The following is a 126,938-nucleotide window of genomic DNA, read 5'->3' as shown; positions in this document are numbered from 1 at the left end:
TTCTAGTGGTTTCATACGGTCGATTTCATGATTATCTATGAGGAGAATATTATCTTAGCTTCATCGATATTCGATTTGTCTATTTTAATAAGTTTAACCCGTAGTAATCAATTGAACCATGCCGCGATGGAATGAGTGAATAACTTTGATGTCACAAATGAGGAAGGAAATGGGCTTTAAATTGGTAGCCCATTATTATAAATGCCTTAGAATGTTGGCCTTGTGACGGCCCGTATTAAGAAAACAATGTGAAATTTAGGACGGGTTTCACCAGTTGGGCCATTTGATGCCTGCCACTTGGGACTAATTACAAATTTGTTCTGTGGGTCCCATCTAAATCTTGCAATCGGCAGCCGTTGATTTCTTTTGTGTTTCGCGGCGTCCGAGGAGAGCACGAGCGCGAGGGAGATCTCGTGATCTCCGCCCGGCCTCACTCCGCTCATCGCTCACCGTCTTCCACCGCCCCGTCTTTCCAATAAGTGGCGGCGCCGGCGCGCGCGAAGGGTGCCGACATCGTACTGGCCACTCGCTCCGCGGAGCCGATGCAGGCGCTCGTCATCGCTGGATTGAACTTAGCCGCGGCGATCTACCTGAGCCGCGACACTACTGACCGGAACCGACAGGTCAATTCTCCGTCTGCGCCGGATCAATCAAGAGAAGGGGGTCGCGGGGGCTTTGGTGATGGACACTGAGAACAGTGATACACATGGGGCACCTGGCCCCTCCACCCAGGCACATTTCCCCATTTCTCAGGTAAGATTCTAAGTCTTGTTTCTTTCTTTCGTTGGAGATTATCTTCTTCCAGTATGTAAAGTGCATAGACTGCGAATTTGTTTGGTGGGCGATGATGGCTCTGTTGTGTCTGACAGATTTCAAATCGACTTTGCAAGTAGGTTGGAACTTGTCCTCTGGATTACTTTAGATGGTGTCATGCTGTCTTATTCCATTTACAAGAGACTTTAATTGATATTCAATTATTTTATAAAGTTTGGCGACACGGCTGGGTATGTAAACATGCTTGGTCAAGCTGAGCCGAGCTCAACTATGTTAAGCTTGTTTTAGAAATATAAACGAATTCGAACCAAGGTCACTATGATTCAGCTAGAACTAGATCCAAGAAATATGACATGTTATTTATTATTTTTCTGACATATTACAGATAATTAGGAACTTTAGAATTTTAGAACAACGAGAATAATATAGAATTTGGGCGCTCGATATAAATTAATGTATTCTTTATATTATATTCTTTACATATTTGAATAACCAAGCTGCACCAACCTGACCAACTGTTATTCCAACCTGACTTTGGTCTATTTAGGTGCTTTGTGACCTGATATGTTAGTCTGCCAAGTGGCAACAACCGTGGTGTTTTACTGACATAACCTGACCTTAATTATATACGTCAACTGGTATGTACCAAATTGATATTTAAGTGATCTAATATATATGTATGTTAAATTCCTTGCTCTATAAAAGAGAGTAACGATTCATGATGTGGTATCTTGATTTACATTGTTTCATGAAGATACAATTCATCTGTCTCCTATGGCATATCCAATCTTCCATCGTTTGGAGGGGCAAACTGATAAATATGTGATGTTATAAAAGTTTAGAGAGGACAAGTGCAATTGATAGGAGTGGCAAGCATGCAAGAATGCCGTCTTTATTGATGACTCTTAACTGATAAATATGAGTTTATTGTCTCACAAATAAGTATGATGTGTCTGATTCTTTTAAAAGGTGGAAGAGTATGCTTGAGAATGAATTTGATGTTAAGATTAAATACTTAATGTTGAACAGTGGTAGTTAGTATGAAAGTTTTGAGATTGAAGAATTTGTTGCTACAATTGGAAGTTGAATGAAGATAATTCCAAGGATGCTATAGTAGAATGATGTTAACGTATGCATGTATAGAACTTGCGAAGGAACTTAGACATGAAAATTCATGTTGTATTATCGAAGATTTTTCAATTTTCTAGCAAAATGCAATAAGTACGAAGGTGACTTAATCATTTGGAGAACCTCTTCTCCTTTGATTTATGAGTTGCCTGATGTGACTGGTAAATGCTTTAAAATTTAACATTTTAAAGGGTTCATAGCCTCTATGTGAGTTACCCCAAGTCGAAGAAAATAAATTAATTACAAGAAGAATGTGATTGAAAAGATCTAACCACACCTAAAAGAATTTGTTGGAAAAACAAGTTTTTGTCCCTTCTTCAAAGATCTGTTTGAACTTTGCTTCAAATCATCAACCTAAATCTTTGTAAATTAAAGACTGCATTTGGAAATACTTTGTGGTCTGCAGCGACCACCTTTATGGCGCCTAACCAATCATATGAGCGCCCAAGAGTTGTTCATCCTATTTTTATTAGCAAATATTACTTGAACTGTGTTCAGTGGATTTTTTTTTTTGTTTTGACTTTTGGAACTCAAGTTTAGATTTGGTAGGAATTTTTGAATTTCGTATCTGATTATATTAAATTTTTGGTGTTGAACATTTATTCATGGTCCTGCAGCTTTCCACTGCTTACTTTTATTGACCTGTTTAATTGTAATTTGCAGCTAATAACTTGAGAGTGGATGCAGTCTTTGTTTACAAGGACTGGTTATATGGCCTCTTACTACTGCAATGCTGGATTGGTTGTCTAATCTTTGCATTTATATCATGTGAAAAGTCGATAGAATCTTAAGTGGGGTCTAATATCATTAATTTTTCTCCATGTCATGGAGCGCGATCTCAACTGCAATGTTGCTTAGCTGAGGACCAGAAGAATGATCCATGCACCATGTGGCAACTTATTGATTGGTTTGATGGATCAGTTACAATCCATTAAGGCGATGAATGGCCTCTAGGTGGAAGTTTATCTTTTTCTTATTCTGTGTCCAATTTATGAGAATTTCCCAAGCTTATGGCAAGTTTGGTGTCTTTCTGTACCCTTACAAATATGAATTTGTTTTGATTTGTATATCTGCTGAATCACACATCAATTTTCTTGATCTAATGATGAATATTATTGGGCTTCATCCTGGTTTGCATTCTTGCTGTTCTTGTGTATGCTGAACTGACTGCTAATTCTCTTCTTAAATTGTTCATCTGTTAACACTTCTTTTCATAAAGATTGTTTGTTTTTATATTGTCTTGGAATAATTATCATATTTTCATAGTTTTTATACAAGTATAATTTGTTCCTAAGTGTAAATTCAATTATATTTCATGAATCTTAACCTCATGTATAATTGCTGCTTTACAGGTGTTAAAGCCCATTGGTTGGGTTTCAGCACCTTTGGGTCTCAGTCTATATTTAAAAAAAAAGTTATTAGTACCTATTATATAACCGATAGTCATTTTGATTAGTTTTCTTTCTATTTTCATGTTGCTTTATTCAACCACAAAAAGTTTTAGTATGTTAGCCTTTTGTTCTCATCACTCAATTAACACTAGAATTTCCTTTTGAATATTTCTTTGTACTCTCACTGTAAACTTTGAGTGAGGTAGAGTAGCATTTTGACAATCAGAAAGACCAAACTTTACATCCTTCTAGTCCAGATTCAGGCTCAAAATCCTCAGCCTTATGCATCACTATTGCCAAACATGGTGATTTTTGTACTATTGTGACTTTTGCAATGCTGTACATAATCAAAAGGTAGTTTCATCTAAGAAAAACAAAATATGTCAGTAGAGTCTTCTTTTGCATCATTACTCCAGCTTTGAACTTTTGTGGTCACTTCATCGCATGATCTTTATCATATATGAACTCTGTGCTCTCTTGCAACAGTGGGAAATTACCTAGACACTGGAATATTACCCTTGTCATCAAATATTCACATTCAATCTTCTTTTTTACATTAAATGCCATTCCTTATCTCACTTTCTGCAAGAGATCAGTTAAAAGCTTCCATTTATATATATATATATATATATCCTAATGTTGAATAGTCTTCACACTCACAATTCCAGTAACCTTTGTTTTTATTGGCAAACCTTTAGAGATATATATCTTTGTAAATGTTACATTTCTCCTCTCTTTCAAAATGTCATTTCTTGTAAACTGGTCTCATGAAGCTGAACTGAACCAAGTGTACTCCGAAACCTTCATTGTTGCAAGTTGCCACAGCGTTATGATGGCATGATCCACTGCAGTAGGCTGTGGTTTTGGGTTAAATTGATCATGCAAACTTTCTAACATAAGTCACCAGATACTGAATCTTTTACTTAACAATCAGCATTAATCTTTCACTAGTACATGTTTTGGCATATTGCCTTTCTTTTCTGCATCAAAATCATTTGATTTGGTCGCTGTCAGTTCTTAATTAGGCTAGCTTCACTCAGAAATTCTATCATTTTTGGTCATCTTCACTGCATATTTGTTGGTTCTGTTCTATTTGCTCAACTCCATTAGATCCCAATACAGCCCATTTCTGCTCATGGTCTCCATGTAAACAAATGTTCCCTTTTCTTTTCCAATTTGGAGCTAGTGTGCTATTATGCTTTTATTTTTTGGAAGAAAGCCGTACAAACCAGGCAACTTATTAATCCTTCATGTCATTTTCTTGCTATGAAGGGCTTCCACTCTGAACGTACTACAGCATGGACTCCATTAAGGAAAAATATTATGGCAGCAGGTAAGTCTCTCTCCTACGATGTGGTGTGGTCCTAGGTGGTTGTTTACAAGTTAAGATTCTCAATTAATTTAATCTCTTTTTTCAGTGGTTATTGCCTCCTTGACTTTGCCAAATGTAGATGTCAAGCTGCTTCTAATTTAATGATCCTACTGTCATTAGACCAGGTTTATAGCTTATCTGTTTGTAGACTTTAATACATTTTATCCAACTTGCTGATGTACCATCTTATGAATTCTATAAACGTAAACTGTGTTTTATATGTTTTCCTTCTTTGATTCTCCAATCAGGATTGAGTGTAGACTGTTCTTTAAGGATCATATGCGGAACATGTCTTTGTCTCCACATGCTGGTCATGGGATTCCTACACAGTCCTTTGAGGAAAATCAAAGGGGCAGAAATTGTAGTGTCGATGAAATTTAGACTCAATTGGAAATGGGATTTGAGAAACTGCAGTAGAAGTCAGATTCCTAAAACTCATTATATTATGTGAAACATGCTTCACATAAGGATGTGTCTCAGTTTCAGAGATATCCCTGATTGGTATGGCAATCTTAAAATTAAGGATCTTTTTTTCCCCTCTAACATTAAATTTTTTGCTTTTTTCGGAATTAGGATTTAACGTAATCAAAATACTCCTTTGACTAATTGCTTTTACTCTTCCAGTTTGCTCATCAGGATTCAAACTTCTCGACGACCTGGAAGAAGGTAATAGTAGATTTCTGACTTTAACCTCCTTCCATATTCTTTGCAAGTGAAAGATGCAAAGCTATTATAGGTTGGTGTCACTTTCTTTTCTCAAAAGCAAAATTATCTTTAACTATTCCTTCGATTTTAATCTGCCCTGTGATTTCTAATGTCTCTTTCAGTACTGCCCCACCACCATCCTTAGATTCCAAAAGAGAAAAAGGCAACATCTTGAAAACAATGGCATAAAACCTGGTGCCTTCAATCTCTATATAGTTTAGTAAACTGATGTTAACATTATGTGAAAGAAAGCTGAGCACCAACTAAAGCAGTAAGAATAAAATTATGTGCTGGATCCTCTATCATCTGCCCACTGTCTTAACTTGGACTAAATTTTCTCCATCTTTTGAAACTGATCAATGATCATTACCTACAAAATAAGTGGTGACAAGAAGTTTTAAATCACTCCTTATCCCATCATGCATGTCTATGTTCTTTTCCATGCTTACTTCAATGGATGCAGTCTCTACTTTGTTTCCATTGATGCCTACAAAAGCAACAAGCTTTCCTGCAAAGAAATAAAGGCTGTAAACTAAGTTTGTGGTGGGTTTATCATGTTGTCATACTCCTCTAAGCATAGTTGAAACAATGCAGTTATTAAACACAAAATGGGCTTGTGGGACACCCACATCATTTGATTAAACATAAAGTTGCATGCTCTAATCTTTTGTTTGATTTGTCCTTGAATTTTTTTTTAATGTCATGATGGCATCATCTTAGCTTTATGATAATTTCTTTACATGTATGTATGTTATCTTTTTAGAATCTACTTGATTCAGCAAGTATAAACTACGATTCTTTACCCATAGCAAGAGTTTGATGGAATTCTAATTACCTTGTGCTGGTAAAAACTATCTGTTGATGTCCCAAACTTTGAAGGGTCTTTTCACGAAGGACAGTTAAATGTCCCTATTAAGCCTTAAAGTGATAGCTAGTGGTAGGGTCCACTGGTCTATCCAGTTCATTAGTATATTTTGTGACCCAATCTTGAGAGTTTTAATTTGAACAGTCTAGTCATGTTAATGTTTGATGGGGCACACTGTATATATATTATTTATTTATTTATTTATTGTAATCAGATGCTGTAGGAGTCTAGTTCTCCACAAGCTTTAGGGTACATTTAAGATGATTAAAAGGTAGTTTGGTGTACTAAATTTTTATCCCTGTATGATTTTAGAGAAGAATCAGATTGTTCCCGAGGCATAGTTGAGTTGGTTATGACGGAGCAGATTTGTAGAAGAGAATAAGAGTTTGAATTTTGACGAAGCCGAGCAATATCCTCTTCCGTCGTGACCAACTGCAATTTCTCGATTTACCTCCTTATAGATGGTCGTGAGACCGTTGGGTAGGCAATGATGTAGCGACAAAGTGTTTGGTGGATTACTCAAACATCTATGTTGAATTTCAGTTACAGTGCACAGTAAGATATTGTCCTTTAAAAAATGAATTTTGGCTGTTGGACGAGGAGTCGTGCGTGTTTTTGGATTTATTTGGTGGACGATCTGTGGGATTGGACCGTCCATTTTTAGGATTAATCGGATTGTAAGAGTTGGATATTTATATTATAAAAAAAGAATGAATTTTGGAAATCCTTGGTGTGGTTTTTAGTCCTAACCACCTCAATCATTTCCATCAACCAATTGCTTTGTTTAGGTCCTGAATAATTGATTGAAAAAAAAAACCTAACTAATACCACTTGGTACAGTTACTGCAGGACCACAATTTGACCATAATTAACAATTCCCAATCGATCTTGTCTCACAAAGCTTAGATATAATTTCGACCTAATCCAATAAACTACAAAGCTTTATCTCCCTATGATTTGTTTCTTAACCGCCCATCAGACTACCCTTTATTCATCATTAGCATGGAATGCATTTAAAATCTTTATGTATTTATCTAGGGGTGTAAATTGATCAAGCCGTTTGTGAGCTATTTGGTCTCAATTCGAAAAAAATTTTATTCGAGTTCCTTAAATTAAGTTATCGAGTCGAGCTCGAGTTTGATTTCGAATTTAAAAATATTATCGAATTAAGTTTGAGTTTAACAGTATTTAATTTGTGAACACATAAATATATTTATTAAAAGATTTATTTATCATATTATATTTATATATTATATGAATTATAAATATTATATATTAATAAATCGAATTTGAATTGAATTCATTTAACTTTTAAATGAATTATTTTTTAATCGAGTTTGAATTAAGTTCGTTTAACGCTTAAATAAGTCATTTTTAATCGAATTTGAGTAGCTCGTGAACTATTTAATTTTATTATAAATCGAGTTCAAGTTTAAGAATTAAAGTTTGAATTGAATTTGAGTTGAGCTGGAATTTAGAAAAATAATAAATCGAGCTTGAGCATTTGGATTTGGTTCGATTATACTGTTATTTTATCTCGTCTTTTATTGAAATTTCACTATTCTATTTATTTAATCATCTCCTTAGTAATTGGCATGTTGAGATTTTATTATTTGAAATGATAAAGAAATACTACTTACTTCACATCATGGCAAAAGATGCTGACATTATTATCACTTAATCCAATTGCAATTATGACTTGTAATTTACTCTACTTTGCCTAATGCATCATCGGTGGAACCCACCCACCAAACCAACCAGGTCAATCATGTAGCTTACCACACTCTCCAACTTATCATTTGGGACAAATTCCAATTATTTTTTTAATTAAAAAAACAATTTAATACATTAATTAAAAATATAAATATTAATAACCATTCTTTTCTTTGATCCAGTCTTTCTTGCTCACTGTGAATCCTGCAGGTCACGGAAGGAATAGATTCGCCTCTCGATCGGACGGCTGGAAGCCGACAGAGGAAAGCATCGGACGGTCCCCTCCCCTCGCGCGGCACGACCGCACACTCTTCCATTCGGCATTAAGGCCCCTCTCTTTAGCATCAATTACAAGGTTGCCACCGCGATCGGCACGTGCCGGATGGCACTGCCATGTGCATTGTGGCATCGGCGTAAATAGTGCCGGAATGGAGGGCGTTTTAGTCATTGGGTTCGAAGTCGGGGAAGCGGTAGGCTATCCAAAAGAAGCAAGGGCGTTTGAGTCATTTGGGGGGGGGGGAGAAAACCGACAAAGGAGGGAGCCACGCGTCGCGATCGAGGACGGGACTTGAAACGGCTCCTTGAACCACGCCGTGCACCCGGTCTGACAGTGGGCCCGACGAGGCTTCCTCTGCTCCGATTTATCCTCACTACGGAAGCACATCGCAGTGGGCCCCGCAGGTGATGAATTTTACGACGATTAGAAGTGCGGGTATGCGTCCGGGTAAACTGCAGTCGAATCATTGCTTCCGGTGGGGTCCGTATCGGGCCCCTCCTCTTTCCCTTCGCCCCTGCCTCTGTTTTAAACACAGGACCTTGTTCTACTTCTCAGGCTCGGGACGTGTGACCTTCTCCGCCTCGTGGCGAAAGCACAAAATTCGATCTCCGCCGAAGAAATCCATGGACGAGATCGCTTTCGAGCGACGGCAATGGAGGTGATCCTGACGGGAGTGCGCTTGTATTCGCCCCGAGCTCGAGCACGAACTCTTGATTTGATCGGTTCGAATTAGGAATCGGGAGGTTGGTCGCTCTATCATAGCGCCGACGATTGCTTTGACGGTGGCACACTGTTTGATGACCTGCTGATTTTGATCGGCGATTGCTGATCTGTGTTCATTTTGGGAAATTTAGGGGTTTTGTGGAATTTCAGAGTTGCAGAGAGATGGAGCTGTAGTGGGCGGTTGTTTGAGGTGAGGTGAGGGGAGGGGAGGGAGGAGACAATTTCGATTTTGTGGTTTTGCTTTTTGGAGCGATGCCGTTCCAGATGAAAGTTCTGCCGGTGGACGCGAGAGGAGCGGCCGGGATGGATCAGTCGAAGCCCGTCGCGAAGTCCCGGCTGAAACGTCTCTTCGAGCGGCAGTTGCTGCGGATCTCCGCGCCGGAGAAGCCCGGCGATGGGAGGGAGAGGGAGCGGGCGGACGACGGAGGCGAGGTCGATCCGAGCTCCGTGGGCTTGGACAAGATGGTGCTCAGCTTCATGGAAGAAGGAGTTGGCGAGCGGCCGCCTCGCGGCCGGTGTAACTGCTTCAACAGCATCTACGATGACAGTTCCGATGATGATTTCAGTGGCGGAGACCATCCGCCACCGACCGACGCCGCTGAGTTTATCAAGGTTGGGTTCTTGTTCTTTTTTTCTTGACAAATACGACAAATCTCGATCGAATATCTCTTTCTTCTCCGTGTTTCCAATTTTGATTCTTCGACTAAAATCTGGACGTTTCCCCAGGGTTTGATCCTTTGCGCGAGCAACGCCGAGAGGAATCTCTTGGCCGACTCGTCGAAGATCATGGAGAAAGCGAAGAATTCGAAGGGCAAGGGCGAGTGCCGGAGGATCGTCGTCGAAGGACTGCAATCGATCGGCTACGACGCTGCCATTTGCAAATCCAAGTGGGAAAAAACTTCCTACTACCCTGCCGGTACGATCTACAACAAGCATTACTTCAATTTTTTCTCTCGAGCATGGCCGCAGCTCACGAGTCGATTGACGGCAGGCGAGTACGATTACATCGACGTGGTGGTCGACGGCGGCGAGCGCCTTCTGGTCGACGTCGACTTCCGGTCGGAGTTCGAGATCGCCCGGTCCACCAAGTCGTACCGCGCGGTGCTCCAGCACCTGCCGCCGCTCTTCGTGGGCCGGCCGGACCGACTCCTGCCGATCGTGGCAGTCGTCTCGGAGGCGGCGCGGCAGAGCCTGAAGAAGAAGGGCCTCCACGTGCCTCCCTGGCGGAAGCCCGACTACATGCGGGCCAAGTGGCTCTCCCCCTACACTCGCGCTGCCGCCGTGGGCGGCGGCGCAGGGGAGGACATTACCATCCTCACCACCTCGCCCAAGGCGGCCGGCGACGCCTCGGAACCGATGGCGGAGCCCTGGCAACCGCCGCCTGCGAGGCCGAGAGCGGGAGTTAAGGTCATCGCCGGCTTAACAGCGGTCCTTTGAGAAGCCTTTAATTATTATTTTTTAAAAAATATTTCTTTCTTTTTTAATCCCTTTTTTTTTATCGCGAGTGATATATGACCTCTTATTAAGAGTCTAAATCATCGCTAGCCTTCGTATATATATATGTCTCTACTTTTCCCTTTTTCTAAGGTCATTAAAAAGGGTATTTTATTTTATAAAAATAGTGTCTTATTTTATTTTAATTTATTATAATAGCTATCATCATGATTGTTATAAGCTAAAATGGATAACAAGTAACTTTGGTTACTTTATTTTAAGATGTAGTAGTTATAGGTAAAGATGCTATAGACTATAGTTATATATTGGGTAAATTTAAATCCTAAGATATTAATTGTTAAAAAATATTAAAGTGATTTTAATTATGTTAGAATAATTTTAATTAAATTGATAAATAATATTTTAATATGATAGTATTTTATTTATAATAATATTTCTTTATTTCTTTTGTATATATAGTTTTTTAATGAGATACCCTCAACTTGATGATGATAGAAATAAGAGGCATTGTTTTTAAAAAAATATATCTTCCTTTAGATCTCATTAACTTTTCCTTAATAATTTCGCTACTATAAGAATATTCTCCAAATATTTTGCTATTATTCTAATAAGTGTCCTATTAATTTGATGCATGCTTGGCTCGTGTGGATCATTAATTATATATATCTATAATTAATGAAAAGCGGGTCCCAAAGCATTGACCGTTTGGATGATTTTTTTAATTTACTTTGATGATTGATAGTAAATTTTTGTGAGATTGAATCAGTCGGTTCTAAGAATTAGATATTTAATATTAAAAATAAATCAAGAAAGAAATCTAATTAGGTTTTAATCAACTGATTTTGGCTCATCTATGGGGTTATGAAATCTTAGCTTGGGGATGGATGGATCTAGGGTTGATTATAGTTTTTGACGGGCGATGCTCATCGATGTTGTTTCAAAACTCTAACTTGGCTACTAAATCTAATTCGACTTGAGTTTTCTAAAAGATCCTAGCTCAAGTAGTTAATCGAATCATATGGTTTAAGTTGTGTTTTTTCTCAAGCAATGCTCACCGTTGTCTTTTAAAAATCGAACTAAGGGGAGTAGGGGGAGTAGGTTCGGTGCGACTTAAGTTTCTTAAAACCCCAACCCAAAGCAAGAATGGGATTAGATGGCTTAGTGTAGGTTTAGCCGCTATTATAATGGACATCGAAATGGTGGAACATATGGACACTACTCAAAACGAACAAGCATTATATGATATATTTATTTAAGTTCTAAATTTTTAATAATTTTTAATTTTAAAGTTTAAGGATATTTCTATCTTTTGCAAATTAAAGTTTTAATTGATTTAATTGTTTGAGACATTATCTTTTATTATTGAATCAAATTCTTTTTCAATAAAATCTAGACACAATGGTTTCTCTTCATTTGTCAATTTTTCATATTTTATTTTCTCTACAATTCCTTTCTAAATTTCTACTTATATCATATAGTCGTTACTTGTGCCCCCACAATCTATTGCACAATGTGACATGAGAAAACAGCTCGATTAAAATTAAATTGACTGAAGCCTGAGAGAAAATGATTGTAAATTAAACTAGATAAAAACAATATTTATTTATTTTATCTCAAGCATATAAAAGGAACTCTGTGTTTGATGATCAATGTGTTCACATCAGTTTACAACATAAACAACAACACTACACGATTCTCAGGTGATTAGAGGAATGGAAGCCCATACAACAATCAAAAGGCTTCAAAGTGACTTTTGTTTCAGGTGAAATTATTCAACATGCTGCAGGAATAATTAATTATACAGGAGGCCAAGAAGCATCTATGAACTATGAACAACATGTATGAGACTTTGAGGATTTAAATTAATTTGAATGGCATGATTGGATGAGTCAGTAATGATGGACAGTAGGGTGTGATTTCTTCTGCAAGGAAAGGCAGATATAGAATGAAAAAGGAGACCTGAAGAAGTTTGAGAAACAAATGTAGGACTTAAAAAGTTAGGGACTATACTTGATGAGCCGGAATGGAATGCCCGAACCCGTTTGGTTCCGTCCGCTAATCGCTTGCATGGTAAAAGGGTTTTGAGGGCAGCAAACTCATTTGATACCTGCAAGTTTTGCCATGGTTAAGAAAAAAAGAGAGGAATCTTTCATAGCCTTAAACAAGCCGAGTTTTATGGTCTGTAAGTTTCAAGCTTGTTTTATTTAAAAACTATCGAGTGTATGTGTGTCTGTATATATATGCATGTACCTGATTGCGAATTGCTCCGATCAGCATATCTTGACACCCAGAAGCATGTACATCTTTTAAATTAGGGCAATGGAGAAGCAACTTCTCTGGCAAAGTTGCAGAATGTGTTAGCAATCAAGATGCTATTTCACTACCCGAAAGCTGAATGACAGTAGAATACCTGGATGCAAATTAGTGCACAAGTTCAGATTCAAATCATTGAGCTCTGGACAATTCAAGTACAGGGCCTGAAATAACAAGTTCAAACGGGTATATAACAAGCAAAAAACCAGACTAGTTTTTGCTGGAGTTGATTCTGAAAGATGTCTGAGATTAACTTACATCTACACCGGAGCAGCCCCATAAACTTAGCTTCTTTAGAGTATCATGTTGTATAATAAGTTTTTGGTAGTTCTTCTGTGACTTGGTGGTGGATAGTTCTAGGGGTCTAATCTTGTGGTGGCCATTGCCATCGACAGGGAAGCGCATCGTTTCTCCAGAATTTGGGTACTGGCAACTTGTATCTTCACGTATGCTCATCCCACAGTCGATTAGTTGAAGCAGAGGTAATTGAGTTACCGCAAACTGAAGCCCACCTACAAGGTACTCATACAAAAATTACATATACAGTCAGTATCCAACTAGAATCGACTTGAGATGCTCGTCACAAGGAAGAAAAACAGCAAAGATGATGTGGAAACAGAGGGGAACAAATGCTTACTGCAGGTAATATTAGGGCAGAGAGAAAGTAGGAGTCTAGAGAGAGTCTTAGGGAGCACATTGCATATCATTCGAAGTCCATTGTCAGAGATGCTCGACCTGATAACAAAGACGGGAATAGTAGCAGATGAGCAATTCATGGTATAAAAACCAGTGCAGGAATATATGGAGCTTTAAGGCCTTTCGAATTCGAGTACTTGACTACTGAAGTTGATCCATCTTGAAAAAACTCCTGTTCTTTCTAACTCATCTTAAGCAGATAGGACTTTGGGCTTGGTTCAGTTAACATGAATAAAGAAAAAGTATAATTGGAAGAGTAGAAGCTCAGCTTGTGTACTTCGGTTGGGTTACCTCTTGGGGAAGATCTGGTCGAGGGCATCCCCAATAGGCTCGACCGTTAGGGAGAGGGGAAGTAAACCAATTCCTATAAGTCTTGATAGGGACTTAATACTGATAGTTGCTGGTACCCAATTACTATAAGTATACTCTACTGGGACAGGAAATATAAACGCACAGAGAATAACGTACCCACTTAAATCAAGCAACTCAAGATTTGTGTAACGGGAAGCTATAGAGGTCACAGCATCATCTGTTATTCTTGAACCAAGAACCAAAGATAACATTCGTAGAGACCTGAAAAAACAGAGTTTATGGTGAAGCTACTGGATTTGGGAATCAAGGATATGCAAGGAAAAATACAAACCGTAGTAATGCATATCATCTGATCTATTTATATGAATGTGGTGTTACTCTACATAATGCATGCTATTTTGGAATTAGTAATCTAATCTTATATAATCACATAACCTACCTTAGGTTAGCATTGGTTAGAGCGAGTGCAGATTTATCGCAAAGCCGAATTGATGAGGTATGAACATTTCTTAGAAGAGGACAAGTGCACCCCAGACCTTCCATCATGGTAACAAGATCAGTTGTGTCATTTTCTTGTCGACAAAAATCAAGAGAAAGCTCGGTCAAATTAGGACATTTAAGTGCCTGCCAAGAATCAAAAGAAATGAATCTATGTACAGAAAAGGTGTATAACTACAGCATAAAAAGGGAACTTAAATGCATACCACTTTTGAAATACAATAGAGATCTGACAGCCAAAGTGTTGTCAGGCTTGATGAAGTAATATTCAGAGATCCAACGTTAGTACATCCTTCAATTTTAAGGCTTGAAAGAACCCCTTTCTTAGCAACAAAACGACATAATTCATCCCTGCATTCAAACAAATGTTTATTAAAATTTAGAGAATGGACTGCACCATTCATGTATATTACAAATAGCTAGAACTCCACGAAATTAAATCCACGGAAAAGGTCCACGAGATTAAACAAACTTGAGTATTGCCAGAAATTTATGGAAAAGGTCATTACGCATATGTTTTGCAAGATAATGGAATCAAACAATGAAGACAAGCAAGTGCATAAATTGATTTGTGTATGCATTGTATGAAATGATGAACATATTGAAACTCTGTTTCATGTACTTGGTAATTACAAAGAAGAGTAAAGCCAGATGAAAATGAGTGGTACATCAGTCAGGAATTCTCATCATATTAGTTTGACTATAAGCTAAGTCGAACAGTATCACACTGAGACCTATTATGCAGAAAGAAAAAACGATGTATCAAGAGGAAGTGACAAATAGCTGCAAAATTGAGCAAGTAGTTTGAAATAGAAGTATGGTTGGCAAAAGGAATCAAAATCTTTGCATATCTAGCTGGAATAATTAAATTAGAGACTTTCTCAGTAGTCAGGAGATACCCAGATATCCTGTTCATTGCATTTTCAGCCATGTTCATCTCGAAGGCTTCCAAGTTAGGCAGTGAGTATGCAACACAAGCTAACATTGTTGCATCAACATCACTGCAAAAGAGAAAATGATAATTCCATCAGACAATAATGGAAAGAAGCAAACTGAATTAAGATAAAACTGCTTTTCAACATGACTTTTTTTTGTAGCCAATTGTCCACACTTGCATTTCAAATGGAAAATTAATCCACAAAGAAAAGCACACAGAAAGCCCAAACTACCAAGCTGAAGAATGGTATGTCAACAACTTTAACCAACTATACAACCAAGTAAATAGACCAAGAAAAGAGACACTATTGTCTAATTCAGGTGCCAATGCATACTACCGACTCCTCTAAGTTTTATCATTTGTTTTAGCTTGGAGTATGATGCCCCATTCAGACTGATGGCTTTGGTTCTTCGATAGATCAGATCCTGAAATGAGAGAGACTAACAGGTCGTGTTTCAATTCTAATTTTAAGTAATCATTCTACCTAGAGCTCGGTGATGTAACACTTGTGGAAATCCCAGTTTAAGTGCAATCACTCGTTTACGCTTTCCTAAAAGGACAAAGAACCCTAACCTTTCCATTCGCAGCGTAAGCCTAGACAAGCCGGCGCACTTGTGGAGCAGCGACCCAACAAACCCCATCTGCGATCGAGTCAAAACCCTAAGCCTCAGCTCCTCCGCGGAGCGCCAGACCCTCCGCACGCAACCTCTCCACCGCCGGCACACCGCCGCCGCCCTCATCAGCTCCTTGGGCGGCAATCTCCTCAAGACCTCCACCATGCACGAAACGGGCAAGACCGTTGCCCCTTCCGCCGCCTTCTCGACCATCTCCCCGGAGACGGGATCCTCGTCGAAGGATAGGGCACGGCGGTGGCGGCTACGGATGAGCGGGGCGGAAACCGGGCCGCCGCCATCGGGGCAGGTGTGGCCCTTCTTGGGGAGGCCGCATCGCCCGCAGCTGTAGCTGCCCCGGCGCCGGATCGCCGGGGCGGCGGCGGGATGCAGGAGCACGTCGATCGAAGCGGAAGTGGAGGTGGGATCTGGAGGAGGAGAGTTTAGGGATCTCGAACAAGGAGCGGGAGATTGGCGATCGCACGGCGCCATTTTCGAATCCGTTCGAAGAAAGCGAGGACAGTGTAAACAGTCAGGCCGGCAGGGACTTGTTTATTCCAGCAGCGTGCATCCCCCCTGACACGATCCACCGCACGAATCTTAAAGTTCGATCCGATATGTTTATTCTGATATCAACAGAGAAATGAACGGTCGAGATGAGTTTAAAAGGCCGCGAGTTGGATTTGGAACGTCGGATTAGTAGATTGACTTAGCGCAAATGCTATATAATCTTTTAAAAACTTATAAAAATAATAGTTTTAACATTTTCGCCCATCAACCGATTTTGTCCATATTTTCAAACACTACGCGCGTATAAAAGACCACTAAATATCTTACCGTTACACCTTAATGAAAGAGCTAATTTTAAAGAGCAATTAAGATTGAAGAAACAATCATATTGAAGTAAAAAAGATTATCAATGTTCACCCCGAACGTTCTTCATTGTCAATCCTAAGTGAGATGAGGAAAGTAAACCATAGTATCAAGTGGTTTCTTAGGTCGGATTTAATACAATCATAGTATTTTTATTGTCTGTCATAAGAAGTGCAATGTAGTGCTGATTCAAAATAAGGGATGCGTTGGATTTGGGAGATCACGTAGGTGGAGGTGAGCAAAAATTCAGTTAAACTGAATAAATCGATCAAACCGAACCGAATTAAAAAATTCGGTTCGGTTATTTCGGAAGTTCAATTATTTTTTTTAAAAAAAATCGGTTAATTCAGTTAATTCGATTCGATTTCGATTTTAAATTTTCTTATTCGGTTAAATCGAATTAACCGAATTAATTAAATTTAAAAAATAATTTATAAATTTTAAGTAAATAAATATATAAATCTATAATATATTAGTAAAATTTTTATAATATTTAAAAAAATTCGGTAACCGAATTAACCGATAAAATATCGGTTCGATTTATTCGATTTTTATTGAGAAATTTGATCGGTTCGATTGGTTCGAAAAAAATTAATTTATTCGATTTTTGATTTATTCGATTTGATTTTAATGAATACTCACCCCACATGTAGGTCTTCATGATTCGGTTCTGTAGTTTGGTAGAATTGAATTGTTTATTCTTCCGAACCGAATGTGCTCATGTTAATCTTCCTTTAAACTACTATTATATCCGGTAAAGTTCAATTTTAGTTACATGCTCCCCCTGCCCCCTTCCGCCGCTCCCCCCCTCCCCGCTCCCGCTCAGCAGGGCCCCCCCTGCAGCTGGGGAACCAGTCGCGCCAGAGATTAGCAAGTGTAAGCTTCTGACTTTTGTGGACGTACCTCAGTAGAAACAATCTCTCCGGCGACGTTCCGGCGGAGATAGCGGCGATGCGGATCCTGAACTACCTCAACCTGTCGAGGAACCATCTCGAGGGCCAAATCCCGGTGGCCATCTCCACGATGCAGAGCCTGACGGCGGTGGGCTTCTCCTACAACAACCTCTCCGACGTCGTCCCGAGCACCGGCCAGTTCAGCTACTTCAATGCCACTTCCTACGTCGGCAATCCTGACCTCTGCGGTCCTTACCTCGACCCTGCAAGCCAGAGGCCTCATTATCCTCTGCACGCGCAAAGGGCTCTCTTTCAGCCTTCTTCAAGCTTTTGCTCGTCATCGGCCTTCTCCTCTGTTCCATCGCCTTCGCCATTGCGGCGACGACGTACTCAACAGGGCCCCCTGCCGCCGCCCCCCCCCCCCTCTCCCCCGGGCGCCGCCCCCTCCCGCTCAACAGGGCCCCCCCTGCCGCCGCCCCCTCCCGCTCAACAGGACCCCCCTCCCCCCCCCCCCCCCCCCCCCCCCCCCCCCCCCCCCCCCCCCCCCCCCCCCCCCCCCCCCCCCCCCCCTGTGTCTGTTTTGAGATTGCTATTCTATCCGTTTCAAATATATATTTTTTTGTTATTTGGATGCGTTGCCGCCGCGCCCCCCTCCCCCCTCCCACACAAATAGGAGCAGCCCCCCGGGCGCCGCCGCCGCCGCCGCCGATCTCTGCTCCGGCAGCAAGCTCGAAACTCTAATCGTCCGATTCCAAACTCGCTCGGCCTCTGCGAATCCTTGAGGCGAATCCGAATGGGAGAGAACTACTTCAACGGGACCCTTGTCAATCCTACAGTGAAACTGGTTCATATTGAAGTAAAAAAGATTATAATGTTCACCCGAACGTTCTTCATTGTTAATCCTACAGTGAGATGAGGAAAGTAAACTACAGTATCAAGTGGTCTCTTAGGTCGGATTTAATACAATCTTACTCATATCCAATCCAAATACCTGATTAATATATATATAAACTCACTAATATTTTTTATTTCATTTCACCGATGTAAGATCTTCGATTGTTATATGTTAATTATAAAAATAATAATACATACATGTATAATAAATATTTATTTATATTTTCAATTGGAATGAGCTATTTTAATTTTTTGAACTTGAGTTCAATATATTAACTTAAAAATTATCGGTTTACAGTAGACGGGAGTCCAGTGCAACCCAGCTTTAGCTACACATGACCAATTAAATAAAAAATAAAAAATAAATTTGATCTTTTCCTTCTATTTCTTATCTTTTAATCCTAATATATGACTAAATTAATTAAGAATAACTTACAAATGTTTAATCTATTTTTGTTGATATGATGTTAATTATAATATATTTTCATTAAATGATAAGATGAATATCTGATCTTCTAATGAGTATGAGGATGAAAGTTAAACACTCATAGAGATAAGGATGAAAATAAAGATAAATATAATAAATAAAGATGGGACGAACGATATGAAATTCGATTCAAACTCAACTCATTATCATATCCATACTCAAAGAGATCTTGATCTCTTTCGATTATCAAATATCCAAAAGATATATATATATTATATATATATATATATAATAAAAAACTACTTTAATAATGATAAATTACTTTTAAAAAAGACAATTAATCGCTATGGAAGGATATTGCCTCAACTTTGTTTTGAAGCATGAAAATCATTGGTTACTATCGGACAAATTTGCTAAAGTGGACAATTATGGTAAAACACATTATAATGAACTTGAGACCCAAATTAAACACATACATATATAGCTAATCTGTCCATTAAATTTTCAAAGTGAATTAACACGTGGCATGATTCGTTAGGCCATCGCCGAGAGAGTTACGTTTAGAGCGAGAGCGCAGAGTCGTCGTCCTCATCGAGCGTAGAGGTGTAGGTGAAATACAGAGCCCAAATGAGGCCGAACACTCCCAGCAAGATCCACGCCAGCAAGTTGTTGCTGATCCCCAGGCTCAACCCTGTTCCTTCGGTGCTCAGTCGCTCGTCCACCAGCGCCAGCGCCGGGCCCGTCGTCGCCGTCGACGCTACTGCCATCGCCAGCGCAGACGCCACCGCCCCGGCGACCCGCGGCGAAGGCTTCGCCTGCGTCGAGCACCGCACTACTGTTCCGCCCTTGCAGTTGCAGGCCAGTCGGGGCAAACCTGCACGGTTCAAATTTCGTGGAGCAGTACAGTACGTACCGAGCACCGACGGAGAGACGATGACAGCCGGCCGCCCAGGGAGGGTGGCGCCGGCGAAGGTTGAGGCGGCGCTGACGGTGGCCATGGGCGGAGGTTGCAACAGCAGTGAGGATGTGGAAGGTTGTTGTGGTGCGTTAATGAGGGTTTGAGGAGATGAAGCATCTGCCCTTGCACCACTCAAAATTATTGAAGGATATTTACAAGATAATCTTATCATAAAATAGCCAATCAGAGCATGCCAAGTGGACACCTCGCTAGCTCTCTCCCTAGATTTTTTTTCCTGCCTGAAAACCAAAAAACAAATTAATTAATATATTTTTAATTGGATATATAATATTTTTTAAATTTTAAATTTTAATGTTTAAACCAATTAATCATATATATATCTTCTGCAAAAGGTGGAATTTGTCACCTTATCGGCCTCACATGATCGGCTCCATGACCATTTGTAAGGAGGTAAATCGGGAAACTACAGTTGATCACGACGCAGGAGCGTATTGCCTGACTTCACCAGAATTCGAACCCTTGCCCTCTTCTACAACTCTGCTGCATCGTAACCAACTCAGCTATCTATATCGATCCTACACAAATTACTCATTAGTCATGAGATAAATTCGAGAAGTGTACATGTTGAGGCCATGAAGAGCCAATCTTTATGATGGATCCATCACTATAGCATCATGCTTTATTAGAATATTAGCCACCGCTCCACTAGGCAACAATGTCCACTAGGCAACGATGTAGCCATTATCCCAAGCAGCGATGCGACTGTTGCCCTATCGATTACGATTATCAAAGAAAGTATTTTTGTCATGATAATTATGAAAGACAAGTTGCACAATTGAATGAGTAAGGATTGAATGAATAATAATTTTATTATATACATAAAAAAAGATATATTTTTAACCATTAATAATAAAGTTATTATACAAAGATTTTAAAAAATGAACACTCGAAAAGAATAATTATAAAATAATTATTTTATAATATTTTATTATTATAAAATATTATTATTATTAATTATATTATATTATTATCTATATTGAATCAAGATCCTAACTCCCTCCTTGAATAAACTCTTACCCTATTGAATACAAAATTTACTCACGAACATTTAGTTCACTTACAACCTTGTATTTAAACAATTTTAAGATTAAAGATGGATGAAACTTCTTTCATCAAGCTTAAGCAACTTCGAAGAGACAATTTTATTAACCTACTTTACAAACATACATATGAACACATTTACCTTCACAGATTAGCACAAATGATTTCTACATGCGGTGTTGCTACAATAAGTCAAGAGGTCAATCCTCAATATATGAAAATGCTTCGGCCTACAGTTTCTCGATCCTCATGATTTATCTTCCTTTCAGATCACATGAGGCCGTTCTAAACGGACCCATCTTTACTCTCATTGTAGCTCTTTCCTAGTCAGACCTCACTCATTAATCCAAAATACCTACTACCAAACATACAGCACTATCCAATTTGCTCAGATGCCTCATGAAGTGTGTTGCCCACTCTATTTCATCGCCTTTTAATTACTTTTATTTCTTTTTAATCTCATTTTTAATGTAAAATTATTATCATAATCATACAAACTAATTAAACTCAGATCTCGATCTAAATCTAATTTGCTTATCGCTAAACTAAATAATTATCGACATTATATATATGCTTCGTGGCTAATGAGCATTTAATTTTATGCCTTTCTATCGGGAACTTGTCTTTACTCATGGCACATGTTCATTATTCTTTTAGCATCTCCATTATCAACAGCACAAGCAACTCGCGAATAAAAACTTCATGCACAAATCGCAAAAAGTCATATCTTATAAAAGGTTTGATTTGATTTGGGAATTATAGAGGACCCCATGAATATGAAGTTAAGTTCATTCAGGTACACAAGTGTTAGAGGTATTGAAAGATCAACTCTAAATCATCATCTTTTGAAATCGATTCTTTATTACACCAGTAATACTATACGCCCATCGTTTGTACTACGTCCTGAGATATAAAGTCATATCTTATAAATACAATATGGTTTGGTTTGGAAATTAAGTAAGAATAATTGGATTAATAAATTGTGATTAACTTGTAATCAATAATTTTATTTATATATATATATATCACTTAATTATCTAGATTGAAGATGTGGTCAATGGATGGATTGGTTAATTTTTTTTTCGAAGTAAATAATTAATGATTATTTTATTTTTTTAATTTTATGAAAATGTCCTTTGAATTTAATTATTTAATAAAAGAAATAATTGCAAGTACAGGGTCAATATCGTCCAATAAAAAAAACCACCGCAGAAAGGGGACAAATTTTGTTTATATTAGAACCTTTTCTCAATTCCCTCTTCGTCCTCTTCGCTGCCGCAACCGCCGCCGCCGCCGTCGTCCGCCGCCTGTCGAAGCATGACCAGCTCCTCCGCCGCATCGCGCAAGGTACGTCCTTTTTTCCGTCTCCCTCCTCCGTTTGTCCATCGGTCGTTAGATTCCTTTTTCGATGTTCGATTTCTCGTGACGGGCGTCGGTCGATCTCAGGCCCTGGGCAAGATCGCCTGCAACAGGCTCCAGAAAGAGCTGGTGGAGTGGCAAGTCAGCCCCCCGGCGGGCTTCAAACACAAGGTCTCCGATAACCTCCAAAGGTTGCCTGCCGCTTGATCTCCGCGTCGCTTTCGCTTCTGTTTATGGTAGTTGACTTGATGTCTGCCTTCTTTTTTCTCCCCCAAAGGTGGGTGGTCGAGGTGATCGGAGCGCCCGGGACGCTGTACACAAACGAGAAGTACCAGCTGCAGGTTGATTTCCCGGAGCATTATCCCATGGAATCACCGCAAGTAAGCCGAATTTGGGGGAAAACTTCTTTCTGAGATTGGTTCATTAGGGTTTTGATCGATTAGGGTTTAATTTCAGGTCATATTTTTGCACCCTGCGCCTCTTCATCCACACATCTACAGCAACGGCCATATTTGTTTAGGTAAGTGTCATTGCTTGAATCAAAACAACAGTGATCTTAATTCTGAACTCATACAACAACAACTCAGCTATATGAATCCTCTTACGCCGTACGACTTTGTTCCCTACTATATCATTATTTATATTTAAATAAATTTTATCATGTTTCATCATTACTAATCAAGTCTTCTTTGATTATGTATTTGTTATAGTTTCACATCGCTTATTCATACCATCTTATGATTTACATATTCATAAAGATTACCCGATACAAGATTGGATCATATTTATTTTATTCCGTTGCAAATTGCAAGACTAGTGTTTTGCCTTTAAAATTGTGTGATAGATATTAGGTTCTCTCTAGGCTACCTTTTCGATACTTCTTCAGAGTTATTTTATTTCTGGTTCTTGTTATGATAACGTTCTATATGACCATCAACTGAATTCATGTTGTCCTTTAATCAGTATCCTTTTTCTCGCTTGAATTCTATGTCGCAAAACTGGCTCCTTAATTTGATCTTCTACCCTGTTCAATGTTTCCTTTCTCATAGTCCTGACTGCTATTTGGATTAGAATACTATATAGTGACATCAGCCGAAAACAATATCATGAACATCATCAAGTTGTGTTTACTCCAATTATTCGGAGTCTGCTACAAGATTCTTGTGCTTTCATTGAACTCTATCCGATACTATATTGGTTACAAAAACTACACAAATTTATACAACTAACTAAAAATCACTTGATGTCCAATCCAATCTGCTATTTTGCGTATCATCTTCATCTTCTTTATTGTTGATGTTAACACATGTGGGTTCTAGTTCATATGGTTGTTTTCAGTAAAGAAAACCTGCGTGCCGATAAATAATCTTAATATATAACAAGTGATGGTATGAGTGATCTTAGTTTAACTTACGAAACAGAATAAGAACTACAAGAATGTGTATGCCCGTAGAGATCAGCTTGTTGATCTACAAGACGAGTATAATGAAAATACATGGTTCCTTCACTCTACAGATGTATATTGCGTTACTAAAATGAATTATCTGCATAGTATCTAAACTTACGAGAAATCTAAAAATCTCAGTTCTTTTTCTTATCAAACCAAATCGAATTCCTTGGAGTAACAATACCTGTAAGTAGTCAAATGCAGATGGAATTGTTTCACTGTATGTTTTTTTTTTCATACATAAGTCCTTGGGGTTATATCATTTGTTCTCATTTGCGAATGGGAGAAGAGCATCATGAGATAGTTTCGGAAAGATTTATGGTGTTAACATCTCATTTGGTGCCTTCAACAGATATCTTGTATGACTCCTGGTCTCCGGCTATGACTGTAAGCTCGGTGTGCATCAGCATTTTGTCCATGTTATCCAGTTCAACAGTGAAGGTCTCTACACACACTCTTGCACGTTAACTTACTAAGCATTCACATGTTTCATGATATCGATACTGAAATCTGTCTTGTGGCTGCAGCAACGTCCGCCTGATAATGATCGGTATGTGAAGAACTGTCGGAATGGCCGATCTCCCAAGGAGACCAGGTGGTGGTTCCATGACGACAAAGTGTGATGCTTACCGAAAATGTCATCTATTGTTCTCCTTCTATCTGTGATTGGGGAGGATGATTTGCTTTGAAATGTTTTTAATCTTAATCATACTTTTTTTCTTAATGTAATTATAAAGGAATGACTTTAGCTTGGCTTGAATGGGTATATTATGATGGCATTGTGGACTTGTAATTACTCACAGTTTCGGTGTTCATGAGTTTTCCGCACACCAGCGGCACCGACATCACCGCACGCCGATGGATATCCATTCTCAGATGGTATGAATATGAGAATGGATATCCATCTGAATCAGATGGATATGAGAATGAAAATTAAATACCTGATGGAGATGAATATAATAAATGGAGATAGAGATGAAGGATATATTCCGACTCATATCTGATCCATTGTCATTCCATACAAGTAAGCAACTGCAGACAATCTGAAAGAACAAGCTAGTTGGATATTGAACTCATACTAACATTTCCATTCTCATGATTTGTGAATACCAATCAAGAGTTTGAGGTGAATGCATTGTCACGGTTATTGAAGAAAAAAAAATGATTTGCATTTACATTTAATAAGAAGACAAAAGGGAAAAATGAAGAGTATTTTATGGAACTGAGTTGACATTGGAGAGCATGTAAACCTGAAACTGAACTCCACCTTAAGCCAAGCTTGATTTGAGTCCCATAGAAGCAGCAACTTCTTTGGCAGCATCTCTGTCTGCTTGTTCCTATACCATCAGAGAGGAATTTAGAAGTTTCTTTGAAAAGGCGGCTATGCCGATATGCTATCCTTAACACAACACATCAAGAAGAGATTGTCGAGGGAAAAAGAATGACTATGGAGTGGGTGGGTTTCAAACCTGAAGGTGATGCAACAAGTACATCAAGAAGAGATGCACAAATACCTGCAAAAATTCCAATGTGCCAAATGCATCAGATGCTTTTGAGTTGTGCACAACTAAATTTCATTTAGAAAGGCGTATATGACAGTCCTAACCAGATAGCATAGCAGGATGACTCGAGCAGTTGGATACCGCCACAAAAATCTTGTGGCACGCACAGCGCCTGAATCTAAAATTTTTGCAGCCCTTTGCAACTGAGAGCATATTTGCACATAAGGAAAAGGTATGTAGCGGGGAAAGGAGAAGAGGAAATGATATGAAATAGGAGATTCACCTGTTTGTGTGCTCCAATCATGTGTCGATGGTACAAGGGAAGAGGCCTGCAAAACACTGATTAGTTGCAACAGTTTGGTGGAGCTTCAACTATTACGAACAATGAAGGAAAATGGAACATGTTGAAGGACCTTTACAGAAATAGCAATAGCAATAGCAATTTCCTTGGTTAAGGCAAACCTTAAATTTTCTAGGGGTACCATTCTTCCTGATAAGTCAGGTAGATAACATAAAATTGTCACAACTATTCTAGCAAATGCGTCATGATGCAGAATTTATTGTCAATTACAGACATCAAGATTACCGATTGGTTTATTAGGAAAAGAAAAGGATCATAAAAAGAAGTTATCTTACTCCAGAGCTTTTATGTCAGTATCTTCTTCCCAAGATGTCGAAGCTCTGCTGGCAACCCGACTCCTTTCTGCTTCTATCTATCCAATAGAGATCATTATTAAATGTGAGATGATAATGAACTTTCTAAGGCAAGGAGACTATAGTTTTTAACAGAAAGATGTCAGGATGTGAATTATTACCTGTAATTCTTGAAGACGTTTTTGCTCCTTTATTAATTGGAACTCCAAAGCCGCTTTTTCACTCGTCATGGTTTCTAATTGTGTTTGCTTATGATACTGCAGAAACATTCATGAGATGCAAATACCCACAAGCAAAGAATTAATGCAACCTGTATCCTAAATAGTATGAAACGAGTAACTTACCAGCAAATCAGTCAATTCACGATATCGTTTCTCAAGTTCCATATGTTCCTGCAAAATATATGCCAGAACAATTTTAGAAGTGATCAGCAGGAGCACCAAATTTGTTAACTAAAGTAAAGAAAGATATTTTGCAAGGAGAGAATGTCATGTCATGTATCTAAGACCAGTGTAGTTTATTTGTTCTTCGTAATCCAAGTGCCACACAACAAAATGAAGATGAATTTTTTCTTCAAAAGAAATTAAGGTGATAAACCTGGTGGCAATCACAAATGAGGAATCTTGGTTATAATCCGTAAGTTACCAGTATGAGGATTAAATGGCTTGGCCGAGACTAACCATCCACATATGAGTGATTGGAAAAGGAAATGATCAAAGATATGAAGCGAGAAAATCAGAATCTACGAACCTGTCTTGAATAGTGCTCTGAGTCCCTTTTTATCCCAGCCATTTCTACTCTCATCTTCTGTAACTCAGCCTGTCAAACCATAATTACCATGATAATGTTGCATTGGAAACTCAGGTGATAGACAAGAATAGAGTTCCACTCATATAAGCCTTAACATCTTGGAGTTGTAAAGTATGGCGTTGTGTCTGGAGTAGTAGCAATGAAGTAAAGAATCAGGAAAGCACCTCTAGGTAGTTAATCTTGTTCTCTGCTTCTCTTTGTCCTCGACGTGCACGGTCCAGTTCTTCCTGCCATGCCTGCATCTAAGTTTGAAAAACACCAGACACAAGATTATTCGGCCTTCACCAGTAGCTTTGCTGCTTCTGTAGTAACCTCAATGCTAAACTTGTACTGCTATTACTATAACTAAAAGAAAGTGAAAATAAAAAAAATCTTTTAATATTGAATTTGTTGATTAAAGGAGTAAATAATATCGTCAACAGCTCATTTTTACAAGAAACTTGATAGTTTTGCACAATGAAGACTTTAGAATCCTGAAAACAAGCCATGAATTCCAACTATTTGAGATCCAGCTACGAGGATCTTATCCTGCTAAATAAACTGAAGAATCTTGAATGCCGCCTATAAAGGATCCTACATAAATTTAACCATGGAGAAGAATAGAGACTATGGATGGACGAGACTGCATGAAGGTATTGACCTCTTCTGAGGCTCATGGTTAGTGCTTAAAATGTGGTCAATGAGCAAAGAGCAAGTCATCTGACAAGTCTTCAAAACCTTATGTAGGAAATCTTGAGAATTAAAAATTGTGACCTACGAAAACTGTGTATGCTCCCTGTGCAATCAACATCGCCAAAGGCCAAAAAGTATATGTGGTCTTCAATCAAACCTATTCCTTATGTAGTACATGCACATTGATGAATACATGGAAAATGGATGAAACAATCTCAGGCATTGTTTATAATCAATCTTTTCTAGTTTCTACTGATTCATCAACTGTATTTAGTTTTATGCATGAAGCCAACTGATTGAAAAGAAACATATATATTACTTGAAGGATTTGATTAGCTTCTTCAGAAGACTTCTTTTGCTCGCGTCGGTTACGAGCTTCAAGATCTTGTAGCTCTTGGTTCAGAGAAGAATTTTCTACCTGTTAAAAGAGTATTATATATATTATTTGAGTTTTTTTCCAAGCCAAAACCATTTAAATTGAGCAAGGGTCTATCTCACCTCAAGCAAAGCTAATTTATGCTCCAGCTCTGCCGCTCTTGATGTACTTTCCTCAGCAGCTCTCTAAATATTAACAAACAAAATAAGATTAAACTATGAGAAAACATCAGATTTCTAATACATTGAAATAAGAAGACTTTGGTTAATCAACAGAATGTTTATGCTGAAGCTTGAATAACTTTTTTGTATATGTTCAATCAACTGAGATTTTCTTCAGAGACATGCATCATTTAGGAGTAAAAAAGTGATATTTGCTTTCACTGACTCAACTATGAGATCCAAAATGTGTTAGATTGTGAGGGCAATTGGCAAGGGTGGAACATTACTCTTGAGTAAAACCATATATTTTAGAAAATAAATTTAGAGCTCACATGTTGAATTCTAGAATCTGAAAAAGATAAATACTCCATGTCATTTTAAGAAATATGATGCCAATACTTTGTTAATTCTCCATTCTGACAGGTGGCACAGTAAGGAACAATGTCATTCATGAATTATAGTAGAACGAGGAACAAGAAAGATACTAAGGTGTAGATAATTGGATAAACAGATGTATAGCACATAAAATTACCTGGATTCTTGCTAGAGCATTAGATGACTCAACAGCTCGATGCTCTAGTTCTACTTCTCTTTCTACCGCTGCCTGTTCATTTTGACAACAATCAGAAGCAAGATAAAAAGGACCTCTAAAAGATACCTCCAGGTTGTATTACTCTACCATTTTAGTAGCATTGTGTGCAGCACGCTCTTCTTCAGCTCGACGTTCAGCAGAAGTAATCTCTTCACGCAGAGCCTATCAAACAAAAGTTTTCACAACTGAGTTTGAGAGTGTAATAATCTAAAATTATGCGACAGCAATGCCATTTCATAGAGGAACAATGCCATTCAGTATCCAATATTACCTGGATGACGCGAGTCTCAGTTAATTCACGGCCCCTTCTAATAGTATCCATGTCATTCTGGTACAAATAAAAAAGGACATGTAATTTCTTGCAAACAAACTTATGCCTTGAGCAATAACAAAACCAATACGAATTCAATTGTGTATGTCAATTCCTAGGTTAAGAAGTAGAAATACATTTGGTCCTACAGTAAGGAAAACATCTAATAAATTTCTAGGAACTAAAATTGAGATGGTTGTGCAGGATACCGGAGAGATAAAACAAGAAAATTATCATTATATATGAGGAACTAAATGTAATTCCAATAGATGAATAAAAATAATCAAATTTCAAAGTTATATAAGTTGAATAAACTGAAGTTACAGGTATGAAGAACAAAAGGAAGACCAAACAACATAACTAAAAGAATATTAAATGATGAAGGTATTAGAAATATAAGACATTATAGTGTTGGATGGCGGATAAAACCTACAAGGAAAATTAAATAAACTCTACACCAAACATATGATCTGGGTATTAGAAATGAGAGGACTACACAAAAATGGCAGGTAGATGTGATCACATAACAATTGAAGTTTCAAAGTTGATATCTTCAGTAACTTTCTTTAAAGTCAGTGATGCACTCATGGTCCATGCACCTCTCGCAGGATACAATTGTCATATAGACAAGTCAGATTCGTAACTTTGCATTAAGAAATGGATAGTGTGATTTTATTTTTTACCTGCAAGGATGCCAGTGTTCCTTCGGAAGCAGCAGCTTCTTTCTTTAGAGCATCCAGTGAATTCACAAGAGTCTCAATTTCAGAATTTTTTGCAGCTAGAGCATCTGACATATTTGCTTCAACTCTTGCCGCTTCCATTTTTGATAATGATAAATCTTGCTGCAGTTGCTTTATGTGAGCTTCATAAGAACTATTTAATTCCCTCTGATCAATATATAAAATTGTGGTTAAAAGTGAGAAATGCCAGATAACTGATAGAACAAAAGGCTTGATTACTACGGCTGTATAATATATAATAAATAAGGGACATAAAAAAAGCAGCTTACCTCAGCAACAAGAAGTTCTTCCAGCTGCTTATTCTCAGCCTTGTACTCTTGAAGACGGGTTGAAAGACCAGCACAAACCTGTAATCAAGTAAAATGGTCAATCAACCAGAAGACATAAAATCTAGCTAGCTTAAGAAGAAATAAGCAAAGTCAGGATGATGCATCATATTATTTTTATCGAAGATGTCACTTGAAGTATTATGGCCTACTCCAGATATGAAAAGTTCCCACGCTCAATCCAAACACCAATTTGCCATAATCATATTGCCTAATCTTCTGTAGGAAAAGGGCCTAATTTCAACTTTGGACATTATTTTTTAACCAGAACCCTTAGCTTATTTACCAGTTCAGCTGTTCCAATTAAAAACATTGTCTTCTCACTTGGCAGTTGATTTTGCATTAAAATTATCTTGTCTTAGAAGTATTCTGGCAGGAAAGGTGAGTATTACCAAGAACATATATATACATCTAAGCTCATGTCATGCAGAGTCTTATAAGCATTGTAGCTTATTCATATAGATGATGAGAAGTTATAGTCACTGCCAGTAGCAAGCTCATTCTCAACGGTGGGGTTCTGTTAAAAGGGAAAATAGTTAAGCTTATAAGAATAAGCATATTTATACTCTGCTTACAAAACTTGTAGATATTCATGTGGAACCTCCTGTTTCTCAAGTAAAAACACAACTGACATGATTAATTACAAGCACTGAGTCATTGACATATACAGAGACAATTATGTAAAGCAACTAAAACTATCAGGTACCAAAATAATGTACTAAACTAGTTTTCCTTGATGCCTGTGGTTTTATAATGCATTCAAATAAGCTCTGCACTTTCTGTAATATTTTACATAGTGTTCCTTTTTTAACAAATTAATAATGATAAGCTAGTCAAAATCATTCTTACCCTAGCTAATCGAGCCTCTTTCGATTGACCAGTTTTAACTGCACTTTTGAGCAGTCCTTGAGCCTGTTAACAAACCAAGAAGGAAATGAAATGAAAAGTCTAAAGAGGAGTAAACAGGAAACGAAGCGTAGGGAACCAGTCAGGAAAGCATACATATGATTTGTCAGTGTCAAATATGTACCTCATCTAGCTGGTCTTGAACCTTTACATGAGAGTCACTTAGATTCTCCTGTTGCTTGCTCATGCTTGGAGTAGACTTTGAAATTTCTCTCTCGTTTTCTGCAGCATTAACAGCATTTTCTCTTTCAAGTTTTTCAGATCCTGATCTCTCTTTTTCAGGAGTCAAAGATGTCTCCTCATTTACCATGTTGTTGACATTTGAATTAGCATCTAAAGCATGACCATTGCTGATAGATTCAATCTCCTTGTCTTCTAACAAAGGAGAGGAAGACAATTCAATGCTATTTTTCATAATTGGAGTGGCAACATCTTCATTCACAATGGAAGCTGAAGATTCCACATCATCTTCATTGGGTTGAACTTCCACCATATTATCATTCTGTCCCTCCTGACCAGTTTTTATCTCCAAAACAAGAGGATCCTTACTGGTCTCTGAAAGAGTTTCTTTGCTTGATTCAGCCTCATCATTAACTCCAACATCTATAGGATGCTCAGATTGATGGTTTGTTGGTTCATCAGACTCTGCATATGGTGCTGGTTTATTGTTACTTTCCTGTTGATTATCAACCCTAGCACTTGTAGGATTTTCAATGATGGATGGTTTTGCCTGGCCCTGCATAGAACATAGTGACCTTGTCTGATACACAAATTACAATTAGAATAAGTAAAAAGTAAAGGGCTGCACGCCAACCTTATCTTTTGATTTTCTCCGCTTCGAATAAACACCTTCAGCATTTAACGCTTTCTGCTCACGTGGCACTCCTAAAAATGAAAAATAAAAGAAGTGCATCAACCTCAGTTAAAAAGATTGCAAGAAACAAGAAAAGAAAAAATGAAAAATAAAAGAAACAAGTATGAGCACAAAACATATTGCTCCAGAGGTTAAGGATAAAAGAGTTCCTGCCTGAACCTTGCGAGCTAGATTGTTCATCGGCCAACTCACTAACAACAAGTTTTGCTCTTCTATCCACAACTTCAAACAAATCTGTTTAAATGTGTTAGCACACTTCAAATTAGGATGGAACAATATGACTTGCAAAGTGGATTTTAATAAGAAAAATGACAAAGAACAAATTGTATAGTCTACGAAACAGAAGAGTTGGCTAGACAGTGATTGATTTGGAAGAATAAGTAATAATTTGCTTATGTAATCCTTCAAGCTTAAATCATCTAATATTACTTAGTTTTCTTTTCTAAATTTAGTATCACAATAGCAAAAATTTTCTTTCAGTAGTAACAATTTCCCATGTATCAAAAATTGCAATATGTTAGGTGATATTTTTGTCACTACATTCATTTGCCGACTCAAATTTCAGCTCTACTAATAGTTGGCTTTTGAATTTTCCAGCATTCTTATGTTACTAATGATACATGATAGCAAATTGGTAACTTTATACAAGTTAGACTTAACTTCCTAACTGTTAGAGTTTATGACCCGAATTTTGTTGTGTTGGGCGCAAAAAACTCGCGATGCCATGTGAGAGTTTATAACCCAAAATCTATTGTTCCTGCCTCGAAAAACTCGTGATGTGATATATGTGGTACAACTTTAAATTATGAGAATCTTTGAGGGAATTGTGGTGGCAACGGAGGAATTGGGTCATTAGGCCTAATCCCAGAGCCCACCATTGATCCCAAGTCACTTTTATTATTTTTTTCACACACCTATTTATATGCAAATAATTAAAATTTCATGGCTATAAAATGCAAATCACAATTCTCCTCTTGTACTAATTTCGATATAGTGAATTCAACTGCTCTACCCTGTGTTTTTTACCCGTCAAAGGTTTGTCCATGAATCTATGTATTTCTTGCTTTGTGGCGGTTGCCTATTTTCGTTATTTTTTGCTACTCTAATTATGCAAGTTCAAAGTGGCAGTAGAAAATGCCAGATACAAGTATACAATCTCTCTCCTGCGCAGACAAATAACTCATCAACTTTGTATCAGACCACTGTCTCAGTACTAAGGTATTCTCATAACAATAAAACCAAATAAACGAAAATACAATTCAAATCAATCCTTTGAATCGCAATAAAAATTAAATTTCATTTATGCTGTAAAAAAAAAAATCCAACTTCGGATCACTGGTCTCACATTTCTGGATGGAAGAAGGATTTTCAGCGCCTACAGGAGGAAATACGGTTGCAAGTATACAAAAAAACACAAAATAAACATAGAATCGCTCTTGCAGCTTGTGCTCCCAAACGGAGTTCTTAACGCCCAATGCAGATACGCAAACCAAAGCGATAATACCCCAGATTCAAAGGGGCTTCGATCAGTACTCACAAGAAAATGCCATATAAATAATCGATCCAGTGCAAGGCAACAAAACCTTGCTACGGAGAAGCAGATCGCGGGGAAATAAAAGGCAGGAATCAGAGAAAAGGGTCGGCGTACCTTCGGCGACCTTGAGCCAGGACGCCATGAGGAGAAGGGATCGTCGATCGGAGAGACGGCTGAAATCAGGAAACAGAAGGATCTGGTCGCATTGGAATGGGCAGAGATCCGATGCGGAGACGAGATCCCGGCGAGTCGCCCAAGCAGCAGCAGGGGAGGAGGTATCGCGTCGGTCGCTTTGATTTGAAGGCTTTACTCTTATTTGTTTTCCTTTGATGATGTGTTTACTTGGACGGAAATTAGGGAGGAAATAAAACTAAGGAAATGCAATTATTAATTCTTTTATTTACTAGGAAGGATGGAAAAAATTGGGTAGAAATTAAATGGGAGTGCCTTATTATTATTATTTTGATAATTTAGATATCTAATTTATAAAAAATTTTCATCCATCATCAATTAAATCTTAAAATGAACACAAATATGCATAATAATTAACATTTTAAAATTTTCATTTTATTAAAAAAAATATTTTATTCTACAATATTCGTAATAATAATTCGAACGAGGGATGCTTATAAACCATTAAGCACCTTCTTATTATTCTCTTCCAATGTTCGTAATTATGATTCGAACGATAAATAAATGCTTGATAAATCATTGAGCACCTTATTATAAGAACATTTTTTTTAATATAAAAATAACACTTTATTATATATTTTTTAATAATATATAATAATTATGACTTTAGCTTACCATAATACATTAAAATAAATCAACTCAATTTTTTTTTCAAAAATACTATAATTAGAATAATATTATATTAAAATGTTTTTTAACATTTTAATCAAAATTATTTAAATAAAAATCACTTTAATTTAACTAAAATTATTTTAATATTATGGTAACAGTTATTACAATAACGAATGATAGCAAAATTATGCTAATTTAAAAATATAATAAATAAAAATATTATTATATTAAAATACTATTTACTAATTTGATTAAAATTATTAGTATAAAATAATTCTGATTAAATAATGCTATAAATTGTATAAAATAATTTTGATTAACTTTTATAGGCATTCTTGAAAGATATATTTTCCTGAAATCTTTTGGATTTTTTAACCATTTAAAAAGGAAGAACTGAGTGGATATAAGTCAACTAAAAAAACAAAAATAATATATTTTTCAACAATTTTTTTTCTTCAAAATAATCATATAATGAAACAAATATTTAACATAAGTCAGTATATTCAAAATATTGAGTTACTCAGGCAACTTTAAGCATGCACCAAAATTTTCAATTTCAATCTTTATTTTCTGCAAAATAAAGAAAACAAATACTTAAACATTTTTTGTAACCACAGAACAATAAAATCTACATTTTACACAAAACATATTTTAAATATTCTTTAGAAATGGAAAATCTAAGTGTTAAATTTTTTCCTGAGACCATTTTCTTAACCAATCAAATCACTTGGATTGTCTACACAAACAAGTTTCCCGCCAAGTCCACAACAGAAGTATTAAAGCTGTGAGAAGATGGAGAAGATCTAATTGTAGGAACGGCTTTAAACAAGTGAAACTGAGTTAAAGACTAATTCACCATGGACACAGAAATCACATGATGTCCACCTTAGTAGATGCACGATCCGGCAGGATTTAGTTCCGGTAGTTCGCTCGCAAACAATCAAGATGAATCCTGTCGAAACCTTGCATCGGAGAAGAGGATGTTTGTGTGATTTGGGCTTGAAGTTCCCCTTTCACATAAGTTTTTCCCTTTCACCATTGATGTTGATCATCAAGCAATTCAACTAGTTCACCTTTCTTGAGTTTGGAATATCCCCTTAGGCCGCGAGACTTTGCAAGATTCCTCAGTTCTGATAATTTTAAGGAAGCCAAATCGGATGAGATGTTTAGAGTAGAAGATTCCGTAAGCACTTCGGCAGTTTCATTGGACGGAGAAGGATCAAACTGATCATCCAACAATGATTGACCAAGAGAATCCAAAACACCAATATCTGGATGCACCGAGGCCTCAGACTTGTCCACAATGATGTCGCTCTTCTTCTTCCTACTTGCTTGAGAGTTTGCGGGCGGAGGGTTGATACCCTCTTCAAATGATCCAGCTTTGAAGTTTGTTCTACGAACTAGAGATTTTCGTCTGAAATTTGTGGCAGGCCTTGTGGAAGAAACTGGATCTGGAAGCCCAGGATCAAGAGCCGGCTCCTCCTTCAATTTGATGCCATCTGGGCCAAAAAGATTTGATTTCTGTTCATCCGCTAATGTCTTGCTTCTTGCTAGCAGGTTGGTACTTAAATGCTCTTTGGGACTGCTCTTCTGATCCATCGAATGCTTCCTTAACAATTTGACGAGGGAATCCACGGTTGCCCTGTCGTTTTGCCTTTGTCGGCTCGCTTCAGACTTCTTTCCTTTCTTGGCAGCAGCCTGTAATTGCATTTGGATTTTCCGAAACAACTCAAGTATTTCTTCATCTCGCTGTCCTGGAGTTGCAGTAGCCTGGTGCCTCGTATTACTTGTCAAAGACCCATTTCGAGAGGACAAAATATATGTCTCTTCACTGCTTTCTGACTGTTCAAGCTCTTGGAATTGTTTGCTCCTGCCCCTGCCCCTGCCCCTGGAAGACCCTTTCTGTTGTCTGGAGAAATCAGGATTCTCCTTGTGATCATTAGAAATTGCACGGCGAGCAACATATATCCTCGCTGATCTATGAGGGATGCTTCGAAATAGAGTTTCAGCACTGCAGTGTGTCTGTTCACTTTTACATGAATATGGTGATAGAATAGCTCCTCTGAATATCCCTGGGAAAGGAAGATACTTTTAATCGGAAGATATTCGAATCGAATAATAAGTTATTCTCTACAACTCCAGAAGTAAATTCAGAACACATCATAAAAATAATAATAATAATAATTTCTTCAATAGTTTACAAAGAAAGGAATAAAAAATGATTTAGCTGAAAGCTAGAAGAAAACTAAATGTTAGGGGAAAACAAAAATTGACTCAACTGAACTAGAAGGAAACTAAATGTTATAGGTATCACAAACAACATGGTGTCACATTAGACCCCAGCAGAAGGATCCCTACAGCTGATCTCAAATAGTTTGGATGTGCATAACCTTCTATGGATTCATACCTGTTTAAGTAAGTGAGACGATCCAAATGTGTTGAATATGGAGTTAAAGCAATTCACCAAACCACATGGACCAAGTGCAACTCCAATAGCAATTAAGCCAAACTAAAACAAAGTGAATGACCAAAGTAAGACAAGTAACACTAAGATCAAGAAACCTTCAGTAAAAAAGGCCAGAAACTCATCCACTGTTTTCCTTGGTGCAAATGTAAAACTACGCCGGGCACATTCTGATGTGGGGACATTGATTTCTCAGTATTACTGCTTCAGATTTGCTAGTAATGTGAGGCAATATTTAAGTATTGGATAAAACCAATGAGAAGTAGGCTTTTCAATTCAATAAACTGGATTCTCTAAAAACTAAAGGGCAATTGACTAAACTACATGTAATAAAGAGTAAACCCAATAGAAATTAAGACGAGCTAAAGACCTCGTAATGACCAGCCTAAAACAAGTAACACTACGATCCAGAAATTTGTTCACTATTTTCCTGGGTGCAAATATAAAACTACATCAGGCACATTATGAAATGGGCATCAAGTTCTAGGTAATAGCTTGCCTTATGAAAATTTGCAAATTGTAGATTGAATGTCATAAAATTCCATCTCAAGCAATATGCAATTAAAACAATTGACTAAACGACTGTGACAAAGATAGAATCCAATAGAAATTAAGCTGAGCTAAAGACAGTCTTGTATTAAACCCCACTGTAAGTGACCAAAGTAGCACAAGCAAACGCTATGATCAACAAACATTCAGTCACAAATTTGTCCACTGTTCTCCTGCAAATGCAAAAATACACCGGGTGCATTCTAAACCGAGCATCAATTTCTAGGGTTTAGATTATATAACCTCTATCCTCAGTCTCGCATCTGTTACACCGTGTTATACTGATGAGAACTCGATTGTTCAATTCAATTAGATCGATCATGTAGACACGAAAGGGCAAGACTTACCGATGATAGTCATCTAATGCAGCTCAGCTTCTTAACTTCCGCCCTGGTACTGCTCGATGACGGCCTGTTTCCTTCTCCTACCAAAGACAAAGTAACAGATGCAAGATAACAAATCAGATAGACAGAGACGAGCGTGAAATAGAGAAAAAGAGTACCGGAGCTCGTCGTCGGAGTCTGCCGCGACGGCGACGAGTGGAAGAGCGAAGGGTTTCAGACTTGGAGACGAGCAGCGGGGTGGGAAGTGAAGTACCGGCCACAATTGCGATAAGGAGAAAAAGGTATGTTGGGCCTTAATTTGGGTACTGGGCCCGGCCCAATAGCTTCAAAATCCACTCAATATGCCTATTATAACTAAGGCCTCAAATAAATTTAATGTTACAATAAAAACTTATCTATGTTTATTAAATACATAAATTAATTAAATAAATAAATTTAATAATTTATTAAATTAAATAAATAAATTTAAATATATGTATTTAATTCGTTAACAATATTTATGAATAATATTTATGAACAATATTTGTAAATAATATTTTTAAATCATATTTATTAATAAAATTATTATCAACACGTAAATAAACAAAGAAATTTTTATAATAAATAAATAAATTTATATTATCAAACTCAATAACCAACTAAATAAATTTAAAATATAAAAATTAAAATAATCAAACAAGTTTATAACATCCAAACGAATCAAGTTCCAATCAAACTCAAGCTTATAAAAAAATCAAATCAATTTTAAATAATTATTTCAATTATTTAATTTATTTTAAGCTCAACTTGATTTGACTTGATTATTTTATCAATCAAATTTGAATATTATAAAATTTGAATTGACTTTGCTAGTTTACGATCCTACTTATAGTTTCAATTTTATGTTCATTTATTATTTATAAATATTTATATAAATAAAATATAGCTAACGAATGGTTCTTTTGCACTGAAATTTTAAAAACAAAATAAATGAATGAGAGATCATAATGGTTCAAAGAAAAAAATTTTAAAAACAAAAGGAACACTTATTTTTATTATCCTCAAAGTGCATCTTATTAAAAAATATTAAAATAATATCATATGCTAAAGGATGCACGTTTATTCACATTACTATTCAACCTTGTATAATTACTCTAAATATCATTCATTTAGTATGTTTAATATTTATACATTTAAATTTTAAATTGTATTATAATAATTATGATTTTATAATTTCTACAATATAAATTTCTATTATTTTTGTTCATGTTGTAATTACAATTTCAAAATTACTATAACATGTCATATTAATTTAAAAATTAGATAAGAGATAATAATACTGAATAAATAATATTGAAAGATAATTATACATAAATGAATAGTAAATTTTAACACCTTTTTATATATAAAAAAATCACGACACTATTCTAAATTTTTGGATGCCATATTGAGTTTTGCCCTATTCTAAATTTATTTTTAAATTCTTATTTTTTACTTTATTCAATACCATTGTAACAGTTTGAACCTAAACTATATTCAAGTTAAATTAATTTTAACCAAGTTAGAATAATTATAATTAAGTTAAAATATTTTTAACGAAAATAATTGATATTGAAGTACTAACTAATGTCTTAATCATTTTATATTATATATTTTAAGTCCAAACTGTTATAATTAAAATAAACTTACTGTAAATAAAAAAGAGAAAGGCTGCCCGTGATTTACTTGCCTAAAATGGTAACAAACGTCTTCTTCTTGGCTACAAAGAAAATCAAAATCTCCATGTGGATTTGCGATCTGACGAAAGGCGTCGGCGACGAAGAGAGAAGAGTGCCGTGACAAAAAAGCACAAGCATAACGCCGCAAGCGATCCGACCAATTCAAAGGCGTGTTTTTGGCATGCAAATTCAAACTGAACAGCAGACGAACTGTTGAGATGCATGTGAACGAATCACTTTCCTACTTGCTACGATGCGAGAAAACTATTGAAAAGGACAGAGCAGGGAATTAAGAAGGTAAAAAGAATGACCTTTGGTCGGCGATCGCATCTCTGGAAGCCTGGAACAGTTGAATGGGGCTTTTTTTTATTTTGAATGATTGGTGGTTTGGCATCAAGTGGTAGAAGTTGTCGCTGCCGATCGGACAAAGATCAGGGTGACGGATCATACGAGTCATCCTTCCTGCAGCGCTATCGATTTTGCCGCCGGAGAAGCCGGCAAAACCTAGGCGACGCCCACAGAAGCGACTTCCTTCTTCTTCGCCGCCCACTTGCAAAACCCTAATTAAAATGGCCTTATTTGTTTGTATATTTATAATTATATATAATGTTTATAATTACATGTAGATTTCCATGCACGACCCGACGCGACGCTTCCGGCTTCTCCATCGCACAACTTCTGTCTTGCGCATTCCGTCGAACACTTCGCGCGCACAGTTGACAGCGACTGCTGTTGGCCGCTGCCACCCACCCAACTGCGCATCAGCTCCACTGCCGCGACCTGCCTTCGGCGCCTCCCGCTTGCGGACCAGTCGCCATGGGAGCCGAGCGCGTGCGGTCGGCCGCGCAGCGGACAGGAGCCCTCGGCTAATGCCGCGGCTCCACGTTGACTCTTTGTCGGGTTTCCCAGACGCACATTCAGTATCGGTCCCTACTGTTTACAGCGTCACTGCGTTCGGTTCCGTGGTCCAGAATGCAGCTGCTGCTGCGCCTAGCGCAGCAGTCTTTAATGGCATGCCAAGCGGCCGCCAAGGACGCGAGATTAAAGGTGGGCTGAGAGAGAGAGAAGCGTGCGGAGAAATCGAGTGAAGGGTGGCGAGAAAGAGAGAGAGAAAGGGAAAGGAGAAGAAGCGGAAGCGAAGGACCGAATCAAAGGTGGGACTTTGCGGCTCTCTTTCGCCTCCACAGCGTCTGGTAATCCTTATCCGCGGCGGATTTGGTGGAGGAGGTAGAGGCACAGGGGCGAAGAAGATGGATGGTTCAGAGGAGACGTCGGGGCGGCGGTTGACGTCGGCGCCCCCTGCAGCTGGCGGCGCCGGTTTCAGTGGCAGTATTGATTTTTCCCGTGGTCCAAACGGATGCACCTCGGGTTGGGATCAGAAGGAGGAGGAAGAGAAAAAGGAGGAGTTTGTGAGGGAGGAGGAGAAGGAGGAGCTACGCCGCTTTCTCTCCTCCGGAAGCGGTGGCAGCGGCGCCGGGGATGTCAGTCTTCGGGAATGGCTCGACCGGCCGGGGCGGGCGGTGGAGCTCCTCGAGTGCTTGCACGTGTTCCAGCAGGTGCTGGAGGCGGTGGGGGCGGCACACGAGCAGGGCGTCGTCGTCGGCAACGTGCTGCCCTCTCGTTTCGTGATGTCGCCTTCTAACCGCGTTTCGTTCATTGAGTCCGCTTCTTGCTCCACCTCCGGCCTCGGCGGGTCGTCTTCCTCCTCTGAAGGCGAGGGCACTGGGGCGCCTCCCGAGGGCCCCTCCTCCGATTCCCGGCTCAGGGACGCCGACGGCAATGCAGAAAAGAAGAAGACCTTCCCAACGAAGCGGGTCTTGCTCATGGAGTCGAGTTGGTACACCAGCCCAGAGGAAGCCGACGGCGCTCCCGGCACATTTGCTTCCGACGTTTTCCGATTAGGCGTCCTCCTGTTCGAGGTTGTGGTACTACTTGCATCTTGATCCTCTACTCATCCGCTACTCGATCGAGCTCATTGCTCCTTTTTGTGCAGTTGTTCTATGCCTTCGACTCATTGGAGGAGAAACCGACCGCCATGGCTGACCTCCGGCATCGCATTCTTCCTCCGCAGCTGCTGCTCAACTGGCCAAAGGAAGCTTCTTTCTGCCTGTGGCTGTTACACCCTCAGCCGGACGCCCGGCCCAAGTTGAGGTCAGTGCATGGTAGAGCTCCATTACTTGCTCATCTGATCATGCAGCATGCATCTGCATGATGTTGCCTTGATAAATTATTGGTCCACACCTCATTTTCAGTTGATGAATTGAGATCCAAATCGAAACAGAAAGATCGATGCCCTTCGAGATTGTAGCATATGATCTCTGTAAAGGAGATAATTTCGGTCTCTTCCTTTAGTCTAAGGATTGGTTAATCTATAGTGCTTTGTTAAATTTACTGCATTGTTTTTTAATTTTCTACAGAAAACAAAATCCATCAGAAAAAGAAAAGCTTTCTTATGCAGTTTTGGTTTTGATTCTGAGTTCCAATGCGAATGCTGTAGTTCGTCTTGCTTACCTTGCTTTAATAGATGCAGAATTAACTTGTATCGAACTAACGGTAATCTGAGTTCCATTTTGTATGTAACTGAATGAAAGACCATTCGGTATGGGATTTGTATATGCTGATGTAGTTGTCTTTTATGTGACTTTTTCCAGTGAAGTATTGCATAGTGAGTTCCTCAATCGACAAGTAAATTTTTTGGAAGAGCAAGAATCCCTATCAAAGTTTTCAGAAGAGATAGAAGATCAGGAATTGCTTAGGGAGTTTCTTTTGCATTTGCAGCATCGAAAGCTAGACGTTGCTCATAGATTGCAAGATGCTATTGCTTGTATCTCTGCTGATATTCAAGAGATCCAAGATCAGAGGTTGATCCTCACACAGAATTCGTTTCTAAAATTGAACAGAGATGGACACACGTCGTCATTATTCACAAGATTTGATCAACCTGTACAATATGCTGTTGTGGACAGGGATTCATCTTGCCTTGGTGCAAGAAAACGTTTCAGACCAGATTATAAGAATTCAAGTGATAATGAGCTTAATAATTTAGGTTCTGAGGATCCAGAATCAGTGAGCGAACTGCAGATTCATCAGCAGAATATAGCGGTAAAGAGTTCGAGATTGATGAAGAACTTCAACAAGTTGGAGGCAGCTTACTTTTCTGGAAGATGCAAGCAATCAAAATCAACACACAGACCACCAAATAAGTTCTTGCCAGTTACAAGAAGTGGCACTGGATCAGCTGTTTGGACCAAGCAGAGTTCAGTTGACGACGATACGATTCTTAAAGAAGGACACAGTGGTGGAAGGAAAGGCAAATGGATAAGTTCATTTCTCGAGGATTTGTGTAAATACCTGTCTTTCAGCAAGTTGAAAGTTAGAGCAAACTTGAAGCAGGGTGATTTGTTGAATACCATGAACTTAGTATGTTCCATGGGTTTTGATAGGGACAAGGAGTTTTTCGCTACTGCTGGTGTGAATAAGAAAATCAAAGTATTCGAATGCGACATGATTCTAAATAAAGATCGAGATATTCATTATCCCATTGCCGAAATGACTAACAAATCAAAACTCAGTTGTATTTGTTGGAACAGTTATATCAAGAGCCAGATAGCTTCAAGCGACTTTGAAGGTGTAGTGCAGGTAATCTTTTCTTGATTATTGTTATAATACATCTATTCTACCTATTGGATTCGATATGAAATTAACTGTTAAATCATTCAGGTATGGGATGTTACAACAAGTCAGAGTTTGATTGAAATGAGGGAACACGAGAGACGTATATGGTCCGTTGATTTTTCGCTTGCCGACCCAACAAAGTTTGCTAGTGGAAGTGATGATGGTACTGTGAAGCTGTGGAGTATCAATAAGGCAATTCTATTCTTACAACTGCTGTATGTCTGCTTTTGAACTATGAATGCTGCATAGTCAATTTTAAGATTAAGATGGAAATGCATCTCGAACAAGTCGATAAACTTGTGTTTAAAATGCTTTATCTTGCAGGCTGGAAGCACAGGTGCTATCAGAACCAAGGCTAATGTTTGTTCTGTTCAGTTTCATCCAGATTCTGCATACTCACTCACAATTGGTTCAGCTGATCATCGGGTCTATTGCTATGATCTCCGGAACTTGAGGATGCCTTTTTGTACATTACCCGGTCATACGAAAACTGTGAGCTATGTGAGGTATCTAGATGCATCACATCTTGTCTCTGCGTCCACCGATAATACGTTAACGCTATGGAATTTGCCTATATGTGCGACGAAAGCTGCTGACAATATACTTCAAACCTTTTCAGGTCATACAAACAATAAGGTAATCAATCAATGGCTTCATAACATTCTGAGAAGCTGAAATTTTTCAAGTTTTAATCATTCGTGGATGGCGAAAAATGTAGTTATGTTATCAATGAATCTGAATTCACAATCATTATGCAAGAATTCTCAGTGATCTAGTTTTGTATTTTTTTGCTAAATATTTCCTATGGCAATCGATCGATCGACAATGATCACTCACTTTGTCTCTTATCATGATTCCAGAACTTTGTGGGGCTATCAGTATACGATGGATATATCGCGACTGGTTCGGAAACAAATGAGGTATGCATCGTATGAAAAGCAAATGTTATTTATTAGGCTTCTTATGTTCTTAAACAAGTACATTGAAGGCAGAAGGTCTAGGAAATGTCAAACACAAATGCTTATATCTTCTTAGTTTTCTTCCATTTTTCGTAGAATTCTTCTACATTGAGCTTGTGTTGCCCCATCTATTACTTGAAGAGTTGTCGGCTCGTATCAGAGGCTTTAGGATATGCCCACCATGTGTGCCATATATGATTGTATAAAACCCCAACTAAACTCAACTCGACCCAAATCCTTGCGGTACGGGCTAAGTATATACCACTTCGGCCGAACTAGGCTCTGTTTGGCCTAGCTCAATCCTTCCTAAACCCCAACACAGCTGAACTATAACCTTCTCGGGTCACATTCCCAGTCGAGGTCCATTCTATCAGTTTCCTATTTTCTTTCGAGCTTGCTCTTCTTCTCCATGCTAAATGTTAGCAATGCTGATTGTTGTATCAGAACTGAGTTCAGATTACATTTGTTTCTGAATCAATGGTATTGTTCTCCATATCCTCGTGCAGGTCTTCGTCTATCATAAATCATTCCCTATGCCTATCTTGTCTTACAAATTTGGGAATGCCGACCCGGTATCAGGCCAGGCGAACGATGATGCTTCGCAGTTCGTGTCTTGCGTATGCTGGCAAGGTCAGTCGATGACGCTGCTCGCCGCCAACTCGAGTGGGAACATCAAGTTCTTGGAGATGGTCTAACTCTTCAGGTCCTAGGAAGAATGAAGACACTGCTGCTAGGCTTTTGCAGCTGTGTAGTTAAATGGGGAGAAGGTAGAATTGTGTTGTTTTATACAAAGAGCCAATTGTTTTGTATAAAGCATTCAATTTGATACATATATATATAGTTTTAAACTTATTTATATATATCTTATATATTTGAATAAAAATTTAAAAATATATATAATTAAGTCTACACAAACTAATAGATTATTCATAAATTTGTTTATGAATATTAGCAAACCAAACTTTCAATTTATTTGTTATGTATATATATTTTTGCCACTAACTAATATATTTTTCTTTGCTATGAATATATTTATAAATTTATCGATATTATAAATTTATATTTTTTAAAAAAAATCTGCATTATATGCCCGTGGGTCCACAAAGTTTCAATAATACACACATTAATGTAGACCCCAGGAGTTAGAAACTTAAAAGTGGACGCCTTTGCAAATATATTCAAAAATCAACCATGAAATTAGAAGACCGTGAAGACCATCAACTGCAGTCACAAGTTCGTGGCGGATGAACGAGACGAAAGGCCTTTAGGAGCTCTTTCCTTCTTCCACATGGCTTCGAAATTTTGAATGCATTTTAATCGAAACAACTGACCAAGGAACAAGGAGAACGATGAGAGTCGAATAAGTTTTGATCCAGAAAGTGAAAATTCTAGATTTGAAAAATTTTTACGAAGACGATCAAAGTGAGAAAGATGGAGATTTTTTTACCTTCCAGCGTTGTTTTTTGAGAATACAGTGTTGGATGCACAATAACCCATTGATTATCTCTCTAAATGTCGGTCTGTCGGCAGGATTGTCGCTCCAGCATTGTTCGATCAACCTATACAGAGGGGAAAAAAAAACAAGCATTTAATAAACAACTTGTAAAATTTGTTCCATGTTGATCTTTTGTCACAAGATTAGCATTGAGTACATAAGGCGCGCTGTATCGAACTGATTCTAAACATACAGATCACAACTGAATGCACTAGCTTTCACAGCAGGTGGACGTGCAAACTCATAGAGATCTAATGTTACAGACAGCAAATTCTGATGTCTTGTGATGAGGCATGGATGATTTCCAGCTTCATCACCCAGATTAAAACAAGTAGAAGGATTGCAATTGCGGGTGGCGGATATAGAACCGAATGGAAAATGAAAATAAAACCATAATGATGAAAAGGACAATCGAGAAAATCACACTTACTCTTTCAATCCATGTGCGTACAGTTTTGGTGCAGCTCTAAATGGTGGTCTCTCCTTGGATGCATATGCTTTAGGAACTTCATCATCTTGTTTATCTCTAAAAGGTGGGCATCCTTCTATCATCTACAAAGAGTTGTTATACCATTAGAGTCAAACATATATGCAATTTGACCGCATATTGGATACGAACACGAGGATATTTGAACAAAATGTTGCTCGTTGTTTTTAGAAACTTAAAAGCATATTGGCACAGTTTCAAAGTGAAGAATCTTGTTTTACTAAACTAGATTTGTTTATGGTGATGGCTGAGAACTATATATTGAACAGCAAGCAAACTGGCACATATTCACAGATGACCGAGCACCAGTACAGGAATTGTAGGCTCCAAAACTATTCATATTTTGATGTTTGTGTAAGTTTTACTCAGGGAAACAGGCAGTAGATGATGGCATGAGACTTTTTCCGTACTAAACAAGTTTCATTAGTTGGCAAAAGTGAGAATCAAACCAATATCCAAACCTTTGTTTCCTGAAAATTTGAAGCTCGACATATAGAACCTTGGTTTAAAGTAGTGACGTTCTGAGTCTGGATCTCAATCCACAGCCAACACAAGATTGTGCCATGCCGGCATAAGTTGATTGTGGCGCTCAAAAGGAGAAGAAAAAGAAGAGGTAGGAAGCTTATCTAGAAGCAGAAACACATCTTATTTGATCAGCGCCTCACATTGCCAACGATGGAGGAAGCTTCATGCATTGTGGAAGAAGAGAAGCCTTAAATCCATCTGTCCATTGGCGGAAGGTTTTGGTGTCAATCGACAGCAATTTAGAAAAGTTCATTTGATGTTGTCTCATGTGTTGGAAGGATCATAAGGAACCATGAGGAAGAATCATAAAGGACAGGGTGCCAAGCCCATGGGCACTTTCGTTGTTGTTGTGCCAGTATTATTCCGCATCTCAGTGCAAGAAAGCAACAAATCTCAGTGTGCCATTGGCACAGTAGAAGATTTCAACCCTTAGTTCTAATAAATTCAACTGCAACATGATGTTTATGATAATAATAATAATAATAATAATAATAATAATAATAATAATAATAATAATAACAATAATAATAATAATAATAATAATAATAATAATAATAATAATAAGGTTAAAGCATGCAGAAAATATTCTTTTTTCATCGCATGGTTAGTTATTGTACTTGTAGAAAATAGCTTGAGATCAAAATCCTTAATAATAATTAAATCAGAATCAAACATGTAAGTAAAGCATATACCTCCTGCAAAATCAAAGCAAATGAAAAGACGTCCACTTTTACATCATACTCTTTATTGTAGTAGACTTCAGGAGCCACATATCTGCCTGCATATAAAATAATCGCCACCTATTCAAAATCCAAAAAGAAAAAAAGAACTTTGTGGTTGACTATTAACTCTTATTATAATGGCAAATGCTATTGAAAACATGTCAATAATTTTGGAAAAGTAATCACAATGATTGTTCAAGAAAAGGGTATCAAACAATTAAATAAAAAAGTTAGAGTGAATCACAAAAATATAACGTCCATCTCAATTATTCCTTTACTAATATCAAAATGAGTATCATGCATCACAAAAGAGTTTGTACATTACAAAATCAGTGAAAATAGGAAACATAGATCAACTCACATGAAGTGTCGAGACAAGTTAATGGCCTTTCCTCTCTAACAGTCTTTGTCAATTTCAATAACTTGCTCACACCAAAGTCTGCAACCTTCAAATGCTTGGTATCATCTCGCAAGATATTTCTGTATCTCAGAAATAGTGAAAGCCAAACTTAATAATCAATCAAGGGTTTTTCACAAAAATAATAATATATGGAAACCACAATGCACAACAAAGAAGAGCATCTAAACACTCACGAAGGCTCAAGATCACGGTGAATTATGGCTTCTGGTTTATGCTCATGCAAATAATTCATCCCTCTGAAGGTTTGGTCATAACACATCAGGTAGTGATGATTAATAAAAAATGAAAAATCAGTTCTCTTCAACAAAATGAAAATTTGAAATTAGAGCCCACAGATGGAAACAGTGGAAATGTGAAGGTGAATTGGTACTATAGGATGGTAAAAGGATGAACCAACTTACCTGGCAATATCAAGTGCAAATCGCACTGCCACTGATGGCTTCAAAGCTCCTTTCCGTTTCAAATAGGCACAAAGATCACCCTACATCAAGGAGGATGATTAAGTAATATCTTAATAAAAAAACAAAATTTTCTGATCAAATAGATATATTGACTAATTGCTTTAAATACATTAGGTAGCCCATAAATAAGTTACAAGTTACTGAAACAAATGTTCCTTTTTTAACTTGTATTTGTCATCATGCACACATGCATTCTGATGATGAGCATTAAAACAAATCTTCTTCTATAGAACAGTTGTCATTTAATTGATACCGAAGAGGTGTCCAAATCTTGAAAAGTTTGTTCACATCGATGGAGGGAAATGGGAAGTTTTAAATAGCATAAGTTGATAAGATAAAATTTAGAAAATAGTACAAACAAACATACATGAATTCAAAATTTCCTATAACATAAACAAGGCTACAGTTTGAAGAGCAACCTTTCGCAAATATTCTGTGACAATCATCATTGGACTACTTTGAGTAACAGCACCTAAGAACTGGACAACATTTGGATGCCGTATTAATTGAAGTAATGCAAGCTCATCTCTGAATGCCCTTCTGCAAGGTGTACAAAGGAACTCTAATTGATATATGAAAAAAATCCATACACAGTAGGATTAAAGATTGCAGACACAGATTATGATGAAATATAGAACCAACCCACAATTTATCTTCATCGGCCATTACTTCATCGCTGAACTTCTTGACAGCGACTTGAATTCCCCGCCATCTTGCAATGATGAATGTTCCCTAGCAAATGATATTGGTGAAACAAAGAGAAAATTAGCACTACTATCCTTGATGTTTGCATTAATGATGAAAAAGAAAGAGTAACAAAAAACTATAGAGCAGGCAACAGAATATGGCTACTTGTAAATTTCTAGAGAGATTAGAAATTGAAATGTTTTTTTTCCTATTCACATCACAAAAAGCAGACAAGGGAATAATTTTGTTTTGCACTTCAAATAAAAATACAAACAAAATTTTGATTTGTTTGTAGTTTATAACAAAGACTCCAAGGAGCTGAAGCTAGTTAGTGAGAACTGTTTCAGATACAGAACCTGAGTTTCAACTCAATCCAATCAAATTAAAAATTCATGAAAACAATGATGATTATACATATAATCAAAGAGGTGTAAGAATAAGCTAGAAGGTCTCAACTATTATAGGTTAGCTATGTGATTAATTTGCATATGCTATGCTTGTTAAGGTCACAACGCTATACAAGAATGTTGAGAAAAACTCCATGTTCTATAGAATTTTCCAAAATATTGCTCTACATATCCTAGCACACAACTAATCCAACTGACTCAACTTATTTAATTATGCAACTATAAGTGTCAGAAACAAGAATTGTTTGCAACATAATAGTTGTTGCTTAGAGGGTGAAGACACTGCATGATACAACAAAGTTATGAAATAAATAACTTGTATGCATAGTTGGTCAAGATAATATGAGATGCATTGTCAATGACAGAAAGTAACATTGAGATGTGCTGAGGCAGATATAAGATGACATAAATTTGGAATTAGAACTAATGTCCACTGAATCTGAAGATAACCCCAACACTGGAACTGTGAGAGGGAATTCATAAAACGAGCCAAAAAAGATGATGTTAATCAGACAGAAGTGCAAAGGTTGCAGATAAATGAAAGAAAAATCTGCCCTTGCTAAGATCATAAAACAAAGCAAGAGAGATTTTAACAGAAGATCAGTTAGTGAACATGGCAAACAAGGAACGCACTTAAGATCACACATTTTCATAGTTGTGAATGAAGAAAGAATAAATATACCTTTGTGATGTTAACACTGTTAGTAAAATCAAGTTCACTGGGATCAATCTCATATTCAGGAATTTCCCTGGCATTCTCAACGTGCATAGGAGCAATCTACAGATGGTATGAGAAAACAATAGTTAATACCATAAGACAACAACGAGATGAGTGTATGGTATAATAATCTCTTGTTTGATAGAGTAACATATTTTCTGTGCCATACCTTTAGCTTGGCACCATGCTTCTCCAAAAGCTCAATTACTTCATGGTTTTTATAATGCATTGCATCTGCAAGAGGCTGTTAGCAGAAGAATGTGAACAAATCAGACTCTGAAATAAGTGAAAACACATGCAATTCAATGCATCAACCACAAGAGTAATTAGACCACCATGACTACAAGTTAAGTTAACCAGGTCATTAGTTTCAGCCAAAATAACAATTCAGTTTTCCCCATACTTTTTTGTTTAAAATTTCAGCCAGACTAGTGTTGGCCCAGAATGGTTCCAATGAAACCAGCACAATAGCAAGAATAGCTTCTATCATATCTTTTGTGTGAATTATTGGCTCCAAATATGAATAATGATAGTTTATTTCTTCATCAATGTTAGATTTTACATTATATTGAGAGATCATGTTTAATTACTTCCTCTAAACTATAGCATCTAATAGAATTTTGTGATCTCAATAGCACAACCTCAAAATTTGACGGTTTGGTTTCTCCAGTATTTCAGTCCATATTTTGGTATCATGTTTCATACTTTAGTAGCCATTTTAAAGCAAAATTGTACAATCTAGAAATCAGATCCAAGGTGAGAGTATCCTTAAAGTAGCAGTAGAGCAATGAATTTTGACTATGGTAGCATGCATCTCTTCCTTCTTCTGTGAAATAATTTCCCATATTTCAGGTATGTAATAAAAAGTGACTAGAGTACTCTTGATATTACTAGTAATAAAGCCTTCAATGGAAGGATAAGATATATGTAGCAAACCCCAAATAATTATGACAAACACAGGTTTGATGATGATGGTAGTGTTCTTGTGTTTCAGCCTAAACCTTAGAATTCCTAAATAAAGCCATCAATTCTGCGTGAATTGTCAAAACCAAGTACAAATGTGACCAAAACTGAAAGCAACTCAATGACCTCCATAACGATTGTGTATAAACTAGGTTTGACAATCTCGCCAACCACACGTAACCTGTCTTTCGGTCAAACAGTTAGGTGTGTTCAGCAATATCGAAGCAAAACATTTGCCGTGCATTCTCCTTTTACTACGTTTCAACTATCGTCCTTACTAAATAGCGAAATTAAGGGTTCACAAAGCGGTGACCAAGCAGACACCAGCATTATTTGTGACTCGATTCCGTCCATCATATTTAAGAAATGTGACTCCGCGATGGTTGACAGAGATGAACATCAATGATTCAATTCCAGTAACACCGGCAAGGCCAACAGGCAGTACATAGAAGAGGGGGGGGGAGGAGGGGCATTCCTACTCACCGTGCTACCCCAAATGTCCTGGGGATCCACCTGGGCGCCCTTATCGAGCAGTAACCGGACGACGTCCGCGAACCCTTGGCAGGCAGCGACGTGCAGGGCAGTGCGGCCGTCGATATCCCGGAAGTTGACGTCGACGCCGGAGTCCAGGAGTTCCTCGATCCCGCCGACGTCGCCCTCGTTCGCCATGTACATGAGGCGGATGTTGGCGTCGATCTCGTCGGGGACGCCCGCCCACCCCTCCTCATCGCTGCCGGAGGGGGCCAGCGAGGACTGCTTTCCGAGAGTGAACCGCCCATTCGACTTGGACTCCATGGCCGGCGGAGATCGACGCCTCGCCGGAGATCGGGATCCCTAGGTCAAGGGCCTAGAAGTTTGGGGTCCGGACGAGCATCAGCGGACGAGAATTTATAGCGTGGGCGAAGTCGTAAATAGGTCGTAATTTCTGGCAATCAGCTGGGAAACGCCAGCGGTGTGGATCATAGACGAGCACAGCCGTACGATCAAGAAATCAGGTAAGCATTGAACCGTTGGATGCGTTACTGCGATCGCAGATTACTCCCATCTGAACGGCGGTTACGTTTCAGGTTGACATGGCGCCGGCGAAACTCATCCTTGTCTTCCCCCCTGGCTCCACGGGATCGGTTTAGGATAAGGTTCACAGATTTGCTTTTCCAGCTGAGTCAGGAAACAGGTACGACGACCGCTGATGCGCTGGCAAATGTTTCTCGAACGTTTAATTACTTCGAAAGGGCAAAAAAAAAAAAACAAACAATAAAGAGGCAAGAAATTTTGGAAATAATATTACTATTTTTAACAAATATATATCATTTTATCCTTTCTAAAAATATTTTTAGAATTTTGAAATTTCTATATCGAGCAAAGGAATAATGGTAAAAAATAAAAAAGATGTCCTTATTTTTTCTAAATCATCACAAAGATTCACTTTAATTTTTTTAATTTATCATATTATTCAATCATATATAATTACTCAACTATCTTTCAATATTATTTAATATTATTATCTCTCATTTAATTTTTAAATTTCTTGAGCGTCTTATAACAAAAATAATCAAAATTCATATTGCAATAGCTACAAAAACATAATTATCATAACATACATAATTGATTTAAAATTTAAATTAAAAAAATAATATAAAATAATATTAAAATATATTTGAATAATTATACATGATTCATCTTGATGACTTGTACGCAAGGAATAATACTAATGGTTAAATGGAGTGCGTAGGTGGAAATATTGTTAAAAACTATTTTAAAAAATAGAACTTCAAACTAGAAATAAAAATATTTTTACAAATAGAAATATCCATCATCAGTGCCCGATTATGAATATGGTATCTTTGAGGATTAATATCAAATTGTAGTTGGTAATGAAAAATCATTTTTGTCAAAAAAAAAAAAGTAAAAAGATTATGTAGTGATTGTATTTGATTAAAATATTGTCAATTGCTTTAGAGAAAAGGCAATTGGTCAAAGTCAACTCAAATATACACTGTAGATTTAAGCAAATAAAAACATTTTTTAAAAAAATAAACATACAAGGGAGAGGATGAAAATTGTACAAAATGATAAAACACTATAATTTACTTTTATTTTTAATATTGACATGGTTGAAGAGAGAGAGTCAAAATTAACTAAAGATAGAGGTGAATATTCGGTTAAAATCGAATCGAACTGAATTAATCAAAAATTGAATAAATCAATTTTTTTTAAACCAACCAAATTGACTGAATTTTCTAATAAAAATCAAATAAATCGAACCAATATTTTATCGGTTAATTCAGTTTTCGACCGAATTAATCAAATTTTTTAAAATATTATAAAAATTTTATTAATGAATTAGGAATTTATAAATTTAGTTACTTAAAATTTATAAATTATTTTTCTAATTTAATTAATTTGATTAATTCGGTTTAACCGAATAAGAAATTTTAAAACCGAAATCGAACCGAATTAATCGATTTTTTTTAAAAAAATAACCAAACTTTCGAAATAACCGAATCGAATTTTTAATTCGATTCGGTTTGATCAGTTTATTCGGTTTAATCAAATTCGGTTTAATCAAATTTTTACTCACCTAGCTAATAGCTAAAGGAATATAAAAGGGAGAATTGAGAGAAAAACATAAACTACAATCACAATAAATCAATATAACAATACGAAATGCAAATGAAAATTCATTATGGCATAAACTAATGTGTCAGGCAGATCTATAAATGAAAGATTGGATTAAGTAATCTCAACTAGAGATAGAAAAAAAAAACCAAAAAATTACAAGTCTCTAAGAATCCAGGAATGTAAGGGAAGTTGAAGTCTACAGAGATGATCCATAATACATTATGATTAAGAAATCCTATTAAGTTACATATCAAATGAAAGCTTCCTGTGATCACACCAGGACAACAAAGTGTAACTAAAGAAAATGAGCCATGTGTATTAAGTACAAAAGAACTTACTGTAGAAACAAATTAATGATGCATCTGTAGAAAGAATGGTTGGATGAACACATGGAGGAACTCTGTGACTCAATAGTTTAGCAAGGAATACTTCACGCGTAGGATGATCTTCCCTTTGTCGACTCCTAACTTCGCCCCTGTAACCAACCAATGGCCTGGAGTATCTTGTGGCCCCTTTGACATCTCTGTCATGTCCACAATCTTGGCGAGCTTGGTAAAGTCCCTTGATGTGGAAGATGGTTTGTCATCTGATTTTTCTGCTGGAGTAGATGATGGACTATGGTCCCACACTGACCTCCTTATTGTGCAACCGGGGACTTTGGAAAACAATAGTTTCAGGTGCAGGACACTCTTGGTTCCAAAATCCCAGACCCCTAGCTGAGCCCCTGTCACTATGTGGACGCCAGAGAGATTATCGATGTCAGACTGGGTGCTCTCGATGGGTGCTGTGCTGACATGTGCAAAGTTCTTCCACTTGACCGGTTCGAACCAGCGGCTGTCTTGCTCCTCGGGGCCTTGCCATTTGTGAGGACCGATCGCAACATGGGAGTCCCAGTGTGGTAGAAGGATCTTTGGTAGAGTTGCAAAATGCTGCAAGTGGATGGCAAGCCGGTTCTGTTTGCTTCCTTCAATGCTTAACCTTAGGCCAGTGATTGGTTTTCGACCAACAGATACCTGAATCAAGTTCTGGGATCAGCAAATATTGGACAGATACTGATACTTTTATGCTACAGAAGTTTGCATTATTTATGATTTAAGTGAACCAGCCAAATAAAGTCACCGTTCTATGTCAATCTTCTTCTGTGTGTGTGTTTTTTTAAGTTCTCTCTTCAAGCTTATATATAATGTAGCAAAAGGTAGAATCAAAGGTATTTTCTTTTTCTTGTATATGTGTTTGAGCTGGGCAATTTTTCATCTGTTGGACATGCAAGTGCGCGCAAATAATCAACCATTGAATGAATTTTGCAGCTTCATAATTCAGACAGGAGCATCTATGGGAGAGAAACAAAGAAATGATGAATGAAAGCAGGAAAGGGAGACTTCCTCAGAATATCTTTGATCCAAACAAACTTTAAAGCCAAAACAAGGATCACAAACCAAAGCTCACTTTCCAACTATTTTCCACTCAATAGTGTAGTCATGTAAAGAGCTTAACCTTAGTTTGTCTGCTGCTGCAATAATTATTGTATATAGGAATTTTGACAGTGCTCATGTCAACGAAACTAATAAGGATCATATATAGTGTTTACCTGTTCGGTGCTAACATTGAGCTTGGGCCCCATTAAGCTAAACTGAAGAGAAGGACATACAGGTTCCTTTCTCTGGTGTCCAGGAATATTTTCGGGCAGAGGAGACCAAACTCTCTTCACTTGAAATTCCAAGAAGTATCGCAGTTCCTCTATAGGCGGCTTATCTGTGAGATATACAAAAAGGAGCATACGGTGAGTCATTTTTTCTACCTTTTCCATATGCCAAATCAAGGTTACCTATAACTAAGGTTTCAAGTCATCCATGTTTATTCAGTTACAATTTAGGTTATAAGCACCTGGTATAATTATAAATAGCATGCACAGCCAAATCAAGTTTCATAATTGATAATTCAATCACATCTTGCAATATTTTCTGATTAATTTGTGTTTAATTAAGATTCCTAGCATCTTAGCTTTCTCTTGCTCATCATCTAAGTCTTATTACTAGTTTATCTGAAGACGCAACAGTTAATCTCATGTAGACTATATCAGCAGTGTTCCTAATTAAATCACACATAAAACCACAGTGGTGTAACAACATTTAATAAAAGAACTTTCTGCATTTGCGTAACATATGTATGAAAGTCCAACCAAGCATCCGAATATCCATTGTCTTTATAATTCAAAATAATACGCTGCATCAGGATGTTGTGCTCACTGTGGTAACTAGTTTGATGCTTATAGATTGCTGCTGTTAATAGCTTATTATCTTTCATAAAAAGAACACTTACAGCATTAAGGCATTAAAAGTAGACTAAAATGACATCTTGCTATGCTTTTTTTTTATAATACATCTCGCTATGACATTGCATCTACTGCATGTGGTGAAGTAGAAACACGAATCAGTACAAAATTTATCAACTAGACAGTCTAGCCTCAAAATGGAAAGTAGTCATATAAGCATGCATAAGATACAAGTTATGATCATCACTTACACTCCAGATATAGGTCTATCGCACGAGCAAGATTTTGAATGCCAAGTAGCCCATCAAGAAGAGAAACAATGGGGAAGAAAGTCATATTAATAACATCCGGTGCAGAATAAATGGAGGTCACCCAATCTGAATGATTCTGTACAAGATCATTGCCACCCCTTCTCCTAAATGTCACAGCAATATCCTGCACAACAGGATAATCACTTGATTTGAGTAAGAAATTTAGTTTACTTGTACACAAACTTTCATCAAAATTAAACTGCATAGAGCATTTCAGATTATGATCAAGGTTGCTCTATCTATAGTTACTGATGGCAATATTCAAGTTGCCTCACATGATAGAGAACATCAACACAAGTTTTCCCTATATTAGAGTCCTCAATTCTATGAAATGCCATTCTAACATTACATTTGAACTTGACTTCCTAAACCAAATCAGGAAAGTCCTCCATGCCAACACATTTTAGTTATCAAATGAGAAGCTGAGGACCTTTTCTTGGCCTTTCTTTCTTGACCATTTTTTTAGGATTTATTTTTTGATGTTTGCTATCCAGCAAGCAACTTAATCAAACAACAAATTATCTTAATCAATTGTAGACAATTTTATCCTTCAGCAAAGCACATTAATTATACTCATCCTATTGGACTAACATTAGCAAAACTGAGCTACAACTAGTGTGTCATAATAAACCAAAATATTAGAACTTCTGTTAGTCACCAATCCACTTCCTGTTCTACAATTTTCTTAGCTTGAAACTATGCCCAATTATATAATATTGTCATTCTCTTACCATGTAGCAATGAATTTCTCTGAGCCTTGAAGGTGGAAACAAAAAAGTGGACTTCCAGTTCATGGTCACAAAAATTCATCAATCATCAGCTTCAACAGAAGGGTGCGCCAGGAAATGTCAACATTATATAGTTCAAAAACTACGAATCAGGGAGCTCCTAATATATCATTTCCAAAAAAAGATAATATTAATTTCAGCACTGATGCTAAATCTCGAACACCTTCAAGGCCTCCACATGAAAGACATTTGTTGAGTAATTTATATTCCATAATGGCGTACATATCTATCAGATTATGCTCATAATGCATAGATCCTTATGGTGGAACTCCCTAGGAAAAGTTGATTTGAAATCATGTATTGCATTATGTAGCATGTATTTACTGACCTTGTCTCCATAATTCAAGGGAGCATTAGACGATTGATCTTCCAAGTTCATAAATCTCTGATCCCCAATTTTCTTAACATAACTTTCAATCTCTGACTCAGTTAACTTTGATGAATGGTGCTGCTTGACATACACTTCATGTTTACCACCAATAGTAATGGATGTAATAATATGGGTTCCAAAATTCTCAATGAAGCTGAACACAAGGAGAAGAGGGGGTCAAAAAATGCCACTATGCAAGTCAAAGAAAACACATTTTACCATTTTCAAATGGTAACTAGGAATTGCTACAATTACAATAGAAAAACACAATGTCGACTTCATTGATATTTCTATAAGCATCTGCTGCATAGCAATATCTAGATATGAAGCAATCAAGTTTATTACCTACTAACCTAGCCAACATTTGCGGGTTCCAATTGCAAGGAACTGCACGCTTGACATCATCTCGAAGCATTAGATCGTCAGTTATCAGCCTAACCTCATACAAAGGGAAATAAAAACCATCCATCGCAAGGGCCTTCGTCGCTGCAGCATCGCCCTTCCAACATCCAGTGAAACCAAACATTGAGTTAAAGCTGCCGAGAGGCACTGAGCCAGATATACCTGACTTCTTATTGAAATGCTCAGCCATCTGTCGACAAAAAAAGAAAGAAGCTTTGTAAGCTCAAGTACAGTATGTCGCCCGTAAAATCAATCGACGTGATCAGCGATAAAGCTTCGGAATATCGAAAATAATATATATTACAAGACCGTACTAGAATTTCCCTAAATCAAAAGGTCGGAATCAAATTACGATTTGTCCAGCATCCTGTTAAAATCAACAAACGTCAATCTCCAAAAGCACCTCAAAAAACCATTTTTAAAAATCATCGCGTAAGGGAAAGGACGAATTCGATAAACCGGATGAAACCCTAAACCACCTGATGGAAGCTAAAGACGCGGGAGTGCTCACGCCGGTGGCTCCCCTTCGAGATTTTGACACCCGATGGCACGCCGGGAAGAAGATTCTGCCGGCCGCTTCCGCCGTCCGTAAGCACCAAGCTCCCAGCGCGGCTGTCGTCGAGCAGGACGAGGCGGGAACCAGGGGGCCCCTTGCAGTACAGCAGCCGCGCATCGGCGGTGACGTCGAATCCCCGACCGAGGGCCTGCACCACGTTGGCTAGCGATGCGATCAGGCTCGCCACCGGAGCCACAACCCGCGTCCCCTCCATGCCTACAACGCCGCCGCCTATAAACAAATCACTCGCCTCACCAGGGGGTTCCGATCTCATCTCATCGACCGCGTGCGCCTGGCTACCGGAGAAGAGCGACGACGTCGACGAAGTGGAATTGGCGATGGGAATTAGGGCGAGAGATCTCGAGAAAGAGAGAGAGAGAGAGAGAGCACGACGGAGATGGAGAATGACTTCTTTGGAGTGGACTGGAGATGGAGGCGGTTTGACCGCCGGCGTTAGACCGGAGAAGCATTAAAAAGAAACGCACCTGCAAACCAAACTCCTGTCGATTACGTGGATCCTGTGCACCCGATAGAACACATTTTACGAAAACTCTATCAAATATTGGATAGTTACACTGGGACCTACTATAGGTTTAGGCTTTATGAAGAACACGTAGGTGACAAAAAATGTATTATGCTTTGGTTCTGGTATCGAAATTAGCAGGCGCGGTCATAAATGGACCCACGCGGATAGCCGGTCCATGGATGCGAGCGAACCGAGCCCAAGTGTCTACGTACTCACGCCACGTGTAAGATCCCTTAATATTCTTTAAGAATACTTGCGAAAATTTCATTTGAGCCCCAAATTTTATGGTTTTCCCATGAGATTCATTTTTCAATAATAAATATATTAATATTATTAATTATTTGATTAAAAACCTATTTTTTTAGTTGTGATAGTTGAGGTGTAGAACATGGAAATTTACTTTGAATTATTTTAATTTTATTTTTAAGTTTTTAAATTTTTTTTCAAAAAAGTCAACAAGTAAACACATAAAGGATGGAATATACACGCATTATGTTTTTTTTATTGCTAGTTTGGCTTTTTTTTTTATAGAAGGCAGTTAAAAGTCAACACCTAACTCTTTGAAATTGGACGAGCGTTTTGATTTTTTTTAAAATTAATTTGATGCTTTAAATTTAATTAAATATGCAAATACGACTAATTAAGTATATTTGCCAAATTTGAAAATTAGTTAATGTTTTTAATGACTTTTAATTTTTCTCATTTATTTTGTTGAGCAGAAACAAAAATAATAATGTTATTTTCTTTTTTTTTTTAAATTCAAGCATTCACACTTTTACAACAACTTTTACGATCCAATTAATTTTGGATGCGAGTAATCTTCTCTCTTTATTCATAAATATGAGTGGTCTTCTCCCCTAATTTGTTTATCAAGTACATCCTTACAAATCTGATTAATCTTAGAGATGGATGATTTTTCCTCTATTCTTCTAACGAGTAAATTTGAGCTCCTCATTCAATAGTCAACGTCTTAGATGTTTTATCCCACTTGATAAAAATATCTTACAATATACCGTAACTAAGATTTAAATCATAAATATTTGATTACTATGTTGAACGCTTACAGCTGCACCATTCCCGAGTAATGAGATCAAACGAGTCAACTCATGACAGAGCGGATAGACCCATTAAAAATTCATTATATATTGGGGGATGAGACGGGGTGGGTCAGCCTGCCATCTTGACAAGTTAAGAAATCTCAAACTTAACCCAACTCAAGGTGGGTTATGGGTTAGGCGAGCTAATCCACGGCCCTATCGAAAATAAATAAATATATATATATATATGGTTGAAATTTTTACATTTAGATTGTGAATTAAGTGGGTTAAATAATTCATCAAAAAATAAAAAAAATATACAAAATTTTAAAAATTTTAATTTTGATTGTAGATTAGGTGAGTTAAGCCCACGAGGCTATTATTTTTTTTTTTACTTTTGTTTTAAATTTTAAAAGAAAAAAATTTTCTTAATCTGTGGATCAACCTATGAAGTAATTGCAGGCTGAAACGGATCATCCCACTTAAACTCACTTTAACATAGGTTGATAAAATACCAACTGAACTCACTTAAATTATTTGATAGAACGGACCAATCCAACGAACTTACCTGAATTGACGATTTTACTCCGGGGCAATAATAAATTTTTTCCGTTGTTTACTAAGAGGGAGATATGAGAGGATGATATATATTATATTCTTTAAAATTTTAATAAAAAAATTAGATGTAAATATCTACGCTAATTATTAAATTTTAATGCTCATTAATGGACAGAATTTATCATGTTTAAATTAAAGGACATTGCCAATTATTGGCAATTATTATTAATAACTATCAATTTTCATCATCTATAGCGATACTCATCAATCAATGTAATGCACACTCTTCATTTACGTCGGTGGAATCTGTCACCTAGCGATCTTACACGATTAGTTCCACGATCTCTTTCTCTACGAGCGCATCACGATGAGGATGTTGATGCGATTTCAGATTATTCTTTCATATTCGCCTAAAATAAATGTTTAAACAAAGAACATCACAATAAATAATCCCTTCGCTTTCAATTCCGAGTTCAATGAACTAAACTCAACTTCATTTTTCATTTTCATTTTGATTTGATTAATTTATTAAATCAAATAAATTTAATCAACATAAAATTTGACTCGATTTGTCATAAAGTTATTTAATTTTATTACTTTAGCCTTAAATGTGGAATAATTGAGTATCTAAACAATATAATGATTTTTAAAAAATAATAATAACAGAAAATACTTTTGGCCATAAATAAAATAATATTAAATTTCTTTTTATTCTGAACTGCGCACCAACAGCTTCCCAGGAAATGGAGGGAACCCTTCATTTTTGAATAACATTCACAGTGTGGTTTCTTCTCCTTTACAACACAAAATGGATATGGATTTTCCTGTGATCTTGTAGTCCTTAAAACCTCAGAGACTACACATGATCATAGAACAAACATGAGTTTAACATGAATTGTTATTGTTAAACGATAAGACTAGTCGAACGGTCGACCAATCTCCAAACATCCCGATTGTATTTAAGTGTTCGCGTAACTATTGTGTTCGACCGATTCTGCTTCCTTCGTCCTCCCTCTGTTTGCAAGCCATTGCTTGTCCATGAGCAACTCCCTTACTGATGTAGTATATAAATAAGAAGATAAATTTTGAATTTCAATAGGGACGAATATTTTAAAAATTAATTTTTAAATGTACATAAATTTGATTTCAGATTTTCTTAAGCGAAGATAATCTACATATGATCGGACGAAGGATGATAAAAATAAATAAATAACAGGTACAAGATCGAAATTCCAGCTAAAAGTAGCCACCATTTGCCTGTAAATTTGAGAATTATAACAATCCTGAGGCCATCAATCTCGTTAATTCCCACAACGATTTGTCAGTTATTTAGCAGACATAACTTGAGTTATCAGAATTAATTAATCTGCAAGAACAGATCTTAGTTAACAATGGATGATGAGAGACAGAGAGATGAGATCAAATCACGCTAAATCTACTCCAAGTCTACGAAACTACGATCAAAAAGAGTTTTTTTTAATGGAAATTAGTGAAAGAGAGAATTTCGGCGTTGATATCGAATTTGTTTGGAGAATTGGAGCTGTTCTGCTGATTCAGGCTTCAGCGGCAGATTTTGGAGAGGCAAACGAGGAAGATGACCAAGAAAACAAAGCAGGAGAGGGCGATCGCCACCCCAAGCACCAGCTTGCTAGGCCCGTGGTGCTTTCCGCCTCCGCCGCCGCCATTGTCTCCGCTGCCTTCGTCGCTGCCGTCGTCCGCGTAGTCTGAGTCCGCCCGCGTGGAGCGGTCCGGCGGCGGCGACACCGGCTGGCCGTACTTGTCGCAGGGCGCGATGCCGAGCTTGAGTTTGGAGGAGAGGCGCGTGCGATTGTAGCAGAGGTTGGCGTTGCCGCCGACCTTGAAGACGTCGAGTTTGCGGAGGAAGGTCGCGTTGAAGGGGAAGACTCCCTGGAAGTTGTTCTTCTCCAGGTTTAGGAATTTGAGCTGCTTCATTTCGGCGACGAACTTTGGGATGGTTCCGTTGAACTGATTCGAGCTCAGATCGAGGTGGGTCAGCGACGAAAGCAGGGAGATTGAGTCGGGGATCGGGCCGGAGAGCGAGTTGTGGGCGAAAGTTGCGTTTTTCAGGTCGGCGAGATCGCCGATGGAGTCAGGTAGGGTTCCGGAGAGGGCATTGGAGCTGAGATCGAGATTTTGGAGGGATCCGAGGGCGGAGATCGAGCTGGGAATGTGGCCCTTGAGGCGGTTGGAGGAGAGGTTGAGGTAGACGAGGTCGAGAGCGTGCCAGTGGCGGGGAACACCACCGGAGATGTTGGTCCGAGCGATGGTGACCGAGCGGAGGTGGCGCATCTGGGAGAGGACGACGGCGGGTCCGCTGGCGGAGATGGGGACGCCGACAACGGAGAGGTCGGTGAGGTTCTGGAGGCGGGAGAGCCACACGCCGGTGAGGCGGCGGAGGGAGGTGTCGCAGGAGAAGGAGCGGAGGGAGGAAGCGAGGGAAACCGGAAGGCGCCTGGGGGCGGATACGGGACAGCGGAGGAAAGAGAGTGAGCGGAGAGTGGAGAGGGCGCGGAGGGCGGTGGTAGGGAGGTTGAGGTCGGGGGAGCAGTTGGCTAGGCGGAGGGAGACGAGGTGGCGGAAGGGGGCGGCGGAGTTGTCGCAGGCGGTCGCGTTGTCGCGGGGGGAAGGGACAGCGCAGGGGTCGCGGGAGGTGGGGAACCCCATGGATTGGAGCGCAGTGAGCTGCCGTGGGTCTAGATCGGAGCCTCGAGAGGGGGCCTCCGGCGGGGGAGCGGCGGCGCCGGCGGCGGAGAGTAGCAGGATCAGTAGCAGAGGGAGGGCGGAGAGGGGTTGCGCCATTGGCAAAGCTCGACGAGAGGAGAGAGAGTGAAGTGGAATGCGAATGAAGAAGAAGAAGAAGAAGAGGCGGGTCTTTTTTTTAGAAAGAGAAAAAAGTTGCAGACCCCTGAAAACTTTTGCGGGTTGCAGACTTTTTCCACGTCACCCGCAAATATTTCACAGGTAGCCATTAATATTTTAAAAAAGTATAGAAAGTTCTAGATATTTACATCTTGATTTCGTTAGATCAGGGCCGTCCAATTCCCGCTTCGTGCCCTCGTCGTCCTCACCGCCTCGACGCTTCGAAATCGTCTCCTCCCTCGTCGCCTTCTCTGCTTCACTTGCGCCATCGCGTCCGCCGGTCCGAAATCACGAGGCGAAGCGTCTTCCAATTGCGTTCTCTCTGCCGGAGAGCACGAGGGAGAGATCGTGTCGAGCAGAGCATGGGCGAGGAGGGGTCGCCGAGCTCGATGGGGAGCCTGGAGAGAGATCGGGAGCTTCTTATTCCTGTATCCATGGAACTCCTCGGTTCCACCAATGCTTCTTCCTCTTCCCCCCATCACCATTCCGGAAGAGAGGTAACGCGATCATTTCTTCTCCGAGGCTCCGATCTTCTCTTTCTGGGCTGTAGGATCCATGATGCATGTGTGTTGTCTCGTTAATACTCATATTCATGATCTCGTTCTGTGAAATTTGGATCGACCATTGAAATATTGTATTTCTCGTTAAATTTATGCAATTGGATAGGTCGATTATACAGTTTATATGACAATGTGAATGAGTTTGAAGACTAATTTGCTCGTGTAGTCTAATGTAAACTTCGAATTCATCATAAGAACAACTCCGGAATGCTCTTAATTTTGTTTACCAAATCAAATTTTTTCTCCGTAATGATTTTCTTATGCATGTGCGAACTGTGTTAAGGTGGAGGCGGATGTTTCTGAAATATTTTCTAGTGCGTTAAATAGATATCCTTGGATATGTTTTGAAGTGGATTGATGCTTCTAAATGGAGGTTATACTACATGCAATCTTTATGCTTATTGCTATTTTTTAATTAAATAATCTGGAAATTATTCACTTCTTAAACTGCAGGCTTTTTATAAAGTCATCCGTAGTTGGGCTTCAAAGAAGTTTATGACGGGATGGTAGGCTTCTCTCTTTAAGTATATTGCTGGCGTAATGTGCCACACTTCTTCATTTTTACTGTATGCAATTTGCTGTCAATCTGAAAAATATTGAGAAATTTAAATGCAGAGCATAACTCACATCTTGATAGAGCAGCAGTCCCTACTGATATTTTTACAACTTCCAATCAAACTATAGAGAGACACTAGTCAGTTACCTTATATTTTGCTCTATTTATTTCTGTTAATTAATGAAAACTTGTAACATTTACACCTTATAAATTATTCTAGTGGAAAACTGTGGGAAATGACAATTGTTTGTACTCTTGCCAAATGCAAAAATTAGTACTGTGAATCATATCAGCTATCGGAGATTCAAACTAAGACGTTTGTAAGATAACTTATTAATACACAATGGTGCCCATGATTCTGCTATCTATTGCTTGTTATAAAAGTTATTTGTTTTCTCATTTGCATTCATTATACCAAAATGCTCTATTTGTTTGCTGTCGTATAGCAAAGCCTTTTATTTTGTTGTACATTAGGAGAACTTCCATGCCCAAGTAACTAATGAAAAAAGGGGGAAATATACATAAATCTGACGGAAGGAAAATAGCATTTTTGAACGTTGTCTTGATTCCTGTTTAATACTACTGGAAAATTTTGTTCTGGAAAATATACATAACTTTTTTAGTTTCATTAAAACCAATAATTTGATTGAATCCCTACTTGTGCTATAAAATGTGCCTTTTGACCCAGGCCATTTAAACACGGAATAGAAAGTAACGAATAACTAAAAGTTGCACAACCAGATAGCATTTTATGTTTGAGAATTTGCCTATGTAAATCTTACTGCTTATCTTTTTCAATAATTAATAATCACAGTTAGTTGGAACAAACATGGCTTAGTGAGATAATTATGATCAATTAATAATCAAAATGAACTTTCATTAGCAAGTTAAGTCTGATCACTCTCTTTAATTTTCAGTGTCATTCTCTTTCCTCTTGCAATGACGTTCTATATCACTTGGTGGTTTATCCATTTCGTGGATGGATTTTTTTCTCCAGTCTATGCTCAACTTGGGATAAACATATTCGGTATGGGTTTTTTTCTTTCCAAGTTTTTTTTGTGGTTTATTGTGAAATGGTGCGCCTGTTCTGGCTATACTGAAACTGCTTCAAGAATACATCACGTGTATGCTTTCAACTATTGTAATTGATTGTTATTACACTTTCTGTGTGGAGGGGTATGATTTTGTTCTTGGTCTTGTTGACATCCTTTTGATTGTCTCATACTTTTCTTGATGTTTAATATTACAATGCCTAAATTTTTTCTGTTTGTCTACTGCCTAAATTTTTTCTGTTTGTCTACTTTTGTTTTGAGGGGAAATGAGGTAAAAAAAAACCCTATAGAATATATATATAAAAAAAGCAAGTATGCAGAGATGCTATTTATGCCTTAATCATCTAACTACAAACAGGTGTTGATAACATTATATTCAAGGTTCATGTTTAATCTGAAAATATCCATTGGGTATTACATGCTAGACCTAAAAGCTCACAGACTTAATCTGTTGACTCTTGGTTCCTCGTTAACCTTTAGATTCCCATACTGATTCATCATTTATTTTTCTACATCAACAACAGGAATAACAAGCTGAAAGTTCCAACCATTTAAGATTGGCATTTTTGTTTGCATGCTGAAGCTTTTGTTTTCCAAACTATGCTATGACATTGTGTTAACTTGATTTAGATTATGCATACACAACTTGTAGATATAAGGTTATTCCATCTGCTCAGAACTAGACCTGCTATGGGTAAAAGATTTACTTGAGATAAAGCACGAACATAGTGGCTTAAGCTGCTAAACTGTCTGTTGAAGTTCAATACTAGATCGATTGTCTTCGTTGTCAAGGTTATCAATTTGTCTTTCTCTTAGTTTAGTTCTGATTATTGTCACCATACTCACACTTAACAAGCATATTCCATATTCAGAGATTTACTTGCATTCTAACAATGCAATATATCTTGTGTTATCTTATCTTATGCTAGGGCAATGTCCTTTGCACTTTGGAAATTCTCCTGATTTCGGAGCAACTACGATTTTACTATATCAAGTTATCAAAGAATTTCACCATCAGTTTTTCCAACTTTTACTCTGTATGTTGATCCTGTCAACATGTATTGTGTAACACTGTAACTGGAATTGTTTTGCAGGACTTGGTTTTGCTACTTCCATAACGTTTATCTTCTTGGTTGGAGTTTTCATGTCATCATGGTTGGGCGCATCTGTCCTTGGCCTTGGTGAATGGTTTATTAAGCGCATGCCATTTATTCGTCATATTTACAATGCTTCTAAGCAAATAAGTTCTGCTGTCTCGCCAGGTGAATAATTCTGATTTTACTTTTTTACTCTTTTTTTTTTATTTTGGGGGGGGGGGGGGGGGGGGGGGGGGGTTCTAACTCGTTTTGCCGAAACACAGACCAGAATAAACAAGCCTTCAAGGAAGTCGTGATTATTAGGCACCCTCGGCTAGGCGAATATGCATTTGGATTTATCACGTCTACAGTGTCCCTACAGGTGCTTGTCATCTTTCTCATAAACTTTTGGTGCGCTTAGTGTTCTTTCTAAATTGATGCCTGTATATTCAAATTTTCTTTACATTTTTATCTTATCTCAGTCATGTTGTCTCTTGGACTTTTTCTAATATAAAATTTGATGAATGGAGATCACATTCATTATATCATCTAGCTGTGGTTGCCCCAACTATTTAGACTTGACTACATGAATCTTTTTCCTCTATCAAGTTCTATACAAGGTTGTATCGCTAGTAATCTTCAAACTAATTTAATTCTTTTGTTATGTTTACGAATATGTTCTTTAATCTCCTGCTACCTTTGCGCATTCATTAATAGGTAATTCTTCTAATTAAAGAATCTATAGACCTTTTCGAGCATGGCCATACCATCTCAATCTCATTGGATCATCGGAGCTACAACTAATTTCTCTCCATTATTAAGGAATATTCTTATCATCTTTACTTGCTTCATAGAAGAGACAATAAGCAGAAAATTTTTTCCTGATGTGAAAAATTATTTCCCTGTCAATAGGCAGTGGCTATAAACTAGGCATGTTTAGCAACTACGAAATCTGGGAGCCTAACTGGAAGAAGGCTTCTTTCAGGATTTCTAGTTGGTCTGTAGTTTTTCCCTTCTTACCATTCAGGCACCAGTTCAGATGCTGAACTGACTGAATACAAAATTAGAATTTTTTTTTCCCTTAGTACTGACTCATCCCAAATTGAATACATTGTAAATGGCTCAAACCAACTTGATAGATTATATTGGTTGACCTGAAATTTGTTTCACTCAAAAGATAAGTTGGTTTTTATCGTTTATTCTTCAATTTTAGATACAGACCTAGGAATGAAATGAATAATTTTCGTTGGGTTTTGAGAAAAAAAATGCCGTTGTTGAGTTTTTCTGCATAAACTTGGATTAATGAAAACACATCAAGTTGTAGTTTCACTTTAGTAGAAACTTGACATCTGCCATGGGAAAGATAGACTCTTGATATATCTAATTCGCAACAATCTTCCCAAATATTATAGATGATGATTTTCGTTGGTACTAAGTTTTTTTCATCTTTGCTCATTCTAGTTTTTCCCCTTTCTTTCCCGATTGAAAAGGTAAAAACCATAATCCTTGACAACTTTGGTCAATAGTTGTAATGCATGATCATTCTAATGCACCACCAAAATTGAAACCTCAATCACATAGAAATCTGGAGATAATCAATCTTAGGTAGAGAATTAGAATGAGAATTTATTAGCTGAAAACTATTCTAATATACTAAATACTAACCCCTTTTATACATTGATAATAAGTGTTGCTCTTTGTAAAATAATGACTTAATTTATCCCCAAAAAATTCTAATTGACTTTTTCTAAAAGATTCAAGAGTTTTTTAAAAATCTCCAATTATTTTCTTAAAAATATAATAAATTATAAAAATTTTAAATGACTTACATTACTTTAAAATTTTCAATGAATTTGAACAAGATTTGAAGATACTATCTACATTACATTCCCTCCTCCACTATTTTTTGCAACAATTATTTATCTGAGCGAAATTTCTTCTGCAGTAAATCAATTAATTTATTTGTGTTTTTTGTTCTGAAATCAGCTAATTTCCTTGTTCTATAATCTTTACCTAATATCTTGGATTAATTTCAAGATTCAGGATGTATTTTTGCTTGTTCACAAATTTATTGCTATGTTTCTTTGATAATAGCTCATTTTACATATATGCCTATTGTTTCTTGATTGATAGCATACTTATTCCGTTGAGGAGGAACTCTACTGTGTTTATGTTCCAACCAACCATCTCTACATTGGCGATATTTTTCTAGTCAGCTCGAATGATATTATTAGACCAAATCTTTCTGTCCGCGAAGGAATCGGTAAGTTCCTATCATCCTTTATTTCCGCAACCTACCTTTGTGCTCTTATGCTTCCTCTGTGTCTATCTTCAAATGCAGAGATTGTTGTTTCTACTGGCATGTCAATGCCGCAAATTCTCACTACACTTAATCTGCACATGGATGATAGAACTAGATCTAACCTGAGTTTCTAGTGTTTGATAACTATGTCTCACACTACACGATTGGTTCTCTACCTCGACATTTTGCGTACAAAAGCATGTTTCTTTTTCTAGTTTGACTCGATGTGTAGATAAGACGCAAGGATTTTGGTAGATGCTGTTGCTTATGTTCTTTTTACCTCAAGAATCTGTATTCCATGCTAAAGTAATTTTCATAAACTTGTTTTTTTTTTCCGAATCAAAACCTAGCAACTAGTGTATTAGTTTTAGCATCAACTAGCAATGAGCCACTCAGCCATGACCCCCTCTAAGTTTGTATCACACACACCATATCATCGCAAATTAACGATATGCTACCATGTATATCATTATAGATCCTCAAGAAAATCATGAGAAGAAGTATCTTATAGACTATAATTCAATGAACAATCTAGCTTTAACTACATGAAAGTTGCATATAAATGATAAAGATCAAGCCAAGTGAAAAACTACTGTACAATGAATCAAAGATCAAATCAATCTCCTATACTTCAGAACTGAAATCTTTGGTGCTTCTCCTCGACATTGCTATGTCATATGGATCATTGTCGACAAATGACTTATCTTGGTTCTCATCTGACTCACTCACACTGTAAAGGCTGCTGCTTGTATCTTCCGGATTCCCAAATGCCATCCTCCGCAATCTTCTCATGAATTCAGAGTTGGATGAACTCTCAATAGCACTGTGTCCGGGCAAAACTTCTCCGTGCAAAACCTCGAGAGGTAACTCCCCTTCCAAGAACCGAACAATCTGCATAGCTTCATCAGTTAGTTCAAACATGTGTTGTAGAAATACAGACCTGAATCTCAATCAGGAAAGTATTCTTTCCATTTAGAACTGAAACCTTGATCGCATAGAAGAGATAAATGATTATGGTACATTAGCAAGGTTGATGACACTAGGATACTTAGTGAGAGAAGAGATGACACCATCATTTGCGGAACCGCGATTTGGAACGGTATCCGCAATCACATAGAAGAGAATACATTCTTGAATAATCATGATAGACTAGCATATTTAGGCAAGTTTTGTACTAGTGTACGTAGTTAGAAGAGGTAAGTATACTTGCCTCACTCATTCGCGGCCGTAGTTTTGCAGACTGACGGACACAGGCAGCGGCGCAAGCAACCATGCGTGTCATCTCGTTAGGATTGTAGACTTTCTCAAGACGTGGTTCGACAAGGGCATCATAGTTGCCATCCTTTCCAGCTTGTGTTAGCAATGGTCTTGCCTGTGAGAATGATAATAACAAAAAATTGTTCTTTGGTTTTGTTATACTGAAACATTAGTTAGGACAGCTTCAAGTTTCTGGAGTTTGAAGCATTCTAGTGTTTAATAGGGAAGGAAACATTCGGTTGATGGATCTACATGAAACTAGATATACTTAATTAGGCGACTAACCCAAGTAACCAAAGCCTCATCCATGTAATCTTGACCTGAAAACACAGGTCGTCTTCCGCTGATCAGTTCCAGCAGCACTACTCCGAAAGAAAAGACATCAGACTTATCGGTCAGTTTACCGGAAACTGCATATTCTGGTGCCACATACCTGCACGAAATCGACATATAAACACTATCTAGAGTTGCAATTCCAAACACAATTTGTGAAGACTGGTAAGTACTTTTGGATCGATATCAACATGTATGGCTATAGAACAAAAGGTGCTAAGGAAACAAGGAAAGGAAAATTTCAGACCCAAAGGTTCCAACAACTCTAGTCGAAACATGTGTGTCGCCTTCGCTTTGAAACTTAGCCAGCCCGAAATCTGAAACCTGAAAAGGAATCCAGTTCAAGTACACTCCCATTCGGAAAGCAAACTACACAAGTGATCTTCACCTTCGCCTCAAAGTTCATATCGAGGAGAATATTGGCCGCCTTGATATCGCGATGAATAATTTTAGGACGACCTGTTGAATTCGAAACACGAGTATCAGATCAGAGCCACAAAGTTTCATTCACAAAATCACAACAAGTTGGTGTTCTTTGGACGGAAAGGAACATAGCGACTGACAATCTTCGTGAAGATAAGCTAACCCCTTTGCGGAACCAACCGCAATCTTGAATCTGATCGACCATTCCATCGTCGGCTGATCCTTCCCTGCACAAGCATACACCTATGAAATAGCACAAACTCAGATTCATATGAGTTTAGGAGGCTACCATGTAAGTGAAACTCCAGAGTCTTGTTAGGAAGATACTCATACACAAGCATCCTCTGGCTTCCAGAAATGCAGTAGCCTTCCAATGTCACCAAGTGTTTGTGATGAACACGACTGAGTTTTTCGACTTCCGCAAGGAATTCTCGGTCGCCCTGCCCGCTCCCGGACATCAGTCTCTTGACGGCGAATTCCTTGCCGTCGAGTGTGCCTTTGAAAACCTGGCCAAAGCCACCTTTGCCGAGAAGATTGGCATCGGAGAATCTTGCGGTTGCCTGTGCCAGTTCCTCGAAGGTGAAGTTGATCTTCGCGAAGCTGAGGATGAAGGCTGGGGAAGAGGGCGAAAATGGAGTTTCGCCGGAGAGGTGGCGGGATCCACTTGAAAGAGGCATTGTCTCTGAGGAAGAGAGCTTTACCGGTGAAGGAGTATACTGAGGAGGATATGGATAGTCTGAGAATGAAAGGTCTATTAGTATGCTATGATAAGAACAATTTGCTAAAAAAAATCGGTTTTTTTGAAGAATTATTGGGTAAAGGTTTGATCTTTGGAAGAGTACCTGGGTGTGGGGAAGATGTTGGTGTCGGAGGTCGTCGCCGGCGACTCCTCCGGCAGAGGAATAAAAAAACGCCCAGCAAAAGGGCGAGGACCACGGCCGCCGCTGCTGCTCCTCCTGCTATTGCTCCAGTTGAGGACGACGAGTTTGAGGAATTCGAGGACGGAGGTGGCGGTGGAGATGGTGTGAGCGGAGATGAAGGGGGAGGCGGCGGTGGAGGTGTGAGCGGACGTTACGAGGAGGAGTGATTGGTGGAGGGGGCGACCGAGTCAAGGGCGGCGGAGGTGGAGAGAGGACCGGCGGAGGAGGACTTACTTGGGGTGGAGGCGCTGACCGAGGAGGGAGGAGCGGTGGTGGAGGGGAGGCAGGGGGAGGAGCGGGATTCGAAGGAGAGGGCGGCGGCGAGGAGGGCGGAGGGGAGGCAGGGGGAGGAGCGGGATTCGAAGGCGAGGGCGGCGGCGGCGAGGCGGGCGGAGGGGAGGCAGGGGGAGGAGCGGGATTAGGAGGGGGCGGCGGCGACGATAGTGGAGGAGGGGATGCCGGCGGAGGTGTTGCTGGAGGAGGAGAGGTGGGAGGCGGCGGCGCTGAGGTAGGCGGAGGGGACGTCGCCGGCGGAGGAGTTGCCGGAGGAGGAGATGTAGGAGGAGGCGGCGCTGGTGTAGGCGGAGGGGACGTCGCCGGCGGAGGAGTTGTCGGAGGAGGAGATGTAGGAGGCGGCGCCGCCGAATTAGGCGGAGGGCTGGAAACTGGAGGAGGAGGCGCTGAATTGGAAGGGGGCGGCGGAGCACTGGAAGTCGCCGGAGGCGGCGCGGAATTCGGAGGAGGAGGAGGCTCAGAGGCCGCTGGAGGAGGCGTCGAGGACGGCGGCGGGGGGCCCGAGGCCGTCGGAGGCGACGCAGACATGGCGGCGTCAAAGCCGGGAGTGACGCCGGGCGGGAAACGAGTCTACGCGTAGCAACTCGCTTTTCGCTATCATCCACAAACGTTCTGCAACACGAAATGCATATAAAATTAATATGTCCTTTTAATTAAACGATGCTTAACAATATAATATTACATTTTATTTAAATTTAATATTACAATTTAATTAAATTCAATACCAAATAGAAAACTTCCAAGAATTAAAGAGAGGTCAAACCCTTCACATAATTATAAATACCCAAAAAATTCTCCCCTCAAAAAATAATAATAAGTTGCAGCGACCAATTGCACGTTGATGTGGATTCGTAACACAAAATTCTAAAATAGTGATATTAATTTATCAAGATAAATTGGACAAAAATCTTATTTTTTAAATCATTAAAGGGTTTTTTTAATTTTTTAATCAAAGGTACATCTCATTAGCAATCCATATATAATTATTCTATTTTCTAAGTTGGAATTGATTGAACGTGATATAACAATTACGAAATTATAATTGTTATATATATTCAAAAGTATTCACATTGTAGTAGTTACGATTTATAATTATTATAATATGAATTTAATTTTATTCATCTATTACATCATAACAGATACGAAATCCTAATATCATAGTTGCTATAATGTACTCTCGATTTAGAATTTAAAAGATAGATATAGATAAAAAATAATAATAGAAACAATGGTAATTAAGTAATTGTACATGATTCTTTTGATAAAGAATAAATCAAAGTTAGAGGTCTTTGTCCTTTTAATGATTTTTTAAAAAATGAGGTACTTTTTTATTTTTACCCAAATAAATTTTATTAGATGATAATTTCTTGTCCTGGATAACAGTTTCCTACGTGGCACACAAAACTTGTTCTTACCTAATGGGAGTTTTGACTTTTTTGATGTTGAGGGGGGAAAATAACAAATAATTTTAATTTGCCTTATTTTTTTAAACAAAAATCATTATTTTTGCTGGGTCTTCTGGTAGATCAACTATGACCGTTGAAGAATTCCTCAACATGCTCACGTTCTTGGATTATAGTTTTAAGTATTCCTTGAGATATTTATGAATTTAACAACGCCATCTCCAACAAAACATGGCCATCTTGGAGATGTCGAGCAAGGTTGTTAAGTAGGAATTCATTTCCAGTATAACTCGGGGTAAATATAGACGAATTCAGAAATTTTATATTAGAACGATGAAAAAAAAATAATGATAAATCTCAGTCAGTCTTATGGACTCAATCTCTGGGTGGCCGATCCGGTCCCACGGAAATTTCCCATCGACCATCAGGATAAATCGAGAAGCGCATACGGTGGCCAATCCAGATGTCCAGCATCCTTTGATTGTGTTTTTCATTTGGAATATATTAGAACGATGAAAGATGTGTTTACATTGAGAGAGAGAAACTATATCATTATCTATCATTTGCCTTCTATTTATATATCTTTACACTTCTTGTATTAAAAAATTAAAAGAGACGGCGTCGACATCATCCCTTGGCTTTGTCCCTAGATGTAAACAAATCAAACCGAGTTAAATAATTTTAAAATATTAATATTTCAGTTTGAATTATATATATATATATGAACTGAATTAAATTATAATTCAAAATGATTAAATTCAAATATGGTTCAGAATATTCAAATTTAAAATTATATAAAAATAATCAAAATTCAATTTGGATTCTGTTTCATGAGCAGTTCGTGAATAATTGAAGACAAATATTATACGTTCAAATTTGATTAAAAAAATTATCAACTCGAATTCGATAATTTGGAAGAATAATCCAGCCGGGCAAAACAAACAAACAAAGAGAGCATGGAGATTAGAAAAAAAATGCGAGAGAGAATTCAACGAATAGAGTTGACGTAAGAAAAGTAGGCTGAACGACTTCAGACTAAAGCCTATACGGTTATGAACGTGAGGAGAAGCTGCACAAGCAAAGAGTTTCAACTACTCATTTGAACATTCAAACTCAATAAACACGAAACATAAAGAAGCAATTTGGTGGCACGTCATAACAAAACTCGATGGCCTGATGAACAAACCTGACTCTAAGATACAATTTCCTCTTTGAGTCGCGAAACAAGTAAAAATCAAAAAGTCTTTCGCAGAGTTGATTGTTTCGGTATCGATCGTCAATGTATGGCAACACGGAAGACAGTGGTCGGAACTACGTCAATCCAACGTGCTCCTCTACTCCGAGGATTTGTGGCCTCATAAGTCACAAATGTAATGGCAATTGCCGGCGCCATCTGATGGAAGAAGAAGAAATAGTAAAGCTAATGTCCTTGAATAGTGAAATGAACTCGACATAATGATATCTGTTCATTTGTTCCTTGAATACTAACAGCCTATAAGTGAAGATCATAGAGATAAGACAAACTATTTGGTAGAATCTCCTCGAAACATTGTGAAATTTGGAGAAAATAGTAAAGTACCTTGAAGCTTGTTCATAACTAAAGAATTTAACTGCAGAATTTGGGATAATTGGTGCACCATTGGTTCCATTGCCTCTGAAAAGCCCTATAAAACCCTCAGATCTCCAAATGTAGTTGGGGCCTTGTATTGTTCCATTATACTGAATATTGTCAGGATTTTGGAAGAAATAATTGCGTTAAAGGGGTCAATTGTAAGAATATTATGATTTTAGGGACGTTTCAGAATGAACATTCTCCAGGAAATAGTGTGGCACTGAAATTTTAGAAACTTGACGGTAAAAATATGAAAATGCATGCGGACAGACAGACTAAAAGGGCTGGTTTAAAAATTAATGTGCTCATTCGGAAAACAAACGCCCACCGTGGGGCTCGAACCCACGACCACAAGGTTAAGAGCCTTGCGCTCTACCAACTGAGCTAGACGGGCTGAGACATGCTAAACGAACTGTTAAAGAAAATATTCATTATAACAGATAGACTAAAGGATTGGTTTAAAAATTCACGTGATCATCTGGGGAAAAAACCCGCCCACCGTGGGGCTCGAACCCACGACCACAAGGTTAAGAGCCTTGCGCTCTACCAACTGAGCTAGACGGGCTGACACATACTTTGTCAACTATAAATTTATTTAATTTAAATAAACTATCTTAGTGATCCAAGAATTTTGTTGAAAAATAGTTATAGTCAAAATTTAGATAAATTAATAAAATAATAATATGCTAAAAAGGCTAATAATTTTATAATATTAATTTATTAGATTAATAAAAATTATAAGAATTAAATAAATATGACATAAGAATATTAATATATAAAATGAAAATATCTTTGTTAAAAAAGAATAATTCAAATCAGCCCAACTCTACATTCAAATTCTATCATATCACTTTTAAATTTTCTCTTCTGAGTTTAATTAAACTAACCTAATTCAATTTATACAAAACCAAACCAGACCAAACCAAACCTAAATCGAACCCGACCATCTCGGCCTTAGTCGAGACTCGAGCACGACCAATCGACACCTGTATGTTTGTATGAGTAAAGAAATATTCATGATAAAATTCAAATAGCTAAAAGGATATTTCATCCCTCTCGCATTAGCATATACAAATACACATGAAACCTTACACAAATCCATATTTAAAATACAGATGATCTATCCCAAGAAGGTTGTGAAACATCTAAAAGAGGAGAGCTAAGAGGAGTGCTGAAATTGCACCTCATTGCAAGCTTAACCTTGAATTCAACCACCCGAAACCACAAGGCTCACACATGCCATGAACTTCGAAGCATAGTCGAAAGCAATGTTGCCCGAGCACTTACGCATGGCCGGGAACTTCGACGGCTCTTCGTAGCGAGAGAGGATATATGATTCTACTGGACTAGGGGAGTTTGAAGCTTTACATACACAACCTGCTCATAAAACCTTCTAGTCCTGTAGAACAAAATCAATGCAACAACCGAACCGAGAATGCTCACAAATGACATGATCATGAAGGATAGCATGAAGCAATGTCGGCCCAAGCATTCGTGTGTGCCTGAGGACTTCGATGCTTCCATATCATAGATGTATCCCACAACTCTTACAGAGAGGATATACGATCCAACCGGACTTGCAATCGCTATAGTATTAAAGATGGTGCCGAAATGCCTGAGTCCAAATAATTCAGAAGTGATACTAGGCATCAGTGCCCACTGAGAGCCATAGCAGATGCCCACCAGCACAGAACCCATGTACAGAGAACCTGGAAGGCCAGTTGAGATGAGTGCATGGCCAGCACTCATGAGCACAAGTGTCAGCGAAATGAACACAGGCCGTGGCCAACCTTTATTATGGAGGAAGTAATCGGAGATGTAGCCGCTGCCGAATCGACCAAGGAAGTTCCAAATGCTCCAGAGAGAAACCAGAGTACTTGTCTCTGTGGCCATGTAACCGAGAGCTCCTCCAATTTGACTGATGTTGTCTACCGTGGCCAATCCAGAACCCATCCCACATGCCATGGCTATAAACAATAACCAGAAGTCGCATGTTGACATGGACTGTGTAAGGTTAAAATTGTCTCCTCTTTCTGGTAGGATCAAATCTTGGTCAAACGGGTCATGTCCACTCCCAGAAACTAATCTGTTTGGTGATACAGGATCATCATGCTTTACTATCAGAGTGGTTCTTTCGTGACGAAAATCTTCATCGAGCATCTTTGCTTCTGTCATCTGAGCTTTCATTACAACAGTTGTTGGAGACAAGAGCATCATCATGAGAACTGCAAATATCACTAACTGAGCTGCTGATCCCATTCTTAGTATGCTGTCTCCGATTATAACAAGCATAAGATAACCAGCAATGATCATAGCAATGAGTGAAAATGCATCCAGAAATTTCTTCTCGGATACACTCTTTCTACGATCAACTTTAACAACGGGCATTAATAGTAACGTGAGGATATTGGGCAACAATGCAAGAATCAGAATGAAAGATGTTGGGTTTTCGTTGAACATTGTCCGATATATCTGGATCAGTATTGCTCCACTAAGACCCAGAAAACCCTGCACAATAACAAGACATTAGATATTGAGGATGCCGATGATAATGAACTCAAACACCCAATTTGACTATTCAAAGAGGGATTGTCAGGACAAACATGATAATAAATGGGACAAAAGAATCACAGACTAGAATCAAGATCTTCTGTTCTTAGGAAATATGGCTTATGCCTCCATACTCACTCTTGTTTTTTTTAGGGAAAAGGCAATATGGCATTCATAGTATCATATATATTGTGTGTATCAATACACACACACACACATACAAAGCATAGTTCCATTTGTTTGAGCATCATGAGTGCAGGATTACATCATTCAAAGGCTAGTCAAAATACAACATTTTCATTATAACAAACATCCATCCTTAATCAACCATCAGGTCTAATAACCAGTATCCAAATTGAGCTGTTTGGGAAATTGTATTTCATTCTCCTAAGGGCGTCGATTATCTTACTCGTTAGAAGCTTGTTCTGTCAGCTAAAATTCGGTTAATCATCATGAATGTTATTCTAGATGTTAATAGAAAGCTAAAAGATGACCCAATCAATACACTCACTCAAGATTCTTACTAATTATCAATAAGGTTAGTAATATTTGCTTGAACATTGGATCCGCAAGTCCTATGTTTGAGCTCCTAGCTATAATTCAGCAAATGTGAATTGGGCAAATGGATTCTCCTATTCATCTAGATCTCTATTACTCTAGAATCGTTAGGGGAAACGATATCTTGGCTTATGAGAAATCAACAAGGAGAATTGGACCCTGTAAAGCAAATATATAAGCAACAAAGAAATCAACATCAAGTCTACAAAATAACTCTTATGCTTGATCAAACATAGGGGATTAAATCCTGTACAGCAAAGAACTGCTCCAATTATCGCCTAAACATGGAATTTTAGGACTATCATTTGAAATCTGTTAAGGATTACGAAAAAAATGTGGTCCTATAACAAAGTTGATAAATTGGAATTAAATCATGTTGGAGAACAAGCTATCATCTTTAGCAAAGATATTGAGAGGGTACCAAACGCAGTTTTGCACAAAATTACTCAAGTTTAGCTCTTATGCTTGATCAAGGGGATTAACTTCTGTACATAAAAAAAAAAAGAAATTGTTTCTGTTCTTACCAAAACATGGAATTTTACAACTATCATTTGAAAGTCAACGTGTTCAAAAGACTTGACTGTTCCAGTTTACGAAGAAATGTTGTCCTCCAACAAAGTCAATAAAGTGATAAAGTCATATTGCAGAACAAGTTATCATCTTTAGCCATGCCCTTGAGAAGGTAGCAAACGTGGTTTTTACTTGAAGAGACAAAAAAATATGAAAATAAAATTGTCAGAATGGAGTGGAAATTTTAATCAATTTGCTCATCTAATCGTCGATTTGACCTTTTTGATCCCGTAGAAAGTCAATCTTTGATTCAAGAATCAAAGTCAGAGAAGGAGAATTTACGGATATCCTAAACAGATGCATACTGTTGGAGAATATAATCGCAACATCGATCTCAATGGAAGAAAATCCTAAATGAATCCCTAAAGTCGTGAAAGGAATGGATTACCTTCATGATGCCGATTGCAGTTCCCCGGCTCCCCGGAAAGTTCTCGACCGCCGTGACCACGTTGGCGGTGTTGAAGAACGTCTGGGCGTGCGACGCCAGAAGCATGTAGAAGCACATCAGCGCCGGCGGCGGCCGAGCGACGTAGCCGGCCACGGAGAGCCACATGAAAAAGTACCCCACGAAGCACTGCGCCGCGCCGGCGAGGTGCACGATCCACGGCCGCTCGTGAACGGAAGGCGACGAGATGAGGAGGCCGGAAAGCACGCCGATGTTTGCGCCGATGTTCTTGAAAAAGGCGACGGAGTCGAGGGTGGATTGATCGTAGCCCTGCGACGCCTTCAGCACCGGCGAGTAGACTCCGAAGCAGTAGGATCCGCCGGTGGCGCACTGGATCCACGTGCTCGCGGCCATCGCCGCCCACTTGCTCCGCCCCAAGGTGGCGGTGGCGATTGCCATGGCCCTGTAGCTTTCGCGTCTCGAAGCCTCTGCATTTCTTATGTCTTCTTACGTTACGTGGCAACTTTGCGTTTGCTTATTTTGGCAGACGCTGTAGCAGATCACAAACATTCGCCGGATGGATTCCGTGCAAGAAGAGCCTGCAATTTATGGCTGTCGTTAGACAGCCAATAGGATCGATGGGGTCCGCTCATTGCATCTTAAAAGCATCCATCAAAGTTGACTTGGACCGAATCCTTCATTGCAACAGATGGATGCCAACTCTCTTCGATAATTTATCAATATTTTTAAGAATAAAAAAATCATGAAAATTAATTATAAAAATTGTTTTTAAGTAACAAATTCAGTGTTTACAGAAAGTGTGTTTATTCTATGTAAAGAAAGAAAATTATCACTATAAAAATGTATAAAAAAGGGAAAAAATATATTATATTTTATTATATTCTAATTTCATCAATGAATTTATATTTACCGGATATATCTCGGGTAAATGCAATCATATCGTCGCCCTCTACTACATACCAGCCAATTCCCTCTTTGGCTCCACTTGTTCCCATCTTTTTCATCCCCATCCTTTTCATCCTGTTCAAGTATACTCTTAGACATCCGACAACTCTTGATGATTGCAATTACTGTAAGTTGTAGCATGACTCAAGGGCGAAAATACTATGCTGCGCGTCGGCTTCGTACGCGCCTGTGCGCGACAGCGGGATCACCGCCCATCACGTGTGATCGCGAAGATCGGACTGTACGTTCAAAAGTGAAAATGCACAGTGCCGTGACACCCGACCCCTCGCTGTTCCCGCGGCTACCGCTTCACCGTCCGACCACCGCCGCCCGCCGGACCGAGCCCGATTGACGCGCCACTCATCGGCGCGCTTACCAGTGCTAAATTCCAGCTGAATTCGATCGAAAACCGCCGCATTCAGCAAACGACCACTGTGAGCCAAGAGGAAGGACCGCCGGTCTCCATTGCCTTTGAAAAGCCCTATAAAACCCTCAGATCTCCAAATGTACTTGAGGCCGTGTATTGTTCCATTATACTGAATATTGTCAGGATTTTGGAAGAAATTATTGAGTTAAAGGGGTCAATTGTAAGAATATTATGATTGTAGGGACGTTTCAGAATGAACATTCTCCGGGAAATAGGGTGGCACTGAAATTTTAGAAACTTGACGGTAAAAATATGAAAATTCATGCGGAGAGACAGACTACAGGGCTGTTTTAAAAATTAATGTGCTCATTCGGAAAACAAATAAACGCCCACCGTGGGGCCCGAACCCACGACCACAAGGTTAAGAGCCTTGCGCTCTACCAACTGAGCTAGACGGGCTGAGACATACTTTGTCAACTATCAATATATTTAATCCCAATAAACTATCTTAGTGATCCAAGAATTTTGTTGAAAAATAGTTATAGTCAAAATTTAGATAAATTAATAAAATAATAATGTGTTAAAAAGGCTAATAATTTTATAATATTAATTTATTAGATTAAATAATTAATTTTCATGATTTTTTATGCTTAAAAATATTGATAAATTATTGAAGAGAGTTGGCATCCATCTGTTGCAATGAAGGATTCGGTCCAAGTCAACTTTGATGGATGCTTTAATATGATCATCAAAACCGTTCAATGAGCGGACCCCATCGATCCTATTGGCTGTCTAACGACAGCCATAAATTGCAGGCTCTTCTTGCACGGAATCCATCCGGCGAATGTTTGCGTTCTGCTACAGCGTCTGCCAAAATAAGCAAACGCAAAGTTGCCACGTAACGTAAGAAGCTTCGAGATGCGAAATTGCCACCGCCACCATGGGGCGGAGCAAGTGGGCGGCGATGGCCGCGAGCACGTGGATCCAGTGTGCCACCGGCGGATCCTACTGCTTCGGAGTCTACTCGCCGGCGCTGAAGGCGTCGCAGGGCTACGATCAATCAACCCTCGACTCCGTCGCCTTTTTCAAGAACATCGGCGCAAATATCGGCGTGCTTTCCGGCCTCCTCATCTCGTCGCCTTCCGTTCACGAGCGGCCGTGGATCGTGCACCTCGCCGGCGCGGCGCAGTGCTTCGTGGGGTACTTTTTCATGTGGCTTTCCGTGGCCGGCTACGTCGCTCGGCCGCCGCCGGCGCTGATGTGCTTCTACATGCTTCTGGCGTCGCACGCCCAGACGTTCTTCAACACCGCCAACGTGGTCACGGCGGTCGAGAACTTTCCGGGGAGCCGGGGAACTGCAATCGGCATCATGAAGGTAATCCATTCCTTTCACAACTTTAGGGATTCATTTAGGATTTTCTTCCATAGAGATCGATGTTGCGATTATATTCTCCAACGGTATGCATCTGTTTAGGATATCCGTAAATTCTCCTTCTCTGATTTTGATTCTTGAATCAAAGATTGACTTTCTACGGGATCAAAAGGTCAAATCGATGATTAGATGAGCAAATTGATTAAAATTTCCACGCCATTCTGACAATTTTATTTTCATATTTTTTGTCTCTTTAAGTAAAAACCACGTTTGCTACCTTCTCAAGGGCATGGCTAAAGATGATAACTTGTTCTGCAATATGACTCTATCACTTTATTGACTTTGTTGGAGGACAACATTTCTTCGTAAACTGGAACAGTCAAGTCTTTTGAACACGTTGACTTTCAAATGATAATTGTAAAATTCCATGTTTTGGTAAGAACAGAAACAATTTTGTTTTTTTTTTTATGTACAGAAGTTAATCCCCTTGATCAAGCATAAGAGCTAAACTTGAGTAATTTTGTGCAAAACTGCGTTTTGTACCCTCTCAATATCTTTGCTAAAGATGATAGCTTGTTCTCCAACATGATTTAATTCCAATTTATCAACTTTGTTATAGGACCACATTTTTTTCGTAATCCTTAACAGCTTTCAAATGATAGTCCTAAAATTCCATGTTTAGGCGATAATTGGAGCAGTTCTTTGCTGTACAGGATTTAATCCCCTATGTTTGATCAAGCATAAGAGATATTTTGTAGACTTGATGTTGATTTCTCTTCGTTGCTTATATATTTGCTTTATAGGGTCCAATTCTCCTTGTTGATTTCTCATAAGCCAAGATATCGTTTCCCCTAACGAGTCTAGAGTAATAGAGATCTAGATGAATAGGAGAATCCATTTGCCCAATTCACATTTGCTGAATTATAGCTAGGAGCTCAAACATTGGACTTGCCAATCCAAGGTTCAAGCAAATATTACTAACCTTATTAGATAATTAGTAACAATCTTGAGTGAGTGTATCGATTGGGTCATCTTTTAGCTTTCTATTAACATCTAGAATAACATTCATGATGATTGACCGAATTTTAGCTGACAGAACAAGCTTCTAACGAGTAAGATAATCGATGCCCTTAGGATAATGAAATACAATTTCCTAAACAGCTCAATTTGGATATTGGTTATTAGACCTGATGGTTGATTAAGGATGGATGTTTATTATAATGAAAATGTTGTATTTTGACTAGCCTTTGAATGATGTAATCCTGCACTCATGATGCTCAAACAAAGACACAATATCTATAATACTATGAATGCCATATTGCCTTTTCCCTAAAAAAAACAAGAGTGAGTATGGAGGCATAAGTCATATTTCCTAAGAACAGAAGATCTTGATTCTAGTCTGTGATTCTTTTGTCCCATTTATTATTATGCTTGTCCTGACAATCCCTCTTTGAATAGTCAAATTGGGTGTTTGAGTTCATTATCATCGGCATCCGCAAGATCTAATGTCTTGTTATTGTGCAGGGTTTTCTGGGTCTTAGTGGAGCAATATTGATCCAGATATATCGGACAATGTTCAACGAAAACCCAACATCTTTCATTCTGATTCTTGCATTGTTGCCCAATATCCTCACGTTACTATTAATGCCTGTTGTTAAAGTTGATCGTAGAAAGAGTGTATCCGAGAAGAAATTTCTGGATGCATTTTCACTCATTGCTATGATCATTGCTGGTTATCTTATGCTTGTTATAATCGGAGAGAGCATACTAAGAATGGGATCAGTAGCTCAGTCAGTGATATTTACAGTTCTCATGATGATGCTCTTGTCTCCAACAACTGTTGTAATGAAAGCTCAGATGACAGAAGCAAAGATGCTCGAAGAAGATTTTCATCACGAAAGAACCACTCTGATAGTAAACCATGATGATCCTGTATCACCAAACAGATTAGTTTCTGGGAGTGGACACGACCCGTTCGACCAAGATTTGATCCTACCAGAAAGAGGAGACAATTTTAACCTTACACAGTCCATGTCAACATGCGACTTTTGGTTATTGTTTATAGCCATGGCATGTGGTATGGGTTCTGGATTGGCCACGGTAGACAACATCAGTCAAATTGGAGGAGCTCTCGGTTACATGGCCACAGAGACAAGTACTCTGGTTTCTCTCTGGAGCATTTGGAACTTCCTTGGTCGATTCGGCAGCGGCTACATCTCCGATTATTTCCTCCATAATAAAGGTTGGCCGCGGCCTGTGTTCATTTCGCTGACGCTTGTGCTCATGAGTGCTGGCCATGCAATCATCTCAACTGCCCTTCCAGGTTCTCTGTACATGGGTTCTGTGCTGGTGGGCATCTGCTTTGGCTCTCAGTGGGCACTGATGCCTAGTATCACATCTGAATTATTTGGACTCAGGCATTTCGGCACCATCTTTAATACTATAGCGATTGCAAGTCCAGTCGGATCGTATATCCTCTCTGTAAGAGTTGTGGGATACATCTATGATATGGAAGCATCAAAGTCCTCAGGCACACACGAATGCTTGGGCCGACATTGCTTCATGCTATCCTTCATGATCATGTCATTTGTGAGCATTCTCGGTTCGGTTGTTGCATTGATTTTGTTCTATAGGACTAGAAGGTTTTATGAGCAGGTTGTATATGTAAAGCTTCAAACTCCCCTAGTCCAGTAGAATCATATATCCTCTCTTGCTACGAAGAGCCACTGAAGTTCCCGGTCGCGCACAAGTGCTCGGGCGACATTGCTTTCGACTATACTTCGAAGCTCATGGCATGTGTGAGCCTTGTTGTTTCAGGTGGTTGAATTCAAGGTTAAGCTTGCAATGAGGTGCAATTTCAGCACTCCTCTTTTAGATGTTTGACAACCTTCTTGGGATAAATAATCTGTATATTAAATGTGGATTTATGTAAGGTTTCATGTGTATTTGTATATGCTAATGCGAGAGGGATGAAATATCCTTTAATTTTAGCTATTTGAATTTTATCATGAATATTTCTTTACTTATACAGACATAGAGGTGTCGATCGGTCGTGCTCGACTAAGGCCGAGACGGCCTGGTTCGATTTAGGTTTGGTTTGGTCTGTTTGGTTTTGTATAAATTTAATCAGGTTAGTTTAATCAAACTCAGAAGAGAGAAAATTTAAAAGTGACGTGATAGAATTTGAATGTAGAGTTGGGCTGATTTGAATTATTCTTTTTTAACAAAGATATTTTCATTTTATATATTAATATTCTTATGTCATATTTATTTAATTCTTATAATTTTTTTATTTAAGTAACAAATTCAGTGTTTACAGAAAGTGTGTTTATTATATTCTATGTAAAGAAAGAAAATTATCACTATAAAAAAGGGAAAAAATATAGTATATTTTATTATATTCTAATTTCATCAATGAATTTATATTTACTGGATATATCCTGAGTAAATGCGATCACGTCATCGCCCTCTATTACATATTCGCTCGAGCCAATGCCCTCTTTGGCTTAACTTAATCCCATCCTTTCCATGCCGTTCAAGTATACTCTTAGACATCCAACAACTCTTGATGATCGTAATCATTGTACGTTGTGGTATGACTATCTTTGACAAGGTAATTTGTATCGAAGGCAACACTATGACCAATGGCCCGATCATATCAAATGTATGACTTTGCTGTTGTCTCATATATCACCCGACTTATCTCCATTCGATGAGTTGACTTGTTATTCCTGACTCATGTGGTGGCGTACGTGGATGTTCTTTTTCCTCGACTATATAAGATCAAGTGATAATAGGTGGAATTAATGATATTCTCTTACTCGTTACTCGTGAAGACTATCGACTCTCTCGAGTTTTCCCATTCTTTAAAATTTTCCTCACACACCCACAAGCTCCACTCGTAAGTCTCGACCTAGTGCAGCGTGCTGACTTAACCATCAAAAAAAAACTCACGCCGGCCTAACTGATGTCCTCTAACGGGTATTGACACGCATGGTCACAGAGAGAGATTAAGTCAAAGGGATCAATGGGTGCAGCCGTCCCTCTCAACCCCCCTCTAAAATTTTCAACTATATATATATCCTACGCGACTTCTCCTGCGAATCCATGCGTGACACCGCCGATCCATCGCCGTTTTTGCCGCGCCGTCTGGCTACCGCCAACCATCGCCTCGGGCGCGATCGACGCGCCATTCACCCGCGCTCCGTCCAGTGTCAGATTCTGATCGGATAGTGGTCGAAATCCGACGTAATTGGGGTGGAAATAGTAAAATGACGCGGTCGGCATTGGCGTGACCACTGTCGACGGCGATCAGCCCGGATTCCGATCGAATCGCGATCGGAATCCGGCGGAGGACGGGCCAACGTTGCACGCGGGTCCTTCCTCGGTCGTCCGGTGATCGCGATTCAATCGGAATCCGGGCCGATCTCGATCGACAATGGCACATCCGGTCAAATTCGTCGGATTTCGACCACTATCCGATCGAAATCCGACGCTAGACGGAGCGCCAACGAGGGGCGTGTCGATCGTGCCTATATCCAATTCGCAATCAAATGTAAAATTTTCAACTATATATATATACATATTTTATTTTTTAGTAGACCTATTGGTTGACTTGTCTGCCCTGTAATTAGTTTTGAGTTGAGTTAAGTTGAAGATGTCCTAACCATCCAAGATGGCGACTAATCCATTAACCTACAACTCATCTGGAGTTGGGTTGAATTGAAAATTTCTTAATCAATTTTTTAATCATCTAAGATGGTGAATTGACCCATCTAACCGGCAATTTACTTTAAGTTAGATTGGGTTGGAGATTTCTTAACCATCCAATATGGCGGACTGGCTCGGCTCATCCGTTATATGATGGATTTTTTATGGATTAATCTACTCCTTCATAAATTGACCTATTTGAGCACACTACTCTCAATCTAGTATTGATTTGATCGTCACCTCCGGGACATAGTTAAGTTGGTTACGACGGAGCAGAGTTGCAGAAGAGGGTAAGAGTTTGAATCTCGACAAAGCTGAGGCATTACCCTTCTTCGTCATGGTCAACTGTAACTTCTCGATTTACCTCCTCATAGATGGTTGTGAAACTGATCATGTGAGCTTGTTGGATGACGGATTTCACTTTTTTATAGAAGAGTATTGATTTGATCGTCGAATTGCCCACACCAACCTAACCGACGCTCTCCAACGGGTGTTGACACGCAGGGCCACAAATAGAGACTGAGCCGATCGAGAGGAGCAATAGGTTCTATCCTCGGTCACAGACTCGATCGGGAAGCAGATGGAGAGCAGGAAGGAAGCTAAGCCATAGATTTCATACTAATTAAGGGATAAAATATGCGTGTTTTATTTCTATACACTTACCTAAAAGGGACGTTGCTATCGCCTTTGACTTCATCCCTGCACGTCATTATCCTTACGAGAAAGTTTTATAAGTCAAATATTGTCGGATCTTCATAAAGTTTTATTTCTTAGTGGAAGATAAGTTTCTGATTTTGATAGCCTCAATAATTTGGGATCATTTCCTTCACTTCACTTGTCCATTTGCGGATACAAATTCCTGATTTCGATAAGCAAAATGAGAATTTCTTTCTGACTTGTTAAGTGGGAACGAGAGGACCGCAGAGTTGGACGCAATAAATCCACGTATGATTGCAAGAGACAAGTCATGTGTTCCTTAGCAAAATGGCTTAAGGAATCCCACAAAAGATATGTCGTGATGTATTTGTCTTTGTTTGATATTATAAGAAATTTTGAATCTATTTTTGTTTGCATTCTAAGGTATCAAATTAATTAGCTCGACCGATTAACATAAAGTTTTTTTTTATAATATATGAATTGATTAAATATATTTTTTAAAAAATTTATTGGATTTGAACTTGGTGATTTTTTGCTCTATAATTATATTCAAAGGTAATAGATGAATTTTTTAATTTATAAAAGGTATTTTTTAAATAGGGATGAAAATTAAATTGTTGTTATCTGAATTATGGCTCATATCATAAGTCTCGATGTGAAACAATCCAAACTATTATTATTTTATTGTATATTTTGTAAATTAATTTATCATAGATAATGAGAAGTTCAAATCAAGGAAGCAAGTGTGTGTGTATGAACACCTAATGGAAATAAATGTGATCGTGAAATCAATCGTATATGACTGATGGAGTGACAGATTCCAATTAATGGAAATAGATGAGAATTAAGTCTATACTAATAAATTTCTAATACGTGATAATTATCATCTCTCTCAATTTTTTTTAATACGAAAGATGTAAGAGTATAAAAATGAGGGATAAATGAAGAGTTACAATAGGACTGTTCCTTCCAGATAAATATATATTTTTCATTTTCTTTCAATATGAAATTTCTAACTCCGTTCACGATGACAATACATGAAAATTTACAAATTAAAGAGTTTGACAAGATAAAATTGTCTGAACTTTTCTCCCTAAACAATAAAACTATGAACTTATAGAGAGAAACACCTTTAAACATAAAGTTGATTTAACCTTCCAAAGACACATAGATGTAAAGCTTTACCTTTTCTATAACTATTCAAAATACTTTTATAGTTTATTATTATTATTATTATTATTACCCTTTTATAAGTATTATAAATTCATTTTGATTGATCAGAAGTTAAAAGGTCCCTTTTTATTGTTTATTATCGTATTCCGTCTTTACATATTTTATTTTTTAAAATTATCTTTATTATCATAATTACTATCAATTATAACATTATGATCCGTAGTTATTCCATAATCCATAACTGCTAAGCTGCTACAATTAATAATAACCACTATGATCCTGTAGTATAATATAACCTTCCAAAGACCTTGTGTCGACCTCTACTTAAGCTTGAGTCTCGACCTCAGCCTCTACTTGATCTCATACGATAATGTAATCTCATTTTAGCCTCGGGTCTTTCTTTGTCCGCTTCTAGGTTGAACCCATAAAGCTGGTTCGCTTGTAAGATCATGAAACTTTAAGACTATTTCCTTCGAAAAATAAAAAAATATATCGGAAGCCATGGACAATTAGAACACGTATATCGGAATAGAATCACGTATTTCAGAACATTCCTTAAACGGGCACTAATGTTTCAAAGAACAACTCTATAAAAAATTGTTCATACCCATGGGCACAGACATGCACACACAAAACTCTAATTTCCCTAAGTTTTTAATCTCCTTCATCATACATAACTATAATTTGAGTATTAGAGTGGCTTACCAGGATCCATCCTCGGTGTCATTCTAACTCTCTTTTGGAGTGTTTTTAGATCTCTTCATCCCTTCCGGTGGGTATCTCTAAGAAGCATGCATGTCATCTCGTTCATTGACCGATGGCTTGATCATCCATAGTATTTGACGGAACAGTGGCAAAGTCAAGTTAATAGTCAAGCCTAGGTGGATGTTAAAAATCAAGACTTAATAGAGGTTAAAGAGTTAGCTTCCACCTCATTAACTCAGTTCGAGAACTCAGACTCCTCCTTCTATCAACTCTGCCACCTCGACTCTAGAAAATACAACCTCCTTGATTACCTCACCGACTCAGTCATCTTGACTCCAAAGGACACAACCTCCTCGACTACCTCACCGACTCGGTCATCCCAACACCAGAGAGCATAACCTCCTTGATTCTTTCATCGGCTCGGTCACCCTGACTCCAAAGGACATAATCTCCTCAACTCCTTCACAGGCTTGGTCACCCTGATTCCTGATGACACAGTCTCCTCGATTCCTTCATCAGCTTTGTCAGTCCGACTCCAGAGGGACATAGCCTCATCGACTACTTCATAGGTTCGATCATCCTGATTCTTAAGGACATAACCTCCTCGTTTTCTTTATCGGCATTCGGCTCGGTCATCCCAACTCCAGAGGACACAACCTCCTCAACTCCCCTATTAGCTCGGTCACCCCCGACTTCAAAGGATACAACCTCCTCAACTTCCCCATCAACTCAGTCACCCTAACTTTAAAGGATGTAGACTTCATGATTTCTTCAAATTTTAGTCATTCTACAGAAAGTCTATTGACGGTTACTTCGAATATTTATGCACATAATACTATGAGTGAATGAAAGAACAATTATAAAGATGTCAAACTTGATATCCAAGATATCCTCCCTAATACATGTGACAGTCAGTGAATGAAGAAGCAGATAACAATCGGATCTGATATCCTATTATTGTTGATGTGGAGATCATGATCTTTTCGGTGAATATATAAATTTGGAAGAAAAAAAACACGCAAAGGTAATACTATTTTGTTTTCCTTCTTCTCCCTCCTCTACAACTATTATATAATTTTCACTTTTTCCTAAGCTCATATGTTAACTTGAACGTCGAAATAACCATGCTCAATATTTATTTTAATTTTCATCCAAATGTTGCAGATATCTTTCCTCTCCCTCTCCAAGACCTTTAATACCGTCGTCTTGTCCCCGGGACAATGGTGCAACGGTAGGACATCCGAGTTGTGACCCAGGGATTATCCCCAACTATGACGTATTTGCAGAAATTTTTCTCCAAATGGAGAACGCAATCAAAGGATGCTGTGCATCTGGATTGACCGTCGTATACGCTTTCCGATTTACCCTGGTGGTCGGTGGGAAATTTCCTTGGGACCGAACCGACTACCCCAGAGATTGAGTCCATGAGACTGACTAAGATTTATCATTTTTTTTAATACCATCATCTTCACTGTTCTATCATGCTGACTTATCAATTATGATTTCAGACAGAACCAATACTCATGAACTCAATTAATCTGATAGATAAACGGTCTTCTATTTTTTCATTTTACCCATCCAATAAATTTGGAAATATGGGTGGTTCCTCCTCTAGCAAATGGACAATAATTGAGATGTGAAAGCTAAATTAATGATAATAAAATAAAACAAAATTTTCTCAGTCACGTCGTCTTCTTCTCTTCGTCTCCAGCTTTAAATACGACAAACTTTCCGACCAACCTGCAGCTTCTGCAACGAGCGAACCAGAGAGAGAGAGCAATGGCAGACGACAAGGAGAATGGCGCTCCGGCGGAAACCAAGAAGAACAACTACAGAGGCTGGAAAGCCATGCCTTACGTGATCGGTAATCCTGTCGACTTGATCCTTAATCAATCGCCAAAACCAGAGAGAGGATTAGTTGGAATCGGCTGGTGAATTGTGCAGGAAACGAGACGTTCGAGAAGCTGGGAACGATCGGAACGTCGGCGAACCTGCTGGTGTACCTCACCACCGTCTTCCACATGAACAGCGTCGCGGCGGCCACGCTCGTCACCGTCTTCACGGGCACCACCAATCTTTCACCGCTCGTCGGCGCCTTCCTCTCCGACACCTACTTCGGCCGCTACGCCACCTTGGGATTCGCCTCCGTCTCTTCTTTCACAGTAGGTGCCGTCGTTAATCCACAGTAGAAGAGTGTTTTATTTTTTTGAAGGAACAAAAAGGTGTAATTTTGAGCAGGGCATGTTCATTCTTACGCTCACCGCCGCCGTCCCCGGGCTGCACCCCGCTCGCTGTCATGGAGGCGGCGAGGCCTGCGAAGGACCGACAGCGGGCCAGGTAGCGGTTCTGTTGGCGAGCTTTCTGTTCTTGGTGGTTGGCGCCGGCGGCATCCGGCCCTGCAACCTGGCCTTCGGCGCCGACCAGTTCGACCCCGGGACGGACGCCGGTCGGCGCGGCATCAACAGCTTCTTCAACTGGTACTACTTCACCTACACCACCGCCATGATGATCTCCTCCACCTTCATCATCTACGTGCAGAGCAACGTGAGCTGGGCGCTCGGCCTCGCCATCCCCACTCTGCTCATGGCCTTCTCCTGCGCCTGCTTCTTCCTCGGTTCCCGCATCTACGTCAAGATCCTCCCCGAGGGCAGCCCCCTCACCAGCATCGCCCAGGTGCTCGTCGCCGCCTTCAGGAAGCGTGCCCTGCCGCCGCCCGCGGAGACGGATGCCCTGTTCGACCCTCCCCATCTCAGCTCCCTCGTCGCCAAACTCCCTCACACCGATCAATTCCGGTAATTTCTCCCAATTCATTCGATTGTTGACGTCAATCGACTGATATCGACCCCCAAATCTCGCAGATTTCTCGACAAAGCTGCGATCTTAACGCCGTCGGACGTGATTCACCAAAATCTCTCCGCCGCGAACGGGTGGCGACTCTGCAGTGTGCAACAGGTCGAACAGGTGAAGTGCATCGCGAGGATCATTCCGGTTTGGTCGACCATCGTCGTCTTCGAGATCGCCCTAGTGCAGCAAACTACCTACACAGTGTTCCAAGCCCTACAATCCGACCGCCGCCTGAACGGCACCAGCTTCCAAATCCCCGCCGCCACCTTCTCCGTCTTCACCATGGCCACCATCACCATCTGGATCCCCATCTACGACCGCCTCGTCGTCCCCTGCCTCCGTCGGCTCACGGGCAAAGAGGGCGGCATCACATTACTGCAGAGGATGGGGATCGGGCTCCTCCTAGCGATCGCGGCGATGGTGGTCTGCGGCCTCGTGGAAGAGCGGAGACGCAGCTCAGCCTCGCACATGTCGAGCTTCTGGTTAGTCCCCCAGCTGGTGCTCATGGGGCTGGGAGAGGCGATGGCGCTGATCGGCCAAGTGGAGTTCTGCTACAAACAGTTCCCGGAGAACATGAGGAGCCTCGCCGGCGGCACGCTCTTCCTGGGCCTCGCCTGCTCGAATTACCTCAGCAGCTTGCTCATTACGGTCATCCATCGAACGACTGGTGGGCGTGGAAGAGCGAACTGGTTGGCCGGAGACCTTGATCAGGGGAGGCTAGATTTGTACTACTACTTGATCGCCGGCATGGGAGCACTCAACTTTGCGTTCTTCGTGGTCTGCGCTAGGTGGTACAGGTACAAGAGCTCGGAGAAGGAACAAGAGTTGGCCTCGCAAAGAGCAGTAGAAGAAACCGAAAGCTCTGTTTGATCAATCACGTCCAAAAATACCAATATAATCTCTACAAACATGTAATACTATTGGAGTGTTCACGGCCGTAACTGGGCCGTAATGGGCCTTGACCACGTCGCTACCATGAATCTTAGATGATATCTATTTTAACATTTCTTATATAAAAAAAATGATAAATTTTAGTTAGTCTCGTTGACTATCGTGAGGGTGATCGGTTCGATCCCACAAAAATTTTCTATCGGCCACCAGAGTAAATCGGATAGTGCACACAGTGACCAGCCCAGACACCCAATATCCTTTAATTACGCTCCCCATTTAGAAGAAAATTCTTGCAAATACGTCGTAGCTGAGGATCAAACCGCGGATGTCTGAGTGACAACCTGAATATCCTACCGCGGCACCATGCCCCCGGGGACAACATTTCTTATATACAATTATAGTAAAAATGATTTTGATGCCCCTTAATAATTGCGATTAAAGGAAAGGATTAGGATGCTAGGTCATGAGTATCCAAATTTTACCGTATCAAACTTTTTTATATAACTAAGAAACACAACACTACAATCAATTGAGAATATACACACATGATCTGAGATGCAATATTGCTTTAGAAACTACACCAAGATTAAATGGTGCTCTGATTAAAAATTATAAGAAGAAGAAAAAAAAAAAAGATGGTATTTTAATTTGCATCTCATCGTCAATATTCTCACGATCACTTTATAAACCCATTTATTAGATAAAAATTAAAATTTATTAATTTAAAATTATTGCAGGGGCAATGCGTCCTTCGTCCTTCCCAGAAGATTGAGAACGGTCCCGGCAATGTGGCGCGAAGAAAGCCCGGCCGCCTCGATCTGATCCTGCGGTGCTCCGTGGTCGATGTACCGGTCCGGTAGAACCATTGATCTCAACTGCATAAATGAACCGAACCAATTTAGTTTGGACCGGCATTTTGTCAAATAAGTACCGATATAATTATTAATTACCTTGAGGTGTCCGTCTAGGAGGCCATTCAAGCTCAGGAAGTGCGTGACGTGGGAGCTGAATCCTCCGATGGAGCCTTCCTCCACCGTGATGAGGAATTCGTGCTCCTCCACCAGCCGCCGGATCAGCTCGGCGTCGAGCGGTTTGCAGAACCGGGCGTCAGCCACCGTGATGCTCACTCCGTGCTCCTCCCTCAGCTTCTCCGCCGCCTTCAAGCACGTCTGCACGATGGCGCCGTAGCCGAGCACGGCCACCCGGTCGCGGCCCTCCACCACCACACGCCCCTTCCCCACCTCGAGCGGCGTTCCCTTGTACCCTTCCGGAAGCGGCACGCCGATCCCGTTCCCCCTCGGGAACCGGAAGCAGCTAGGGCGGTCGTCGATGGCAGCCGCCGTCGCCACCATGTGCATCAGCTCCGCCTCGTCCGACGGCGCCATCACCACCATGTTGGGCAGGCATGCCATGTAGGTGATGTCGAAGGCCCCACAGTGGGTGGGCCCGTCGGCTCCCACCAGCCCCGCGCGGTCGAGCGCGAACCGGACGGGGATCTTCTGCAGGTCCACGTCGTGCACCACCTGGTCGTAGCCGCGCTGGAGGAAGGAGGAGTAGATGGCGCAGAAGGGCTTGAGGCCCTCGGAGGCGAGGCCGGCGGCGAACGTGACCGCGTGCTGCTCCGCGATCCCCACGTCGAAGCACTTCTCCGGGAACCTCTTCTGGAAGTAGTTGAGCCCGGTGCCGCTGCCCATCGCCGCGTGCACCGCCACGATCTTGTCGTCCACCTCCGCCTCCTTGATAAGCGACTCCGCGAAGTACTGCGTGTACGACAGCGTCGCCGACTTCGTCTTGAACTGCTTCCCCGTCTTCGGGTCGAACTTGACCACGCCGTGCATCTTGTCGTCGGCCTCTTCCGCCGGCGCGTAGCCCTTCCCTTTCTCGGTCACGATGTGGACCAGCACCGGCCCCGCCGCCGGCATATTCTTCACCTTCTCGAAGATGCTCACCAGATCTTCCACGTTGTGCCCATCCACAGGTCCGATATAGTACAAGCCGAGCTCCTCGAACAAGGAAGAACTTGTATTGCTCACCATTCCCGGCCCATAATCGTCCACCTTGGAAGCGATCTCGTGTGTTTGCCCGCCGATCTGCTTCGTAATATTCTGCAAAAGGACGCCAAAAAGGAACCATTTCAACAGGGGAATAGGAAATGGAACAATCAAAAGTGGCATCTTTGCGGCTTCAATCTGCCTCAGAAAAGGGGGAAAACAGAGGAAGTAAAAATGGCACCTTTGTGACTTCGCCGAGCAAGCGGAGCTGGCTGCTTGACTGGAGCTTGGTGAGGGCCTTGTGGAGCGCGCCGACGGGCGTCGCCGGGCCGTCGAGGGTTGCTGTCGGCAGCGAAACCTGCTTGTTATCGTTCAGCACGATGATGAGGTTGGAGTCCAAGTAGCCGGCGTTGTTCATGGCCTCGTAGGCTTGGCCGGCGGTCATGGAGCCGTCTCCGATGACCGAGATCACGTGGTTCTTCTTCCCCTGCAGGTCTCTGGCAACCGCCATTCCAAGCCCTGCGGAGATGCTAGTGGAGCTGTGGCCGGCGCCGAAGGCGTCGTGCTCGCTCTCGTCGCGCTTGGGGAAACCGGCGAGCCCCGCCGTCTGCCGGATGGTGTGCATCTTGGATCGCCTTCCGGTGAGGATCTTGTGAGGGTAAGCCTGGTGGCCGACGTCCCAAATGATCTTGTCGTCAGGGGTGCTGAACACATGGTGGAGAGCCACGGAGAGTTCTACCACTCCCAAACTCGAACTCAAGTGTCCACCGGTTTTGGCAACGGAGAAGACGATCTCCGCCCGCAGCTCTGAAGCCAATTGCTCCAATTCCTGCAAAAAAAAAAAAACTCTCCGTCAAAAATTTGCAAGCTTAATTTTGATGAAAAACTCAACGGCAAATGTATCAGTGATCACCTGCGTGGAGAGATTCTTCATGTGAACAGGGTAGTTAACGGTGTCAAGAATAGGCGTCGGCGGCTTCTCGCCGGAGTAATCGATCTTATACTCGCCTTTCTCCTTCGCCTTCACGATCTTCCCCTCGCCGCTCGCCTCGCTGCTCCCCCCACATGCTCGAACCGAAAACTAGTTTAAAAAAAAAAACCTTCGTTTAGATACTCCGAGAGCAAGTTCATGGCGACAAAAGAAATGGCCATAGCTACCTGAATCCTTCTCGCGTAATTAGTTCTTGCCCTTGAACCAGTGAGTGTTCTCGCCAAAGGGGCCGGCGAAGCCGACATGAAAGAGCTCACAGAAACTGCCTCCATGTCGATAGATCGTGATCAAGGCAATCAAGAGGAAACGAGAGGGAAGAGGAAGAAGAAGAAGAGGGGCTTGGTGAGAAGAAGAAAGGGGAAGAAGAGCGTATATAGAGAGGGTTTCCTGGATGCTTTGGTTTGTAATAAATGGAGCAGATTCATGTCAACGGAGTGATCAGCACGCAGTTTGGGTCAGAATTAGTCCAGCTATTTGTGCACATCTGAACCCTTTATATTTTGATATTTTTCAAAGGCTTGGTTGAATTTCCACGCTGTTATATATATATAATTTTTGATTTAAAAGTTAGATTATAATATTAAATATAAAAAAATTTAAAATAAAAAAATTTAGTTATTTATCGGATAAAAAATATATATATATACAACTAATATCCTGCACGATAAATTTGTGCGCGCCCGTGAGCGACACCACAAATCCACCGCCACTGCCACCGCCCTTGCCACGCCGTCCGACTATCGCTGATCGTTGGCTCGAGTGCGATCGACGCGTCGCTCGCTGATGCTTCGTCCGACGTCGGATTCTGACTGAATAGTGGTCAGAATCCGACGTAATTTGGCCGCAAACAACCAAATCACGTGCCCGGTAATGACGCGATCGGGTCGGATTCCGACCAAATCGCGGTCGGAGATCAGCCGAGGAAGGATCGACGTGCGATGCTGGCCCGTCCTCCGTCAGATTCTGACCGTGATTCAGCCAGAATCTGGCCCAATCGAGCTCGCCAGTGGCGCAGTGGGTGATTTGGTTATTTCCAACTAAATTACGTCGGATTCCGATCATTATCCGATCGGAATCCGACGCCGGACGAAGCGCCGGTGAGTGGTGCGTCAATCGCGCCCAAGCCAGCGCCCGACGGTAGCTGGACGGCGCAGCGAGGGGGGCGACAATAGTGGTGGGTCTACGATGTCGCTCACGGACGCACACGAATCTGTCCCGCAGGATATCATGTTCGTATATCTATATGAGACGGAATTAAAGTGGAATCTAATTTGTCCTTTAAAACGTGAGTATTTTTATTTCCTTTTCTTAAATGAGAGAGAGTATAAATATATATTTGCACGTTTAATTGCTATGGTCAAAGATTTAGTGCTAGTCCGTTTTCCATGCAAACAAATAATAATAATAAAACAAATTAAATGTTATACCCGCCAAAATGCTGATCATAAAAAATGTAATCACATTTTTCGTTTTTTTGACATTTCGCACACAAAAATTATATTTATTTATAAATAAAATAGAAATATTAAAAATAATCGGAGGAATGAAAGACATTATTATTGAAAAAATAGCTCTTGGGGCACAAAACATAAGTATTTTTTTTTAATTTATCAAATAAATTTTTATGAGGTTGAGTTGATTAATTTTAAGATTAATCTGTTCGGAGGGATAGATATATATCATAAAAAAAATATTAAAGAAATATTTAATTATTATATTCTTCTAAATTATTTATTTATTATCGATACTGATATTTGCAGCTGTTTTCCATCTTTCCCCTCTCATTTTTATATTATTTTTAATTGCAAAAAAAATCGTTTTATTTTTTTATTATTTTTTTGGGTGTCGTCTCAAATAATGATTTGACATCCAATAATTCAAGGCACAGTCTACGTCTAACAATGCCGGTACATCTCCACTACCGGACCCGTCAAATCGTGGGATCTGCGTTGACTTTTTCTTCAGTCAAAGCCAAGCATTTGTGGCGGTGAAGATTTTAAGTCCAAGTGATTAAAGAATTGTTGACTCATAATCTATTAAAAAAGGATCTGGCAAAAAAAAAAACTAAAATATAAAGATTTTAAAGGCAAAGGACTAAAATTGTGTTGTTTCTAAAATATTCGTCTCAATTTCTTAAGTTTAATGAGTATAAAATTTTAACTTGTCTTCTAAAATAAGTTTTTTTTTAAATACCTTTTATTTTTACACTCCATTTTAAAATACAATATAAAAAAATATTTTATTTCAAAAATATCCTCATTTAAATTTTGTTATAAGACATATGGTGTTGCTAGGTAAAATAAAATTGCTCAAATTTATAATATTATTATATCAAGATATTTTTTCAACTCAATTAAAATTATTTAAATTTAATTAAAATTGCTTTAACATACCAAAATGTTAAAATAATTTTTTAAAGTTAAAAAATATATAATGAGATGCTCTTTAATAATTTGTTTAAAAAATGTCTTTTTTATTGATACAAAAAAGAAAAATTATCCTTTTAATTTTCTTTTCCTTCTCAATTTTTTATTTAGAGCTAAATTTTTTTATGTGAATTTTAACCTTTTCTTATTCGCTTGCGGACTTTTTTATTTAATAATTTCGAGATCATTATTATTATTATTATTATTATTATTTAATAATCCAGTCCCTGTTGTCAAATCAAATTTTAAACCGGTCGGACGCGATTGATCGACTCGAACCGGTATCAAATCGTCCGTGACTTGGTGACCTGCTTCGTAAAGGCCGTTTGCCTCCTCGCCACTTCCTCGTCCGCGAACGCGAGCGTCCGCCGCCGCAGGAATCGTAAGCTGCTCCTCCGTTCGTACGGTCCTCGCCGCCGCCGCTGTGCTCACTGCCTTCACGCGACCGCCGCACATGGTCCACCGGGATTCGTCAGTGTCCCGGAGGCCTTCCGCCAGCGCTTCCTCTAATCACCAAAAGGTATCTTATTGCGCTGAGAAATTCGTGTTATTCGGTAAATTTACGGGCTCGCTTCTCTAGGGTTCGGGTATCCTAAGTTGAACACAATTATCATATTCTTAGAATTTGTTTGAAATTGTTGATGAAATCACGAAAGCACAATCTCTATTTGGTGACGCGAGCTCTTATCTATGATATTTGTGATTGGGATTTGCAGTAACAAACTATTCTGGCACTTTATTTGAGTGAATATTATCTTCTTTTTTATCTTTAGTTTCTATTTGTCTTTTTTTTCTTTGATCAGCTTGAAGTAATTTCAAATGACCAAAGGAAGTCAAGTATGATTCCACATACATGGACGCCATGATTTGCTGACATGAACAATATAGGATTGACTAATGTCCTTCGAAACATGGCTAGAGTTCATAATTTTGTCTCGTTGATTTAGGAGATCATTATGTTTGTTTTCCTTTGATGTAAGAATAGTCTCATGGAATCCTTATTGAAACTTTGGGCACTGTAGTTGTGAAGTCATTATAAGCACAAGAATGGTATAGGAATTTTAGTGTCTAATACTCTGGAAAGCAGCTATGCAGCAAGTTGATGATTGTGTTTATTTAGTTCAGATAACATTCTTAGTGTTATGGAGATAAAATGCTATGACCAAGACAATCAATTCAGATTTATAAATTTGGATATATTTGAAAAATAAAAGCTTATTAAAGAGAAAAATTGCACACCAAAATGAGATGCAAAAATTTTACATTCAATAACATCTTACTTCACTGCAAGATTTGCAAATACCTGCCTTGTCCTGTCAATAGCAAAACATCTACAATTTATATAGGGTCAAATGCACATCTCTATGTGTTTTCTTAAGTTAGCAGTTGAGCATGAGATTATTTCTACAATAAACAACGCAAATAGTTTTTTTGTTATGTATGTTCTTCACTTTTGTCTATGATATAGTTATTTTTTTGGTCTTTTTTGCTTGCATATATGATTTTTTAACCGCACAATATAATGCAATATTATTTATGCATGACTTATATTAGCCCGTTGGTTTTTTTTTTGTTGGTTACATTTGTTTGGTGCCCTCAGGGGAAAGATCCTAGCACCTCCACTGGTCTCTCATTTGTTTATGTTTCAGCTTAAATTTGAATCACACCATATGGTAGGCCAATCTGTTATAGTTTGAGTGCCGAAGTTTTCTTGTTTTAGATTTTTTTTAAGGGTTTGTCGATATAGTTTTCTTTTGTAATGTCGCATATAATTAAATACAATTCTTATAATATTCTTATTCATAAGATCAATTTGTAAGACAAGTTGTATGTAGATCATTACTTGGTCTGCTTTAGACAACTATGCTATGTATTTACATTCGCTGCCATATTAAAGAGTTGCATTTGGGTATTGACAGATGGATGTCATATGAAGATGGGACTTTACTGTTTATTAGCTTCAACTGTAATTTATGGCTGTAAAAGGTATATGTAACCAAGTCCAATACTTGGAACCTTGCTGCTCTAGAATTATATAAGAGGCTATACTTCTATATGTTTTCTCCCTCATATATTCTTGATGTATGCAGCTTCTTTACAAAACTTCAGCTCCATTTCACGTAACCCCTTTCTGAAAGCCCAAACTCTTGCAAATTTGTTGCAGTTGTGCAACTGCAATCATAGCCACCATCACCACCTCCAACCCATCCATGCACAAAATATTGTCAGCGGATTCAGTTCTGACCTGTTCCTGAGTAATCTTCTTCTCAATGGCTACTCAAAATCTAGTCATCTTCGATATGCTCGACGACTGTTTGACAGAATGCCTACTACCAATTTAATCTCTTGGTCATCAATGATTTCCATGTATGCTCAGCATGATCAAGGGGGAGAAGCTATTTCTCTCTTTTGCTTTTTCCGTAGGTCCTCCTTTGAGTGTCCCAATGAGTTCATACTTGCTAGTGTCTTGCGTGCTTGTGTCCAGTTGCGCATGCTCAATTTTGCTTGCCAAGTTCACAATCTCATTGCAAAGACTGGTTTTTCTGTTGATGTTTATGTGGGCACTTCATTGATAAATGTCTATGCGAAGGTTGGGAACATGGATGAGGCGATGTTAATATTTAAGGAGCTCCCAGTGAGAAATTCTGTAACCTGGACGGCGGTCATCACAGGATACTCCCAAATAGGAAGAAGTTGGGTGTCATTAGAGTTATTTAATGAAATGAGAAAGCACAGAATTCAACCTGACAGATTTGTTCTTTCAAGTGTCATTAGTGCTTGCTCGGATGTAAATTTTCTCAAAGGTGGAAGGCAAATTCATGGCTACCTATACAGGAGTGGGGCCGAGATGGACATTTCGATTAACAATGTTCTCATTGACCTCTATTGCAAGTGTTGCAGGATACAATTTGCACGAAGACAATTTGACTTAATGAATGACAGAAATCTTGTCTCTTGGACCACAATGATTGCAGGGTATATGCAAAATTCATTGGATTATAATGCAATCGATCTGTTTTCAGAAATGACTCGACTTGGATGGAAGGCTGATGGGTTTGCTTGCGCAAGTGTTCTCAATTCTTCTGGGTCTTTGGTTGCCTTACATCAAGGGAAGCAAGTGCATGGGTATGTAATCAAGGCTAATTTGGACTGCGATGAGTATGTTAAGAATGGACTTCTTGATATGTATGCCAAATGCAATTCACTGGACTATGCAAGAAATGTTTTTGATCGCATGACTGAATACAATGTGATCTCTTACAATGCAATGATTGAAGGATACGCTAGACATGAGAAGCTTGTCGAGGCAGTTACTCTATTCAATAGGATGAGATCAAGATCAGTGAATCCAAGTCTTTTGACATTTGTGAGCCTCCTCGGTGTATCAGCTTCACTTTTGGCTGTAGACTTGAGCAAGCAAATTCATGGCCTTATGATCAAAGATGCAGCAGCATTGGACTTATTTGCAGGTAGTGCCCTGGTTGATGTTTACTCTAAATGCTCATTTGTGGATGATGCAAGAGCTGTCTTTGATAAGATGGAGGATAGGGATCTTGTGGTGTGGAATGCAATGATTTATGGATACACTCAAAATAGGCAAGGGGAAGAGGCTCTCAAGCTCTTCCACCAACTTCAAGTTTCTGGTTTGATACCGACAGAGTATACTTTGGTTGCTCTCATCATCGTTGCTAGTAATCTTGCTAGTCTGTTCCATGGATCACAATATCATACCATGATCATTAAGACAGGAGTCGACTTTGATCCTCATGTTTTGAATGCCTTGATCGATATGTATGCAAAATGCGGTTGCATCAATGAGGCCTGGACATTATTTGCTTCCACTCCTGGGAGAGATGTCGTGTGCTGGAACTCCATGATATCAAGATACGCCCAACATGGACATGCAAATGATGCTCTGAAACTTTTCCAAATGATGATACACGAGGGAATCAAACCGAACTATGTAACATTTGTCGGTGTGCTATCCGCATGTGTCCACGCAGGTCTTGTTGAGGAAGGATTGCATCATTTTCATTCTATGGAAGACATATATGGGATTGTACCAGGGAATGAACATTATGCTTCGGTGGTTAGTCTTTTGGGAAAAGCAGGGAAAGTGCACAAGGCAAGAGAATTTATCGAGCAAATGCCAATCGAACCAGCTGCAGTTATTTGGAGGAGCTTACTCAGCTCATGCCAAGTAGTTGGTGATGTAGAATTAGGGAAGTATGCAGCTGAAATGGCAATATCAGCGAATCCCAAACAAAGTGGATCTTATGTGTTACTGTCAAATATTTTTGCTTCGAAGGGAATGTGGACTGATGTAGAGGAAGTTAGGAAGGAAATGGAACATTGTTTAACAACAAAGGAACCTGGGTACAGTTGGATTGAAGTGATGAAGGAGATTCATGTTTTCATTGCGAGAGGTAGACAGCATAAGCAAGCAGACCTGATCTACTCCATGCTCGATGGGCTGACAAAACTCATTAATGATGTTGGATATGTTCCTGATCTTACCCTACTGTCGACCTGCGATTGATTGAGAAGTACCCAAAGACAATAATACAGAGGTTTCTAAATGCCTATTTCAACGAATGAGTTTTCTTTTCCCAATCAAAGTGAATTATTATCCTCTTTGCCGTGGTCAATGAGTATTTGAATTGAATTTAGAACTGAAATATTCCTTCTTTGCATTTCAGGTCTGTACTGAATATTCATGAGTTTCCTGAAGACCTTGCTGCCAATATCCTGTCCTCAGATCGACAGGGCCTTGCTGCCACCTCTCGCTGCTGTTTTCGTGGAGACGACGATGGCAACGGAAGAGGAGATAAGCCTCTCTCCGCCGTAGGAGGCGGCGAAAGCGGCTGGTCCTGCTGAGACAGCGACGACGACAGTGAAATTGGAGGCAACTCTTGCTGCTGTTTCGGAGGAGACGACGACGATGACGGAAGCGACTGGCTCTGTTGCTCCACCTCCGACTGCGAAAGCGGGGACCTTTCTTTCTCCGCCGGAATCATCTCCTCATCATGAATGGCAGGAGCGCATGGATACACACGTTCTCGTCTTCTATTAACACAGAATCGGATGAAGCCGAGGGCTGATGACACTCTGTTCGCCTGCGCTTAGGCAACCTCGGCGGAGACCGGCAATCGTCGATCGTCATTGTTCTGCTTCTACTACTGCTTTTCCTTGAAGTCTCTCTGATTTCTGCTGTAGAAAAGAGGCAGTAGATTAGAAGAGCGTGGGAATCAAAGAGAGCTTAGCTCTATTATTTATAGCGACAAGTAGAGAATTAGCAGGAAAGCGAAACAGAAACTAAACGGAGTGGGATTCTATTAGCGAATTAATCGACTGGTTTGTTAAATCGCGACTTAATCCACTGTTTTGTAAACGAGAGAATTACACGACTGATTTGTTAAAGAGCGAATTAATCGACTGGTTTTTAAAGAGATTGTGGCTCCGTCAACTCGATAGATTAAGAAATTTTAAATCCAAAATATATTATGGATTAAGCGGAACAATTCATACTTCCATAAAAAAAAATACATTTAAATTACAATTAGACAGATCAATTTAATTTTTTATTTTTATTTTAATTTTTAATTTTAATTTTTAATTTTTTTCTTCTCAATTTGTATGTCAATTCGAGTCCATCATGGACTAATCCATCTAAACTTGTATTAATAAAATTTTAATTCAATTCATATGAATCCGACTCGAATTTAAATGTTTATTTATAATTAAAAATGACAATAATAGTTTTGAAATTTTTTATTGACATGTAAAAGTTCCCAAGCTGACGTAATGCACATTTTGTCTCCGCCGATGGATCTGCTGATCGGACGGCTGCTATTTTCTCCGCGGCATCATCGCCACCCTTCCGGTTCTTCTCTAATCCGATGCTTCTAGAATGGATATTTTTGTAAATTTGATAATGCTCAAGGGTAAAAATGGGAATCCGCCTCCACCTCGACCCTTCCTCCTCCTCTATATAAACACCTGGACCGTCACGTTTTGCTTCTCGTTTCTTGGCGTCCAAGTTTTCTAGGGTTTCTTCGCTGGTTCTCCTGTTCTCGTCTCGATTTGCCGTCATGCCTCGCCGTAGCTCAGCTGGTATGCTTTCGATCTAGACTTCAGCCTCTATTGCCTCGTCAGTGATTGGATCCGCTAGTGCATCGTGCTACTGTGTTGTTTTTCTTTCGGTTGATTTTGTTGTTGGTTTCTGTACTTCTCCAGATATTCTCGATTTTTTGTTCCTTTGATCCTTACTTCTCATAGATCTGTTTTCCGTTGGCAACTGTTGATTTGAATGATTTAAACCACGAACGGAAACAAATCTCGATATGGGAAGTTGACCAAAAGGTTTCCTAATCGATTATTTGCACGGGTTGTTGTATTAAGATCAGGTCCTTGGCTCTGTCGAAATAAGCAAATTATCTGCTCAAGTTTTTTTCTCATTAATTTGTTTCAACTCGTTACAGATAGATCTTAAACATGAATATGGATTGTTTAATATTAGTTTTCTGGTTCTTACTATAATTATGTAGTCGATTCCTGCACAGATGTTTTTGTTTGATGAAAGTTATTTATCTGATTATGTTTCGTCTTGTGTACACTGATCTTGAAAGACAATAGTGGAGGACTAGGATCTTCTTTTTAACTTGTTTAGATACTTTCACAAATAGATCTATATCTATTCTTTGATTTATATCCTGACATACAACATTTATAATTGTTTGATACTATAATTTGAGATCATAGTGATAGATATGGTAATGGACTCTTCAAAATGTGATTCACTGGCATATATTGCTTGTGGAACTGTTAAATAGATGTGTGATGATGCTATTGACACTAATCAGCGGATTTGTTGGAATGAACAGAAACTCTCCGGTCTAATTTCTTCCAAAAGTCTTGTAGTCCTTCTCTTGCAATTGTAACTGAAGGTGGTTCAAATATGGTGAATCAATAATGAAAATGTGTTTTGGCTTTCAACAATTTGAGTGTTGATTAATTTAGAAGAGAGGCTAAAGGAAAAGTTGGACGGTGCCAACTTAATCATATAATTTAAATATTCTAACCATTCTCCAGCTAATGTGCCCTCAAATCATTTTACAATGAATTTCAAAGTTGACAGCAACAATTTCTCCTTAATTTACTCAACATGGCAAAAGCTATGTGCATCTTTATAATTTCTTAGTTATCTATGTATCAAGTTGATATATATTTTTTGTTTAGTAAGTTCATTTTACTATTAAGAATATATATTTATTGAAACTTAAGAAACTATCTTAATATGTTTTAAGTCCTAACCAGGTGAAGAATTGGGTAAAAACATAAGTGAGCAATCTTGTTGGATAAGAAGCAATATCACATAAGTAAAATGTAGGAATTTCAAAGTTCTAAATTAATATTTGTTAGTGATGCTTTATGAGGTTTACAAGTATTGGCCTTCCTTGTGGAATATAGGAAGAAAATGGTGTTAATTCAGCTGTCACTTATATACCTAAAGTTGGAAAATTATACATTCATCGTTTCATAATTATGCATACATATGTGTGTATATGTGTTGATTTTTCATTTATGTTTGATGTATGTGCTTCTATAGGTCCCTGTACTCAATTCTCTTAATGTGTCATGGGCAAATTAAACTGTAAGATTTACTAGGATGAAAAGTCAGAATGCATTTAATTACCAAGGCTTTGAACTGGGAAGTAGATATGACAAGTTGGTATCTAACCTGGTTAACTTGGTACAGGTATCCTTAATCAGGTTTGGTTTTGTTTAAAATTGCTGGTAAATGGTCAATAATTTATTGGGTATGGATTTAGTTAGTTCCCAAAATTGCAGGTAACGGTGGTTCCCTACTGTTAGGCAAGATCCTAACATAGATAAGCTATATTATCATCAACTAATAGTTATGTGTTTGCTTCATCTAAATTGTACATATGTATCCATAAATAACTCCAAGGGTGATCGAGAAGATCAAAATAACTAAACGCTCATAGAAATAAGCTTGGTGATATTGGTTAAATAAGTGAAATGAATGAAAATGATTTAAAATTTAGGTAAATAGAGATGACTTTAAAAACTTGTTGAGCATTCCATTATATCCTAACTTGATTCTTGGTGAACTTGCACCAGAAGGGGAGAGTCTTCATCTCCTTCTAAAATTCTTAACCTTGTTGCTGTTTGATAATCGCTACCAGATAAAGTATCATTGTCTATTTTGCCATCACTTGATTTGATGCCTCATTCATTTTTCCTAACTTTTAATCATGGATCAAGGAGGATATTGGATCGAAAGACAACCCAATACTCTCTCACTCAACAATTGTTCTGCCCTTCAATTAAGAATTACTTTATTACTTAAATAAATCCTATAACATAGTAATATATATTAACAATTTAGTATTATTTAGTAATTTTTATTGAAAATATTTTGCAACCGTTTATAATGTATTTTCAATATTTATAGATTTTTATGTTGATATATTACATTATTACAGAATGGATATATACTGACATAATAATCATTCATTTATTATATACTCATATAATATTTTTATATATAGATTTATTTTTTTCCCCGTATTACATACATCTAGTCACCTAGGCTAACAGCCACAGGCATCCCTAACGTGCATTCGAAATCCATCTAACGATTGGAACAAAATACACAATTGAAAACATTGGCAGGAACGTCCTGAAATTATTCAAACTTGAAAAGAACCAACCTGACCTAATCAAGACTCAGATTACAGCAAGTCAATCTGATTTATGAGTAATAGTGTGTCTAATTAAATATCTGCTATTTGAATCAGTTTAAATTCTACTTTTTATGATAATGGAGTACTCAAATAAACTGTGGTTGTACATGGATACCCTCAATTGATCAACTAGAACTTGATTATTAAACATATTTGAGCATTCAAATCAATTAAAATGGATTGGGTAGCCATGCATACCTGATTGTTGTATACTCATTATCATCTCTAATCAGGAAAGTTTTAAATATGATCTTTTCATCCCAACCAAAAGGACCATACACTGCCTTCTTAGAATTCCAATCCTTTAGTATGTATGCTTGTCTGTATTATGCTGGTTAGTTTCAGAAAAATGTCAATATTTTTGTTGCATACGCTTCTCCTGTCACCTCTTTCTTGTCTATGCATATTCCAGTTTACTGTGTTTCTTACCTTTCAGGCTGTGTTATATTTTCCTGTCTTCATCTCACATATTTCTTTATATACTATTCTTATAGGTCGCTCTGCCTCTCGTCCTGCACCACGCCCAGCTCCAATGAGGAATCCTCCACAGCCTGGTATTCCTTTTTGTTTTGAAACGATGATCAGTTTGCATGTGTAAATGAATATTTTACTTAGTGTTTTTGGCGGTTGCATTTGTTGAAATTCTTAGTATTAGTTTTCCCCAAGTACATCTCGTTGTCATCTACTTTTCTTCCTCTACTCTGGCTGTATATTAACTAAGTTCAAATCCTGGAAAACTGAACAAACAGACTCATCAAGCATCCTAGGAGTAGATCAGAAATAGTTGAAACTGTTGAAGAGGATTTGTAAAAAATTCATGTCAACCCACATAATTATTGAGTTATTCCATGTTCAATCTATTTCCCCCAAACTCTCTCTTTCTCTCTCTCTCTCTCTAGAGAAAAAGAAGCATGTTTTTTAATGCATTGATAGCATCTTGAGACTATAGACTAGATATAGATTCCTCCATCTCCTGCTATACAAATGTTTCTTTGGTGCAGCCTATCAGATTGTCATGTTATGTCAAGTACTGTACTATTATCCAATGGTGTTTGTTTTCATGTATCTGTTTGGTACAACCTCCCAGCTTTGCTAGGATGCCTGTGTTGTTGATCTCCTATGGTGCGACATGATCAGCTTGGGTGAACCAGTTGGTTTCTCAAATCCTTCTTCATATGAAGAAAAATCAAATATTGTTGTTGGATTGTGATATTTGCAATGTGGTCTAAACCCATCAATTGTTTCACCCCTATATTTACTCGGCCTTGAATGTTCATCCAGCAAATTCTAATAATACTTGGGAAAATTTGAACTTCTAATTCACAATTTGGATGTTGCAGTTCGTCAGGCACCTCCGCCAGCTCCTGTTCAGAGTGGTGGGTCCTTCCTCGGAGGAATTGGATCCACCATCGCTCAAGGTTATCATCTAATTGCCTCTATCATCTGTATATGCTAATTGTTGCCTATCTGAAAGTAGATATCGAGTATCTTATTGGTTCTCTTATCAGGCGTGGCATTTGGCACGGGCAGTGCTATTGCTCACAGGGCTGTAGATGCTGTTGTGGGGCCTCGGACCATCCAGCACGAAACTGTGGTATCTGAAGCTGCTGCTGCTGTTCCTGCTGCCCCAATGGGTAATGCCGTTGCAACTGACGCTTGTGGTGTTCACTCCAAAGCTTTCCAGGATGTAAGTTACTACTACCGTTTTTCAACATTGAATTTTTGAAAATGGAGCCTCACGTGTTCGCTTTGATATTTGTGGATGCAGTGCATTAACAATTTTGGCAGCGACATCAGCAAGTGCCAGTTCTATCTGGATATGCTGAATGAATGCCGCCAAGGTTCTGGTGCTTCGCTCAATGCCTGATCTGTCAATCTTCTGAATTCTGATTGACCATGCAGATGGTTTACAACAAATAGCATTCTGCTCCTTCAAGATACTATTAACTCTTCTCTGTTAAATAATGTTTGCCGTAACTCAGGTTCATTCATTATCTTCAAGCAAGTCGAGTAACTTTGCCAATTTGATTTTAAAAATGAGCTGTTTAGCCGCCACTGCACGATTGGTAAGGTCGAATTTTATCTTCAGTAACATCGCAAATTTCTTTATGCAGGAATTATTAACCTCGAATTTTATTCTTGAAATTTATTATAACAATTTATTTTGAACTTCTGAACAAATTATGTTCAAAATTATTGAAATAATGTAGGATAAGCTATTGTTTTGCCAGTTCGGTTTTGTTTGGATCAAGATGTAGGTTTACATTTTGAAATATAAATTGTTTCGTATAAAGTTAAACTGCACGCTATTTAAAAGCATAGCGACGGTATTTGCTTACCCAGTTTTGTTATCGAATTTCTCGAGAAGGATGCTGAGCTTTAGATTTTCTATGATTTGAAAAATTAATAATTTTTTTCTTAATTATCTTTCAAATTTAAAATTAAATTAATTAAAAAATATCGTTAAATTTAATTGAAATTAAATAAAATTTAATTTATAACAAATAAAATATTTATAATTTAAAAAGTATTTTAAAAATATAAAATTAATAAATTATTTTATTAAAATAATTATTTTATCAAATTATCTTATTAAAAGATATATTTATTTATTTTAAATTTTAAAATAAAATTAATAAATTATATTTATTAATTTAATAAATTATTTATTAAAATTATTATTTTAACTTTTTAAATTTTAAAAATAAAATAACAAATTATATTTATTTTTTAAAATTTATAAATTTTTTAAAAATAATTTAACAAATTATTTTATTAAAATAATTTTTTATTAAAAATATAAATTAATTTTAAATTTTAAAAACTATTTATTTTTTATATATTATTAATTTATTATTATTATTTTTTAAATTTAATTTACCTTATTTTAAAAATAAATTTAATTAAGAGTAATATAATAATATTAAATTGATTATTTTTTATTCTCTTTATATAAATAAATTAAATCAAACAATATTAAATTATATTTTATATCTAAAATTTATATAATTATTTAATAATTACATAACTAAAATTATATATATATATATTATAATTTTAAAAAAAAGGCACTAAGTAATTCAAAACCGCATACCATGAGTATGGCCACTAGCCTTAGATACATAAAATAAGAAAAAATAATATATATATATATATATATATATATATATATATATATATATTTCTATTATTTCCTCTGTTTTACTGATTTTTATATTTTTTATTTTCTTTTGTTTTTTTTTTTTTAAAAGGAACTCTAACCCAGCATGGCTGAATCAAGCCTGAGGCTGGACGGTTAACCTAAAAGTCACAAGCCATGTATGACAAACCAGGCTGGCCGGACTTGATAAGAAAATGGGTCGAGGCCGAGGCCATGCCTGACTGATCCGCCCATTTTTACATCTCCATATAAGCCCGTGCTCTTACCGCCAAATATCAACTCTCTGATTTCATAATGTGCGAATGGCATGGAATCCGTTACAGTAGTCTCAGGACGACCTGCCAACAGTTTCATATTGTATTTAGACTATAAAGTTCTTAAGTGAGATCAATACCGGAAACGAGAGGTAGTTCGAAGGAAGCTCCACGGGCTGCTTTAAGGGCTTTTTTTTCCATTGACAGGACCACAGCAGTTAGGAAGCAGAAAGGCGCCATCCTGCAAATCATTTGTTGTACAGAAAGTTCTTCTGAATCACAATTTTTAAACGTGTATGATCATAAATATCTGCTACGTACTCAAGATAAAGACTTATCGAATTTTTTTCAGGTCAAGTAGTTGAGCGAGTAGCTTATGCACTTGTGAAGTTTTAAAAATACTATACGATGAAAACATATTAAAGAAGGAATCATGATGGACCGTTAAATCATATATCTTGCCCATTGGAAAGGCATAGCAGATCTTAGTAAAGTGCCTAGGTTACCATGGTCCAGTGAATATTAAGAAAAGAAAATGCTCAAGTCAGGCTGGAAACTATGGCAATAAATATATATGAAAGAACAATCACTCGACTCCAATTCCGTCACATGAAAGATAGAACATGTACTTTTTTAATTTACAGATAAATGAGGGGATTACAATATCTTTTGAATCGAGATATATACGAGTAACTCAACTGATAGAGAGATGATGGATGATAGTTAATCATGTTTCTTTAAAGTAAACATATTAATGTCAAAGTAAAATTTAATTTTTAGGCCCTGACATATTATAATATCAAAGTAAAATTTGATGTTACTATTAATGTCAAAGTAAAATTTGATCTTTTCACATATTTTGATCCCACCAATCTAATACCGATAATAATTAAATTTTTTGAATTTTTAATACCAAAATTAATAGTAATATTGCCATCCATGCAGACCTTTTGTTTGGTGTTCCACAGACCCATTTTTACAAGCGATTAAAAAAAATAGTATTAGAGCCTTGTCGTTTTTAAGACCTTTAGTTTATGATTCCTTCAAACTCTTTACAAGAAAATAGAAGATTAGACTACTTGGATTTAGCTCTAAATTAGATTGCAGATACACTTAAATTAGATTATGTTATTTTCATATCATAGCATCAGAGCCGGCCCTGGCCCAGGGCAACTAGGGCGCCCGCCCAGGGCCCAAAATTTTAATTAAGTGGGTAGAATATCAGAAAATTTTATGAGATTATTAGATATGGATTAAACCCGTTAACCCGGTTGGAAAACTTATAGCTTTCCTGTTTCCCGAGTTTATGATCGCCTTTCCTCTCCAACCGATCGGCGAACGACGCTCCCCATTCGAAGCCAGAGAATGCATCGCGGTGGTTGCCGGCGGTCAGGAGCGTCGCCCAACGGGCTTGAATCTCGTCGGGTGGGCTGGAACAGATTGGGTGGCGGCGGCGATTAGCGCGACGTGAGCAGAGGAGTTCAGATATGAGAAATCGAGATCGGTAAGTTAGGGTTTCTTCGGATTTGTGGTTTTTCCTTGGAATTCCTTCAGATTTTGGAAGTTCTTGAATTCATAGGTTGTGGAATTGAAGAGCATGGTGGTTTTTGATCGGAGAAGAGGAAGGCAGAACTTGGAACTAGAATCGGAGATTTTAGGGCAACAGAGGTAAGGTTTCTGAATCTAGTTGTGGTTATTACTTGGATCAAATTCTGAATGGTGATCGGATTTCATGGTTTCGGGATTTCGATTTTGGTGGGGTTGTGATTTCCTTTGAGATTCCGGTTGGAGCTAGGGATTTATCTTTTGGGATGATTTTTCTGTTGTCTCTATTCAATATTTTCTTCTATTAAGCAAATGTGTTGGGTATCGTATAGGTTGCAAGCTTTGTGCTGTTTTCCACTTCCATAGAATTATCACTTAAATAACATTTACTTGGACCATTAGTGAAATAATAACATTTACTTGGACCATTAGTGAACCTTTCTGCTAAAAAGGTTGAGGAAGAAATTTAGGCTCTTATGAATGGAGAAATTGCTTTGAAGTGAGAAATGTTAACTGGAGGTGAAGGGTGGAGGAGTTAGTTCAGCTCAGAATAGGTGTTTGGAAAGGAAAAAATGGAGGAATCAATTGTTGCGACACATGAATCTAAACAGCAGTTAATCAAATAACTCTTACTAAGAAATATTTGTACAAAAAGAAGCCTAACAAATAGGATTTGTGATATCAATAAGAACCTTTCTGTTTAGGTTCTATTTGAGCATAGTAATCAGTTAAAAGGACCATAATCATGTTGGATATTTCATTTGTAATAAATGAATAGCAAAATTTATTTCATTGGCTTAAAGAAATTCTTGTAGTTGACGAATCCAACTAAGATCATAAATGATGAACATTGTTTCTCTTTAACTAGATGTTGTAGTTGACTTCATGAAGCATCACAAACCTGCTAAAAAATTTATTAAAAAGGGTAATTATACTGCACATCAGAGATATTGACTGTTCATAAAAAAAAGGTGGAGCATATTGATAGAAGTAGCTTTTCAGAAGGTGTTCTTGAGAACTAAGAAACCCTAACTTACCGATCTCGATTTCTCATATCTGAACTCCTCTGCTCACGTCGCGCTAATCGCCGCCGCCACCCAATCTGTTCCAGCCCACCTGACGAGATCCAAGCCCGTTGGGCGACGCTCCTGACCGCCGGCAACCACCGCGATGCATTCTCTAGCTTCGAATGGGGAGCGTCGTTTGCCGATCGGTTGGAGAGGAGAGGCGATCATAAACTCGGGAAACAGGAAAGCTATAAGTTTTCCAACCAGGTTAACGGGTTTAATCCATATCTAATAATCTCATAAAATTTTCTGATATTCTACCCACTTAATTAAAATTTTGGGCCCTCTTTAAATTTTGGGTCCTGGGCGGGCGCCCTAGTTGCCCTGGGCCAGGGCCGGCTCTGGAGAATAAGGTGGCTATATATATATATTAAAACTGGATGACACATTCATGTAGGAGATTGTATGTGGCTGAATAAGTCGCAGCTAAACTCTACTCTACATATAGAAATTATTGACATTATTAGAATCAATGCAAGAGGTCAGCAATCAAACAATGCACGCTAATAACCAGGAACTATCATACACGAATTGATAACCCATTACAACTGGATGATGAGTATCTCAAGAAGAATTCTTTGAAATGTCGTCATTTAGATTGGTGGTGTTAAAATCAAATTTAGCTAACTGCACGAGTAAAATTAAAAATTTCCCTTGTTTGGTTTCTTTTTGGCAACAAGAAGAGTGTTCCTTGACCTATATAAAGTCAGCATGAACATCTTTAAGACCTCAAAGCCTCATGTCAGAGTACTCTGTTATGTTTGTCAATCATAGTAATTAACACAACTATTCACATGGTACGAGTAGATAATTGGAAGAAGTGAAACTTAGTACCTGGATCCCGTCAAGGACCAACAGTCGGTGATCCCATCATTCTCTTACGGCATGGACCACATTCACAACCGGAGCAGATGAATGGAATCATTCATGAGCTTCAGCACCATCCACGAAAAGCAGACAATCGACAATAGAATCATCCTCATGCTTCAGTTTTAGAAACCAGCATATCTCCCTGAATATCTTTACACCTTTTCAGTAAATAAGTACGACAGTTCACCAAGTTTAAAACAAAAGAAATATGCTGATCTCTGTACCAGAGCTCAAAGCCTAAGAACTACTAGGCAGAAACAGGTTCACAAATAATGATATCTAAGTTACTCTAATATAGTATCATACAGGCTGTTTTCTGTAGTTTTAATTTATAGACTATGCAAATATTACATAGGGTAAGGTAAGTGAGTCTCAAACCTTGCTAATCTGAGTTTACATTATCAATAACATTATTTTTCATTCATGTAGTCGTGATCGCCCCTATTTGATGCAGTCTTTTCCAATATCTAGATCAAGTTGGTCATACTAATTTCAAATAAAACTGGTATTCCAAGATTCCGAGAAAAATGAGTATTAACTCCTTCGATCAGATTCATAAATCCAAAAAAAAAAAAAAAACAAAACCAAACGATATGCATAAGTTGAGCAATTCCAGGTCAATAACTTCAGCCATGAGAGATGTTACCGATCGATTATCCCGCACGCAGTTCTGTGATTCCCAGAGAGGCCGACACTACGGAGGCCGTCCATCCTCGTTCGGTTCTTCTCTTGCTGCGGCCTTTGTCACTCCATTACCGAAGCCATCGGCAGGAATCGCCGACTCTTCCAGCTCTGCCTCAGCTACCTCGATCTCCGCATTTTCCCGCTGATTCTCAAAGGCGATCCTCCATCCCCACCGTCGCTTCCCTCCGCCAAGAACGACCTCGCACTGGATCTCGAGATAGGGTAGCATTAGTTATCATTAGAGGGGGTAGGTAAAAGGATCCTTCGCAACGGAGATGCGAGAGTGAAGCAGATAAGAAGAGGACATAATTGAAGAACTCTAGCTCGATAACTATAACAAAAGAGATTCTCACCTAATAGGTTACTTCGTGCACTGGTTCTCTGATGCCTATCGACGTAGAATCTTACATCGATGCTTTCAAAATGAGAGTTCAGCCGACTCCTCCACCGCATTTTCCCGCTGATCATCGAGGACGGATCCTCCCCCATCGGCGGCGATTACCTCTGCCGATAACGATCTCAAGATCCTCACCGGAGACGTAGGAGGGCTGGAGGAGACGGATCGAAGGCGGAGGAAGGAGGACTGATGGATCTGGCGGAGAGATCGACCCAGATCGAGGAAGAGGAACAAGGAAGATGAAGAAGAACACACCGACACTGTTTGGCCAAACGAAAGAGCGCGCCACGGTTTAAATAATCGTCCGGCCACATCTCCACGCCACCAATACGTCTCCAAATCACAACAACCCGTAGATATACCTTCCGTTTTAGTCTGCCAAATGATGACCTGCTTAGTGGGCCCACCATTCTTCCAATAAACTTGCGGGTTGGCAATGTACCGGCTGCTAACTTCTAGAGTCTTCTAATGCTGCTCCAAGTACATGATATCTCGACATTTACCCAATTTAATACCCAATAAGAGGAAACGGGTACAAGGTGGGCCCCACGTTTGCCTCTTCGAATGGAAACACATCCCGCTTCTTAAACAAAATCAATACGCCAACAAATTAATTTTAAAAAATAAAATAAAAAGCGATTCAAATTTTTAAAAAATACAGTTAAAGTAATATTTAAAATTAAAGGCGTTAAATTGATATCGAGAAGATTAAAACAGAGTTTAAGATTCAACAGTTTGGCACTGAGTAACGACTTCAATCAGAATGAGCAGAAGAGCATCCTAATAACCTTAGACCAACAAAGAATGAAGGAAGGAAAAGCATCTCTATGAACTTTATCCTCTTGAAGCCTCCTTAAAAGCCAAGTAAACAGCAGTTCTAATAGTTGGATCCTGTTACTGCATTAGAAGCCGATAGGACTCGTTGGTCGTCTCGTAAGTATACTCGTACCCGAGATCATGAGCTCGATCCTTGAATTCTTGCATATCATTGCTAGGCACTTGGATGCCTACCAACACATTTGCACCGGCCGCTCCCTGTCAAGAGCACAAATAACCTGTAAATGACTTGTTGCAACTGTTTGGACAAACAGCCAGTTTGAGATGTTCTATAGTTTGTTTTCAAGTTTAGAGGAATAAAAGATAACGAATATGTGATAATTCAATGGTTAATGGAAACAAAGAGGAAAAGTACCGAACCTGAGCTCGATAATGGAAGAGGCTGATATTCCAACGCGGACTAAAGCAATCCAAAAACTTCAAGAGAGCACCTGGCCTCTCGGGGAATATGAATCGGCAAAGTAGTTCATCTTGAACATTCGATCGGCCTCCCATCTGAATAAGTAATAAAGACAAACATTCACCTATCAGTAACAAGACAAAGGAACTCATACCCCATTGAAATGTAACACATCAATCGATAACTTCAAATACAAATGCGTGCGTATATACATCCAAGAATCATACAAGCATTCGCACAAACATAGATAGTTAGGAATATCTCCATTTGAAGCAATTAATGGAGTTCCACTCATCTTTGATTGTTCACCGTTCCTCTTTATCTCATAGGATATTACTCAATGTCATAAAGGAAATGAGAAGTACATAATTTGTCCATCACATATTGGAAACCATGGCATCAAATTACATTATAAGATTAAGTAGATTAATGCCTGAGTGACTTACAAAGTATCTGAGGTGATCCTTCGCTAAATCATCATTAGTAAGATTGATGGTTTGAAGTTGTGCAGATTTCATGCGGTTCACCATGGCTCCTAGTTCTGTCTCAGTATGAAGTCCAACGCTGCAGTATCAAATTCAAAGTGTCATTTTAAAAATAAAAAATAGTCAAACTTTTTTATTACCAAATACCAATACAAACTGCAATACTAAAAAGACATCCAAGGTTGAATAAGAACTCGATAAGATACATAGGAACATGAATGCCCTTTCCCTTTCCAAATGGCAACCTCTTACTAAGGGTGTGTTTCATAGGAACCAAAGTCTAAAATCATACAAACATATCAACATTCACTTGCCTGTAAAGAACAAGAGCATTTTCTCTCTGAAATTCATATCTGTATTTAAACTCAGTTATATTCATTGCGCCAACCTGCAAGGCACTCATATGCTCAAAAATAACCGAGTACGTAAAGGCCAATTGATCACCAAAGCAAAAAAACTAATTAAGAGAGTACCAGTTTACAAAACATCTTGAAGCTCCCACGCTCCTCTGGTAGAATTGTTGCTAGTACAGCCTCTCGTTTTCGACCAACATCAGCAAGTTCAGTTACCAACCTCAGTCTGTCGAAGTTCATGTTTGCACCACTAGTTATTGCAACAATACTTGCACCTTTCAGCCCATAGTACTTGCAGTAAGCTTCTGCACCAGCTAGAGAAAGAGCTCCAGCTGGTTCTAGGATGCTCCTTTTCTCCTCAAACATATCCTGTAAGAGAACAAGTCTTAGTTAAAAATCCAGCTGCTTCTAGGGTTACATATTACTTTCAGGATTATGTATTAGCCATCAAATCAATGCTTAAAAATCAACTGACTGCTAGTTACTTTGAATTCTTAGTAAATACTACATACTTAACTATGACATGCGAACAATAGCTACGCCCTCAAAAATTCTACACTGGTATTAAAGGATAAGGCATGTACTTAATTTGTACAAAGGAATAAAGGATCAAAAGCTTATCCTTTCCTTTTTCCTTTTGCACAAGAAGAATTTTGCATAGAATACCCAACCATAACCTATTGGCAAATATTGGGGTAGTTCCACATGATACAAATGTAAGGTAATTACCTTGATAGATGCACAGATTGCATCACGACTGACAAGAACCACACCATCAACAAGTTCCCGGCATAAGCGAAATGTTTCTTCTCCGACTACCTTCACTGCTACACCATCAGCAAATCCACCAACTTGTTCTAGCATGATCCGCTGACCATGATATAAAGATAATGCCATTGCATTGGCATCAGAGGGCTCAACACCAATGATCTTCACCTGTAAAAGAACAAATTAATGTAATTACACCAGGACTTCCAGGTAAAATGCAACCTGTTTGGTAAATGATACTTAAAAGCAAGCTGAAAATAAGCATATAATTCGACTCCAGCTATAGAACAGGATGACATATAATATAGTTTAATAGCCTCAAAGAGATTGTTGTGCTATCCTATGAAATTATCCAAGTTCTATAACACAATATAAATCAATCAAACTAACAGCAAAATATTCTTTGCTAAGAACTCAAGAGTGAGCAGTTAAGTATAATATCAGTTTATATCCCTTGTTAACCAAATAAAAATGGATGGGTTGATGGTATATAATGCTCAAACATTGAAGTCAAAGGCTGCACTTGAAATCGAAAGATATTATCAAATGTGCAAACCTCAGGACGAACTCGTTTTACATATGCAGCAATCCCTGATATTAATCCACCACCTCCAACTGGCACAAATATTGCATCAAGTGGACCTTTCATTTGGCGAATGATCTCCATTCCAATGGTTCCTTGGCCTGTAATAACATCTGGATGATCAAAAGGGTGTATGAAGGTGCGACCTTCCTGCTCCCCGCGCTGCTTGGCATATGACTGTGTCTCATCATATGAGTCCCCCTTAAGGACAACTGTTGCACCTAATCTCTCAACAGATCGCCACTATGATCAAAAAAAGAAAAAGAAAACCAAAAAAGTGAAATGAACACCAAATGAAGGGAAATAGCCAAAAAATTAATGGTATTTAATGAAAAAGAAACCTTAATTTCTGGTGTAGTAACCGGCATTACAATGACTGCATCACAGCCTAATTTCTTAGCAGCTAATGCAACTCCTTGAGCATGATTTCCAGCAGAAGAGCATATCACACCTTTATCCAACTGCTCTCTTGAAAGCTTAACCATCATATTGTAAGCTCCCCGTAGCTTAAATGAAAAAACCTGTAAAGCAAGCTCAATCGTTAAGCAAAGTCACAGAACAACCAAGCAACAAGCCTTTTTCTTTTTGGTTACTGGACAACGGGATTTCTTTTATGTCTAAGCATATAAAAGTTCAAGTTCAACTCCCTGTTGTGATAAGAACAAGTCTAGCCGTCATGTAAAGAAGCAGAACTGCTAGTAGTAGCCTATTTGATTTTTTATTTTTGATTTATTTATTTTACTTGGGAAATTATGCTCTATACTTCTAAAAGAAAAATCAAGCACCTTTTTTTGCTGAATCAAAGACACAACAATACTCGAATTCAGTCTTAGTGAAACAAGGGAAGTACAGAAGTAGAAAAAAAAAGGGAAACCCTCCGCTACAATCAATCAAGAATATTCATCACATTTTTGATCGAACCACATTGCTCATAGAACCCAAGAAAAATGAGCAAGCAGTGGAAGAATTAAAGTGACGGCAGAAGAGCTTAATATATGGGGGGGGAAAAAATAAACAGTGACAAACCACGTCTATCATCGACAAACAGATAGGAACGGAACCTGCAAAACCGCGTATTGTTGATGGGACCAAATAGGTTACGAACGTTCAGTTCAGATAACACAATATCATCCAAAAGACAATGGAAATTGAATTCAATTAGTATCATTTGGAGATCAAATGTAATTGAAATAACTACCGGTTGCAAGTCCTCCCTCTTGAGCCAGAGATTGACTCCGAGCCTCTCCGACAGCTTCGTGGCCAGCTGCAGAGGGGTCTCGATCGCGACGTCGTAGACCCTCGAGGAGAGAACATTCTTCAGATACTCCATCGGCGTGAGCGCCGCCCCACTCGAGCCTTCCTCCTCCGCCGCCGGTCGGGTCCTCTCTGAGATGCCCCCGAGGGAGCCACTTTCGTACTGCAACGAGTCCGCCGCGACCTTATCGAGTGGCAGGGAGATGGATCCGGCTACGGAGGCGGCTGCGCCATCCTTCCAATGGGTGGTGACGGCGGAAGGCACAATTAGGGTCCGTCTTCCGCATCCACAAGTGGAATCGGAGCCGGGTAGGTTCAGCGAGAAGGCGGCCCTCTTGATCGCCACATCGCGGACGGCGAGGGGCGGCAGTGGCCGGGCAGCGACGGCGAAGGAGTCCATCGCTCGGAGAGAGAGAGAGAGGAGAAACTTCCTCTAGTGGCAATAGAACGCTCACGGGAAGCTCATTGCAATAAATAGCTAGGGATTAACGTCAGCGAACTGAATATTTCAAGTACCCCAGATTCTACCCTCTTTCCAATTAGTAAACAAATGATGGGCCCACGGGAATCTACTACTCCTCGCCATCCATGAAAGGTACGAAACTCGGGTTGGTTGTATTACAAGATCGAAAGGAGGAGCTTGTAACACGCATGAGTGGCCGGCGGATCCGGTGCAGTAAAGGTTTTAATTATCAGTATGAAACTGGAAGATATTTGTCATGGACCGCTCGCTGTCAGATCCCAACAGTCAGTGTCTAATAGGTTAACATTTAACACGTGAGTCTTCAATTTTTTTGTTTTTTTGTTTTGACTGAGGTCGTGTGGTCAAAAAAGGGTGGCTGGTTCCGGAAGCAAAACGCGATTTTATTTTTTTATTTGCTTTTAATTTTATAATATAGCTTATATTATCTCAAATCTTTTTTTATTATTACTCATTATATCAAAATGACAAACATCATTTACAAAATCATGAATATCTCATTTCCAATTAAAATTAAATATACACCCCTTTAACATATTCAAAATACTCTTTATATTATTTGATAATTTAATTACGTATAAATTGACAATTAATTTTTACAATAGTTACTATATATATCATTTTAATTTTTTTAATTAATAATTTAGTTAAAATAATATTCAATTAATAAAATAAATAACAAAAATTTTATAACAATCATTGCATTCTAAATGAATATTAATTGATCATGATTAATAATATAAAAATTAACATGTAACTTTATACTTATAGTTGTTAATTTATTATTATTGTTAACTTCTATAATGTGTATAAGTTAATATGTTATTTTGTACAATGCTAACTTTATACTATTTTAATTTTAATCATGATAGTTAAAAACGAATATTTTAATGAATAAAATATTTATTTATCTAGCATAATTTAATCATCATTAGCCGAGTAAAAATTAGCACTAACTCCTACAATATATATAAGTTAACAAATAACTGTTAAAAGAATAAAAATAAAAGTAATTCAAACAATTTATATTAGAAGGTCGTCTATTTGACTTTAATCGAAAAAGAGAACACCACCTTGAATTTTGCCCTTAATAATTTGTCCATGTATTTTTCAATTTTATATGTGTTTTTATAAACTCATTTAATTAATTGTGATAGTTTTAATTATGAAATGATGTCATTTTATTTGATAGGTTCGAAATGTTCATATATTGATCACCAGATGACAGTTTTCAAACATGTCTTTTTTTTTTAAACAGATGTTTATTGTTATATCATAGGAAAAAAAAAAAAATAGGGGTTTTGGAATTTTATAATTATATATTTGTGATGATATTGGTACATTGATATAAATGGGTTGGGCCGGTTATCATCTGATTTGGGCCGAGTGTTGCAGATTAGGCCGGATTAAGGTCGGGTAAGGGCTGTGTTGCCACCGTCCCTCACACGTTTGTCGGTGGTCGCCATTACCACTTTTGCCTCCGATAATCACGTTCCGAGTACATATCACCATGTTGACTGATGTGACAGGGACGAAAACAAATAATTAAATTAAATAAATCGAATCCAATTTAAAATTTTAATTTGATTATTTTGAAATTCTAATTATTTTTTAAAAAATTAATTAATTCAGTTGGATTTTAATTTTAAAATTTTTTATTTAATTAAATCAAATAAATTAAATTATTTAAAATAAAACAAATAATTTATAAATTTAGAAATATGTAAATTTATAAAATTTTAATTAATTGATATAATATTTAAAAAAATTAGTTATTTCGGTTAATTCGATCGAAAATTAAATTAATCGATATTTTATTGATTTGATTGATTTAATTTTTATTTAAAAATTTGATCGATTCGGTCAATTAAAAAAAATAATTCAATTCAATTTTAATTAATTTATTTCGATTCGATTTTAATCAAATAGTAGACTATATGCATGTTACATCATTCAAAATCTCTCATATATAAACTAACCAAAATTATATAATAAAGTATCAACAATAATCTTAAATCAAACGTACCTTAAATGCTCATAGCCTAGACGACAGTAAGTTATCAAAGTTTTTAAATTTGATTTGCTTAATTAGAAAAAGAATAGTGGAATAGATGAAAGTATATTTTGAAAAATAAATGCACTCTTTGTTAAATATATAAAATATATATTTTTTAAATTGAGTACGTGTTTGATATGATAAATTCATCAATATTATTTCCAATTAAAAATTCCTGTATTCCTTTTTTTTTCCTCTAACTTTATATATTTTAAATTTAAAATTTGTTTTAATAAAAAGTGTTTGAATTGCGATCGAATCAAACCTAAGTTACATAGTCGAATTGGAGTCACAAGTCATGCTCCCAAGTCAAATCAAGTCAATAAAGCACAATCAATTTATTATGTCACTTATCCAGTTCAATTAACTTAACTTAGCAAAAGATACTTACTTGCTTATCAAGCATTTAGTTTATTATGTTTCTTCCAACAAATCCACTTAGAAATCTTACTTTTTAATTTATTCCGATATACCTATGTTAAAGCTACCAACCTCCAATTAATTCACATTACACGATTCGATTATTCTAAATATCACTCTCAATTTGCTTATAGATCAAACTTAATGCATACGTCCGGTGGTAAGGAAAGAGATAGATTCTCTAGATAATTAGAATTTATTCACTTTCTGATTTATCATTGCGATCACTTTCAAAATTAGTTAGATCATAAAAATTAAATATCTATGATCCGACAGAGTTATTTAGTGGTTACATGGATGTCGGGTATAACAGGATATGAGGAAAAAAAATAAAAATAAGTATCGATTAATTTTCGAAAGCTATTTCATGAAATCTCGACCTCTTACTCCAGTCTTGATATACTTCCTTAAACATATGCCGATCTTCCGCTCTGGTCTCGGTATGCTTCCTTAAGCATATGTCGACCTCCCACTCCAATCTCGATATGTTTCCTTAAGCATATGCCGACCTTCTGCTCCGATCTCGATATGTTTTTTTAAACATATGCCAACCTCCCACTCCGATCTCGATATGCTTTCTTGCATATGTCGACCTTTCGCTCTGGTCTTGTTATGCTTCCTTAAATATATGTCGACCTCCCACTCCGATCTCGGTATGCTTCCTTAAGTATATGCCGATCTCTTACTCCAATCTTGATATCCTTCCTTAAGCATATGCCGACCTCATGACTCGATCTTCGGCACGCCTCCCGCATCGTGTGCCGACTTAATGGCTCGGTCTTGGCACACTTCCTGCCTCTAGGATCAACCTTCGGCACGTGATACTTATTTGATGATATGATCGTTCTGTCTAAATCGGGGAGGGCAGAACTAATTCTTATGAGGAAATAAAAACGCATTCTCAAATATATATCAACGGACGGAATCTTTCTAGAACGGAACAAATATATCAAAATATTTCTCAAATAGTTGCTAATATTTTAAAGATCAACTACTATAAAAAGGTAGCTTATGCCCATGGGCAAAAGTACGCACACATAAACCTTAACTTCCCCAAGTCATTAAACTCATTGCGTCGAACCCTAACTTAAGCCTCGGAGTGACTTACCGGGATCCGTCCCGGTGCTATTCTAACCCTCTTTTCGAGTACTTTGAAGGTCTTTTCTTCTCCTTCCGTAGCCTCATCACAGAAACATGCACGTCGACAAGCTCTTAAATCAGCATTTGAACCATCCACAATGTATTGCCCGGAACAATCTAAATTATTATAAAAAAATTATTTGCTACCTCTAATTTCTCCTTTTATGCTCAATCTATTAGACTTAGTTTTTTTTAGCCTTGACACATGCAATGCTCAACTTACTTACTAGTTAAGCTTATTGTCTATTGATATTTTTAGTCCACCAAGTCCGGTTTATATTTCTAATTTATTTTATCAACAAATATAAGCTAAATATGTACTGACCTTGACTCATCTATTGTCCTTATTCCTCGACTTCCTTACTAGTTAAGCTTATGGATAGCTTTAGTCCACCAACTCCGCTTGACTTGTCTTATGTTTTTTGACTTATAGTCAACGAATATATACTAAATAAAATTTTTTAATAACTAAAATGAATCATAGCAAATTTTAATAATAATAAAAGGATTATTAAAATAAAAATAACAAGCTTTGGAAACTAAAATAGTGGCGTCACCCAGAAGCAGAACGCCAGTTCAAGAATCACTTTTTCATTCTCTAGAAAGATCCATTTTTTCTTTTAATTTCTAAAGGTAAGATTATTTCATTTGACCCTCAAAGTTCTCGGAATTGTTTTGCATACATTTGGAATTTAGGAAAATTTCAGATTATTGCAGTCGGTATTGATTGTTAAGGAAAGGACCACTCGGGGGCAAAATGAAGCAAAATTGGAAATTTGAGAGGGTGAAAATCTTACTTGATTTCGTAATGATTCTTTTGGGCCCCATCACGTCGCATTATTCTTTTAGCCAACTTTGTGCGCTGCCTTGCGCAGGAAGGCAACGGGTAATTCACATATAGGTCGATCGTCACCGTCCGCCGAGTAGAATCAGGCAGCTGGGACAGTCCGTCGCCGAAGCAACATACGGCATTCGCTCCGCACGTGCGGAGGATGAGTACGTTCTATAAGTAGAATCCCAACCGCCTCTGCTGTTCGTTCATACGCACGCCACCACGTTCTCTTTTGGTTTCCTGTCCACTTGCTCCCGTACGAACTCGAAGCTGCTCCGATGTCTAGCGGGCGAGGAGAATATGGAGGTGGTCGCCGTGGCGGTGGCCGTGGCGGTAGGGTTTCTGGTGATGGTGGCCGGGGCGGCCGGGTTCCTGGTGATGGCGGCGGTGGCCGGGGCGGTCGGGTTCCTGGTGATGGCGGCAGATCGCGAGGCGGAGGAGGAAGAGGCGGACACGCTCCGTTACCTCGTTATCAGGAATCGTCTACTGCATCGTACCGTCCTTCGCCGGCGCATTCTTCTGCAACAGCAGATGCGCCTTCTTCCTCCTCGATCAGTGAGGAACTTCGGCAGCTCGCGATCGTCGAGCCCGCGAAGGAACAGGCTACTCCGTCGGTGGCTCCTCCGGTTTCGAGCAAGGGCTTGAGGCCTCCGGCTCGGCCAGATTTCGGTACCGTCGGGAAGAAGTGCGTCGTTCGAGCAAACCATTTCTTAGTGGAGGTCGCCGACAATGACCTTTTTCACTATGATGTGAGTTTCTGTTTCTCTTTCGGTACCGTCGGGAAGAAGTGCGTCGGGAAGAAGGCTACAATGTACGTTCTCACTGTTTGAGTATACATTGTTCTGAAATTTTTAGGTGAGTATAGCGCCGGAATCAGTATCCATAGCTACGAATAGAAAAATTATCTCTGAGCTTGTTAAGTCGCACAAGGATAAAGACTTGGGAGGGCGATTGCCAGCTTATGATGGAAGGAAGAGCCTATATACGGCTGGTTCTTTTCCTTTTGAGTCAAAGGAGTTCACGGTTTCATTGTCTGAAACAGATGAAAGGTACTATTTATTTTTCGTCTGATTTATGCTTACTGTCTTTGCTAAAATCATGTGATTTTCTTTGTGTTCTTCAGGAAGGCTAAGGAATTTAGAGTGATTATTAAACATGCTGGAAACACAAGCATACATAATCTGAAGGAGTTTTTAGCTGGTCGACAAATTGAAGCACCTCAAGAAGTCATTCAAGCCCTTGATATTGTTCTCAGGGAGTCTCCATCTATCAAGTATATTTCACCTGTTTCCATTTTTTCCTGTACAATTTTATCAAGTTGTACTATATTATTATTATTTTCGTTGCAATTTATTCTGGTTCAGGTATACTGCGGTAGGGCGTTCTTTCTTTTCCCCCAATTTTGGGCATCGGCAACCCATTGGAGATGGCTTGGAATGCTGGAGGGGCTATTATCAGAGCCTTCGACCAACACAAATGGGTTTGTCTTTGAACATAGGTAAGTCTTTTTGGAAGTGTTCATTGGTTTATCTATTTTTCAATATTCTTTTTTAATGTTTAGGAAACTATCAATTCATCTAGGGTATTCCATTATACAAGGTGGGCTGTAATCTTTCGACTAAAGTTTTCAGTAACATGTCATCTGAATTGTGTTACTGCAATTTTTGTTGATTAAGTGCCTAGGTCTTTTAATATGATCCCTTGTGTTAGCAGTTAATTGATCCTAATGGGTTCATTTTTTCCTTGTTATGCATGTTACCATGGTTATCCTTGCCTTTTGAGATAACATGTTTCTTTCTGCAGATATCTCGGCGACATCTTTCTATAAGCCCATGAACGTTGTTGATTTTGTACTTGAGTATCTTAATCTGCGGGATGCTTCAAGGCCCTTGTCTGATCAATACAGAGATAAGGTTTTCACATTTCAATCTATTATGAAATAATCATAAACTTTCATTTATTTTTCTCAGTAAAGTTGTTTAATGTTGCTAGTTGTTCGCAATGTGTACATTATATGTTCTTGCCAAATAGAGGTCTATAACGTTTTCATTGATTCCTTATTGTGGTTGCTGCTTTTTGTAATTTAGTCTTGTCAGCGAGGTATATAATACATCGATACATGTCTATTGGAATCTGATTTGTTGATGCTACATATTTTATCTGTTATATAAACTCCTTAAAATTGATAGGTCAAGCGAGTCATGCGCGGTGTAAGAGTTGAGGCAGTTCACAGAAGAGATTTAAGAATACGATACAGGATCAGTGGATTGACAAAGGAGCCACTGAAACAGCTAAAGTACAGTCTCGGTCTCCATGATAGTTTGAAAATTTTGTGTTCATACTTATTGTTTCTATATTGAAGGAATTCTTTCTCTAGGTTTCCTATCAGCGAAACACAATCTGAGATATCAGTGGTCCAATACTTTAAGGAACGGTATAATTACAATTTGGAGTGTGTGTCATGGCCTTGCCTCCTGGCTGGGAGTGAGAGCAAACCAGTCTACTTACCAATGGAGGTACATATATGATCTACTAATTCTCTCAAACATATGTTCTTCACTGAATGATTTGTGAATGTCTAGGTTTGCACAATTGTTGAGGGACAACGCTATACCAAAAAGCTGAGCGAGGGACAAGTTACTGCAATATTGAGAAGTACATGCCAGAGGCCGATTGATAGAGAACAGAGCATTTTTCAGGTTTGTGATACTATGCACATTGTTCTTGTTCCTTGAAGTACTATAGTAATATTAAAACTTTTAGATGTCTTTTGATATAATTAAATTAAAGATTTCCA

At 38.5% G+C, this 126,938-nt stretch overlaps 18 protein-coding genes, 3 non-coding genes and 2 pseudogenes across 21 annotated transcripts in view; 9 read left to right on the top strand and 14 right to left on the bottom strand.

Annotated features, from left to right (window-relative positions):
- Nucleotides 1–8,791: 8,791 nt before the first annotated feature.
- On the top strand, nucleotides 8,792–10,562 carry LOC141831890 (uncharacterized). Its single transcript, XM_074719306.1, has 3 exons — nucleotides 8,792–9,560; nucleotides 9,675–9,864; nucleotides 9,940–10,562. Exons 1-3 carry the CDS (start codon nucleotides 9,201–9,203, stop codon nucleotides 10,383–10,385), a joined length of 996 nt encoding a protein of 331 aa, XP_074575407.1. The 5' UTR covers nucleotides 8,792–9,200; the 3' UTR covers nucleotides 10,386–10,562.
- Nucleotides 10,563–12,292: 1,730 nt separating this feature from the next.
- LOC141832560 (F-box/LRR-repeat protein 17-like) lies at nucleotides 12,293–16,262 on the bottom strand. The gene is made up of 11 exons (XM_074720050.1): nucleotides 15,733–16,262; nucleotides 15,122–15,223; nucleotides 14,429–14,573; nucleotides 14,164–14,348; nucleotides 13,881–13,985; nucleotides 13,354–13,451; nucleotides 12,975–13,228; nucleotides 12,814–12,880; nucleotides 12,654–12,739; nucleotides 12,409–12,510; nucleotides 12,293–12,325 (listed from the first exon to the last, which is right to left on the bottom strand). Exons 1-11 carry the CDS (start codon nucleotides 16,260–16,262, stop codon nucleotides 12,293–12,295), a joined length of 1,707 nt encoding a protein of 568 aa, XP_074576151.1.
- A 3,021-nt stretch (nucleotides 16,263–19,283) lies between these two features.
- LOC141832102 (photosystem II reaction center W protein, chloroplastic-like) lies at nucleotides 19,284–19,922 on the bottom strand. Its single transcript, XM_074719584.1, has one exon. It carries the CDS (start codon nucleotides 19,853–19,855, stop codon nucleotides 19,418–19,420), a length of 438 nt encoding a protein of 145 aa, XP_074575685.1. The 5' UTR covers nucleotides 19,856–19,922; the 3' UTR covers nucleotides 19,284–19,417.
- Nucleotides 19,923–22,137: 2,215 nt separating this feature from the next.
- On the top strand, nucleotides 22,138–24,479 carry LOC141831815 (putative ubiquitin-conjugating enzyme E2 16). The gene is made up of 6 exons (XM_074719215.1): nucleotides 22,138–22,224; nucleotides 22,324–22,427; nucleotides 22,514–22,616; nucleotides 22,693–22,756; nucleotides 24,036–24,124; nucleotides 24,211–24,479. The coding sequence occupies exons 1-6, from the start codon at nucleotides 22,195–22,197 to the stop codon at nucleotides 24,304–24,306; spliced, it is 486 nt and encodes a 161-aa protein (XP_074575316.1). The 5' UTR covers nucleotides 22,138–22,194; the 3' UTR covers nucleotides 24,307–24,479.
- Nucleotides 24,480–24,727: 248 nt separating this feature from the next.
- Nucleotides 24,728–33,393, bottom strand: LOC141831850 (golgin-84). The gene is made up of 21 exons (XM_074719257.1): nucleotides 33,255–33,393; nucleotides 31,760–31,840; nucleotides 31,547–31,617; nucleotides 30,857–31,468; nucleotides 30,676–30,738; nucleotides 29,770–29,847; nucleotides 29,444–29,647; nucleotides 28,722–28,778; nucleotides 28,538–28,612; nucleotides 28,391–28,462; nucleotides 27,820–27,882; nucleotides 27,641–27,739; nucleotides 26,814–26,891; nucleotides 26,590–26,658; nucleotides 26,184–26,231; nucleotides 26,001–26,096; nucleotides 25,822–25,898; nucleotides 25,469–25,514; nucleotides 25,290–25,388; nucleotides 25,153–25,197; nucleotides 24,728–25,020 (listed from the first exon to the last, which is right to left on the bottom strand). Exons 1-21 carry the CDS (start codon nucleotides 33,280–33,282, stop codon nucleotides 24,952–24,954), a joined length of 2,130 nt encoding a protein of 709 aa, XP_074575358.1. The 5' UTR covers nucleotides 33,283–33,393; the 3' UTR covers nucleotides 24,728–24,951.
- Nucleotides 33,394–34,561: 1,168 nt separating this feature from the next.
- Nucleotides 34,562–37,532, bottom strand: LOC141832038 (SAP-like protein BP-73). Its single transcript, XM_074719502.1, has 3 exons — nucleotides 37,460–37,532; nucleotides 37,305–37,381; nucleotides 34,562–36,016 (listed from the first exon to the last, which is right to left on the bottom strand). Exons 2-3 carry the CDS (start codon nucleotides 37,315–37,317, stop codon nucleotides 34,977–34,979), a joined length of 1,053 nt encoding a protein of 350 aa, XP_074575603.1. The 5' UTR covers nucleotides 37,318–37,381; nucleotides 37,460–37,532; the 3' UTR covers nucleotides 34,562–34,976.
- Nucleotides 37,533–40,005: 2,473 nt separating this feature from the next.
- LOC141832054 (protein SPA1-RELATED 4-like) lies at nucleotides 40,006–44,406 on the top strand (annotated as a pseudogene).
- A 368-nt stretch (nucleotides 44,407–44,774) lies between these two features.
- Nucleotides 44,775–51,383, bottom strand: LOC141831752 (serine/threonine-protein kinase 12-like). Its single transcript, XM_074719157.1, has 12 exons — nucleotides 51,002–51,383; nucleotides 49,725–49,799; nucleotides 49,520–49,615; nucleotides 48,390–48,475; nucleotides 48,163–48,283; nucleotides 47,684–47,763; nucleotides 47,456–47,518; nucleotides 47,223–47,341; nucleotides 46,832–46,917; nucleotides 45,558–45,679; nucleotides 45,080–45,191; nucleotides 44,775–44,958 (listed from the first exon to the last, which is right to left on the bottom strand). The coding sequence occupies exons 1-12, from the start codon at nucleotides 51,311–51,313 to the stop codon at nucleotides 44,860–44,862; spliced, it is 1,371 nt and encodes a 456-aa protein (XP_074575258.1). The 5' UTR covers nucleotides 51,314–51,383; the 3' UTR covers nucleotides 44,775–44,859.
- Nucleotides 51,384–53,235: 1,852 nt separating this feature from the next.
- Nucleotides 53,236–58,273, bottom strand: LOC141832097 (MACPF domain-containing protein CAD1-like). The gene is made up of 6 exons (XM_074719576.1): nucleotides 57,763–58,273; nucleotides 57,235–57,473; nucleotides 56,840–57,035; nucleotides 55,664–55,847; nucleotides 54,729–54,892; nucleotides 53,236–54,153 (listed from the first exon to the last, which is right to left on the bottom strand). Exons 1-6 carry the CDS (start codon nucleotides 58,111–58,113, stop codon nucleotides 53,548–53,550), a joined length of 1,740 nt encoding a protein of 579 aa, XP_074575677.1. The 5' UTR covers nucleotides 58,114–58,273; the 3' UTR covers nucleotides 53,236–53,547.
- Nucleotides 58,274–61,505: 3,232 nt separating this feature from the next.
- LOC141832320 (receptor-like protein 51) lies at nucleotides 61,506–62,780 on the bottom strand. The gene has a single exon (XM_074719812.1). The coding sequence runs from the start codon at nucleotides 62,778–62,780 to the stop codon at nucleotides 61,521–61,523; it is 1,260 nt and encodes a 419-aa protein (XP_074575913.1). The 3' UTR covers nucleotides 61,506–61,520.
- A 278-nt stretch (nucleotides 62,781–63,058) lies between these two features.
- On the top strand, nucleotides 63,059–68,731 carry LOC141832321 (protein LIKE COV 1-like). Its single transcript, XM_074719813.1, has 7 exons — nucleotides 63,059–63,337; nucleotides 63,854–63,906; nucleotides 64,874–64,983; nucleotides 66,103–66,270; nucleotides 66,369–66,466; nucleotides 68,218–68,347; nucleotides 68,426–68,731. The coding sequence occupies exons 1-7, from the start codon at nucleotides 63,203–63,205 to the stop codon at nucleotides 68,518–68,520; spliced, it is 789 nt and encodes a 262-aa protein (XP_074575914.1). The 5' UTR covers nucleotides 63,059–63,202; the 3' UTR covers nucleotides 68,521–68,731.
- A 178-nt stretch (nucleotides 68,732–68,909) lies between these two features.
- LOC141832317 (proline-rich receptor-like protein kinase PERK5) lies at nucleotides 68,910–72,201 on the bottom strand (annotated as a pseudogene).
- A 2,748-nt stretch (nucleotides 72,202–74,949) lies between these two features.
- On the bottom strand, nucleotides 74,950–75,022 carry TRNAK-CUU (transfer RNA lysine (anticodon CUU)). Its single transcript has one exon. It is a non-coding gene; the product is annotated as a tRNA-Lys (tRNA).
- Nucleotides 75,023–75,120: 98 nt separating this feature from the next.
- Nucleotides 75,121–75,193, bottom strand: TRNAK-CUU (transfer RNA lysine (anticodon CUU)). The gene has a single exon. It is a non-coding gene; the product is annotated as a tRNA-Lys (tRNA).
- Nucleotides 75,194–75,680: 487 nt separating this feature from the next.
- On the bottom strand, nucleotides 75,681–79,253 carry LOC141832319 (protein NUCLEAR FUSION DEFECTIVE 4-like). Its single transcript, XM_074719811.1, has 2 exons — nucleotides 78,695–79,253; nucleotides 75,681–77,136 (listed from the first exon to the last, which is right to left on the bottom strand). The coding sequence occupies exons 1-2, from the start codon at nucleotides 79,148–79,150 to the stop codon at nucleotides 75,967–75,969; spliced, it is 1,626 nt and encodes a 541-aa protein (XP_074575912.1). The 5' UTR covers nucleotides 79,151–79,253; the 3' UTR covers nucleotides 75,681–75,966.
- Nucleotides 79,254–80,410: 1,157 nt separating this feature from the next.
- Nucleotides 80,411–80,483, bottom strand: TRNAK-CUU (transfer RNA lysine (anticodon CUU)). Its single transcript has one exon. It is a non-coding gene; the product is annotated as a tRNA-Lys (tRNA).
- A 466-nt stretch (nucleotides 80,484–80,949) lies between these two features.
- LOC141831945 (protein NUCLEAR FUSION DEFECTIVE 4-like) lies at nucleotides 80,950–84,385 on the top strand. The gene is made up of 2 exons (XM_074719381.1): nucleotides 80,950–81,399; nucleotides 82,921–84,385. Exons 1-2 carry the CDS (start codon nucleotides 80,965–80,967, stop codon nucleotides 84,088–84,090), a joined length of 1,605 nt encoding a protein of 534 aa, XP_074575482.1. The 5' UTR covers nucleotides 80,950–80,964; the 3' UTR covers nucleotides 84,091–84,385.
- A 5,988-nt stretch (nucleotides 84,386–90,373) lies between these two features.
- On the top strand, nucleotides 90,374–92,481 carry LOC141832190 (protein NRT1/ PTR FAMILY 2.11-like). Its single transcript, XM_074719677.1, has 4 exons — nucleotides 90,374–90,505; nucleotides 90,586–90,803; nucleotides 90,880–91,433; nucleotides 91,500–92,481. Exons 1-4 carry the CDS (start codon nucleotides 90,421–90,423, stop codon nucleotides 92,353–92,355), a joined length of 1,713 nt encoding a protein of 570 aa, XP_074575778.1. The 5' UTR covers nucleotides 90,374–90,420; the 3' UTR covers nucleotides 92,356–92,481.
- Nucleotides 92,482–92,840: 359 nt separating this feature from the next.
- On the bottom strand, nucleotides 92,841–95,721 carry LOC141831526 (putative 1-deoxy-D-xylulose-5-phosphate synthase 2, chloroplastic). Its single transcript, XM_074718902.1, has 5 exons — nucleotides 95,526–95,721; nucleotides 95,281–95,448; nucleotides 94,609–95,196; nucleotides 93,327–94,481; nucleotides 92,841–93,251 (listed from the first exon to the last, which is right to left on the bottom strand). The coding sequence occupies exons 1-5, from the start codon at nucleotides 95,628–95,630 to the stop codon at nucleotides 93,105–93,107; spliced, it is 2,163 nt and encodes a 720-aa protein (XP_074575003.1). The 5' UTR covers nucleotides 95,631–95,721; the 3' UTR covers nucleotides 92,841–93,104.
- A 2,416-nt stretch (nucleotides 95,722–98,137) lies between these two features.
- Nucleotides 98,138–102,340, top strand: LOC141832057 (pentatricopeptide repeat-containing protein At4g39530). Its single transcript, XM_074719529.1, has 3 exons — nucleotides 98,138–98,304; nucleotides 99,704–99,770; nucleotides 99,875–102,340. The coding sequence occupies exons 2-3, from the start codon at nucleotides 99,758–99,760 to the stop codon at nucleotides 102,322–102,324; spliced, it is 2,463 nt and encodes an 820-aa protein (XP_074575630.1). The 5' UTR covers nucleotides 98,138–98,304; nucleotides 99,704–99,757; the 3' UTR covers nucleotides 102,325–102,340.
- Nucleotides 102,341–103,817: 1,477 nt separating this feature from the next.
- On the top strand, nucleotides 103,818–108,578 carry LOC141831908 (uncharacterized). Its single transcript, XM_074719329.1, has 5 exons — nucleotides 103,818–103,898; nucleotides 107,050–107,109; nucleotides 107,896–107,973; nucleotides 108,064–108,242; nucleotides 108,324–108,578. The coding sequence occupies exons 1-5, from the start codon at nucleotides 103,877–103,879 to the stop codon at nucleotides 108,420–108,422; spliced, it is 438 nt and encodes a 145-aa protein (XP_074575430.1). The 5' UTR covers nucleotides 103,818–103,876; the 3' UTR covers nucleotides 108,423–108,578.
- A 6,621-nt stretch (nucleotides 108,579–115,199) lies between these two features.
- Nucleotides 115,200–119,634, bottom strand: LOC141831679 (threonine dehydratase 1 biosynthetic, chloroplastic-like). The gene is made up of 9 exons (XM_074719090.1): nucleotides 119,157–119,634; nucleotides 118,300–118,479; nucleotides 117,932–118,201; nucleotides 117,337–117,543; nucleotides 116,728–116,976; nucleotides 116,569–116,642; nucleotides 116,216–116,333; nucleotides 115,730–115,864; nucleotides 115,200–115,567 (listed from the first exon to the last, which is right to left on the bottom strand). The coding sequence occupies exons 1-9, from the start codon at nucleotides 119,610–119,612 to the stop codon at nucleotides 115,427–115,429; spliced, it is 1,830 nt and encodes a 609-aa protein (XP_074575191.1). The 5' UTR covers nucleotides 119,613–119,634; the 3' UTR covers nucleotides 115,200–115,426.
- Nucleotides 119,635–124,419: 4,785 nt separating this feature from the next.
- Nucleotides 124,420–126,938, top strand: part of LOC141832557 (protein argonaute MEL1-like) — a 5,527-nt gene continuing 3,008 nt past the window's right edge. The window contains exons 1-8 of the mRNA XM_074720048.1: nucleotides 124,420–124,890; nucleotides 124,997–125,190; nucleotides 125,265–125,414; nucleotides 125,506–125,639; nucleotides 125,945–126,054; nucleotides 126,331–126,437; nucleotides 126,519–126,657; nucleotides 126,724–126,840. Coding sequence (XP_074576149.1) covers nucleotides 124,420–124,890; nucleotides 124,997–125,190; nucleotides 125,265–125,414; nucleotides 125,506–125,639; nucleotides 125,945–126,054; nucleotides 126,331–126,437; nucleotides 126,519–126,657; nucleotides 126,724–126,840 — 1,422 coding nt within the window. The remainder of the gene's footprint in view (nucleotides 124,891–124,996; nucleotides 125,191–125,264; nucleotides 125,415–125,505; nucleotides 125,640–125,944; nucleotides 126,055–126,330; nucleotides 126,438–126,518; nucleotides 126,658–126,723; nucleotides 126,841–126,938) is intronic.

Source organism: Curcuma longa, chromosome 7 (genome assembly GCF_044706935.1).
Source record: "Curcuma longa cultivar G26 ecotype Majalengka, Jawa Barat chromosome 7, ITB_CL_G26_1.1, whole genome shotgun sequence".
Classification (NCBI taxonomy): Eukaryota; Viridiplantae; Streptophyta; class Magnoliopsida; order Zingiberales; family Zingiberaceae; genus Curcuma; species Curcuma longa.
This window is presented reverse-complemented; position numbering and strand designations above follow the sequence as displayed.

What these genes read in the sequence shown, in the direction of transcription:
- LOC141831890 (XM_074719306.1), top strand. Translation starts at nt 9,201, where the DNA reads ATGCCGTTCCAGATGAAAGTTCTGCCGGTGGACGCGAGAGGAGCGGCC. An exon ending in ACGCCGCTGAGTTTATCAAG is followed by an intron (nt 9,561 to 9,674) that starts GTTGGGTTCTTG and finishes ACGTTTCCCCAG; the next exon opens with GGTTTGATCCTTTGCGCGAG. An exon ending in AACTTCCTACTACCCTGCCG is followed by an intron (nt 9,865 to 9,939) that starts GTACGATCTACA and finishes GATTGACGGCAG; the next exon opens with GCGAGTACGATTACATCGAC.
- LOC141832560 (XM_074720050.1), bottom strand. Translation starts at nt 16,262, where the DNA reads ATGGCGCCGTGCGATCGCCAATCTCCCGCTCCTTGTTCGAGATCCCTA. An exon ending in CTAACCAATGCTAACCTAAG is followed by an intron (nt 13,986 to 14,163) that starts GTAGGTTATGTG and finishes CTGTTTTTTCAG; the next exon opens with GTCTCTACGAATGTTATCTT. An exon ending in ATTCCGGCTCATCAAGTATA is followed by an intron (nt 12,326 to 12,408) that starts GTCCCTAACTTT and finishes CTTTCCTTGCAG; the next exon opens with AAGAAATCACACCCTACTGT.
- LOC141832102 (XM_074719584.1), bottom strand. Translation starts at nt 19,855, where the DNA reads ATGGCCACCGTCAGCGCCGCCTCAACCTTCGCCGGCGCCACCCTCCCT.
- LOC141831815 (XM_074719215.1), top strand. Translation starts at nt 22,195, where the DNA reads ATGACCAGCTCCTCCGCCGCATCGCGCAAG. An exon ending in GTCTCCGATAACCTCCAAAG is followed by an intron (nt 22,428 to 22,513) that starts GTTGCCTGCCGC and finishes TCTCCCCCAAAG; the next exon opens with GTGGGTGGTCGAGGTGATCG. An exon ending in TATCCAGTTCAACAGTGAAG is followed by an intron (nt 24,125 to 24,210) that starts GTCTCTACACAC and finishes TTGTGGCTGCAG; the next exon opens with CAACGTCCGCCTGATAATGA.
- LOC141831850 (XM_074719257.1), bottom strand. Translation starts at nt 33,282, where the DNA reads ATGGCGTCCTGGCTCAAGGTCGCCGAAG. An exon ending in AAGAACTTCTTGTTGCTGAG is followed by an intron (nt 29,648 to 29,769) that starts GTAAGCTGCTTT and finishes TATATTGATCAG; the next exon opens with AGGGAATTAAATAGTTCTTA. An exon ending in CACACAATGCTACTAAAATG is followed by an intron (nt 28,463 to 28,537) that starts GTAGAGTAATAC and finishes CAAAATGAACAG; the next exon opens with GCAGCGGTAGAAAGAGAAGT.
- LOC141831752 (XM_074719157.1), bottom strand. Translation starts at nt 51,313, where the DNA reads ATGGAGTCCAAGTCGAATGGGCGGTTCACTCTCGGAAAGCAGTCCTCG. An exon ending in ACAGTGTTAACATCACAAAG is followed by an intron (nt 48,476 to 49,519) that starts GTATATTTATTC and finishes ATCATTTGCTAG; the next exon opens with GGAACATTCATCATTGCAAG. An exon ending in CACCGTGATCTTGAGCCTTC is followed by an intron (nt 47,342 to 47,455) that starts GTGAGTGTTTAG and finishes TCTGAGATACAG; the next exon opens with AAATATCTTGCGAGATGATA.
- LOC141832097 (XM_074719576.1), bottom strand. Translation starts at nt 58,113, where the DNA reads ATGAGATCGGAACCCCCTGGTGAGGCGAGTGATTTGTTTATAGGCGGC. An exon ending in CCTTGAATTATGGAGACAAG is followed by an intron (nt 55,848 to 56,839) that starts GTCAGTAAATAC and finishes CCTGTTGTGCAG; the next exon opens with GATATTGCTGTGACATTTAG. An exon ending in TCAATGTTAGCACCGAACAG is followed by an intron (nt 54,154 to 54,728) that starts GTAAACACTATA and finishes AACTTGATTCAG; the next exon opens with GTATCTGTTGGTCGAAAACC.
- LOC141832320 (XM_074719812.1), bottom strand. Translation starts at nt 62,780, where the DNA reads ATGGCGCAACCCCTCTCCGCCCTCCCTCTGCTACTGATCCTGCTACTC.
- LOC141832321 (XM_074719813.1), top strand. Translation starts at nt 63,203, where the DNA reads ATGGGCGAGGAGGGGTCGCCGAGCTCGATGGGGAGCCTGGAGAGAGAT. An exon ending in AAGAAGTTTATGACGGGATG is followed by an intron (nt 63,907 to 64,873) that starts GTAGGCTTCTCT and finishes TTTAATTTTCAG; the next exon opens with TGTCATTCTCTTTCCTCTTG. An exon ending in ACTTGGGATAAACATATTCG is followed by an intron (nt 64,984 to 66,102) that starts GTATGGGTTTTT and finishes ATTGTTTTGCAG; the next exon opens with GACTTGGTTTTGCTACTTCC.
- LOC141832319 (XM_074719811.1), bottom strand. Translation starts at nt 79,150, where the DNA reads ATGGCAATCGCCACCGCCACCTTGGGGCGGAGCAAGTGGGCGGCGATG. An exon ending in CTGCAATCGGCATCATGAAG is followed by an intron (nt 77,137 to 78,694) that starts GTAATCCATTCC and finishes GTTATTGTGCAG; the next exon opens with GGTTTTCTGGGTCTTAGTGG.
- LOC141831945 (XM_074719381.1), top strand. Translation starts at nt 80,965, where the DNA reads ATGGGGCGGAGCAAGTGGGCGGCGATGGCCGCGAGCACGTGGATCCAG. An exon ending in CTGCAATCGGCATCATGAAG is followed by an intron (nt 81,400 to 82,920) that starts GTAATCCATTCC and finishes GTTATTGTGCAG; the next exon opens with GGTTTTCTGGGTCTTAGTGG.
- LOC141832190 (XM_074719677.1), top strand. Translation starts at nt 90,421, where the DNA reads ATGGCAGACGACAAGGAGAATGGCGCTCCGGCGGAAACCAAGAAGAAC. An exon ending in CCTCCGTCTCTTCTTTCACA is followed by an intron (nt 90,804 to 90,879) that starts GTAGGTGCCGTC and finishes AATTTTGAGCAG; the next exon opens with GGCATGTTCATTCTTACGCT. An exon ending in CCTCACACCGATCAATTCCG is followed by an intron (nt 91,434 to 91,499) that starts GTAATTTCTCCC and finishes CAAATCTCGCAG; the next exon opens with ATTTCTCGACAAAGCTGCGA.
- LOC141831526 (XM_074718902.1), bottom strand. Translation starts at nt 95,630, where the DNA reads ATGGAGGCAGTTTCTGTGAGCTCTTTCATGTCGGCTTCGCCGGCCCCT. An exon ending in ATTACGCGAGAAGGATTCAG is followed by an intron (nt 95,449 to 95,525) that starts GTAGCTATGGCC and finishes TTTTTAAACTAG; the next exon opens with TTTTCGGTTCGAGCATGTGG. An exon ending in TCCTAGACGGACACCTCAAG is followed by an intron (nt 93,252 to 93,326) that starts GTAATTAATAAT and finishes TCATTTATGCAG; the next exon opens with TTGAGATCAATGGTTCTACC.
- LOC141831908 (XM_074719329.1), top strand. Translation starts at nt 103,877, where the DNA reads ATGCCTCGCCGTAGCTCAGCTG. An exon ending in GAGGAATCCTCCACAGCCTG is followed by an intron (nt 107,110 to 107,895) that starts GTATTCCTTTTT and finishes TGGATGTTGCAG; the next exon opens with TTCGTCAGGCACCTCCGCCA. An exon ending in ACTCCAAAGCTTTCCAGGAT is followed by an intron (nt 108,243 to 108,323) that starts GTAAGTTACTAC and finishes TTGTGGATGCAG; the next exon opens with TGCATTAACAATTTTGGCAG.
- LOC141831679 (XM_074719090.1), bottom strand. Translation starts at nt 119,612, where the DNA reads ATGGACTCCTTCGCCGTCGCTGCCCGGCCACTGCCGCCCCTCGCCGTC. An exon ending in TTACTACACCAGAAATTAAG is followed by an intron (nt 118,202 to 118,299) that starts GTTTCTTTTTCA and finishes TTTTGATCATAG; the next exon opens with TGGCGATCTGTTGAGAGATT. An exon ending in TAAAACGAGTTCGTCCTGAG is followed by an intron (nt 117,544 to 117,931) that starts GTTTGCACATTT and finishes GTTCTTTTACAG; the next exon opens with GTGAAGATCATTGGTGTTGA.